The sequence below is a fragment of the Nelumbo nucifera genome, chromosome 8, assembly GCF_055504915.1.
Source record: "Nelumbo nucifera cultivar China Antique chromosome 8, China Antique-T2T, whole genome shotgun sequence".
NCBI lineage: Eukaryota > Viridiplantae > Streptophyta > Magnoliopsida > Proteales > Nelumbonaceae > Nelumbo > Nelumbo nucifera.
In genome coordinates, this window is record NC_142656.1 from 52373201 (window position 1) to 52504388 (window position 131188).

At 39.1% G+C, this 131188-nt stretch overlaps 2 protein-coding genes and 2 pseudogenes across 6 annotated transcripts; 1 reads left to right on the forward strand and 3 right to left on the reverse strand.

The window, feature by feature from the left end:
• Window positions 1–22677: 22677 nt before the first annotated feature.
• On the reverse strand, window positions 22678–31193 carry LOC104601577 (APO protein 1, chloroplastic). 3 transcript variants are annotated; one of them, XM_088893897.1, is made up of 5 exons: window positions 30735–31193; window positions 28912–28985; window positions 23783–24156; window positions 22837–23678; window positions 22678–22746 (listed from the first exon to the last, which is right to left on the reverse strand). In XM_088893897.1, exons 1-4 carry the CDS (start codon window positions 30778–30780, stop codon window positions 22838–22840), a joined length of 1335 nt encoding a protein of 444 aa, XP_088750023.1. In that variant the 5' UTR covers window positions 30781–31193; the 3' UTR covers window positions 22678–22746; window position 22837. The 3 variants fall into 3 exon arrangements, with proteins under 3 accessions (XP_088750023.1, XP_010263261.1, XP_010263260.1); XM_010264959.3 differs by having other exon boundaries at window positions 22678–23678; window positions 23783–24150; XM_010264958.3 differs by having other exon boundaries at window positions 22678–23678.
• A 21929-nt stretch (window positions 31194–53122) lies between these two features.
• LOC104601578 (receptor-like kinase TMK4) lies at window positions 53123–56481 on the reverse strand (annotated as a pseudogene). Its single transcript, XR_016079630.1, has 2 exons — window positions 54191–56481; window positions 53123–53773 (listed from the first exon to the last, which is right to left on the reverse strand). The product of XR_016079630.1 is annotated as a receptor-like kinase TMK4 (transcript).
• Window positions 56482–74176: 17695 nt separating this feature from the next.
• On the forward strand, window positions 74177–116069 carry LOC104601579 (Pseudouridine synthase family protein). 2 transcript variants are annotated; one of them, XM_010264960.3, is made up of 10 exons: window positions 74177–74436; window positions 74590–74906; window positions 75723–75794; window positions 75956–76114; window positions 89883–89930; window positions 90023–90103; window positions 112342–112458; window positions 112609–112710; window positions 112830–112988; window positions 114928–116069. In XM_010264960.3, exons 2-10 carry the CDS (start codon window positions 74592–74594, stop codon window positions 115297–115299), a joined length of 1425 nt encoding a protein of 474 aa, XP_010263262.1. In that variant the 5' UTR covers window positions 74177–74436; window positions 74590–74591; the 3' UTR covers window positions 115300–116069. The 2 variants fall into 2 exon arrangements, with proteins under 2 accessions (XP_010263262.1, XP_019054042.1); XM_019198497.2 differs by lacking the exon at window positions 74177–74436 and having other exon boundaries at window positions 74763–74901.
• On the reverse strand, window positions 97969–99741 carry LOC148790008 (THO complex subunit 5B pseudogene; annotated as a pseudogene).
• Window positions 116070–131188: the final 15119 nt, after the last annotated feature.

A 131188-nucleotide genomic window follows, 5' to 3' on the forward strand; every position in this document is an offset into this window, starting at 1 on the left:
CTCCTCCACTGTTTAAGTCTTTATTCCCCAAGAGACACGAACACATCATTAAGGTGAAGATCGGTAATGTGACGTTTCTACTTGAAACACTGCCACGTCAGTTCCACGTAAGGAGTGTAGCATTTCTATTAGAAACAATAACCAGAGAGGTTGTTAGGGAAACAATATAGGCGAAGTGAGAGTGCGAGAGTAACAATAAAAAGCATACCAGAAAATACCTGCTGCCTTCCAACCTATTTATAGGCAAAGTCCCCATGGAGTATAGCATTTATGAGGTTGTAATGTCTCCCTCGTATCCTCTAGTGTTGAGTGTACACTCCCTTAAAGGCTAGTACGATGTGGCCAAGCAATAAATGAGGTGGAACACTAGGTCGAGGTTGTAACGATTAGATGTGAGCATGGGTCGGTTCAGTTTGGTTTTATGGCAGAATCTCTATGTAGGTTCTAGGTTTATGCAACCAAAACCTACCCTGTGAAGGTCAGTTCTAGGGGTCAGTTTTAGCCTTGGTAGTTCCAAGGTCTACCCATGGAACTTATTCTTTCTTTATTCTCCCCCTTCATAAAACATGAAACATGTTCTTTAAAAATTTGATTTTCAATAAATATAATATATAGTTTGAAACTTATATTATCTTCATTGATTATATTGAATAATTTAATATCTAGAAAATCATAAAATATCAATATATGGTTCAAAACTTATCATTATGATTTAATTTTTGCAAATATTACCTTTACTTATTATATACATTCAAATATTAAAATGAAAACAAATGATCAAACCACTTAAGTAACTCAATGTTCAAGTGAGACCATGGCCTTTGTAACCATGAGTGATTGGTTCAAATCTCTACATCCTCAAAATTATTTTGGGTTCAAGAAAAGTTTAGTTCCAAGCCAGTTCCACCAAGGCCAATCAAGACAAATTCATCGGGTTGTTTTGGATAGGATAAACCCTTAGACCTTGGAATTAGCTTAGGTGGTGGGGGGATAGTTTTAAGAATTTGGAACCAGACCCGAGGAGGGGGGGGTAGTTCTAAAAATTTGAAACCAGACCCTACCCTATAATACATAGGGTAGGGCCGGTTCAAGGCCAATTTGAGGTCAGTTTCATTCGGTTCTAGGTAGAACCTACCCATTTATTCACCCCTAGTAACAACCATAAGTAAGCTAGCCATTAAGGCCTAGAAGTGAAATCCCATAGATGCCCCGAAGGCCTATAAATAGGAAAGGGTACCCCCTAAGGCCGCCACATGTCGAGGTTCTGTTGGGCTAAAAAATTTGGCCGTATCACATGCCCCCACTTTTGAGGCCAAGGTGATGTGAGACCAAGTGGTTGGGTGTCAAGTTGGCATTGGGTGAAGGAAGTTTCCAATGGTTTGAGTGTTGGCAAGATGTGACAGTTTTGGATTGTTGAAGCAACGAGCCTTAGAGGCAAAGTACCTATTTAGAAGTTGGCATGCCAAACAAGGAATTGGCGTATGGACAACACAAGAAGACAAAGCGATGTGATCACCACTGTTCATATAGTTTTGATCCTAATTGTCAAATTTCCTAATTGTCATTCTTCATCACTTTAGTAAATCCTTCCAAAGTGTTATCTAAGTTGAATTGTAAGGAGTATGAGCTGCCAGACTAGGACTCACTTGGTAGTGTCCTTTCTTTATTTGAGTTAGAGTTTGAGACTTTGACCTTGGGCTGATAATTCTTTTTGGTGGAGGTTTGGTGCATAGACCTAAGTCACCCTAAGCCAAGGTAGACAAAGTTTATAGTTCAACTCAAGTAGAGAGTGAGGTTGTTCCTATGGAAGCTGAGGTTGTCATACCTAGGGAAGTTGAAGCATCTAAATTGGAGTACATCTTTAAACCTAAGGATGTAGATAGGATTTGTCAACAATGCCATATCTCTAACAAGTATATGATTGGAGTTCCTAGGCCTGGGGAGAGGTGTTGGGCCGACCATGAGGGAGAGATATACATCTTTGAACATTAAATCCAAGTTAGGCTCAAACTCCTTTTCCATCCTTCGGTCTTCGAAGTCTTGAACCACAATGGAATCACCATTAATCAACTATCCCTAAATGCCATTAGGGTTCTGGTTGGGATCATCTCCACGACCCATCAACAAGGCATCAACCTTAATCTTAAACTCTTCAAGGTATTACTCTACCTTAGAACTCACTCAACAGATTAAAGGCAGTGGTTCTCGACGGCTCATTTTGGGAAGGTCTTAGATGGTTTCCCATCTTCTATCCATGGGCAGAGGAGATGATTCAATCTTCATTGTGTCCTACACCAAGGGCTAGCCCATTAGGATGATGTAGGAGAATTTAGACCTCACATTTGAGAAGTTGCCCTCCGATGTTACGTTTTGGTGAGAAGGGCCTCATTGGATTCAATTTGTCAAGGGTACTATCAAGCAATTTCCTAGTGAAAGAGCCTTGATGTTAACCAAATTGAGTCCAACCACATTAGGTAGATATACACCTTGGTTTCATTTTTATTTTTGATTAAGTGAACATTGTTAACATTGGCTTATCTTATGAATGTAGAGATGGATCATATAGAAAAGAAAAGACTTGTAATTGCTGTCAAGAAGAGGGTTATAGCAAAAGTCAAAGCCACAAACAAGAAGGTGGTCGAGATCGAGGCCACAAATAAGAAGGTAGCCGAGATTATGACTATTCAACAAGAGGAGAAGATTATGCTCAACAAGAGGGGCTCTAAGGAAACATTATTGTCAAGGCCATAGAAGAAACATGTTATGCGACTGAGGAGAAAAGCAGAGGCCACAATTCAAAAACCAATGTCTGTTTTGTTCCCATCCAACAACACCATCCCTCCTCCCATTTGATTTACTAATCTGAGTGGTTGATTAAGACTAGGAACACCATCAACAATGGAAAGATTTTTATGGAGATGGATTGAGGGTGTGCCCTTCATAAGGATAAGGAGTCTCTAACAATTGAGTCAAACTAGTCATTGATGATTGTGGCTTGGGAGAGAAGTATTAAGGTAAGATTGGACTCCCCTTTGGATCTCAGTTATGGAGACATAAACCGTTGAAGAGCTAAGGGTTAAAAAAGTACAACTTAAGAAAGAAAGGGACCAAGCTTGGAGGATAGTAATACCAAGTGCTAAGCAAAGGTCTCTTTCCTTCAGTAGCTATTGAAGAAGGTGCAAGAGGAGGTTTGGTATTTCATGGCCATTGTCTAGATTGCCATGGATTGCACCACCCTGGCTGAAACCAAGCTCATCAATTTTGAGGCATAGATAGAGATTATTGGAGCAAACATTTTCAAAGTCAAGGAGGAATTGGTCAAAGCCAAGGTTGTAGGAGTGGTTGAATACTAGGGGTGTCAACGGTATTCGAAAATCTGATTTCAAATTCAAGATTCAACATAATCGAATCAAAATTGGATAATTCAAATATCTAATTGGTCGAATTTGGATATTCTATTCATACCGAATAGCTAATTGGATTTGAATTCGAATATGACCTGATTCGATTCGATAAATATTTGAATTCAGATGATTATTTAATTCTTATATATAATATATAAAATTTTTAAATGTTTTATATAATTTATATATATATATAATAATTAAATTATATAAATAACTTATATAGTCAAATTCAAATTGAATCGAATATTCGAATATTTAATTGGATTCGAATTTGGAAATTGTCTTATCTAATTCAAATTCGATCCGTTGACACCCCTACCGAATACTAAGCCTTAGAGTCATACAAGCAAGACCTATTTGATTACGGTGGCAAGTTGTGTTTTAAGGAGTTCAACACTAGTCGGGATCAAGTATTGGATTTCAAGCTAACCTTTGACACAAGTAAACTCAACCTGTTTGCCAATGTTGAGGATGAGGTTGGGTGAGCAACATTGATGCTAAGGTGTTTAGTGTGGAAAGAGAGGCCAAGGGCAAGAGCACGGAAACGAACAAGATCAAGAAGAGTAAGAAAGGAGCTAGAAAACTCCAAAATTGGCATTCTCTTCTATTCTTTCATTGGGGTCTACATGCCCTTGTAATTTTCTTCATTGACTATCTTTGGGTTGAGGACCCTTTTATACTTGTGTTTTTTTTTCTTTTTTTTTTGTATCAGAGGATAAGGTGCCCCATTTTTAATGTAAGAACATTTTAAGTAATGAAAATCACCTTCAATTTTTGTTTAGTAGTCATTTTCAGCCCATTTCTTAGATAGTAGGGTGCCTAGAGTATGAGGCATTTAGACTTAAGGATTTGTAAGTGTTTTAGGCCTCAATTCACTAACATATTTTCAAAATTATCACCTTGGACCAACTATTAGTTTTGGGCATCCAGCCCAAGGCAATTAAGGGTCCTTTGGGCATACGAGCCTTTAAGTAGGAGGGAGCAATCAATGATGTGCCAATGCTCCTCGTCTAACTGAGATGGACTTATTAAGAGTGTAACTAAATGAGATTACACCTTAGGCCTCAATTGTGCCCAACCATTTCCAAGGATTTAAAGTTTGAGATCTTGATTAGAAAATTTTCTAGCAAGATCCGGTGTTAGAAAAATTTCTACACTCAACACATAATGGAAGAAAAGAGGAAGTTTTAGTATTGAGTTTCAAGTTCAAGGTATAAGCTTTTTGTTGAGAGGTTCAATTGGATAGGTCATGGGTCTTACCTTGTAGGGTACTTCCTAGTTGGGTGCAAACTTTCTTGAATTGGGCTTAGCGATGACGACTTTTCACAAGATGAGGTCATCAACCCAAAATTGTTATCCTCAAACTCAAAAGTTGTAGTACTGAGAAATCCTCTATTGATAGGTTGTAATTCTAATCTTTGCCTGTTCTTGAGCTTCTTCTAGAAGAAGCTTTGAATGTTCTTCGTTGTGATCTACATTAATGGCTAAGCCTCGACCCACTTCATGAAATAGTCAATAGCTATGATAAAAAAGTTTCTCTAACTCAATGTTGGAAGTAAGGATCGAAATATACCCATTCCCTACTAAGCAAATGGCTAGACTTCTAATGGAAGGGAAGTTGCGAGCTGATATGGCTTTCTAGCATGTTTCTAGCATTAGTCATATTTTTGAATGAGTTGAATTGCATCTTCCTTCAACATGGTTCAAAAATAGCCCTATCTCAAAAACTTATGGGCTAAGGACTTGCCCATCAAGTGGTTATATAGAGCATTCATGTATTTCCTTGAGAACATAGTCTCCCATTTTAGGTTTTAATTAACCTCAAGTAAGGAAAGGTGATGATCCCCCCTATAGCTTGTCATCAAAAAACGCATAGTAAGTAGATCTATGTGTTTTGAGCCTTAATCTTATTCTCAGGTAGGTGGTCAATGTGTTGGTAGTTTAGGATATGATCCATCTAGATTAAATCAATTTAGACTAGACTTATTGCTTAATCTAATGTTTGATAGACAGTGTTTGCCCTTAGCTCCAATTAGATTGATGTACTTATTGTCATATATTGTAAATTAATAAAGTGCAAAATTGATTCATATTATATTGGTGTGTTTCTATGTAAAACCCTTAAACTTGACACTTATGAGACTTATGTTAGTTTAGAATCTTCACAGCCGTTGGATAGATCTGGGGAGATTTATCCTGGCAAGGCTGACATTGATATGCTGCCAAGTTAGTTGGACTGGCTTGTCTCAATTGTCAATGTGAGACTTGAGGTACATGTAGTGTGAGTTTGCTTGAAACCTTGAACTAGACCAAATTCCAATATTGCCCTAGACCTTGGAGATAGATGGGCAAAACTGAAATGTTACACTTGACCCCTAGACTCGATTATGGTATTGCACTAGGTGTCGGATTGGGTTGTCTTTGATATGCCAATCAGTGAGATCCTTTACTGGGTCAAAACCTAGGTATGTTGAGATAGTCCGAGAATTCACCTGAGTGGGTGATCATAGTGACAGAATTAGCCCCTTTATCAGACAAAGTGAATGATCAGGGAATGCACTTTCTCTGATGGAAACCTAAATTTCCGACAGTGGATTTCAAATGTGTTTGAAATTTGTTATGCAAAATATATTTATATAGAGTTATACTTATATGTTATGGTTTCACAAAATGTTTGCAAAATGTTTTAATTACCGGTATCCATGTGAGTAGAGAGTACAACACTATACCTTGTAGCCGAGGGAGAGGTTTTTTTTGTCAGGTAGTGTTTGATCATTAAGGGCTGAGAGGTTAAGTGTAAGGCCATTGAGGGGAATACCTGATGGGCTAATCTTGCATCTGCACATAGTCGTTGGGTTTTCACAAGATGACTCAATGCAATGACCATTTAGTGTAAATATTGGGCCCATTAAGAGCCCATGGTGATGGACTTAGGGGTTTACTATGACCTACAGTGAATTCAGCCAGGCCTTATAACAAAGGCTGGGCTAAACCCATGTGGTTGATGTGTAGATCAATGCTAGGGTCTCACGCCATATAAAGAGAACCAAACTAGCCATTACATAATGTGTTAAGTAAGCAATATAACTTAATGGGCCTAAAGCCCATTTCAAACTAGGCTTAAATGGTTTAATTAAATTGGGCCATTATGGGTTTATAATCTGACTGAGATTAGTAATTGGATAAGATAATTCTTAGCAACTTGAGAGTCCAGATTTGAATACAAGATTTAAATTAGGAAATCTCATTCCTTATCAGATTAGGAAGTTGATCCTGAAAGGATTATAAATAGGGGGAGAATTCCACAGAAGAAACACAATTCTCTCTACAGTCTTTTTGCTCCCTTAATTCTTAGCGCCATCCCAGTTCGATCTCCACCTATTGGAGTGATCAAGAAGTGTTCTTGATATTGTTTCTTGGTGAAGAAACAATCAGAAGTCGTGTTCACACCACCCTGCTCGATTCTTAGTGAAGAATCCCAGGTTCTTGCTAAAGAACCATTCTTGCTGATCCTGTCTCAACATGCGTTGTGTCATCTTCAGTGGAAGTAGATTTGGTATCCTCTTTAGGTGTGAACACCTACGTTAGGAGTTTCTTTTAATTCCGTATCAGGTATTTCCCTCTCCCTCCTTTGATTTCAGATCTGGTACAGTTTTGTTTTAAAAACGAACCTTGAAAATGCAGTTTTCTAAATTAGGGAATATGATTCTTGGATGGGAGAGAAAAAAAAATTTAAATTTCACCCAACCTTCCTATAGGGTTTAGCCATCCATATGATGGATCTTCCATCCCTTCAATGCTATATGCTAGAATGGGCCAATTCATTTTCAAATACTAACCTACCAAGATCTAACTCTACAAATATAGCTAGCTCGGATAGGGCATTGCTCAGGCATTATCCAATCATGGAATCCGTTAGAGAGTGAAATAGTTGAAACTAGGAAGCTAATTGTTGGATCTTACTAAGGTACTTGGACATAGCTGGTTGTCAATTAGGGATCCTATCCTTATACTCAGCTTCATTGTTAGAAGCTAGGAAACCAAACTAAAGTGTTTTTTGGGATTAGAAGTATGAGGCCTACTCCAATTCCCTTCAGGTTAGAGGATCCATTTCCATGTAAGGTCCAAATAGGTCAGAGCTCTTCTAGTTGTGCTACACTATCATTGACAAAGGTACACTCAACAATGAAGTTTGCTAAGGTATGACCTTTGATGGATAGTTGGCGATCTTCTGAGCTATAGGAGTATGCACTATCATTCTCCAAGTTCAATAGCCTACTTTGTCAATTGCCCTAAGGCCTTAATCTTCTGTAGAATCTACCTCAATGGTGGATTGGTGAGGATGGCTATAGTATACAATTAGAAATAGGGTCTCAACTTCCTCGTTGATGTCACTAGCACATAAGGGTTAATTGGTAAGGATGACTATAGTAAACTAGCTTCTACCCCATACATCTTCTCGAACTAGGACCAAACTAACAATTTCACCCCTACTGATAAGTAAAGATCAATTCTTCTTTATAGCCCAAAAGAAGATTAAACATCAAACAATTTACTAAGACATGTACCTACTTAGTGCTAATATATGGCCTATGAATCTTTATACCTTCTTAACCAACCTTAGAGGTTCCATGTTGAGGATGGTTTGGATATTTTGGGGGTTTGCCTCTATGCCTTGTTATGTCACCATTAAGTCAAATAACTTACTTGAGGTCACTCTAAAGGCACAATTGGTAGGGCTTAACCTCAATGAGGTCAGCTATGTATTAGTCATTTTGCAAGCTTTTCATGACCATGTCATCCATGTACATTTTGACATTGCAACCGATCTACTCCTTAAGGACCTTATTGATGGTCTTTGATATGTAGCTCTGACATTCTTCAAGTGGAGCGACATCACCTAGTAGTAACGAAAGCCCTCTTCACAAAGAAAGTGGTCTTCTCCTAGCCATTAGGGGCATTTGGATTTGATTCTAGTTAGAGAAAACATCCATAAAGCATAAAAGCTCGTACCCTGAGGTAGCATTAATGAGGTAATCAACCTTGGACTAGGGAAATCTATCTTTATGGCAAGACTTTATTCAAATCCATGAAATCAATATAGATTCACCATATCTCATTAGTCTTCCTTACCATTATTATGTAGTTAGCCATTCGGAGTAATGTCCCTCTTAGATAAAATCTACTTTGAACTACTCATCCACTTCTTTCCCAATCACTTCCTATCACTTGGGTGCAAAGTTCCTCTTTTTCCATTGAATTGAGCTACAATGACTTAGGTCCATGCTTATCCTATGAGTAATGACTAAAGGGTTAATCTGTGGCATGTAAGTGGCACTCTAAACAAATATGTCAACATTGGTTTGGAGGAAACTTACCAAGACAAAGTATAGGTCATTTGGAAGTAGGGATCCAATTTGAACAATTCTCTTGGGCTTTGCACCATTCAAGGCCATAGCAATGAGGTTTTCTATAAACTAACTTCAGTTGGTTTTCAATTAATCACTAAGGTCAAGACCTTTGACCTATAATGCATCTCTAGCCTTTCCCTTGAAAGCTATCATATAACACTATCTAGCAATGTGCTCATCACTTTTGATTGTTCTAGTGTTGTGGTTAGTTAGTGACCTCATAATGATGTGGACTAGCCAATGATAGTGTTATAAGGAAAATTGACATTTACAACTAAGAATTCAGTCATTAGGGAGGTTTACCGAATCTCAATTCCGACTATAACTCAAAGGGTAATCTTCCCCTTCATAATGGATTCAACTTCATTATCTTAAAGGCATCATAGAAGATTGTCAATCAATATCCTCTTCACTTCATAATGTAAAACCTTCAAAAAGACCACCAAGGCATCATTATGGTGGTGATGATCCCCTGTAAGTCTTCCTTGAGGAAGGTGCTAACTCATCCGACTATTGCTTCATTTAAGACTTGTGCCTAATCTATAGTTGCTAATTGTATGCCTTCCTTGTATAGAAATTTTCTCTTATCAATGTTGAGCTGTCAAGTATTAAATTTATGACATTTACTTTGGGTCTATTTGTTGGAGGGTCAACCTATTCCGGTTCCAATCTGACTTCTTGATCTTTGTGGATAAAGTCATTTAAATAGCCATTCTAGATAATAGTCTCAATCTTGTTCTTGATCTTACATCATTCATCTATATCATAGTCAACATTGCAATGGTAATTAAGTGATTGTCTCAATTAACCTTTTTAGGTTTTATCTTTGCAAGCCATCACATGTAGTCCTACTTCCCAATTTATATCAAGATCTAGATTTAAAAGGGATTCAAAGGCGTGTATGTCCCATACGATGGTGGTGCCTTCTTTGATGCTAGAGAGGAGTCTCCAAATTTGTCATTATTTGACTACAAGCCATTGGGTCTCATGTCAGTTGTCTTTCTTTTCCTATCTCCTTTGTCCGTAGGTATTTTACTGGTTTGGGCCTCTTCTACATTATGTATTTCTCAACTTTAGATAGATGGTCGACCATTGTCCAAAGGAGCCTCTTGGCAAGAGAGAAACTGAATAGAGAGGACCTCAAGCTGTTTGTGATTGTTACTATTGCCAACTTGGTCAAAGTCCTTTACCTCTAACACCTCAGTGTTGAAATGTTGGATATAGTCTCGAAGAAGAATCTCTTTTTGCTTCTATCTGACAGACATCAACTTGCCGAGGTCTTTTACAAGTGACTATTGCTGATAAAGTACAATAGAAGAGGTCAACAAATTGCTCCCAAGAATTGACTAAGTGAGGAGTTAATTTCAAAAACTAGTGCCAAGCCACCTTCTAAGGGTGGCCTAGAAGGCTCAGCGCATGAGGGCATTGGAAAACCCATGCAACATCATTATGGCATTGAAACTTTCAACATGGTCCTCTGTAACGGTGATTCCATCAAAATTCTCCAAGTTTGGGGCTTTAAAATTCAAAGGAAGTGGATCTAAGGTGATCTCATTAGTGAAGGTCATATTAGTCAAGGTGTTATGGCTTGAAGAGGCATTCATTTTCCTCTTCTTCACTTCTTCAATTTCCACATGGATATACCTAGTTGGGTAGCCGACTCATCCAACCTCTTTTCGTGATCCCTCATTATGGTGTTCTATATCTCCCTGACCCATTGTGGTATTGGGTTATTCTAGTAGTATCTCAATACTTTAGGGTTTTTCCTATGTACTTGATGATCGTTGAAGTGGTCATAAAGATCTTTCACTTGGGCCAAAGGGACATGTCATCGAGCTATCCCATCTTGGTGATTTTTGTGTTCTTGGCTTTCGCTGTGGCTAGCCCTATGATTAGTAGTGTGGCTATTGGTAGGACATATAGTGTTGGCGTGGTGATTGTTGCTCTCTACCTTAGAGTGAATTGAAAGTCATTCCTAGTGCAACTTTTGAGGCAATGGCTCATGGATGGCCCACCGGTAAGTCATGGGAAATGGTTCACATCGATATCCACTAGTTGACGCCCATTGGTTGCCTCATGTTACGAACCTCAACAGAGAGAAGCACGACCTAATCCATGGGAAGCTAGAATTGCTCCTAGGCAACCTAATCTTGAGGAGGTGGTGGTGAGTTTTGCTTGGAAGGAGAATGGATGCTCTCCAAACTTGGAATCAGTAGCATGAGCATCACATTAATGATCCATTTTAGATATCACTTCCACTAATGAGGACAATTGTTACTACTGGATTTAGCGACAAAGATAGAATAAGAATTTAGGAGATGAGACTACTTATAGGTTCCACCTACAAGTAGAAAAGTATGCCAAAGATATCAGGGTGTGGTTCCAGGGCAATGACTCCAATGGTCAAATTAGCTAAGGTGACTGATAAAGCTAAGGTGGGTAGCAAGTGCTAGTGCGAGAGTAACAAAAAGCATAAGAAAGAATACCTCCTACCTCCCAACCTATTTATAAGTGAAGTCCCCATGGAGCGTAGCATTGATGAAGTTGTAACGTCTCTCTCATGCCGGCTAGCATTGAGTGTGCTTTCCTTAAAGGATGGTCCCACATGGTTGAGCGTTACCAAGTAACAAATGAGGGAATACTCAACTGATGTCATAACAACTAAAAGCATGCTCGCTGTTAAGTCCCAAAAGTGAAATCCCATAAATTTCCCCCAAGGCCTGTAAAATGACAAGGATACCATTAGAGGTTGCCTCGTGTCATAGTTTTATTGGGCCAAAGTATTTGGTCACATGAAACGCCTTGTTAGTAAGGATGACGATTTTGTGGAAATTTTGAATATAATGTGCCATGGGTTTGTTTGGAGTTCTTAAGTTTAGATTAACAAAGGTGAAGGTAAAAGGGGGTTCTAATGCCATTTTGTTTGTCAAATTTGGGGTTTCAAAGAGGGAAATCCTTTTATGCCAATGCTTGGTTGGTAATCTTTAGTGTTGGGATCCAAAGTGGAGTGAAGTAGAGAAGTGGGCAATGTTGATTTGGAAGTGTCAAAAGGGTCCTTCAATTAGGAATTTGGATGGAAATAAGTCGGTTTTCCTATTCTCTTTGATGGTTGTGGCAATGGGTGATCTCCACTCTAGGTTGTATGCTTTAATAGAGAATAGCAGTGTCTTAATAGATGGGAGGTGAGGGGCAGTTGGGGTAGAGATTTGGTTGGGTATGGTGGTGGGTGCAGATCTTTGGCTCCTCATTTCATCCCCGGTGTTTGGCCTAGTTTAAGGAAGTTAGAGATGCTTTGGGGGGCTTCATTAAAGCTACTCCAGATAATCTCTCTTGGGTGAGGCTTTGATGAAGATCCTAATTTGTAGCAAATTAATCAAAATATACTGAAGTTCATTGAGGTTTTGTCAGAGGGGTTAGGTTCTTGTTTCCAATGGTAGTCAAAGATGTTGAAGACTCACAAGGGAGACTAACAACGTCTAATAGTTTAGAGCTTGTGTCGATTTTTGCAACAAGGATAGGAGTAGAGGAGAAGAAACAATATTGAATATTTAGAAAAAGGCATTTCTTCTAATTGCAATATTGGAGGTGTCATGGTGGGCACCGAAGATGACCCTTGAGACAATCGAATAGTGAGGTGCAACGTAATGATGGTATTGGAGTTATTACCAATGATGTTGGTGATCCTCCTTACAATGAGGCTACTCTTGCTTTGGCATCAGTTGACGAAGAAGGAATTGGTGTGGGTTCTATGGGAATTCAAATTCCAAATGGTTTTTCAAATGTCTAGAAATCTACTATACCATTGGATGGAAGTCCCAAGATTTTCATTGAGGCTATAGTCTAATAGTGGGTCTTTTGTCAGTTTAGTGTGTGGGCCCATGCCCCCCTCCAACAAGCATCCAATTTGGATATTTTGAGACTATGAAGCCTGTTGAGCCACTAGGTAACCTAGTGGTTAGTTTAGGGCCTTAGTTCAAGGCCTGAGTTTACTATCTCTTGGCAAAATAATGTCCCTCAAAACTTAGTTTGGACTAGATTAAGGGAGGCCTTGGGTCCCACTTAAGATAAGGCACATAGAACTTTGCTTCATAATTTAAAAATTCTTAGTTGCAATGTTGATGCTTACAAAAAAGCATGCTTCAAAATTTCACGTTGGTGTTCATTAGTTAGGGACGTAGTGCTTATTTTTGAGTAGGATAGTTCCTTGGTTTCAAGTTGTTCTTCTCCTAAGCTTGCTAGTTTAAGTAAGGTGGTTGAGGCTGGGGTTGACCAGATTTCTGACTCTGCAGTGATTCTTGAGATGGATTAGTTGTGGCTTTGGGGTTGTAGTTTGAGTTGGTCTCAAGGTATTGCTAGGAGGTTCAAGGTTGCTTGAGTGCCTAGGAGGAGCTGATCTAAGAAGAAGGATTTGGTAACATTAGAGTTAAGGAAAGCTCTTGTTTAGAGCAACGAGTGAAGAGGGATCTAAGGGTTAGTAAGCAACTTGGTTTATTCTTTTTAAGAGGGGAAGAGATACTAGAAGGTTCTTTGAGCATCTTAAAAGATATCATTTATACAAAAAAAGTACTTCTAGTTTGTGGTATGAAATAGGGGTGAGCATGGGTCGGTTTAGTTCAGTTTCATGGTAGAACCCGAAATCTTCCCTAGAGTGGTCAGTTCTAGCTTTTTGGAACCGAAACCTACGCTGTGAAGGTCAATTCCAGGGGCGGTTCTAGCCTTGGTGGTTTTGGGGTCGATTCCAGGGTTTACCCGTGGAACCTGTTTTTTGTTTACTCTCTCCCTTAAAAAGAAAACATGTTCTTTAAAAACTTGATTTTTAATAAATATGATATATATAGTTTAAAACTTATATTGTCTTTATTGATTAAATTGAGTAAATTAATATGTAGACTATCATTATATGGTTCAAAAGTTATAATTTAAATTTAAATTTTGTAAATATTACCTTTACATTATTTATTATTCACATTCAAATATTAACATGAAAACAAATAATCAAATCACTTAAAGTAACTCAATGATCAAATGAGACAATAACCTTTTGTAACCATGAGTGTTTGGGTTTAAATCTTCACATCCCCAAGAGTATTCTGTGTTTTATTTCAAGGCAAGTTCAGTTCCACCAAGCCCAACCAAGGTCGGTTCATCGGGTCAGTTCGAGCAGGGGCAGTTCCGCCAAGGCCAACAAGGCCAACCAAACCCTGTAATTGGCCTACGGGGATCGGTTCCAAGAATTTGGAACCAGACCCTACCCTGTAACAGATCGTGTAGGGTCAGTTCAAGGTCGATTCCATTTGATTCCGGGTAGAACCTACCTACTTACTCACCCCTAATATGGACTGGAGAAAAAGCATGCGGAAGTTAATGAAGTTTCTTATTCTGATGAGGAGCTTGTGTTGGAAGACAATGTTGATCTATTGGAGAGCTATAATTCTAGTGGTCTCTCGAGTAGTAGGAAATTGAGAAAGTGGAGTTTTACTTTGATAAATGTGTTTTGACAAATAGAAAAGGCTTAAAAAGACAAAAAGTGTTAGGGGTCAGGATAAAGGAAGCCATGGTAAGATCTCTAAGTTGAGGGTTTACTAGTTGGTTTTGTTTTGTTTTTAAGAGGCTCCTTTGGTTAGTGAGGTTCTCTTAGTATAAGTCTAAGTTTTGGGCTAGCTAGTATCTTTGAGTCTTGATGGGTGGTTAGAGGGTTTGGTCTAATTGCGGTTGTATGTTGAGTTGGGTCTCCCTTTGTACATATTTTGGTGAATTCTAGGCCTTGTTATTTTGTTGGGCAAGTTCACTTGTGTATCTGGTTGGATCTTTCCCTTCCTTCTTTTCCTTTTACTAATTTTTTTCTCTTATACTTACAAAAAAAGTCCATTGATAACTAACTTTGAAGAGATTTTTTATGTACCTTAATATTGATCTTGAAGGGTTTTTTTATTGTATTAAATCTTTGCTATGCACATTAGATGCTAAAAAATGAGCATTTCTTTTAATGTTTTTATGTACTTCTCGACTCAAGCTATTTAAAACCACCTAATTAAATGATAATAAAGTGAGAATAGTCATGGTGGGTTTAACCTAGTTAAATGATGACGGGTAAGATGGATAACAATGGGTTTAATAGGTTTGCAAAATTAGGATCAGTAGGTTCAAGAATGGAAAGAGCAATTTTCATGAGTACCCCACCCATTGCCAACTGTACCAATCAGCATAAGTACCAACCAAATAAGTTCATTTGAAATGAAATGCCATTGCCTCTCTAAACGCTTGAGCTTAAAACAACAATCATCCCAAATATTATGCATGCAAATAGATCGGATCGGATTCAAATAAGGGTAATCCGAATCTGATTCGACATTGTTCATGGCAGATCCGATCATATTTGATAGGCAAGAATCTGAATTCGAATCCGATTGGAAAGTCGAATCTTCATATCTAATCTGATCCAATTTGTTTTCTTTAAAAATTAATAAAATTAAAATAAAAACAAAATATACCAATTTAAATAAAGAAAAACAAAAAATACAAGTATTTTTAATTATTTTCATCATATATATACATATTTTTTTATAAAAAATAAATAATATAACAAATTTACAAAAATACAATATAAATGATATATTTATAAATAAAAAAATAAAATATACATATATATAAATAAATATATAACATATATCGGATTGGATCTTCTCGAACCGGATAGGGGGGTGGTCCGAATCTGATATGATTTCTGATCGGATCCTATTATCCGATCTGATCCAAAGATCCAAATAGGGGTGATCCGACTTCTACCAAATAGGATCGGATCGGATCGTGATCTGATCCATTTGCATATGAAGTGTAAGCCTCAAGGTGTTGTGAGGCGTAAGCCTCAAAAATTAAGAAAAAAAAGTAATTAAAATTTATAAATGATAAAAATAACATGTAATATACCTAGTTGGAATGATGGAAGGTACAAATACCCATAAAATAGAATTTTGTAAGCAATAAGTTTTAACTTTTAATAATTAAATAAAATAAGAACTAACCATCTAACAATTATAAACATTTTACATTTTATGTTTCAAAATGCAATCTTACAAAATTATTCATATGAAGAATCATCTATATAAAGGGCATTATATTTATGGTCATCCAACAGTCGTGAAGAAAATAAACAATGTAGTTGATTTGATCTATGCAAAAAGAAACAATGAAAAAGATAAATAAATCTATTAGGAAAAGAAATGAGAAAAACAACAAACTTGGGATGTCAAATTAGAATATTAAGAAAAAAAATCTACTTGATTTATCGAAGAGAAACAAATAACTTGATTGGCCTTTTTTTTTTTGCATTGAACTCTCTTAGGCTAAAGTACTAAAGGAAACTAATAAAACTTGATTTGGCCAATTGGTTTTTCAGTTTTACTCTTATTATTTGACCCATAATTATTAAAGTGCTTTTTCTATATATTTTGAACTATAAAAATACATAAAAATAATTGTTTTTTGCATGAAATCACTAAATAATGTTGATATTTAAGGCTTAAGCCTCGTGTTATGCCCCACACCTTGGGGCTTGAGGCTTGCACCTCATTCTAACAAAGGCTTAAGCCTCAAACCAAAGTTGTGAGGCTTAAGCCTTGACGCAAAATTTGAGCGCCTTGCCTCAAGGTGTACACCTCACACCTCGAGGCTTAAGCCTTTTAAAACATTTCCAAATACAACCAGTTAGGATAAGTGCCACCTATGCATTTTGAGTTTAAATTAAACATCATTCTTTTTTCTTTTGTGGAGACTATTTTTTAGTTAAAATAATCATAAACATCGTATCTTAGGAACATGAACCAAGAGATATTAGCAATGCCAATACCAAATACAACACTACTCAAAACACTTCAATACTTAGCATAAGTACCAACTAAACAAGTTTTATGTCAAAATGACACTACCTCTCTAAACCTTTGAGCCTGTAAGGGTAGTGGTACCAAACACAACCTAAACAATCACATAAGATCGTTAGTCATATGTAAGTGTTTTTATTTACCTAGTATCCGTTTGATAATGGCTGAATTTGATGAACTAAATAGCCTATTATTTTTTAGTTAGACAAAAGATTTTCAAATAATATAAAATATTTAAGGGTATTACAATTAACTTAACTTCAGCTTCCACTATCAAGGTGGTGTTGGTTTGTCAATATGCTTATTGTTAAGGGAAAATTGTAGATTAGTACCCTATACTTTGGGCCTAGTCTCACATTGATCCCCCAAACTTTAAAACATGTCAATTTAGTACCTAAACTTTCAAAATGTGCCAATTTACTACCTACCATTAACCAACTATCAACTATGTATATTTACAAAATGGCAAAATTTCCCTTTATAATAATTTTGAGTATGATGTTCTCTAGGTAGTTTTCTAGTGATATTTCCTTTTCTGACATCATCTTCTGTGTATTTGAACCAGCAAAAAAATTGGTTAATAAAGATATTAGATGACACCAAAGGGCACTTGTGTCCTTTTACATGCCACTTAATGAATGGTTAATGGTAGGTATTAAATTGACATGTTTTGAAAGTTTAGGTACTGGATTGGCATGTTTTAAAGCTTGGGGACCAAAGTGAGACTAGGCTCAAAGTATAAAGTACTAATATGCAATTTTCCCTATTGTTAATTATTTATCAAAGAAAAACTTAAGTATTTAGATAGGTTGCTTATCTTTAGTTACAAGTGAGCTATTGCTACTTAGCCTAATTTATGTAACTTATCAAAGCCATTTTATTGATAGAAAACTAAACATGTTTTTTTCCTTTTTTTTTCACTTTTCTAATGGTGATGCATTGATATCAATAGAAAAGTTATCTATCTTCTTAAAATACACCAAATGCCCACTAAGATGCCTACAACCTCCTTAGAAACATGTTCACCAAAGACCAAAGTAACACATCATACAACTCAGATATTTCATCCTAAAACTTGATAGCTAGTAAAAGTACTTGAAAACTCCAATCCTGTAATGGTTCACATCCAATGGATCTGAGATACAAGGTAACAAAAATAAGTTACAACTAGAGAGATATCTAAATCTAAATAAGGTTTGAGCATACACGAGGCTTTTAGTCCTTTGACAAGTCGTGTATTCTCAATGTATTTGGCATGGCTAAGAGAAATAAAAATAGTATTTATAACTTGTTCACCTAATATTAAGTTTCCCTATTTTTTTAGGAATCAAACAACCATATAAGTATGTTGGGTGGATTGAGACAAGTGTTTCAATGACCAAGGATATCAACACTTGGTCATCTGGCCTACACCTAGCCAAATGGCATTTCCATTTATCTAATAAGGGGTAGAAATACGATCCAATGAAACTTGGTTATAGCAGATGGTCTAGGTCTTTCTTTTTTGTGAATTCGTTGATTTTAGGTTTTTCGGACACTTGATATTTATATGAGTCGGGTTTCCTTTGTATAGTTTGAGGGGTAAGGTTTCACGTCCCCCCCTCCAAGGTTTTTTTGCATATGAATAAATTTGTGGTGACCAACCCTCCACTGGGAGTAAAAAAAGAAAAGAAAAGAAACAGGATCCAATGTAATCCAATAATAACAGCTTCTCCATGCATAAAAAAAAAACAATTTCAAAGAAACAAATAACTGAATTTATTTTCTTTTCATAGAAAAATAACTAATAATAATACAAGAAAACATAGAAAAAAACTTGGTTGTGTGTGTTGCAATGGTAAAACCAAAAAATAACCAATCTTTCATCAACATGTGGCTTGTCACATAACCACTAAATATTCCAACATGTTGAGGATTAAATGAGGCCCTATGTCCATTCTTCCATCATCTTCCATTTAGCTAGATAGTTAGACTCAAGATGAATAAATGCTAGACAATCCCATTGCTTTCAATGTGTGTCACATAATTTATAACCACGATTGCTTTTGCAAATGGGTCAGCAATCAAATTTTTTTATAGGCATGTATTCAATTAGGATCTCATTCTGTTGGTAGACATTATATATAAATACTAATATTTGAGATGCATGTATGTATTTTCCTTAGAATTGATATCACCATATTTTATTGTCTTAATAGTGGTTTGATTGTCTTTATATATCTTAACTCCTATTAGTGCATTAGGAACTTTGAGTTCTTTTAAGAATCTATTAATCCAAATTGGTTGTAAGGCCACAAAGTTGTACACAATAAACTCATGTTCCATGGAAAACATGGCTATGCAGCTTTGCTTTTATTCTTGTCCATGAGACAAGAGCTCTTCCTAAGAGGAATAAGTACCTGATTGTAGATTATCTATCATCTAAGTTACTTGCAAAATTAGCATCACAGTAACCCAATAATTCCAAGTCATTTACATGGTAAGTCAATTTAAAAATGTTTTGTCAACTATGAAAATCTAAATATTTTTTTAATAGCTTTCTAATGAGTTTTACCTAGATTACTTTGATATTTACTTACACGACCTATAACATATGATATATCCAATCTTGTGCAATGCATTGCATACATTAAACTACCTACAACTTGAAAATAAGATCCATATTTCATTTTTTGCATTTCGTCATCATTAACAAAATTTATATCTTATGGTTTCTTTACAAATTGGAGTTTTAACTCCATTACAATCTCACATGTTGAATTTCCTTAAGATTTCTCTAGGTAATGTTTTTTATGAAATAGTTAAGGATTTCATTTTCATATCCCTTTCTATTTTAGTTTTAAGCATATAACAAGCATTATCTATGTCTTTTATTTCAAAGTTGGTTTTTAACCAATCTTTTGTTTTATTAATCATAGATATATCATTACTCTAGCAATAAGAATGTCATCAATGAAAGAATAATAAAACAACTCTCATTATCCAAAGAATAATCACAATGATTAAAGGGATTATGAATAAATCCAAGTTTTGACATTGCTTCATGAAATATATAGATTTACATTCTAAATGATTGTTGTAAATCATACAATGATTTCTTTTATTCATATACTTTATTTTCTTGTCCTTCTATTACATAACCTTTGGATTTAATTATGTATATTATTTCATTTAACTTTTTATTAAGGAAAGTGGTTTTACATCTAATTGAAATAATTCTAAATCTACAAAAGCAACCAAAGGCATTAAGATTCTAATAAGGGTGAACTTGACAATTGGAAAGTAATTCTCCTCATAATCAATCCCTTCTACTTGAGTGTATCTAAAGTTTAAAATTTTGCAATGTATCAACACATATCAGCCGATACATATCGTTTCGAAAAAAGGCCCAATACATGTAACGTATAGAAAATAGTCCTTACATTTCTTTTCATCTATATTGGGTCGATAAGGCCCGTATTGAACCATTTTGGGTCTGTATATGCTAATACAACCTGATACTTAAATGCATCGGTTAGTACATTACAAATTACTAATTCTTTTTCTTTTATTGCTATTCTTTCTAATTAATTGCTCCCTCTCATTAATTAATTATTCTCCCTCTCTCTCGTTAATTATTTTATTTACTCCCTATTTCATTAATGTTTCTTTTATTACCAATCATTCCAACACCTAATACACATAATTTTGGGTGTAAAAACTAAGTAAGGTATAAGAAAATTTGAACCTTAGTCACTACTTTGCAATGACCATAATTCCACCACTATGCCCAAATCTATTTTGATGTTTAAATTTTGCATTTTTTATCCTTAAATAAACTTTTTCTTTTTAGTGGAAGTTTATAGGGGTGATTATGGGTTAGGTTAGGCCTAAAGTCTTTTATATACATATATAATATTTTATATTAAATGGCATATAATATGCATACAAATCTTTTTGATAATTATATAATATATATTATAAATGTCATATTATAATACTTATATAAAATTCATATATTTGATTCTGAGTTAGGCCAAGTTGAACACAAAACCCAAGCCCAAACTTGAAATTTTTGAGTTAGGCCAGGATGATCACCCCCTAGATGTATGTCAATAAATGCTAAAGTTGATTCTTAAAATTTATATATTAACAAATATTATTAAGAGAAATTATATTGATTATTTGAAAATCAAGGTATATATGTACACATTTTAGTTTTTTTATCTTTTCTCAATAGTTATCGATTGTATCCTGATCTCTCATACTTCATATAAACCATTAAAGTAAGGTTTTTATATTTAAATAACTTATTTATAGTCATATATACCTTGTGCTTTCTGTTATTAATATAGTTGTTAGGATTTATTTGAGTTTCATAGTGTATCTATGTATATCTTGTTTTTCGTCTGTATCTATATGTATCCAAAGCACATTCTGATACATATATTTGCATTTCTGATACCTTGAACCTTGAGTGTATCCCTTTGTTACAAGTCTTGCTTTATATTTTTTCTACAAACTCATTAGCATTTAGTTTTCTCTTTAATATCCATTTACACCTTATAGGTTTCCTATTTTTAGATAAAGCAACAAATTCTTAAACCTGATTTTTATTTATTGAGTTTAACTCTTCTTTTATGGCTCCATGCTATTTTTTTTATCATGTGCTTTCATAGTATCTTCAAAATCAATTGGATCATCAAGAAATTCCTAATTCAATTAAGTATAGTCCAAATTGTATCAAACCTTAAAATTCCACAATGATCCTAGAAGCATAGTCCAAATTATATCAAACCTTAAAATGTTGCGTCCTAATATGGCTGGGCTGGAACATATTTCATCAAAATAGAGAGTTGAAGTGCTAAAATAGGGTGAATTATTCCATCGCATCTAATGTTTCATAACAATAGACATTCCTGGTAGGGTGACCATTCATAGTTTGACCCAGAGCTTAGCCCAACTTGTTCCACAAACTTAAGGTTTAGGCCTAGGTTTTGTGTTCAGGCTTGGTCCAGAATACATACATGTTTGCTATTGCCTTCATATATATGTATAAACATCTAAAGTTGCTAATAACCTCAGTGTTTAGATGGTCACTAGGCACTCTTCCAAATAGAATGTTTGAGATTAAACATGCAGAATTAGACTCTTCATGGCATCGTCTAGGGTAGGTCTGTTCATGGGCCAGGCTTCAGGCCTGACTTTAAACTATGTTGGGCTCGGGCTTCGGGCCAGGCCCATTTAAATTTTAGCAAAAGTCAAACCCAAGCCCAGCCCATAAACAAGTCTAGTCTAGGGTTGAGCAAGGATAGGCAAGTTCTACCTGAAACCGAATGGAACCGAGCTTAAGCAAGTCCTATCTAATCTATTACCTGAGTAGGTTATAGTTGTGATTTGATCATTTTTCTTCAATTTAATATTTGTGTATAATAAATAATGTAAAAGGTAATATTTACAAAATTTAAATTATAATGATAAGTTTTGAATTATATAAATCAAGTTTTTAAAGAACAAATTTCGTTAGTAGACCCTGGTACTATCAGGCTAGAACCAACCTTAAAACCAATCTTGATAGGGTAAGTTCTGCCCAAAAAACCTAGATGGTTCCAAAAACCTAGAACTAACCCCTACAAGGAAGGTTCTAGGTTTTGCCTTGCAACTGAATCCAACTGATCCATACTGATCACCCATTTTTGGAGTTAATTTATTTTTAATTATGAGGGTTGAAAATATAATTTAAACTACAACTTTTCACCTTATTTAATTCCCTCTAAGTTAAACTTGTATTAATTTGTCAAAAACAAAAAATAGGGAAGACCCCCATTCGGTCAGGTGCTGTACAGGTACAGGCATGCACAGAGCATCAAAAGTATGGCAAGAACAAAACCTATACAGAAAAGTTAACCCAATAATTGACTTTAGCGGAGATGTTCGAAAATTTCAGCTAGCTAAAAAGAGAAGATTTGTGGTTGAAGATCCTGCTATTTCTCTCAATCCAAATGCACCAAAATTGCCTGCTTTAGTTTTATTCGAAAAATTAGCTAATGAACACATTAGTCTTTCTGAATCCTGTACAGAGATAAACCTTTTATCAGCTTGGTAGATAACATACTAAAAGATTTGTAAGTTAATGTTATGTTACACATTCTCAAATATGACCTTATGCAACCAAGCGAGCTTCCTCGGTGTCTGGAATTACAATGTCGAGCCTCATCATGGGCTTGTACTTGTCTGGTATTTCTGCACCTGCATGTATGCACATTTCAACAACAGCCGGTGCCTTACCATAGAATCTTTTCAGTGCACTTCGCATAGGAGGGTCGGCTGGGTCTCGTACATGCCATACATAATTTGGTGGGACCACTTCGTCCACTGTTGCATCCTGCCATCCATGCTTCCCATCCCTCCACTGGTGCTTGAATGCCCCGCAAAGCTTTGCATTATGCCCCCATGGCCCCACATGAACCTCTGAGCAATACCCACATACCTTCACAGTGTATTTCTGCATCAATTTTCTCACACCCCATCTCACAGTCTCATAAGCTTTAAGGGTCTCTTGTGCAACCTTAGGCACATCAGCTGCTGCAGGTGGTGGGAATTTTCCAATGTGAGCTCCATATGTATCAAGCTCCATAAGTAGGGAAGATGAATCTACAGAGCGGTCCAATTTGGGCTCCTCAACAAAACCACCTCGGTCAATTACTTTCTTCCCAATCATTCGGATGGGTTTTGTCCTTCTACGAGAAGGATATTCTGGTATATCAACACCTGCTTGGATGCAAAGCTCCACTACTGCTGGAATCCTGTCATAGTCAAACCGATTTTCATGCTTAATGCGACGACCAAAGGGATCATAGAGGTGGTATGATTCGATTGGGATGAGTACATCATTGATGGAGCCCTTGACCCACGAGTGGAAGCTTCTGCGGTGCACATTGTCAGGACCATGACAGTCCTGGATCTCATGACCAGCCTGCCCCACATGAACTTCTGGGCAGTTGCTGAAAAAAAAAATAAACATAAAATTTAGGCCCAGATTACCCAAAAAAATACTTCAAAGGTGAAAAAGATTGCAATATTCTATTGAATAGAAATATTGAAGTACCTGCATCCATAGACAGGAACAACATGCAAGAGCTGTGCAAGACCTTTTATTAGAACTTTCCAAGCATCTAGTACTTCATAAGCAACAGGAATTAAATCAGGTACCAATAATCCATTCTTTGGAGGCTCAAGGGGTTTCTCAATTCCCATTTCAGCAAGTTTCTTGTCAGCCCTTCCAGCCTGCTGGATCTTTTTGAATGGGATTGGATAGGGTTTTTTCTTATTTTTTGGTTGTATGGGTGGGAGGTCCACATTTTGGGGATATATTTGTTGTTTCTTGACTGCTTGATCTTGTCTGGGCTTCCTACCATGAACACACAAAAAATTCCCTGATGTTGTAGGTCCATAAGAATGAAGTTGATGCCCCAACTGCAACTAAAATAAAACCCATGAGTGAGATTTCAAATCACCATAAAGAAGCAGTAAGGACAAGATCATCAACTGCAATAAAAGAAAAATAAATTGTCTAATGAAACCATGCTTGGCAAAACAATAGGATACTTAACAGTGTCATCGACAGGAATCAGAACCATAATCCATAATAGCAATTAGAAATTTAGTGCTAATCCCACAATATTTTCTTTTTTTTTTTTTTTGATAAGCAACATGACTTAAATTAAAAAACAGAAACCCTGTTAATAGAATAGTAGGCAAGGATATAGTACAAGGGCTTCCACAAAACAAACCCAGAACCAAACAGCAAGAATACAAGAAAAACAAAACTACAACATTATAAGATACCACCTAGTCCTGGACAGCCCCATTCCAATTGAAGTTTCTAAACACCATCCCTAGCTAGAGAATTGGCCAAAGCATTAGCACTCCTAGGTACCCAATTGATTGAGATATTCAATATGGAACCCAAGAGTTCTGCCTGTCTTACCAAAGGCCTAAACTTCCACAGGATCAAGTCCTGTTTCTTCAACCAGCAAAAAATAATCCGACAGCCACCTTCTTCCACCTCCACATTTTTTCAAGTCTTATTAGCTTCAGCAACTCCAAACCTGAAATAGAGCTTTCAACTAAGCCCGTAAGGAGTTACCATAGCCCACTGATCCAGAGAAACCGAGTAGAATGCTTCCATTACAGTCCCTGATGACACCTCCAATACCTGAACTTCCTGGGTTTCCAAGGCAACACCCATCAAAATTTAACTTAAGCTTCTCAACTTCTGGAGTACACCAACTGACCACCCTCCTAGAAGCCCTCTCCTGAAAATCAGCTACAGCTTTCCAGCCCCTTAATAGATCATTTAGGGAAACACCTTTAAATTCTTTGGTCACCAAAGCCCAATGGGCAGCTCTGACCTTTGTGAGCTCAATCAAATCCTCCACCTCTCTTGCCTTTAATTCTGGAGTTCCTTTCATTCCACATACTCCAAAGCACAGCCCCCCTAACACATTGCCACAAAAATTTTGTCTTTTTGTGTGACATCTCAATGAAGTTGTGTTAAATAACTTATATCTGTAGGAGGCACCCAGAAGCAAAGGTACAATGCAGTAAAGATGATTAGTGGATTCCCTTTCTCTCATACAGAGGATACATACATGAGGGAGAGAGACCAATTTTTCCGTTTCTTTTGAAGCCTCTCACAGGTGTTAATAATTTGAATGGCTGCTTCCCAACAAAATACTCTCACTTTAGGAGGAATAGAGCTGCCCCACATTTCTTTCACAGGTAAAGGGTTCAAAACTATAGGTAGAATCAAAGTTTAGAAAGAAAGAGGCACAAGAGAACAACCCAACAGTATTAGGTTCCCACACTCTCCCATCCACCCCTAAAGGGTTAAGGATTAATTGTTGGAGAATTTCAAGCAAAGAAGTCAACTCATCCATTTCTTGCTCTCCCACAGCTCTTCTCAAATCCAAATCCCAGACCAACCCTCCTCCATCATGTGTCATAAGGTCAGCAATGCATTTGTTTTTGAAAGAAGGTTGTAGATTCTTGGAAAGGCTTGACAAAAGCTTGAGTTTCCCCACCAGAAGTCTTCCCAAAACTTCACCTTAGTGCCAGAGATAGCACCATACGTCATATGTTGCAAGAAGGTCAGAAGTAAGGTCGTGATTGTTTTCCAAGGACTTCTTAGGGTGAAATTTCATGCAATACCTATATCCCATCCATTAAAGTGAAGTCCATGGATGCTTTTAATAACCAAATGCCACAAAGCCTTAGGTTCATTAGGGAACCTCCATAACCACTTGCCAGGAAGAGCCAAATTTTTTATTTTCACCCTCCCTAAGCCTAGGCCTCCCTCCTCCTTTAACCTACAAACCTTCTCCCAAATCAAGAGGTGGTCCCTCCTCTCACTTCCCAGGTCCCAAAGAAAATCCCTAATGATTTTTTCAATTTTCAGCACTCCTTTCAGGGAACTTTAAAACTGACAAGAAATATATAGGCATGTTAGATAAAGTTGATTTAATCAAAGAATTTATTAGATAAGGAATTTTTTTTGATAAATGGTTTATTAGAATTTATTAGATAAGGAATTTATCCACTGGATCCCCACCAGAATTTACCAAGGGCCATACCTTTGCTCATACAATATGTTAAAATGAGAATTCAGGGCCCCTTCAATTTCATCCTTATCTTGGGTTTCTACACCATTTATTACTAATTTTGCGATCATGTTTTTCTTTCTCTTCCCGTTTGCTACTGAATGGAAGAAATTGCATTTTTTTTATGAATAAAGAAATTGCTACTTCCATCCCCCTCTTTAAGCCACAGACATCTTCATTTCTGTCTTCAACTTATTTACTCTCTTCCAACCACTAGCTCTAGCTCTACTTTTAACTCCACTCTTTTTTCTCTCCTCCTCACTTAAACCCCTGCCTCCTTCCACCTCAGTCAGATCTAACATTTCAAATCTTACCAGTTGCATTTTGGGATGGAAAGATAATATCTTTCCCAGCGCTGGCAACCAGTATTTGAGGAACTAAACCCACAATATAACAACATGAGCATGGTTTCATGGAGCATATTAGGGGCTGTTGCTTGATTTAATGAGAAAATCTCACGCTGAAAAGCATGGGAACATGGAAGCAACTACTTTGACATAAAAAACAAAACAAAACAAAGTTTTGGTCCATAACCAGTCAACCTTTCCCAAGACCCCAGATAGCTGGCACAAAGCTTTGGTCCCTGCAAGCTTACCTCTGAATGGAAGGAAACTTAAAATAATTCCTAGACCTCGCATTGGCAGGAGCCTTGTTCACTAGGCTGCCCTTTTTTTACTACCAGGCTACCAGCCAATCATGTATAATCAGAATTGCTTAAAGAAACTAACATGAACATACCAAATAAAAGCATATACTTTAACTATTTTATATAACTACAAGTAAAGATAACCATTATCTATCAAAAAAACCACAAGATAAACAAAGCTAGTATACAATAGCAGTTTGGAGATAATAGAGATGTATTAAAGCAAATTAAATGGTTACAAAGGAATATTGTGATAAGCTATTTGTAGGTACCCAGGTCGGCAAATGGCTTGTCCGACAACTTTGGCCAAGCAATGGTTAAACAGGGGGCAGCGGCCGTTATGGGCTCAATTGTAATTATTCTCTTTCTTTTTTCTGGGTGAGGTAAGCTTATCTTACCTAGAAAAGTGGGTTGCTGTTTTCTTTTCTAGGCTCATTTATTTTTATTTCTTTCTTTTCTGGGTGAGATAAGCTCATCTCCCCATGGGCTAATATTTCTTTGCAATATCTCCTGTTTATACTAATAAAATATGTTACTGTTATCTATGAAAATAATAAGTTTACACAAATAGATAAGCTCAGAAGAAGCCATACAAAAAACCAAAAAGTTAAGGGGAGAGAGAGAGAGAGGAAAAAAGAAACCATCTCCCCAAGGTCACCCTCCCTAACAGAAAAGAAACTGAGTTGAGACAACCCAGAGGAGTATGGCCCTCAATTGACTTGTTGATGGCTAGTTGATGCTTTGGTAGCACCAGATAGTCACTCTAACAGAGATGGTATAAATAATAGTGTATTTTCTATCAAAAAAGAAATCTTATATATATTTAAAGGAAAGGGGAGGATCTGTCAGCCCCTTTCCTTTGTTTTCCTACTCTAAAACTAACTAAGAAGTAATAGTTACTAAAGGAAATCCTAGTTAACTTAAAACTATGAGTTTGACTTTGACAACTATAGGACAAAGACATCTCATTCTTCCCTTAGACACCATTACATTTTGGCAGACTTTTCTAGTTTTGCAACTCCTTCAGATGATGTACATATGAATCATTAGTAATAAAACCTTTCATGGGTGAAAAGTAAAATCTCGGTTAATTGGACCAGAAAACAATTAACAAAAAAACAAAACTGATTAGTTGAACTGAAGGGGAAAGAAAAGTTTTAGTCCCTAGACTAGTTACAAGACCATAAGAAATGCCCATGTAAGATTATATTCACTGTTAGTAAGATAGTAACAGAAAAATGCTAGTTGGCAAATCTGGGAGTAAGACCACTCTTATGAAGAAACATCATGTTAATCAAACTACAACCAATACATTATGCAAGTTAGTTTTCCAAAGGAAACACATTTAGGAATGAAAAGCATTATATACAACAGAGTTTCTCTGCTCTTAAGAACATGTCAGATTATTAGCTTCTGTTTCACCATAAAAACCATCTTAAGTGAGTGTTACATGAAAACACAATTATATCAGGACTGAATCCCTGACTAACATCAATGTAATAACATCATAGAAACTAATTTATTTGTCTAATCCTTAAATTAAGTCAATACTTATATAAAAAAAAAAGGTCAAGGATGACATAAGCTGCAACTTTGACAAGAAATTTCGTTGAATGGATTGCAAGTCATTTCATACCAACTGGTCTTGAAAACAAATAGCTAATACCCAAACCAAATATATCAAATATCTCCAGCTATTAAAGAAACAACTGACAAGGGAAAACTTCATTGTCCAGTTAATAATGGCTATTAGTACCAGCACTTAACTCATGAGTTTGATCAGAGCTTATCAACCAAGAGCTAACTGCTAACCATTGTCTACTTTCAAAAACAAACTTTACCACCCCCCCCCCCCAAAAAAAAAGGCAAAAATAGCACAAAACAAAAAGAAAAACCAAAGTTATAGAAGTACAGGGCAGAGGAAGCAACCTTCGATACAAGACGTTTAGACCTTAAATCAGCTATACATGGCCTCTTAAGCTCCACAAAACCAAAGCAAACACCTGAAACACAAAATTGGTATTTCAATTTTCAATCCTGATGGGCAATTTCTGACTAAAACGACGACTCAGGGTCATTGCCAAATGGGCCTCCCAAATTTGGCCAAAAAGGTCGATATAAACTAGACAGTGTTGCAATCACTGCCAAGTAGCTCACTTGGAAGCTGATATGGAGTCGCCTCTCATCAAGTGAACTGGAGGTGATGAGCCCTCCAAGTATTATATTTGAAATCTAGTTGGTTCAATAGTGACTCCATACACAAGGGAATCGGTTTAACCCGTCCATGTAAGACTTGGATGGAAGAGGGAAGGGGTTAGGCACCCCTCTCCCGTTTCCAGCAGGTGGGACCAAGAAAACATGGGGGACCCAAAGCAAATACAAGCATGAGCAAGATGATAAGAATTAACTAATGTATGCATCAAGTATATCAAATAACATACAACAAAGAAATTAACAACATAAGAGGTGAGTCGAATTAATCATTTATTTGCAATGAAGATTCCTATAAAATGAGACTTCACAACACTAAGGTTGTTTTTGGTACCATTGCTGTTTCTACCTGAAATGTTTTGGGTTGATCAATACAAATTGGTGAGAGATATGTGTTATCACATTATATTTGAGAATTACTTAAGATAAAATGGTTAGACTTCACCTCCTGGAGCAAGAAACACCAATTTCATGTTTTGAGAAACAGCCTCACACATGAATTTTTAAGGTATGCATATTTCAACCATAAGTAGCCTAAAAATAACATTTGTAGGCAAATTTATATTGATTAACCCAAAGTTTCAGGTATAAAAAGTAATTGTACCTAACACAACCTGAATAAGAACTAATCAATGATATGTGAAGATAACCACTAAAATAAAAAAAAAAAGGAAAATTATTTAATAGCTTGGAAAAGAGGAACCAATCATTAACCCTAAGATGAAAAGTTATTCAATAATGTATGAATTAACTTCTAATTCTAAAATGAGACTACCCATGAGCATTGGTGAGAATAATGAAAGGAAGGAAAACTTAATGACCTAAATGATAGTTGCTAATTCATGAAAGTGAAAATTATCAAAAAAAATGTAAGAGGGGAATTATCTAAATTAACTAAAAATGGGGATTAACTGAAATTATGGGAATTACTCAATACCATAAAAGAGAATCCAGAGATAGCAATATTTAATAAGGAAGAAAATGAAAACCGAAAATGCTAGTATTAACTACTTCCTATTAAATTTCTAGGCATTAACAAAAAAGGGGAGCCATTCAATTATCTGAAACAAGAACTAATTAATAAAATGAAAATTGTCAATCTCGTAAGATGAAGATTTTTCAACGAGATCAAAATTATTTACAACCTAAAAAAAGGAGAATTATTCTGTAACCTAAAAGGCTTACTCGAGTTAACTAAGGAAGCCAAAAACTACATAAGCTAAACTAGTCACAAGAACCGAACCTAATCAGTTTGATTGATGCCAAAGAAGAATCAAAAGCAAATGGATGAATAATTCTATCTATTCTAATGAAAATGAGAGTAAATATCAGAAGTAAACCGCACACTACCCTGCAGTGACTAATGTTTCATGCGATAGAGCTAAAATGATAAATAGGGGAAAGCTAAATTGAAAAAAAAAAAAAGGTAAAGAATGATACCTGGAAAGCTACCCGAAACGTAAAGCAGAAACGAAATGGAAATCCAGAAATGTACTCAGACAAAGACCAATCAACTGTGGAGAGTTAGTATAGGTCATTACCGGGATTAAATGGGTGGGGTACGTTCAACCCGTATGTTGCCTTCATTCAACAGTGAGCTAGAATATGATATGGGATTGCGATAGATCGGATTTTCGTCTGAGAAATGAACGTGTCTGATGGAGCTTCTACAGGTACCGGGAGTTGACTGTTGGCAGGAGACTGTAATGGAGGTGCCGGCGGTTGACTGTCCGCGGAGGATGGAGGTTCTTCAACAGGTTGGGGCTGGATAGAGCCACTTTTCTGCCGCTGAGGATGGAGCCGAATCAGCTAACGATGCAAGCAGGTGGCTGGCGTTTTGATTAGTGGATATACCAAAAGGAACCTCACGTACGGTGGTAGGCAAATAGTGCTCGAACCGGTGCTCAAACCATGGACGGAGAAGCAGTAGCTGATGACAATTGAAAGGGCCGGCTTGCAGTTGCAGAGTGAAGTAGATGACTGGTGTACCGAGACGAACCGGTGGGGAAAAAATCTTTAGATTGTGTAAATAGGTAATTTTTGGATCTTTTTCGGTATTTTAATAATTTTACAAGAAAAAGGTTATCACCGGAATCCCATTTCGGTGGCAGGGATTTCTTGGTGATTTCTAGATGATGGAGATGGGTCTGAATGTCTAGAACAGTCTAAGAATCTTGGCCAACGAGATTGTTGGAAAGAGAATCTTTTTTATATAGGGTACAGGGATGGGTTTCTCCAAACGTTTCGGATGCTTCATTTCGAAACGTTTCCGCTTCTGCTCCGTTTCATGTACAACGGTGGGAACTGAGCTTGCATTGTATCAACTATCAACTATCAACCCATTGAGTAGTATATCCGAACTCGTTTTCCTATTCTGTTATGTTGAGTATATTTAAGGTTTTGTATTTCCAAACACTCCCTAGAAAGAAAAAGTTAAGTTAGCCTTGTTCCAAATGAACCTCCATAAAGCTCCAAGTCCGGATGGTTATACAGCTTTCTTCTTCCAGTACTATTGGAATTTGGTTGGTGATGAAATCACAAGTATGATCCAAAGTTTCTTTCACTCTAAAAAACTGCTAAAACAGCTAAATCATACTAGTCTTATTTTCATATCAAAGAAGAGGGGTGCAGAGAAAGTGGAACACTTTAGGCCAATTAGCGTGAATAATGTGCTTTACAAAATCCTGGCAAAGATCCTAGCCAATAGAATAAAGCCTTTACACCCAGACCTAGTTCAGCAAAATTAGGCAGCCTTTGTCAAAGGAATGAGCATTATAGAGAATATCTTCTTAGCAAAAGAGATCATCCACAAGCTCAAAACTCAGAAAAGGAAAGGGAAGTGGGTAGCTTTGAAAATTGACAGCCAAAGCCTTTGACAGAATGGGGTTTAGATTTCTCATAGAATCTATGAAAAAAATGGGCTTTCCAATAGCTTGGTGTGAGTTAATCTGGCAATGTATTTTCACTCCATCCTTCTCAGTCAAGCTAAATGCGTCTTCTTTTGACTTGTTCACCACTAAAAGAGGCTTAAGGCAAGGAGACCCCCTCTCTCCATGCCTTTTCATTATTGGAATGCAAACCCTCTCAGCCCTCCTGTATAGAGAAGAGAGTCTCTCAAAACTCTAGGGAATAAAACTTGCAAGAAACTTAGAGCCCATCGCCCACCTCTTGTTTGTAGATGATTGTTTTTTGTTCTGCAAAACTGACCATGAGTCCTTCCACTAGATCAAAACCACTCTCAGGCTATTTGAGCAAATCTCGGGGCAGCACATAAACTTTGCAAAATTTGGAGTCATGTTCAGTAGAAATATGCATAGAACCCACCAAAAGCTGTTGAGCAGAATAATAAATTACAACACCAAATATCTTGGAACCTGGCTAGCAGAAGGAGAAAATGGACTCAGTAACACCAACAAACATCTAGCCGATTGCACCTCTCAGAAGATAGAACACTAGCAAGCAAAAACCCTCTCCCAAGCTAGCCGTACTACTCTCATCAAAGCAGTCGCCCAAAAGCATCCCTGTGTACATCATGCAAACAAACCTCCTTTTCATAGGTTTTTGTAGAAAACTGGATAGACTACAAAAAAATATTTGGTGGGCAGGAAGATCTGACATAGCTATAAATTGTAACATGAAATGGTCTACAATCTACTCTCCCAAAACCCTGGGAGGGTTGGGGATAAGGAGATTCTCTCCAATGAATAAAGATCTAATGTTGAAATCAATCTGGAGGCTCTTAAATTTCAGAGACTGCCTTTGGGCCCAGCAACTAGAAGCAAAATACATTAAAGGAAACTATTTCCTTGACTTGAAAGCAAAAGCCACAGACTCGGATTAGTGGAAATGTATCATCAAATTAAAAAATGAACAAAAAGCTCATTTTTTCTAGAAGCTTGGAGATGGAAGAACTATCTCAGCATTCTTGGACCCCTGCGTGCCCCAACTAGAGAGCATTGTCCCAGCCAAAAGAACTGAGAGCCTAGAACCTCCACACTTAAAAAGTGTGTGAGTTAATCATAGATCATCAAACCTGGAATGTTGACATCTTCAACAACTATTTTGAAGATAGAAGTGTGGAAGCAATTCTAAGCATTCCCTTAAGGACTTCGCAGCAACCTGTATAGAAAGATTCAAAGAATGGGGAATTCACTGTGAATTCAGCCTATCACTCACTTCTAGTAACCACACTACAAACTCAGTCAAGTATAGTGAGTTGGTCCAGAATCTGGAAGAATCCATGCTCCCATAGATGTCAGATCTTCAGGTGGAAGTTCATCCATAAAGTTGTTCGAACAAAAATAGAAATATGGATCTGTAGAAGAAGAGAAGACACTTAGTGTACCTTCTGTAAGGAATCTCTAGAAACCCAAGAGCACCTCTTCTTGGAATGCCCTCTCTTAAGGGCTGTTTGGATGCAATCCCAAGTTAGACTTGTGCCAGAGGCTTTTCTAAGCTTTGGACAAGAAGATCTGATCCAATGGTGGTGGCAACATATTACTCACTTGCATAACAAAGACTTAAAGTACAATTATATTGCAAAGATCTGTGCTATCTTCAGAAGTTTATGGGATGCAAGAAATGACCAAAATTTTAATAAAGTGAAACTAGACCCACTTCAAGTTCTGCGAAAGGTTGATAGTTATTGCACTTTTAAAGAAATTGAGCTTCAAATTTCAAACTCTTTATAACAACAAACAATTTGGGACTTGCATCAGGCTCTTCTCACAAACCTCCCGATCATCTTAGTGGATGGTTCATGGAGCACCTCCACGCAAACTGCATCCACTAGAAAATTTATGTTCTCTCACAAGTCTCCTCTTCTCATTGTAGAAGAACAACCATGCATGGCAAGATCACTAGTAGCAGCTGAGCTCTAGCAATAATTAGAGGCTTACGCAAGTTTTTTTTGTATGAGTGTTAAAGAAAGTTTTTTGCTATTGATTGCTAAGGAGGTTCTTGTGAAGCTAAAAGGAAATAGGAAAAACATCATGTGGGATCTGCAGGCCCTATATGAACATATATATGAATTACTCTTATTTTTTTATAATGTCAAAATTTCGTATGTAAACGGAGAGATAGTAAAACCAGCTCATGATCTGGCAAAGCGAGATAGACTCCCAAACTCTTTTGTGAATAACACTCACATCCCTGTGAACTTAGCTCAAAGTTTTTTGGAAAATTGTAGAAAGGGGACCCAAATGTTCCCGTGATATTTTTAATGGACCCGTTTTTTACTAAGAGAAAAAAGGAGATCCATTTTAGTACTCACACCATTTGCACAACCTTTTACAGTCATGCATCAGAAATATCTCATCCCAATACAAGGTTGAAAGATACTGTGCGAACGGTGTAAATACGGTCTTGTGAAGATCAACCAATTTCGTTTTGAAGAGAATGAACAAAAAAAACGGTTCTATGGGAACATCAGCCTTTCTAATCTGGATCTCCGAGCAGAAAATTACAGCAATTATGCCATATTTGGTTCAATTCTCATTCTTTCTCATTATTGTCTAAGATGAAATTCTAAAATAGATAAGAATGGGTAAAAATAGGCATAAAAATACTTTGACAAAAGTGCTTTCATAAAAGTGCTTCCATAGTAGTCTGCTAATAAACGTCTGTAGCAGCAGTTTTGTAGAAAGAGTTTTCTCAAAGAATAAAAATGAGCAAGATGGGGTACCTCAATTTTTGTGTTATGGGTTGATTTTCATTCTAAAAATAATGTGGCCCATGGCAAGAATTTTGTAACCAAACACTCCAATGTTATTTGTTTTTGCCTTGAATGAGCAAAAATTAAAAGAATGATGCTTAGAGAAATGAACCAAACATGGCCTAAGTGAAGATATTTGAATTGACCGCTAATGAGATAAGGTTTTGTCTACAGATCTCAAGTTTATGTTAAGTCCCTTTACTCGAAGTGTCCAGCTAAGAGAGATGCTTGTAGAGAGTACACAACTGAAAAGAGCATATAGAAGCAATAGAGAGACATAAGGAATCATCATATCTTTCTCTCCTTTTTGCCTATTTCTCCTCTTCTTGTTGGTGTCCATGTCCCATGGTTGTAGGGGTTTCGAGAGGTTGAGTTCAAGGTTTAAAATTTTGCAATGTATCGGCTCGTACTGGCCGATATGTATCGTATCTTTTAATATCTGGCATGGGGAACGATACTAATTGATATGTGACGTTCCTTTTCATTGTTTCAAGCCCGTATTAGGGATGTATCGTATTGGTATTGGGTAGCTTCAGCCTATTTTGTGTGTGTGTAGCAGTCGATACATGACGAATTACTATGTTGCGAAAACGAATTTAAACCTCATTCAAAAGAAGGCTTCTAAACCCACTTTAAAAGCCTTCTTTCTTCTCCAAACTCACCAAAAATGTTTTTTTTCATTCCTAGAGACTAATATCTACTAAAAATATGCCAAAAAACACCACAAATTTGTGAGATCTAACAAGTTTTTTTTTTACAATGAGTGAAAAATTGGTATATTTTGTCAATTTCTTTGTCAATATAATGCAATATTATGGTTTTTTTCTTTGAATATTTAGAAACATTTCTATGTATGTTAATCTACTTCATTTGTGTTAAAAATCCAACCTCTTTTGCTACTAGAAGTAGATCTTTATGAATTTATGAAGAAAAATACAAAAAACCAAAATTAAAAAAAAATTGTGTTTTTGTTGTGATCTATTTGTAACTAATGATTATGTTGTAGATCTATGGATGATCTACCATATCCATAGATCTACTGAATTTTTTTCTAAAATACTTTTTTTTTTTACTTCCATTATTAGTTATAATTTGGACAATATTTTTAGGATCAATTTCTTCAGCCATTGTATTCATCAATTTATAAACATATTGTACATCATGCAGCTCATGTATGCATCAATAGATTTGTGGGATACCGTTTGTCCATCATTCTAAAAATATTTTGAAATGACCTTAATTTCAATTCAGCCACTTCTTCATCTAAAAACTTTTCCATTACCTCATAAGTTATAAGCCCCTTCAAACCTCTTTTTTGCATTGTATATTTCATTTATCATAAGTTCATAATATGGAGAGATTGTTACATTTGCAGGAATATGATTGTATAATAAAAACTTTACAATTATTCCTTTGATATTATGTTCAAACCTTTTATCATAACACTCTTTAAGTTTTTTGTTCTTTTTTTGTAAATCATCCTTTTCTTTATACAAATATCCATGCATCTCTCCAATGTTAGGAGTATCACTACTTGAAAGTTTTTTTTGCAGATTTAGTTTTGCAAATACTCCTTTAATGTTTGGTGTACTAAATAAATTGTTTTTACCCATTAACATGGATACTTGTGACAAGCCACTACCCCATAATACTTTAAATTTGCTTTGAAATCACTATATTTTCTTACATTCCCATTGTGTGGCTCATAAAGCATGTCTTCTCATATTATATGATCTTTGTTTTGCATCATCGCTATCATCATCATCTATGTTAAAATGTCAAGGCATTACTTCTATGTCCATCTTCTCTTTCTCATCATCATCCCTAGGCCCCAATGTTTTATTGATATTTTTTTGTCTTTTTCTTGTTGTTTCCTCATCATTTTTTGTTCTTTGATATGTTTTTACATCGCCTTAGAAATTTCCAATAGGCACTTGGGACAATCAACAAAATTTGAATTTCCTTTTGTTAAATGATGTTTCAAAAAGGTCACACCACCACCTTTCATAATTTTCCCACAAAAATTACATTTTGTATAGAGTCGATTGCCATTAACTCTCGTACCATATTTCCAATTGATATCTTGTTCTTCTTATCTTTTTAGGTTCCATGTTAGACTTAAATAATCAAATTTTAGATTCTAAGTATCATATCATCACACAATCAAAATTCATATGTATAAAAATCAATTAGAAATTTAAAGTTGTAAAATAATATCTTATAAAAGATTCATATTTAATAAATTTTAAATCTGAAACATAATTAAATAAATTATTTAAGTTAACAAATAACAATTATCAACTATCCAATTATCCATCATGTTTATACATTTAATTAGAAATTTAAAATCATCTAATTTTAACAAATAAATTTACAAATATCCATCATGTCTATAACTTTACATTAATGAAATCAAAATTCAATTATTAAATTAATTAGCTAATTTCAAGTGGTAATGTTTTACTAAGCAAATTTTCAAGTGTTATTAGGAAATCCATTTTTTGTAATTTTTAAATATTTTTTGAATTATTATCTATTCCAAATATCAAATTAAACAAATAAAAATTATTTTAATGTATTTTGATGCTACAATTATGTTCGTATTCAAATTATAGATTATCATGTGAAATATATCAATGTCTTTCATTCTATAATTTTCTTAAACATTTTTAAGTATTACTAAAAATTCTTTTTAATTGTGTTAAATTTAAACATTTTGTCAAGTGTTATTTAATCTAAGTAAGCACTTAATAATTATTCAAATAATTATGTATCATTTTTAATATAGTCATGTAACAATTATTTAATCAAACATTTTTATATAATTTTTAAATAATTATTTATTCTTATTCAAAAAACTATTTTGTACATTTTATTCTACAATTTACTCTAAATCTGTGGGAACCGCTTCAAAAAGCCTTCCTCTAGTTTTCTACAAATTTCCTTTTGAGAACTTAGCATTCATGGCCTCCTCCAACAACGCCGGACGTGGTGCCAGCCAAAACGCTTCTAGGGAGCAACCCCAACTCCCCACTGTCTGTATCGAACAGTTCACTGTCCCCCTCTCTGTGGACGGAATCCCTAGCTTGAACGTGCCTCTCATAGTGGCACCCGTGAACGCTCCACTCCCTTCCACGATTGGAGCAACCTTTGTTGAACCTTCAGTTGTGCCCCCAGTGACCAACCAAAACCATTTGGAAGACCTAGTGCAGTGCATGCGAGCCATGCAAGCTCAAATGCAGCAGTTCCAACAGTTCCAACTCTACCAGCAACAAGTGTTGCATCAGGTCCCTTAGTACCAGTACCAGCAGCAGTTCCCTTCCTTGCCTCAGGCCCAGCATCCGCTTCCCCCTCAGCACCCGGCCACGAAGCAAACCAAGCCCTCCCGCCGGAGAGAACGACCTCGCCGGGGAGAAGCCTCTCAGGCCCAGGATCCTTCCAAGAGCCAAGCCACTTCCCATGGCAGAAAGGAGAGGCCAGCCACCCCCGCCTCGCAGCCTGTGGGCAGGTCGGGGGCCTCCCAGCCGGTCAAGCCCACATCGCCCCGGCACTCTCAATTCGAGCTTTCGCTCGCAAAAAATCCGTTTGAGCTCCTAGCCGTAGACTACAAGCAGGGCCCTTCGGTTCAAAGCTATCATCAGCAGTACAAGCCCATCGAGCTCAGTAACAATGAAGCAAGCAGCACCAACGCCGAGTTGACGAAGCAGCAGTGGAGACGCCAACAAGCCCGCCGAACTACTACTCGTGTCTTACCTGAGCTCCGAGGTAAGGAGGAGATAAGCTCATATGGAGTAAAAGCTACTCCTCTCCTTTCAGTTCCTTCCCCGCTGTCACCAGAACTTCTCGTTGTCCCCATGCCAAAGGACATCAAGCTCCCTCCCATGGATAAGAATGATGGGTCCTTTGATCCGAATGATCATGTGGACGCTTTTCAGTCCCAGATGCACCTAGCAAGAGCTAGTGAATCCTATATGTGTGTGGCTTTCTCCGCCACCTTCAAAGGGGTAGCCCGCACTTGGTACCGAAACCACGTGCCCGGATCGATAAGAAGCTGGGCGCAGTTCGTGCAAGTCTTCACCTCCCACTTTGTCACTAGCAAGAGGTGCCCAAGAACTCAAGAAAGCCTCCTCGGCATAGTTCAATAAGAAGGGGAGTCCATTCGGAGTTACATCAAGCGGTTCAATGGCGCTTGTTTACAAATACCCGATCTGGACCCCGCAGTTCATCTCACCGCAACTAAGCGAGGTGTTACCCATAAAGAATTCAAGTGGCACGTGGTTGTCAATCAGCCTAAGACCGTGACCGAGTTCCTCAACCTCATGGATCAGTTTATAGGGATGGAGGAAGATATCAACCAAAAGGGCGAGCAAGCCCTTGAGAAAAGAAAAAGGGAACCAAAGCCCCCAACTCAGGGCGACAGCAAGAAGAAGGACCAAACTCGGGGGGCAAAGCCAAATCAGCCTTTCCGAGCTCCACCAGCAGAAAGGGACTACACGCTCCTCAACGCGAAGCAGGCCAAGATCCTCATGGCGATCGAGGACGCCCCATATGTGAAGTGGCCACCTCAGATGAAGGCCAACCCTAATGTAAGGAATAAAAGTTTGTATTGTAGTTTTCATAAAGACCACGATCACAGCACCGAGAATTGTAAAAACCCTCGCGACGAGATAGAAGAACTCATCCGTCACGAATATCTAAGAAATTTTGTACAAAGTAATAATAGTAATAAAGCAGGTCGGCAGGGGGAGTAGATGAGAGATGCTCCCGAGTCTAGCAGGCAAGCAGAACAACCACAAAAGCAGACCCCCGAAGAGAGACCAGTTCGGGGAAACATCCACGTGATTGTTGGAGGTTCGGTTGTGGCAGGTTGCACCTCAGCTGCAGCTCGGGCATCAGCTCGCGAGACTGCCAAGGAGGAATAGAACCCCTCGAAGCGGCCAAGCATGGAAGACCCAATCTTCTTCACAGAAGATGATGCACGCAGAATCCACTACCCCCATGATGACACGCTCGTCATAAAGGTGAAGATCAACGACTTTGAAGTTAGGCGCGTCCTCGTCGATTCAGGCAGCTCAGCAGACATCATCTTCAAAGCAACCTTCTACCAACTTCAGCTCCAAGAGAGCGACCTGAAGCCCGTGAACACTCCCCTGGTAGGCTTCAGCGGAGAGGAATTCAGGCCCCTGGGAAGCATTACAGTACCTGTGGAAGTCGGCACATGGCCTAGCACACTGAGGCTCAACCACAATTTCTTAGTGGTCGCAACCCCCTCCCCGTATAATGCCATAATAGGTCGGCCGATCACCCATGCCTTACGAGCTGTGGTCTCCACTTACTACTTGGCCATGAAGTTCCCCACGGACTTCGGAATTGGGATAGCGCGAGGTGACCAGCTTGAGTCTCACAAATGCTACGTCGCCGCCCTCAAAGGGAAAGCCAAGGTGGCCAACGACCACAAGCTGGAGCGACCTACGGAGCAGAGCGAGGAGCGAGCTCTGCCCACAGAAGAGACCGTCTCAATCCCGACATCGATAGAGGACCCAACCCGGACACTTCAGATCGGCGCTTCCATTGAGGAGCCTCTGCGATCTAAACTGGTACGCTTCCTACTTGAAAGTTTAGATTCTTTTGCATGGTCTGTGGCAGAAATGCCCGACATAGACCCCAGCATTATAACTTATAAGCTTAGTACTGATCCTGTAGTTAGGCCTGTTAGACAGAAGAAACGCAACCTAGCCCCAGAGCAATGGAGGGCAGTCGACGAGGAGATCAGGAAGCTCCTTGCAGCTGATTTTATCAGGGAGGTCCATTACCCGAGCTGGGTGGCCAACCCCATTCTGGTAAAAAAGGCTAACAGTAAATGGCGCATGTGCGTCGACTACACCAACCTGAATCGAGCTTGCCCAAAGGACTGCTTCCCACTCTCCAGGATCGACTGTCTAGTGGACGCGACCTCGGGGCACGAGTTGCTAAGTTTCCTAGACGCCTACTCGGGCTACAACTAGATCAGGATGGACCCGGCTGATGAGGAAAAGACTACCTTTATAACCGAGTTTGGCCTGTACTGCTACAAGGTCATGCCCTTTGGGCTAAAAAATGCCAAGGCAACCTTCGAAAGACTTATAAATAAGTTACTTGAACCATTGATTGGCCGAAAAATAAAGTGTTATGTAGATGACATGGTCATCAAAACCCATTTTTCATTTGATTTAATATAAGTGTGCCTTTGACGTCACCTCGGGTAAGTTCTTGAGGTACATCGTTAACCGGCGCGGCATTGAGGCTAACCCGGACAAAGTAAAGGCCATCCTAGACATGAGACCACCCCGAAAAATGAAGGAGGTTCAGAGGCTGAATGGCCGGATAGCTGCTCTGAGCTGCTTCATGTCCAAGTCGGCAGACAGCTGCCTACCTTTCTTTAAAGCAATTAAAAGCAAAGGGTTTGAATGGACCAAAGATTGCCAGCTCACGTTCGACGAGCTCAAAAAGTACCTCGCTAGCATACCGGTCTTAACCCAGCCCGAGGAGGGCGATGTTTTAGAGTTGTACCTCTCAGCAAGTGACGAAGTGGTCAACTCGGTACTAATAAAAGAGGTAGATTGGGTCCAACGACCTATTTACTATGTTAGTAAGGTGTTGCAGGGAGCAGAGACGAGATGCCCGGAGATAGAAAAGTTAGCCTACGCACTGGTTATTGTAGCCCGAAAGCTCCATCTGTACTTCCGAGCTCATACTGTTGTCGTCCTCACCAACAAACCTCTAAGGCAATTTTTGCTCAAGCCTGAGGTCTCTGGTCGACTAACGAAGTGGGTCGTTGAGCTCAGCAAATACGACCTCCAATACAATCTGTGAACTGTTATCAAGGCCCAGGCCTTAGAAGACTTCGTCGTGGAATGCACTTTCAGCTCTGAAGTCCCCAGGCCGGTTGAGTCTGAGCACCGTGAGGTAGCAACCAGTGCGGCATCTCATCTATTTAGGCCAAGCGCAAACTGGGATGAAGAACCCTAGATCCTTCACGTAGATGGCTCCTCAAACCAGTAGGGCAGCGGAGTCAGAATCGCTCTGTACAGCCCAAGCGGCACAAAACTAGAGTACACACTACGCTTCGAGTTCGCGGCATCCAACAATGAAGCGGAGTACGAGGCATTGATAGCCGGGCTAGCTCTAGCCAAAGAAGTAAAAGCCAAGCATATCGTCATCTGTAGCGATTTCCAGCTCATGGTCAATCAAGTCACAGGTGAATACGAAGCTCGCGAACCAACTATGATTGCCTACTTAGCCAAAGTAAGAGAGACTCTTCTCAACTTCCAGTCACACTTCATCAAGCAAATCCCGAGGTCGAAGAACACTAAGGTCGACGCCCTGTCCCGGTTAGCCAGCAGCAGTGATAATACCATGAGAACCGTGTACATAGAGAACCTACCTCAACCTAGCATTCTCGGGGGGGCAGAGGAGGTTGCTCCTGTCGTTCAAGCAGAGTCGAGCTGGATTGACCCGCTTACAAGCTTCTGGCTACACGGGACCCTCCTTGTAGACCGCAATGCTGCTAGAAGGGTAGAGCGTCAGGCGGCCAAATACATCATGATAGACGAACGACTGTACCGAAAATCCTACACACTCCCCTACCTGCACTGCTTGCGACCTTCCAAAGCCGAGCTCGTGCTCCGCGACACTCATGAGGGCCTGTGCGGCGGACACTTGGGGGGCAGAGCTCTCGCCCAAAAGGCGCTACGAAAGGGGTACTACTGGCCAACAATGAAAGTAGATGCTATTGAGTTCGTTAGAAAGTGTGACAAGTGCCAAAAGCATGCCAACATCCACCATCAGCCTGCTGCCGACCTCAAGTATCTCACCAGCCCGTGGTCTTTCGCACAGTGGGGCATCAATGTACTCGGACCGTTTCTACTAGCGATAGGCCAGAGGAAATTCTTAGTAGTAGCAGTGGATTATTTCACCAAGTCAGTAGAAGCTGAACCTCTTGTGACAATCACAGCTCGAAACGTACAAAACTTCTTTTGGAAAAATATAATGTGCCACTTCGGGTTACCTCGGGTCCTGATTTCTGATAATGGAAAGCAGTTCGAAGACATTAAATTCCAGAACTGGTGCCAAGATATGGGAATCTGACAAAACTTCACTTCAGTCACACACCCTCAAGCAAACGGTTAAGCAGAAGTCACAAACAGAGATATCCTCCGTGGACTAAAGGCACGGATAGACCGAGCTAAAGGACTATGGGCAGACAAGCTACCCAGTGTTCTATGGGCTTACCGAACCACAGTGAAGACCGCCACAGGAGAGACCCCCTTCAACCTCACCTACGGCACTGAAGCTATCATGCCAACCGAGATCGAGGTTCCCTCGCTACGACTAGAAGCGTATGACGACAACGAAAATGAAGACGAGCTACGTACCAACCTCGACCTGCTTGACAAAGTAAGGGACCTCGCATATATCAGGACCGTAGCCTACCAGCAAAGAGTATCTCAGTACTATAACGCCAGGGTCAAGAAGCGGAACCTCCGCGTCGGCGACCTGGTCCTTCGTAAAGTTATAGTACCTGAGCCCGGTGTTGGCAATCTTGGGCCAAATTGGGAAGGACCCTACCGAGTAAAACGAGTGCTCGGGGAATGAACAAACGAGCTCGAAACCCTGAAAGGGAAACAAGTACCTCGGGCCAAAATGCTGGCAAGCTTGGGTCAACTTAAGGCAGTATTACCTGTAACTACTGAGTAGACCACGAGTCACTTTCAGAGCCTAAGGGCCAAAATGCTGAGCTAACGCAGATTTCGGCGCAATAAGACCCAGTCGCCTCTATGGCATGGGCGAACTATTTAGTAGACCACGAGTCACTCTCAGAGCCTAAGGGCCAAAATGCCGAGCTAACACAGACCTCGGCACAATAAGACCTAGTCGCCTCCATGGCATTAGCGAACTCAAAGAGTGGACTATAAGTCACTCCATTATCCTAAGGGCTAATGCCGAGCTAACTAAGACCTCGGCACTGTGGAAGACTTAATATGCCAATGAAACAATTAAGTACCAGAGGCGTAGGCAGCTCGGGTCTGAACCCTATGAAGCGTAACTCGTCTCGGTATACTGGTTGAACCCAACAAAGAACGACCTGTGAACATACAGTGCGGGCATACATGGTAACAAAAAACTGAAGAGCAACCACCAGCCTTAGGGATCCACCGCCTCCACATCATCATCATCCTCCAGAGAGTTAGGCTCCTCCTCCTCCGCCAGGTCTGCCGTCTCAGGATCTAGACCCTTCATTGTTATGCCATCGAGGTTGAGCCCGGAGAACTTCTTTCGAACCAGCCAGTCGTAGAGTTTAAATCTAGAGCGGTAGGAGCTCGAGCCGTTCTCCGCCTGGAGGTCATGGTATTCCTATGAGTCCTTGAAGTCCCACACAGCCTTAGCCCGCTCGGCCTCCACCACGGTGTTGAAGTTCCGAGTTTGATCCTGAAGTGTGGACTCCAAGTCTCGAACCTGCAGGTGAAAAAGCTCCTTCTCCACTGCCACCCTCGACAACTCCTCCCGGTGGCGAGTACTCTCCTCAAATAGCCGGGCGATCTGCTCCTTCTAGAGCTTCTGCACAGTTAGCCTCTGAGCACGAGCATCACCGGAGTGAATGTTGGTCTGGAGGGCCATGGCATGGATGGCGGAGTTCACCTGCCAACAAAGGACTAAGGTCAGAAAAGAGAAAATGAGAGAAAAGAAAGAGAAGGAAGAAAAAGGCCACTTACCACCATGTAGTGAGCGAAGGCTAGCTTGGCAAGTTCCTTGGGGTCCATCTCTCCCCAGCGGGCGACCTCCTCGTGGCAGACCGCCCTTCGGCTCTTTCGTGCAACCACGATGTAGTCATTAACACCCTCCTAGTTCCCGGTAGGGAACTGTGGGAAGGGGAAGGGGCGGGATGGCCCAGATGGAGGGAACAGTCCTTGCCCCGGGAGCTCACCCTCCTCAAGGCCACCTTCTGTGGCAACTCCCTCGGATGGGACCGGTGGGACATCAGGCGTGGGAGAAGCAAAGACCGAGTCAATAGACTCGAACTCAGCACCCCCAGAAGTGGAAGCTTGGTCAGGACGTGACCTCTTCGCCTTACTCTTCTGGTTGCTGGATAGAAGGCGGCATGCGTCGACACCAGACATTATGGCTGCCAAAAATCACAAGGTATTAGTCCAGTAAAAAAATAAATAAAAAATTTACTAAGCACTACGCGACCTAATAGGCAACCTACCCAGGCTCAAGCCAGCCTACGCGAGCTTGTCCTCGGTCAAGTAGTTCGACAAATGGAAGCCAACTGCTGCCTAGGACCGCAGCATTTCCTGAACTTTGGGGTCCAAGTCAACCCCCGAATCCTGGACGACGGCCCTCCAATGAGTTGGGAAGGGCCACCCTTCGGGGTTACGAACTACAAAATTGTCCCTCTTCTAGGCTGGGATCCTATTCGGCAGCTCGTATAAGAGCTTGAAGCCGCGGCGGGGAGAAAAATAGTAGGAACGCCTTTCTAGATGCGCTCTGGGAGAAGCATTCTTAATGCAAAAATGGTGGAGAGGATGTCAAGGTTAAGGGGAAGACAGTACTCATAAAATAAAGAGATAGTCCCAACCACATTTCGGATGGAGTTGGGGTGAAACTGGTCAACAGTGACGTTGAAGTGGTTCAAAACCTCCACTATTAGAGGATGCAGAGGGAGACGGAGGCCAGCGATGAGCTGCTCCTGGAAGATCACTATCTCATCAGGACCGTGCTCCCAGGGATAGTTACCGGAAGGGAGACTATAGACAAGGTCTCCGGGAAGGTTAAACTGAAAGACCAAGGCCCTAAGTCTCTCCATCGACATGGAGGAAGGACCGAAGCTATCTGGCTCCCTGCCCCGAGAGGTAGAAGCAGTTTTGCCAGAAGCCTCCCGAGCTTTCGGAGCCTACCCCCAGGCTCACCTGAGCTCGAGGGGGCATCATCTTGGTCATCACCCGAGAAAAGACGTGGTACGGATACCCAAACATACTGACAAAATGATAAGACTCACCAGGGAAGTGATGAACCGAAAAGACGGTGTGAACAGAAGAAGAGCTTAGGCAGCTAGATGAAGATGCGACCTCAGAATACGAAGGCAAGGCAAGTTATCGTAAAAGAAATGGGGCCTGGGACCCTCCTATTTATAGGCACTGTGCTCTCAAATCAACGGCTCGGATTAAGACAGATCTGACGGTTCACAGTCAAACTGACCGCACATCTTCTGAAACCAAAACATGACTGGCGGTACGTCTCCCATGATTGAGGTAATGATGGTTGCACGACTTCTAGAGTTAAGAATCACTTCAGCGCGTTTTTCGACATTTGAAAAATCAGAAATCCCCTAACTTCCGTGCGCACATTTAATGCGAGCCGTCAATCAAGTTTGAACTTCGAGTCAAATCTACCCGTCACACTTCATGAACTCCTCACGCTAAGGTAGCACCCTTAGCCCGAGGAGTGGGGGGCAATTGATGGAGGGTGATTTCACCCGACCGCTTGAGACGGTGACACGTGGACATGACTCAGCACAAGTAACAACTCAGCACAACAGCCTGACCGCGACTAAGTAATGAGCCCTTATGATAGCTTGCTACGTCATAGCTTGCCATAGGGTGAGCTCGCTATAGCGCGAGTTCGAGGACCCCCGGTGTATTGAAAGGGAATACTCCAAGATAAGTCTATCCCAACTTGTGAGCTAGGATAACCAGCTCGTTCCAACACTTAGGCAGAAAAACTGCCCTAAGGGCAACCTCAAGAGGAATCACCTCAAAGTACCCCTGGGAGCTCGCAACAGAATACCTCGCTACGGGATAGCTCGCTACAAGGCAACTCGCTACTAAGCGACACGACGTTTTCAGGAAGCTTCTATCTGACAAGACCATACCCATCAGACTGCACCACGTCTCCTGACTGACGGTATAGTCCCTACCAGCTTGACAGACTGCACCCACATCTCTTGACAGATGGTGGCGTGTCTGTCCTCCTGGGACGTATCACTCATCCGATTGGGTAGTACCCTGCAACGGTTACCTGCGCAGCCCTGGTAGATAACGGTTGCGATAGAGGTCCTGTGGCGGTTACGCCCGATTTGACAAGAATGCCCATATTTAAGAGCCCCTTGGTTAAAGGGGAAGAGGTATCTTGAATATCTTGAACATCTGGAATATATCTGAACTCTCTCTCTCTCGAGCTAATCTCGAACACGATCTAGCGTGACCTGCACTCTTAGTCTTTCTTTGCACTCTTTACTACTTTCTCCAGCGTTCTAACTTAAGCATCGGAGTATTCCCACCGGGCAAGTCCCCCGGGAATCCTTCACCGTTTTCTTCTCAAGTACCGCCCGTCGACAGCTAGGAGCTAGTCAACTGCCAGTTAGGACTGCCCGGATTGCATAGCATCAGAAGCCAAACTCCTTAATATTACAGTGAATCAAGGGGGGCCAAGAAAATACATAAGAGAAAAAGATCAAAATACATATTACATAATGCCTTAATTATTTTCTGATATAGATTATGCATACACACATAGGGCTGTCAATTGGACTGGATTTGGTCCAATCCGGTCTAGTCCATCATTGGTCCATTTACAAATGGACTAGTCCAAACCCCATACAAATCGGATCCAGTCCAATCCAATTGAAAGGCAAATGGACTGGATTAGGTCCAATCCAGTCCAAATTAAGTGTTCTCCTCAAAAAATGTTTTCACTAGAAGATGATCTGCCCATTACACAATTGTGGTCCATCAATCTCATTTGTTTGTAGGATAAAAGATAAATTTACTCTGAAACAATGAAAAATAGAGCTGCCATTGAAAACCAGCTCTGCCCTCCCAGAACAGAGCTACCCATTACAAAATACTGTAAATTTATCTTCAGTTTATCTCAAGGGATCAAATGTTTTCCCAAGCAAGAACAAAATTGCCTTCAGAGCTGCCATTGAAAAAGAAGATGACCTGCCCTCCCAGAACAAGCATGAGAAGTGAAACATCACAAAGAGTTATCCCCTTTGAGGACAAAAGGCACTACACTGAAATAGGTCCAAATGATTTCCACTAGGAGATTACTCTTGGGATACAAATCATACAACGACACAAGTATATAAACAAAGTTGGGAGAAAACATGAATATGTAAACCATTGAATTGAACGATAACATCAGGTATAATAAAGAATCACCTCAGCAAAAAACAAAGGCCACGATAACCATATGATATATGCTGTTCTAAGAGAAATTAGCAGAAAGAACTACTAATCCATGTAAACTTTTGAAATAGAAATGGTTCAATATCAAGGCCCATGACAAGATGTTAATCTGAAAATATGAAATGCTATTCACTAGTCAAAATCACCATACGGACCCAAACAAAAAGTTTAATCAAAATAAGAAAAAATTATTAAGGCTGACTTTCTTATTAGGGACCATTACTTGGCCACAAAGCTGACTTTTCTTATTAGGGACCATATCGTATTCTAAATCATAAAGAAAGTTGTACTTAAGAAATAGAATTTACCCTATCTTTACTACTAAAAAATGAAAAATAGATAATACTAGCTGATAAAAAATAGATAATACTAAAAAAAATAAATCCATAAAGTGATTTTATTCTATCCTTAATTCATCTCTACCATATATGTACTTAAAAAACTTCTAATATGACCTATTACCAACAGTAAAATGAGAAGAAGTGGGACAATCTCCATCAATCTTGATCTTTTGGATCCTGTAAGCAAACTTAACTGAGAAAATTCCATTTCTTGTCAAAAGCCCAAAGACCACCTATTAGCCTGACCTGAACTAGCTAGGGAGATATATATAATTTCTTGATTTCCGTAGAAATCATGGGGGGAGGGGGGAGGCTATTGATCAAGTCCACATTGAAAGTTGTACACTGTCCAACACACATCTCTCCCAGGTCCTTGCATTGTTGGAAAGATGATCAACTACTTAGGTCAAGTTAAAGCCCACGGGCTTTCACAAGGAAGTTAAAAAAAAAAAGGAGAAAAGAAGGGAGCCAAGGGTCTTGCCATATGTCTATACTGTCACCCCTGCCAACTTCATGAGCATCCACTAGCTAGGGGTCTTAGTGTAACACATGTAACCAGAATCCAGATTGTTTTAGACCTCATTGTTGGATTTGATCAGTCTACACTCTCTTGGCAGTCTATTTTCTTTATATTTGTTTCTGTATATGTTTGTTTAGGGTAAATTACTTATACACCCCCTAGACTATAGCATTGGTTTTATAGACAACATTTAAATGGACATGCATGGGTATTTTTATCGAAGTGCCATTAACAATAAAAGTACTAGTTTTCCCTCCAAACTATATGTTTTTAAATTGACACAAGTATACATATTTGTAAACACTAAATACAGTTTTAACATCTCAAATTTTTATTTAATTATATTCTACATTTTCCTAAATTTGTTTTCAACTTCTCATTCCTATTCTAATTCGACTATGATGTTGGAAAGAAATGATAACTAGAAAAAAAAAGCTTATGGTCAATGAACGAGTATCATAAAAGAGGGTGACCAATCAGGTGGTATTCATCAAAATTCATGAGGTGATTTGATTGGTTAAAGCTCTTCCGATACCATGCCTTGTGGTATCATAGATTTTCCCTAGTATCTGATGGAAAACCCCAAATATGATAGTCCAGATTTTAGTGTTTTACAATGAAAGTGGTAGTACAGATTGTTGGAGGCACTTTAATACCCACCGCATTTACTCGGAAAGGCCTGGCAATATAATTTGATTCCAAGCATTCTGAGTGAACAAGGAAAAGCCCCCTAGCGAATGACCCAGCCTATAAGAAATTTGAGTATCTAACCTACATGCCATGCCATGCCATACATATTCCCTCCTTTTTTTTTAGCAACCAAATCATTTAGAGTTAAAATATGAGGTGCATCCCCTATTTTCTGGACTTGAAACAGGGAATACAATACCAAGAACCAACAAGCAAATCAATGGTTATGAAGGGAAAAGATCAACCCAATTTCCCCAAAACAAATTATCCTACTTGGCCTCTTCCAAAACTACCAAGTAAAGCAATGGTTGATCTTGAGATCTCTCTGAACCATTTGTTCAAGCTATATGTTGTGATTTCGTAAAGCTAAAGTGCAGATGTTTATGTGAAGAAAAAAGCAAAGCATAGATAACAATTTTGAATCTTGGGAATGTTAGTAAGTGACAGGTTGAAGTTGCAAGAATGATTAAAGGGTTCATAGTTTAATGAGTACCTAAGGTTAAAATATAAAGATGGTGACTGTGGTGCAGATTATGAAGATACTGATGACAGTGATGAGGAAGATGGCGAGTACTACAATGATGTTGGAGAAGTAATACTTGAGAAATTTTTTGTGCAGATGTAAAAAACATGCAAACAATCCCGTACTACTGTCCTCATCTCCCATTCCTCATCAGATGGTAGATTATTATAGTCACGATTAAGTTTAATTAGTCGACAAAATACTTCCTTCAACTCTAAAGTCATGTACAACATGTCATATGTGGAGTTCCATCGTGTTGGACAATCAACGACCCCTCTCTTATATTGTACTTTTGTTTGGCTTCTTGCATTGTCAAATTTCCGCTTCTTATAGGGTGTCAACCTTACATATTTAACACTTTCTTGAATCTTTTGTAACAATGGTGATACTTCTTTCAAATCATTTTGCACAATAAGGTTTAAGATGTGAGCAGCACATCTCACATGAAATAGATCACCATGCAAAGTTGATTCCTGAGCTCCCTAACCATAACATCATTGTTAGAGGCATTGTCAATTATTATAGAACATATTTTTTTTATCAATGTTCAAAGTTAACAACCTCTCCATAATGACTTCATACAAAGTGTTTTCATCATGGGGGCACTCAACTGCCACAAATGCAATAATTTTCTTTTTCAGCTCCCACCCATCATCTATAAAGTGTGTTGTTAAACAACAATACCCCAAATTTTATTCTGAAGTCCACATATCAGTGGTTAAGCTAATCCTACAATCCAAACCATCAAAGTATTTGCACAACTTCTCATTTTTCATCCAAGTAAATCTTCATGACATCATTCTTTATTGTATTTCGAGAAACAAGCCTAAATGATGGTTGAAGATTATTCACAAATATCTGAAAAAACTCCTCTTCAACTATACTAAAAGGATGCCCATGCTTTATTATCATCTTTGCTAAGTCCATTCGACTCCTATCTTGGTCAAATTTGAAGTTTTCTACAACTTCTTGTTCACTTGTGCCCATGTGTTTTAATTTAGGACATTTTGGTACATGCCCTAAAAGGTGGCTTGCTCCTTTAGAAGTTCCACCTATATACTATTTTCCGCAATGTCTACAAATAGCTTTCTGCTCCTCAAAATTCAATTTTATTTTCTTAAAATGCTCTCATGCTTTAGACCTAACCCTCTTTCCAGTAGAGCTAGATGCCATAGATGATTCACTCGGGTTTTCAAGCACATTTGCATTTTCAGCACTTGGTTCATCCACTTAATGCATTAAGAAAAAAATAAATTAATTTTCACACTAACATGAACAACAAGAAAGTCTAATGAGATTCATATGATAACACTTATGACTTTATCACTAATAAGTAATAAATAGTAAATAAGCTCAGCTATTCCGAATGAATTTGAAAGAGATTAAATAAAACAAACAAAATAGGGAGGATGGTAAAAAATTCATGACATATGCTCTAAACCTCTTCAATACATGCAGGACCCCACAATGACAGGCTTGGTTCCATTGAATTAATCGATGAAACTAAAAAAGAATTAGATGCAAAACGATCATAATGAAATGATAGGCCTAGTTCCAAACTTCCAGCAACTGCTAACACCTTAAAATAATAAAAATAACTAGTGTCCAGATATGCAAAATGTGATAAGATCAACAAAAAAAATACTAAATACTTAAAAACACTTAATGCTTGTGTAATCAAATACGAAAAGTATGGCTCAGGAAGCTTCCATTTGCACTTGGAAATTCCATTGTGGAAAAATAACTATTTCTTATTTTATCTCAAAAAATTTGGGGGGACTCAAGTGGAGAGTTCCTGAGCCCAAAACGAAAAACAGATCAATAACTATTTCTTATATTATAGTCTTACTCTTAAAGCCAAAAACAATACAAAACCAAACTGTTTGGAATGAATGAGGAGAGAGGAAATACTTGAACGAGCAAGGAGTCTACCACTGGAGAGAGAGAGAGAGAAAGAGATGAGATAGATAACCACAGGAGAGAGACTGGGGAGTGTTGTTGGTCGTCAAATAACACTAGAACGATGGAATGATGGTCACCATCGCTATTTTCTAGAGAGAGATGAGAGAAAAGAACCGGAGAGATACCACCGTCGAAGAGAAACCACCGCTAGAAGTACTGTCGGAGTTCGAGGAATACCACCGCCGGATAGAAACCTTCTTCTTCATTCAATTTCCAAGGGGAGCTGTGGAGCCGTGAAGGCGTACTGACGTAGAGCGCTAGGTCTTCGAAGAAAATTTGGGAGAAAACTTCAAACGAACGAATAGACCATTTGATTCAATGGCTTTGTCCATATTCAGTCCGTATTATATATGGCCCACTTAAATTTGGACTGGTCCGAGTCCATACGATTATTTAGACAGTCCAGTCCATCCATAATACCTTCGGATTGGACGAGGTCCAACCTGAAATCAGTCCATTGACACCCCTATACACACACACACACTAAATATTTATTTATTTTTTTGAATTTATTTTACAAAACCTAACCCCACTTATCACCCATTATATATATATATATATACCTAAGCCCAAGCATGAAAATTTGTGGGTTGCATTGGCCAGGTTGCAAATAATCATCCTACCTGAGATTTGGGAGTCGAAAAGTTTACTATACATTTTAAAGCCTATCTTATAATTTGTGTTTTTACTAAAATACCCTATAATTTGCAATCAATTTACTTAACTAATCAACCTTCCATTACATGACAATGAAAATGACAGTTTTGACCCTAATGGTTCATTTGAATAAATTTAATTTAAAAATAAAAATAAAAATATGATTTTTTCCACTAATGACAAATAACTATAACCACTATTTGGCTCAATTTTGTTTCCTATACGAAGAAATGTTAAGGGTAATTTTGAAATAAACAATCACGGGCCCATGCCTTAACATTTTACACTCGGTTTAGGTGAACATGTTACTATATATATTTACATGGGAAAACAAATACTTCTTAATTAAGTAAATAGATTGCAAATATTGCCAATTAATGCTAAAGGTCGATTAACTATAGGAGGTTTCTAGTAATGACCCATTAGACAATTAATGCTAATCTTGTCATAGTATTTTTTATTTGTTCATAAAACAAATAATCTGATATGCTTAATTACACCCATGCTCCACCCTAAACTCAAGACTCTCCTTTGCTATTCCAATCTCTCTTGCCATTGCTACAAAGCTTGAGCTAAGACTCCTTTGTAGGTTAATTGCCAAAATTTCTTCATCTTCATGGAAAGTGGGTTCCCAGTGCTCCACAAGAGGACTCAAGGCGTTAACAAGGTGGACCATATCCGGTCTCTGAGAGGGCTCACGAGTGCAGTGATCTGCAAGTTCTGCGACCTTGCAGATGTTCCCAAGGGTCTCATCATCTGGATCAAGGGTGGGGTCAATGGCTTCTCTGATGTTGTCCTTGTTGGTCAAGAATCCACGAAACCATGTTACCAGATGAAATTCCTCCTCAGAAACAGTCGTATCTACTACTTTTCTACCCGTGATTAGCTCCATTAACACCACTCCAAATGCATAAACATCCACTTTTGTGGTCACCCTTTCAGTCGCTGCACGCAAAGGGAACAAGAAAGTCAAGAACACGCATAGAATTCTTAAGGTGTTTTGGAAAAGAAGAGGAAGAAAACAAAAAAAGAAAAATTGAAAATTATAGTCTATCCCACCTCACAAATTTTTATTTATTTTTTTGAATTTATTTTGAAAAACCCAATCCCACTTATCACCCACCTGCCCCTTGAATCTATTAGATTCTCCCACTTGTCACTGTTTGTTTGTGACAAATTTGAGAGGTGGGAGAATCAATGGAATTTTACCCTACAAACAAAAGATCGTAACAATTCCATCGAAGTTGTCTGGGAGAAGTTGCATGGTGAAGATAGTTGTGAAGCTAATTTAAGCAGAATTGTGGCCTAACCAAAAAATGAATCAGTTTTCTAATTGGATCAAGTAGGGAATTGTGGCCTAACCAGCATATTCGGGTGCAAGATATCCAAATGTTCCTGCTACACGCGTGTAAAGAGAACACTTCTCATCAGGCGTATTCTTTACCAAACCAAAATCAGCAACCTTGGCTCTCATTCCATCCCCAAGAAGAATATTTGAAGGCTTCAAATCTCTGTGGATGAAGCTTTGCTGTGCAAAAAAGATATGCAGATACTCCAACCCTCTGGCTACGTCCAATGCTATTATAACCCTCTCCTTCCATGTGAGAGGAGGATACTTGTTCTCATTCCACTTGAACAAATGCTGGCCTAGTGTCCCCTGAGACATAAACTCATAGATCAAAAACCTTTCATTGCCATTGATGCAGAAGCCCAAGACAGCCACCAAATGCCTGTGCTTAACCCTTCTAAGCATTGAAACTTCTGCATGAAACTCTCTCAGCCCCTTTGTCCCCATTGAAGCAGACTCCATCCTCTTAACGGCAATCTGTGTCCCATCATGGAGTTTTCCCTTATAAACAACTCCAAATCCTCCTCTGCCCAATATGTTTTCACCGCTGAAGTTGTCTGTAACCCGTTGAAGCACTTCTATGGGAATAACAGCGTTCTCACCTTCAAAGAGTTGGATTTCCTTCCCGTTTTCATGAACCTGCCCAAACTTCTGGTGTCGTTTCTTCGAATAACATTTGTAAGAGATTATAGACGCAATACCCAAGAAAACCACAACAGCAGTAACTGCACCAGCAATTAAACCAGGCGAGACTGAAGTCGAACCTCCAGATGAACTTGAACTTTCAGTAGGTGAAGTCCGTTTGAAGGGTTATCCGGACTTCCAGAGGTTGCAAAAACGTTTCCAAGCAAGGGATTGCCCGATGTTTTTAGATTGAGGCTTGCCGGAAAATCGGGTATTATTCCGGTAAGATTGTTGTTAGAAACATCAAGAGTCTGGAGTTGAGTCAAACCTGTCAATTCAATCGGTATTGGGCCGGTGAGATTATTGTCATTCGGGTACAGGTTCTTCAATGAAGTAAAGTTCGCAATGGCGGACGAGATCGTCCCTGATAACTGCTGCATCCCCAGGTTAATTCCAGTGACATTCGTGCCCTGGCAAGTAACAAAGCTCCAACCTTGACATGCATCATTACCGTCCCAAGCATCCGACAAGCTAATGGGATACCCAAATCCGCCAGCTAAAGAAAGCAATGCTGTTACCTGAGGATCACAAGGGCCGGGTTCTTGATTACAGAAATTATTATTCGTACCAATAGCAACATTGACACTGGATTTGAACTGCGGGTATGGACCCTGCAACTTGTTATTCTGTAATGTCACATTTTGCAAGCTGGGAAGTGACATCAATGTCTCAGGTACGATTCCGGTATACTGATTGTCTCGGAGCTGAAGATCAAAGAGAGAAGTGCTCTTGGAAAGATCTGGGATTGGACCAGAAAACTTGTTCGCGTGTAGCCAAACCTGGGAGAGCTGAGCAATTGTTCCAAGAACATCAATAGTTCCAGATAACCCATATGCCTGAGAGTTGAGCCAGAGGTTCTTGATATAAGAACCTTTGAGAGAAGGCGGCAGAATACCCGTCAAGTTACTGTAAGAAAGCCTGAGAGATTGCAGGTTTGGAAGTGAACCAAAAATGTCCGGTATTGTTCCCATTACATTGGCGTTGCTAGCGTAAAGCGTAACCAAACTAGATGATTGCGCGAGATCTAAGGGTATAGACCATGGCTCAAGGTGTGAATTCTCGCTGAGGCTGAGTGTCTGTAAGCTAATGAGCCCAGTGAGGAACGAGCCCGGAACAGAGCTGAAGTTGTTGGAATCAAGATAAACTTGTTGCAGATTTGTGAGATTGGCGAGAGAAGGTAAGGGACCGGTAATGTGGTTGTTATTTACATCAAGGATTCTGAGCTGGGTGAGTTGATTAAGATCTGAAGGAAGAGCACCTGTGAGCGACTTGGAGGCGAGACCGATGGCGGTGATTCGCTCATTGGCGTCGCAGCTAACTCCGGTCCAATTGCAAGGGTCGGTACCTGACCAATCTGATGGGGCCGGAGAAAGAGAAACGGCGAGCTTGTTCATAATGGCGGCATCATCGGCGACGACGAGAGAGAGGAGACCGTAGATAGCAAAGGAAAGAAACGAAAGAAGGAAGAAAGTCCTCCATTTTTCCATTGTCTGTATTTGTAATGGTAATCAAAATCTGCAATTCTTCCTATAAACAAGAAGTATAAACGGGTTGGGTAATCCACTCCAGACATCATTAAAATCAGCAACCAGCTGATATAGTCAATGATCTACCAAAACAAAATAATAATAATAATAATAATAATAATAATAATAATAATAATAATAATAATAATAAAACTCCCAAGATCCTTGACTTCAACGATGTTTATCATTGACTTTACTTAATTAATGGGGTATGAGTCCAACAGTGTTACAGATGATACTCCTAAAAAAAATTGCTACAAATTAGGTCGGTAGAGTTGCTGGTAAATGCCGTAAATGCCGGATTGCTGATATTTTACGTATATCATGTTTTATGTATATCTCTCGAATATTGAATTTGAACCTCTAGGATATGATCAGATTGGATTGCCTAACTCTTTGGTTCCCTTTTCTGCTAATGGGACTTCAAGATTTGTTATACTAGCTAAAAATTAGTAACGGGCAACGGGTGGGGATTACATTTCCCATCCCCGATCCCGTTGGGGATAGAATCCCCCTTCATCCCCAACCCCAACGGGAATCAATTCCTCGGCAGGAGACCCAAATCCCTAATGATTTAACCATTAAAAAAGCAAAAGTGCTGAAAACATAAAGAGAAAAGGAAATAGAAGTACAAGGATTTAGCCATTAACAAAGTAGTAAAATCATGTATAAGGAATATGGAAATAATAAGAGAAACCTAACACTTGTTTGGTGACGACGACAGAGGTTGGCGACGATAGATAAAGGTCGAAGGAAGATTGAAGAACCGAGTTTCAATTCTTTTTTCTTTGAGTATCTTTGTCCTCCGCCGAGACTCGAGTGGTAGACTAGTAGTAAGCAAAAATAGACGTCCGATGTCCGACAGGCGAGTGGTGACAACGATGGCGATTGGCGAATCAATGACAAAGACAAAGGAAGAAGAAGACTAGGGCTCTGGGTTCAGAGTTCTCTCTTCTCTGTCTACTGAAGTCTCAAAGACTCAACATTGTCGAGTGTTTTTAAGTTTTAATAAAAAATGAATAATAATATAATATATAATATAATAATATTATAATATAAACATTATGTAAAGTATTATAAATAATATATAGTATTATATATTATATTATATATATAATTATATATATTAATCGGGGTCGGGATGGGGTGGGGATTGCATTCCCCATCCCTGTCCTCGCCCCCGATTGGGGATTCAAGGATAGCCCCATTCCCGAGTCTGACCCCACCAAAGTACCCCCACGTACTCGACCCTGTCGGGTCGGGATGGGGAAAATTGCCACCCCTACTAAAAATAGTTAATGTTTCCTTATGATTGTTCATGTTTGTAGAATAGGAAAACACCATAGACATGCATAGAGACTTGACCATAGAAGTTAGATTCATTTCATGAATGAAGGAAACTTGATGTAGGGATATCTGGCTGACTGGCAGATTTTGACATGTGGCATCGATCGGATGCATCTCGGACATCCCACAAACCCTGACAGGTGGCACCGGCCAGACACATCCTGACTACCCATCACAAACTACTACCAACCGCCATGACCTGCTCCCAACTACTCGACTCAGGCAACTCTGACTATAAAAAGGGCTCCCACATTGAGGTAGACACACAAGAACTTAATCTCTAAGTCTCCTTTCTTGCTTGGTTCGACCCCTCACAGCTCTCAGCTAACTTGACCGTCAAAGTCTCCACCCCTGGGATAACTCTTGAGGCCTCTGACATCTTCTTTCTCTCAACAGGTTGGACTTGTCAGCCTTGGGCATTGAAAATTATATTATTATCCTCAGGTCCACATTTGGTAGCAACAATCGGCGTCATTTATGGGAACATCTTCAGAACTTCCCCTTAAAAAAACCTAATCCTATCCCTAACATTCAAAATTTAGTCACAATCAACCAGTTCGAGCTGGTCCTGAAGAGGTTGGACAGCTTGGCCCAGTAATTGGACAACATAGGGCATCCGGCAGGAAGCCACCCATAGCGCAGCCACCTCGAAAAAGCCATGGACAATCCAATAGGCAATTTGCCCATACCCTGCTAAGCCAACGCTTGGGGTCCCGATATGAGCCAACCCCTCAAATTCCAATAGTAGCAGCCGATAGGCTAGCAAGCCCCACTCCAAGACCCTTTAGCTCCCCATCCGAGGAGGCAACCCCATAAGATCCCATGCCAATTGCAAGAATCACGACCATCAACACCGTCGTGTTGTGACCAACCGTGATGACAATAGGGGCTTCAGCCACCACAGTCCCCCTCCGAGAGTAAGAAGCCGGCACCACGCCTCTTCCCACTAGTTTTCGACCTCCTCAATGATTGTCACACCCACAAGGCTCAGGACATGTCGGTGTCCGAGCACTCCGAGAATAGGGCCAACCCGTCCTGCATGAGAGAAAACCAAGATCATTCTGAAAAAATGATGCCCTACATCAACCAGCACTTCGGAGATATTCAAGCGCAAATTGGAGCCCTTCAAGACCAGCTTGGACATGTAAAGGAGGGCCAAGGTGACGCCCTCGCCAGTTGCCCTACCTTGTCCAACAAAATGGAGGCATTCATAAATTTCATCCTCTCTGAGTCCCGTTGAATTTCAAGGCTCTGACATTAGAGACCTACAATGGGAGTATAGACCCCGAGGACCACCTAAAAATCTTTCAGGCCCTCATGTACTGGGCCTTCCAAGCCACATTCAAGGGAGTAGTGCACCAATGGTTCTCCACACTACCCCCACACTCCATCAGCTCTTGGAAATAGTTCACAGATTGCTATGCCACTTTGTGAGCAGCCGATAATGCCAAAAAACTGTCATCCCCCTGATGTCCGTCAAGTAGAAGGGTGGGGAGAGCCTTCAGGCATATATGAAGAGGTTCAACCAGGAAGAGCTCAAGGTTAAGGATCTCGACCCCTCAGTCTCCATGCACGCAGCCATCAGTGGCCTCTAGCCTCGACCCCTCAATTGGTCAATCTCCAAGACTCTGCCTAAGAGTAAAGCCAAGTTCTTGAAAAAGGTCCAAAAGTACACCATCGCCGAAGAAGACGAAGCTAACAAATGCCTCCAATAACTGAAAGCCAAGATTAGTCGAGGGCCCAGTGATAAGAAGAGGAAAGAAAGATATGGCCGAGGTGACAGTCCCACTAGTAAAGGTAGAGAGAAGAAGTCACCGGCCCCTTCCTTCGATAAGTAAACGCCACTAAACTCCTACTGAAAGCACATCTTGATGCAAGTAAGGAAGGAGGAATTCATGAAGTGGCCAAGTTGAAGAGGAACCCAAGAAGGGGGAACCCCAAGAAGTACTACAAGTACCACAGTGGCACCAGCAATGACACTGAAGACTGCTATGAGTTCAAGAATGAGATCGAGTCCCTTATTGGCCACAGGCATTTGAAGGACTTTGTTTAAGGCGATTCCCCAGCACCGTCCTCGCAGTAGCTACATGCCAAGCCCTGTAATCATCACCCCCGGACTGGAGTCATTGAAGTTAGAGCTAGAGACTCGGCCTCAGGGGGAGCATCCGCATCATTTCGGAAGGCATACACCCAGCAGTACAATGTCTAGAGCCAAGCAACAAAGAAGTTGAGGTCAAAAGACCTCATTTCCTTCTTGGATGATGACCTATAAGGGGTGTTCGTGCCCCACGATGATGCATTGGTGGTGCCAATGACCATTGCCAACTACATGGTGAAAAGGATCCTCATAGACAATGGCTCCTTAGCCAATATCCTTTTTCTATGAGACGTTCGAGAAGATGCAATTGATACTAGATCGACTGCAGCCCATTGACATGCCACTCATTGGCCTCTCCAAGGCAGCTGCCAGACCGGGAGGAAAAATAACCCTACTGGTCAATGTAGGGTCTGAACCTTGGCACGTCACTTGGATGACTAAGTTCTTGGTCGTGAAGATAGGCTCACCTTACAATGCCATCATAGGGAGGCCAACCTTTCACGCACTCAAGGCAGTTGTCTCATCTTACCACCTCCCCACGAATTTCCCCACGGAGCATAATGTAGAGGTTAGGGGAAACCAGCAAGCTACCAGCAAGGATTAAAGTATAGATATCAAGTATCATATAGAATAACTCAAATACGGATACAGATACACTTTGAAAACGCATGGATATGGATGAAAAACATGAAAACACTTGGATAAGCTAGGAAAATGAAAATTAATTCATAAATATATTACTAACAATAGGTTTAATGTCAAAATAGCTACAAGTAATGTATAAATGCATAAGAATTATATATTTTGACGATATATATAAAGAAATATATTACAATTAATATAGAAAAATGCATAGATATCATACAATTTTATTGATATGCATCAATTAGGATTCCAAGAAACATATTACATAGACTTTTACAAATTAATACAAGCACAGAGCCATAATTATCTTATTTTATATTAAAGTCCAAAGCATAAAATATACGCAACTATTATATTTCAATTATTATATCGTTTTTTTCTATTTTACTAATAATTTTTAACATTAACAAAAATGTTAACTAAAAATTCATTCTCAAAATTTTGGCAAACAATATTTTTATTTTTGTACACAATAAATATGTTATTATAAAATGCAAATCAAAATTAATTTATAATTTATAAAAATATATAATCCTAACTTAAAATATATCAAATCTATTTAAATTTCAAAGGCATATATTATATGAAAATTTATAAATTTTAATTACAAAAATAATTATTTCATTATTAATATTTTATTTTTTAATTTTTAAAATAAAAAATATATTTTTTTTAATATAAATATAGATTAGTGGATTTGATATATTCAATTTATATTACATTTTTAAACATTTTATAAATAATGTTTTTATTTTTGTAAATAATAAATACATGGTTATTTAATGCAAATTAAAATATTAATTAATAATTTATAAAAATTTTGAGTTATATATCATGTGAAAATTAGCAAACTTTAAGTATTAAAATAGTTATTCTATTATTAATATTTTAAATTTATTTAAATTAAAATTCAACTTTTTGATATAAATGTGGATTTGATAGATTATTTATTCTATTGTTTTATAAAATATTAATTTTAAATATTATTCTTCTTAATCTATAATTGGAGTTGTTGAAGATAAGTGTATGTTGGTTGTTGGGATTTTATGTAGATATTAAGTAGTAAAAGTTAATGTATTCCATTTATTGACATGAAATAAAAGTCGGCTCGGGCACTAGGTGAGTTGCGGTCTTGGGTTCAAGTACACTAGTAGTACTTTTTATATTGAATTCACGCTTGTTGTCAAACTGAGGTTCAATACGCTTTCGTATCGATGCGTATCGAATGGTATCAGCCAATACTGCATGATACACACCAATACGATGGCGTATCAGACCGATACATACGACTGAAAGGATACACTTTCAGTCATAGCATATCTCGTGCCAATATGACCCAATACCAATACGATATGCCCCGTATCGGGCATACCATATCACTATTTTAATCCTTGGTCGCCAAACAATGCTATGTTGCAGTGCTAAAAGGCAAGAGCAAGGATGCCCTAGGCTCGACCTCAGGGACGAACCATTAGGCCAAGGCCAGCCAGCTGAGGACCTCATCTTAGTTCCCTTAAACGAAGTCGAGCCCGAGAAAACGAGATAAGTTGGGTTTTGCATCCCTTAGGACGCATTTTTCGAGCTGGTAAGCTTCCTCAAAGTCAATACCAACATGTTTGCTTGGTCTGCCGCTGATATGCCAGGAATTGACCCCTCGGTCATTACTCACAGGCTGAGCGTGGACTCAAGTTGTAGGCCAGTTTGGCAAAAGAAGAGGAAATTTGCATCGAAGAGCTGAAAAGCCATTGGAGAGGAGGTCGACAAGCTACTCGGATCCAACTTCATAAGAGAAGTACACTATCCTAAATGGTTATCTAACATGGTCATAGTTAAGAAGGTTAATGGGAAATGGCACATCTGTATTGACATTACATATCTCAACAAGGCTTGCCCCAAAGACAGATTCCTTTGCCGATGATTGATCACCTCTTCGATGCCACTACAGGGTACGAGCTACCGAGCTACATGGACACCTTTTATGGCTACAACCAGATAAAAATGCACCCGACCAATGAGGAAAAGACCTCATTCATCATCGAGCATGGCACCTACTACTACAAGGTGATGCCTTTTGGGTTGAAGAATGCCAGGGCCACTTACCAAAGGCTGGTGAACAAGATTTTCAAAGAGCAAATGGGGAGAAACGTCAAAGCCTATGTCGATAACATGGTAGTGAAAAGTCTTAGGTCTATCTAGCACACCTCGAACCTCGGTGAGACATTTGGGGTACTAAAGAAGTACAACATAAAGTTGAACCCCACCAAGTGTGCCTTTAAAGTCACCTTGGGAAAATTCTTGGGTTTTGTAATCACCCAATGAGGCATAGAGGGCAACCCTGAGAAAAAACAAGCCATACTAGACATGGAGCCCCCTCGGTCAATCAAAGAAACCCAGAAACTCACTGGCCGAGTCGCGACACTTAGCCAATTCATATCCAAATTGATTAAACGGTGCATACCCTTCTTTCAAGCCATCATGAAGTTGAAGGAATTACAATGGACAAAAGATTGCTAAAAAGCCTTTGAGGAGTTAAAGTCCTAACTTGCCTCACCACCATAGCTCACGAGGCCCCTACCAAGAGAAACTTTATTCTATACCTCTCGGTCGGGGTGAGGTTGTCAACTCGGTATTAGTTCAGGAAGACAAGGGAGTTCAGAGGCCAGTATATGTCAATAAGGTTATCCACGAGGCTAAGACCATATATCCAGAAGTAGAAAAGGTATCCTTTGAACTAGTGATCTTGACTAGGAAGTTGAGGCCTTACTTTTAAGCCCATAGCATCTTGGTGTTAATCAACCAGCCCCTCAAGTCGGTGCCCTCAAATCTTGAGACCTCGAGTCGGCTAACCAAATCGGCTATCGAGAGCTATCGAAGTTTGACTTACACTATCAGTCAAACCCACAATAAATATGCAAGCATTGGTAGACTTCTTGGTTCAATGTACTTTTAGCTACATTTGCTACCAAGCCCCCGCGCATGAAGAGTAATTGCCGACCTGGAACTTGTTCGTAGATAGATCCTCCAATGCCAAGGGAAGTGGAGCTGGCCTCATACTTTTCTCTCCGGATAATAACAAGATGGAATATGCATTGCGGTTTAGTTTCCTTGCTTCCCATAATGAATCCGAGTATGAAGCCCTACTAGCTGGCCTTTAGCTTGCAAAAGACCTTAGAGGCAAGCACATCGATGTCTTCAGCGATTCACAATTAATTGTGGACCAGGTGAATGGAGAATATGAGGCCAAAGAGCCAAATATGGCCAGATACTTGAACAAAGTCCAAGAGCTGACCGGTTACTCCCGAATTTCGCTCTTTACAAAGTCCCACGGGCCGAGAACACATGAGTTGATGCCTTGTCAAAACATGTCATCTACTTAGGGTTGGCCCTCAGCCGCATTGTGCACATCGAGAGTTGACACATCCCAGCATCGAAGAGAGGCAAGTATGCCCTGTCCAAGATGAGCCTAGCTAGATGGATCCCATTCTCGCCTACTTGCAACATGAGCAGTTGTCATCTGACAAGAATGAGGCAAGGAGAGTCCAATGGAAGTTAGCATGGTACACCATACTTGAGGGCAAGTTGTATAGAAGATCCTTCACCCTGCCCTATCTCAGATGCCTCTGTCGAGATGAGGGCGAGTATGTACTAAGAGAAATTCACGAAGGCATCTGTGACAATCATCTAGGGGTAAGGCCCTAGGATAGAAAGCACTTAAACAGGGATACTTTTGTCCGACCATCCAAAAGGTTGCTATTGAGTTGGTACAGAAGTGTGACCGATGTTAAAAAAATTCCAACATCCTCCATATGCTTGCAACAACCCTCAGCAACTCATGGCCCTTTACAAAATGGGGTATGGACTTCTTTGGACCTCTTCCCCCAACCATGGAGAACAAGAGGTACATTGTCGTGGCATTGGACTACTTCACCAAGTGGGTTGAAGCCAAGGCATTTGCAACCATTACGGCTAAGACGATTTAGAGCTTCTTCTAGAAGAATATCATCTGCTAGTTTGGCATCCCATACATGCTCATCACTGACAACAACTAATAGTTTGATGGCACCAAGTTTAGAGAATAGTGTGGAAGCCTAGGGATAAGGCAACAGTACACCTCGATCGGGTACCCTCAAACTAACGGGATAGCTAAGGTCACCAATAGGACAATCCTAGACGAACTAAAGGCAAGATTAGATAGAGCCAAAGGGCTTTGGGTAAATGAACTGTACAATATTCTCTAGGCATACTGAATGACACCTCAAACTATTATGGGTGAAACCTGCTTCAACCTAACATATGGGACAAATGTTGTCATCCCAACAGAGATCAACCTGCCGACTCTTTGAACCAAGGCCTACCAGGAAGCCGAGAACAGTGAAAAGTCAAGGAACAACCTTGACCTATTGGAAGGTGTCCGAGAACAAGTCCAAATCAGGGTTCTCGCATACCATAAAAGAGTTGCAAGATACTACAATGCCCGAGTCAGAAAGCGTCACTTCAAGGAAGGCGACCTTGTCCTCAAAAAAGTCATGGTCCCTAAACCCGGCGTCGAAAAGCTTTGCCCGAACTGGGAAGGACCCTACAGAATTAAGCAAGCAGTAGGACCCAACACCTTTCGACTGGAATACATGTGTGGAAGACTGGTGCCTCGCACCTACAACTCTAAGAATCTCTGAATGTACTATTGTAAATACCTTAGTGAAAAATTCTAAATGAAAAGTGCAAGTTCCTCTCACCTCAGATCTTTTTTTGTGTAAATGTCCGCGTCCCATCCGACTGCCAGGACCCCTCAACTGACTGACCGAAGCATATAACCTTTCTTAAGGTTATATGCCTGGACCAGATGGTGGCTCCCCTTGTCCGACCGACCACAGCATACGACCTTCCTTAATGTTATACACTCGGACCAGACGTTGGCCCCAAGGCATACAACACTTTATGAGTCATACGCCTAGCTGGCTTTTGACCTTTTGTGACTAATCAAGAGCTTTCGAGACCTCATCGATAATTGATAAGTTAATCCATGGCCCCAGCCTCGGCCTCAAAAACCCTTAAAGAAGCGAGTCTTTTGAAGGCCAAACAGTTGACGTTGGTTAATTACATAATAATAATATGACAAACGACACACCAAGTAAATGACACTTCTCCACTAAGGCAACCACTTGTGACCTTAGCCACAAAGCACCTGCACAATGATGCACTAAGCATGACATCGGCCTTCGCCGCAATCAACTTCCTTGTTTTTCACTAAGGCAAAGGGTTCCAAGACTAAGAAAAGAACAACTTGCGGTGTCGACATTAACCTAAAGGACTCTAATACAGAGCATCCTCACAAAAGACTAAGTAAAAAAATACTTTCAAGGTAAAGGCCTACTTTATTAAAGGATGACAAGTTTCATTTACTCAAGTGTCTTTACAAAAAAGGCCTCTTAAGGGGGACGTGTTGGCCCCTTACAAAAAAGAAGAAGAAAAAATATACAAAGGGCATGCAGGCTCAAATAAAAGAGAACGAGAAAATATGTTTATTGGTCCCCTCCAATTTGAGTGGTGGTTTGAGCAGTGGCGTTGGTAGCAGTGTCGATGAGTGGGCTCTTGTTCATCCCTAATATATCTACTATCTATTGAGATTTAGTGATGAACAAATCTAGTTGGTCAGCGTCGAAGCTCGGAAGGATCTTTGTCACTTGGGCCTTACAGTCGCCGAAGCCCTCCAAGTAAGCCTGAGAGGCAAAGGAGGTCAAGTCCATCTCATAGGTCCCCACTAGTAATATTTTATTCACTTATAATTTGTTTTTGGGGTAAATTTCTTAAACTACCCTTATAGTTTAGCTAATTGACTAAGTGTACCCCTACTATTTGAAAATTGACTGATGCTACCCCTACTATTTTTGACAATTGACTAGTTCTACCCTTACAGTTTGCATCCATTAATATTCCGTTAAATTTGTATATAGGTGATGTATATTATTTTTTAAAAACCCAATTTTACCCTTATCATTTTCTTCCTTTCGACAACAAATATGGGACCCAAATCTAAGGTCCTTAAGGCACGGTTCTGGCTTAGGATTGGCCAACCCTCACTGAACCCAATTTGCTTAGGATTGCTTAGACTTCATAGTAGAAGAGAATGGCTATGTGCCTCGTGCTCTGGTTCTTCTTTTCTTCATTTGCAATAGTATTATTGCTTAAAGAAGCACCAACCATAGTAACATCCTTGGGCGAAGCCTGGGTGCCATGCGAAGCTTGGTTTAAAGAATGTCATCGGCGACAAAAAGAGGGAGACAGAGAAGGAAGGATCTCTGGAACAAAACTTGCATTAAACCCTGCAACCCATGGCGTGGTGGCATTGATGGACTGCTGCTAGAGGTAAGCTGGGATTTCAAAAACTCCTCGATCTGTACTAGAGGCCAACGCAAGATTGGAGCTACAAAGATGGATTATTACCGGACGTAAAGTGGGATTTTAGGAAATGAGCGATATTCTGAGCAGTTTGTCAAGAGCTAAGTGTGGATTTGGTCGGAATTCCTATAAAGTTGAAGGCTATGGCAGAAGATTTGGTAGCATCATCCATGAAAGTTCTAACGAATGTCCCGATGACAACAACAACTGTTACTGGGTTTATCACTCGGATTCCATTACACCAAACAAAAATCCGTGTATTGTTCATCTTCTTCCTACTCTTTGCGTTGAACAATAGCAACAATTTTCTCCCCCTTCCAACCTCATCAAAGCTTACATGGGCTCATTTTACCCTCTTCTAGGAAAAGTAGTGATGCCTCTCTTAAAACTAGCGACTGTGCCCACCTTGAACATTGAGATCTTCCCCGCAGCCCTTAGTACTCTTGATTGCACACCCCTGCGAGGGTAATTCTTCTCCTCTCGTCCCCTGTGTTCCGACCAAGTGACCCCCATCTTTGAGGCCCGCCCCTATTCCGTCCTCTTCATCCTCCACCACCATCCATTGAAGCTTTCTTGCCGGTCTAGCGAATAGTGAATTTGACCCTTTTGACTTTTGCAATTAAGGCCTTGGGGATCTCGTGCGCTACCTCAAGGTCCTCCAATTTCAAGTTTTCTTCTACAACTCTGGTGAAACCCCCTACAACATTCCCTATCTCTTTGAAAGTTACAAGGCGCTAGGCATGTAGTGGGAGTCTGAACACTCTCATCTTCCACTACTGGAATCCTCTAATCTTACACACTTTCCTTAAGTTCGGAGACCATCAGAAGTCGGAACAAGGACAAGGTTCTTCCTCCAATCCAGACTGAATTTCTAGCATAATAGTGGTTGACCCCCTTGAGTCAACCTAATCTCTAACACCGATTTGCAGTTCCAAATCCGAGACTATGTAATTCGACATAGTGTCTCAGATTTGGAATGACCAAAGAAGCTGCAACAGCTAAGAGTTGCAGCAGCAATGGAATTGATGCAAAGAGGCAGAATTTGAGGATTTGGGCAGGGATTCTTGGGCACTACCCATTTGGACTTGGAATCGAGTAACAATAGTTGTGCAGACTCGAAGGAATCCAGATCTGAGATCTAAGAGATATTCAAATATGAAATCCGGTCATCATCCACTGTTCTGGCAGTTCTAGCGGTTCCGGTGGTTCCATCAATGAAAATGTTAGAGGTAGATATTCGAGTAATTTATAGTGGAAGGTAAAAAGTCTTTTTCACATCTCTATTAATGGACACTAATGACTAAGAAGGATTAGTCAATTGTCAAAAACAGTAGGGGTAGCATCAGTCAATTTTCAAACAGTAGGAATACATTTAGTCAATTAGCTAAACCATAAGGGTAGTTTAAAAAATTTACCCTTGTTTTTGTTAAATATGGATGGAATACCAAACTTTAGAATTCAAATCGTAAAAAATATTTTTGATATTCCGTCACACTTCAGCATTATCAAACGCCACCCAGAAAAGAGGAGAAAAGGTCGTGCTTAGATGTACCCAAAGTTACTACCTCCTTCCCCGGTGAGGTGAAGGTTTTTTCCTCTGCCCTGAGGGCATGAAGTTCCCTACTCTCTTTCCATAAGGACATCGTGTTTCTTCATGGTAGGTTCTTGCTGGTTTGCAAAGTGATGTCACATAAGAAGATAAACCATGGTGGTTTAAGAAGCATGCTCATGCAAGCCTGGGGTCGGAATGAAGGTTTTGAGGTCAATAACCTAGTGGGCGACCGTTTTCTGGTGTTCTTTGCAAAAGAAAAGGAATGCAAAGAATTTTTAGAAAAAGGCCCCTGCAAATTCATGAATAACTTGATCCTATGTAACCCCTATGAGCCAGGATTTGGAATCGAGGAAGTGGATCTAAACTACACTTACTTCTAGGTGCAAATCCATGGCCTCCCTTTGGACCAAATGACTGAAAATATGGCTCGTAGTTTGGAAGTAAGGCTTGTGAAGTCATCAAGATTCAAAACCTAAAGCCTGGACAACAGTGGAGTAACTTCCTTCAAGCAAGAGTCCGTCTAAACATATATCACCTAGTCAAATCCGATTACCCTCTCCTCATGAATAATAGAGAACCGCTCTAGGTGGAGTTCAGGTATGAGAGTATCAACTTTCTACTACAACTGTGGCATTTTGGGACATGAACAAAAGTTGTGCTCTGAACCAGAGAACAAGGCTCCGGAGGAGTTAGAGGAAGACAATGACAGTGAGGATGAAATAGGTAGCCAGAAGAAAAAGTTCCCCCTTGGCGCTTATGGTCCGTGGCAATGAGTTGAGTTTCACCTAAAGCTAGCCAACCGCGCCAGAATACAACATGACATGGAGGAGTGGAGATGCCGACAAAACTCAAGAACCAAGGAAAAGATCCGATTGGAGACGAATGGACTAGTCACCGGAGGAGGTATAGAAGACATGTTTCTGACTGAGACCAGTATAACCCAGACTTTGGACTACAAAGACCTAGGCCCAAGCATGTCTAGGACACGTGCCGACACTTCACTCACTACCACTGATTCTGGAAATATTTTCAAGATCGTTAGAAGTGAAGGTACCCCCTAGATAGGAACCTCGGGATTTGTAGAGAATTTTGTAAAGGACCTAGGAAACAAAGATAATTTGCCCCATTACATGACTAATAATCAGAATCAAATGCCCAGGGTGGAACTAATGGAAAATGTCAAAAACCTATCCTCAATGTTGCACTCAATCCTCGAAAGTTTTGGCGTGGCTCTGAATCAACTTGTAGTTTGCCGCCCAAACATTAATGTTTACGTGCAGACCTCTCCTAGCAAGATTTCAAAGTTACCAATTGGATCAACAGATTTACCTATAAAGGAGAGAAGAGGAGTTACTACAAAAAGACTCATGGGGAGTGAGGAAACGATACTTTGCAAGAAGGCCAGAACAGGGACTGAACTCCCTAGAATGACTGCTCCTGAGCTTTCAACCCATCAGCTGGCACCCACAAAACAAGACAAGTCTGAAAAAGACGATCTCAAAGGAAAAAAGAAGCTCATTGAGACAACTCGGCATCGGGTGAAGTCCAAGGGTAGACTCATGTTTAATGCCCAGAAATCGGTGACATCCACATCGGCGGCCCTAGAGGACAACCAAGGCTGTCGGGAGAAATGAATCTCCTGGCTTGGAATTGCTAGGGCTTGGGGCAAGACCTGGCAGTTCAAGCTTTGGGGGACCATTTAAGGACCCATTGCCCCGTTATCATTTTTATGATGGAAACAAAAGTTAATTCCTGCCAGATTAAAGCTGTCTTAGCTCGGTGGGGCTATACAAACTTCTTTGCGGTGGAGCCAATTGGTGATTCTGGAGGTCTACTAGTCACGTGGAAGCTAGAAGTTAGTCTAGAGGTTCTCTCGTCTTCTCCCATAATCATTAACACTCATGCAATATTCCCTCAGATCATAGCAACCTGGCAAATTTCTTTTGTTTATGGTGACCCAAATAGATCTTTCAAAAATGAAGTCTGGAACGATTTAAAGCAAATAGAGGCCTCTATAGACATGCCTTGTGTGGTGTTAGGAGATTTCAATGAAGTCACCCATATAAATGAGAAACAAGGGGGTAAAGTAAAGCAAGGAAATGCCTGGAGGAATTTTAAAGTGATGATTGAAGACTGCAACCTGATTGATCTAAGAAGTTATGGGAATCGGTATACTTGGTCGAACCACAGATCCGGAGCTAAGCTGATAAGGCAAAGGCTTAACAGAGTTCTAGTTAACTCAGAATGGAACGTGGTGTATACAAATGCAATAGTTTTTAATGAAGTTTCCATGGGCTCTGATCATAGTCCGATTATCCTCCAGTGTTTCCTTGGGTCGTAGAAAGGATTTCATCCATTATGCTTCAAACTAGCTTGGCTGACCCATGATGGGTGTGAAGGCATAGTGAAGCAAGTATGGAGCCAAGCTAATTCAGGGAATTTGGGAACTTTGTTGGGCATATGCTAGAGAGAATTGAGAAGATGGAATAAACAGGTATTTGGCAAAATACAAGATAAGATTTGGGATATTAAATTTCAGCTTCAAAGAGTTCAGTTTGCAATAGATAGTGACACTGCCTAAGAGAAAGAGCTTCTCCAACTCCTCAACCATGAGCTAGTGAGGGAAGAGATCCTGTGGAAACAGAAATCGTGGATCACCTAGCTGAAGGAGGGTGATAGTAATACAAGATTCAATAGTCAGCTCTCTTTCGAAGACAAAACAACAGGATCCTGTGCCTAAAAAACGATCAGCAAAATTAGGTAAGATCTAAACAAGGCATTGAACAGATCATCACAAATAAGTTTCAACAGATATTCTCCCCTAATACCTCTAGTACCATGAACGGAATGGTTGATAACATCAAGATGGTGCTCACTAATGACGACAACAACGCATTGTGTAGGCCAATCAGTCATGAAGAGGTGTTCTCAGTAGTATCCTCAATTGGCAGTATGAAGGCCCCTGGCCCTGATGGATACCCTACCGATTTCTTTTAGAGGTTTTGGTCCATAATAGGAGATAGTGTCACAAAAGCCATCCAAAAGTGGTTTGACAGTGCAGTAATTCCGGGAATGGTAAACTTCACAAGCATTGTACTCATTCCCAAGTCTAATCACCCAGAAACTATCTTACATTACAGACCAATTAGTTTAACAAATGTGGCATACTGAATCTTGGCTAAGTGCCTAGTGAACAGATTGCAATTGCTTTTACCTAAGATGGTGGACAGAGTCAAGGAGCATTCGTTAAGAATAGAATGATCTCTGACAATGTGGCCATTGCACATGAAACTTACAATTTTTTGAAGTCCAAAAGGAAAGGTAGGACATTCTACATGGCAATCAAAATTGACCTTAATAAAGCCTATGATAGGCTAGATTAGCATTTTGTAATTGAAGTTCTTAGAAAAATGGGTATGAACCAACACTGGCTAAATCTTATTTATACTTTCATGTCTTCGATAAACTTTACTTTCAATATCAATGGAGTTCAAAGAGGAAGGGTGAAGCCATATAGGGGAATTCGGCAAGGTGACCCTCTCTCGCCCTACCTTTTCATTCTGGTAGTACAAGCACTCTTAGAGGCTATCCAAAGAGTAGTATCAGAACAACATATTGAGCCACTTTGCATCAAAAGAGGTACCCCACCACTCTCTCATTTATTCTATGATGACGACTGCATTCTGTTTGCTAGAGCAGATCTTCAAAGTGCAGATATGATCCGATTGATCCTTCAATAATTTTGCAATGCTTTGAGACAACTAATAAATTACAATAAGTCAGAAATTTTCTTCAGCCGGAACACTCCAAGGAAGTTTTGCAGGATGATCTGCAAGATGCTAAGAATGAAAGAACATAATCTGAATTCCAAATGTTTGGGGCTGCCTACTCTCATTGGTCATAACAAAAAGAAAGTTTTTAGAGAGATGGATTGTAAATCTTCTCAGCGGATAAGTGGGTGGAAACAAAAGCTTCTTACCCAAGCCAGTAGGGAAATTCTTATCAAAACTATTGCCATGGCTTCGCCTTCTATTACATAAGCCACTTTAGAATACCAACGATTGTCTATGATGACATTAACTGAAAATTCTCAAGTTTCTTCAGGGGTCAAAAAACAAATGAGATTACACTGGCTAAATTGGAAGCTCTGCCTAATCAAATCTTAAGGAGGTATGGGCTTTCGAAACATAAAGCTTTTCAATTGGGCCCTCCTTAGGAAAATGGCATGGAGACTACTAAATAGTCAGGATTCCTTGTGGGGAAAACTTCTTATATCTCTGTATTCAGCTAGATCACCACTACTAACTTGAAATTGCCCACCTTGTTCCTCTTGGCTTTGGCAAAGTATCAGTTATGTATAGAACTTAAAAACGGTCTCTATTGGCGAATCGGTTCTGAGGCCAACATACTTATTTGAGAAGATCATTGGCTGCCTTCCTCTGAGGATTTTAAATTCCATTCCTCCAAACCCCAGAGATGTGAGGTCTCGAAAGTAAAGGATTTGATTTTATGCAACCCACACCGTTGGAATCAGACAATGTTGACCAGTTGTTCTCAGCATCAGAGGTTGCATGTATCTTGGCTATACCACTGAGTATGGAAGAGGAGGAAGATAAACTCATTTGGGCTTACTCAAAGGATGGTCAATACTTGATGAAATTTGGTTACCAAATTGCCTGTATGTTAAATGAAGAAACAAGAAGGGCAGCCAATAATCGTATCACAACACAAGCACCTCCATCTCTATGGAAGAAAGTTTGGAAGCTGAAAGTTCCTCCTAAAATTAAAAATTTCATTTGATGGGTATGCTAGCAAGCCATTGGTGTTGGTAAGGAGTTGAAGCAGAGGCGAATTAAAATTGATGGGATATGCCCAAGGTGTGGGCAAGAGGAGGATGTAAAACACCTCCTTATCAGTTGTTCATTTGCAAAAGCAGTCTAGTTCCAATCCCCATTAGGCTTCATTTCTAAGAGTGTGGAATCCAGGAGCATAGGTATTTGGATCATGTCTTGGTTTCAAAAGACCAACTACCTTGATGAAGGCCTAAATACTTGGCATCTCTGAAAGCGATCCTATGCTGGCAGATTTGGAAGGCTAGGAATGATCTCATGTTTTAGGGAGAAAGCTAGGACCCGCTATCAGTAGTAAGGAAGAGCACTAGTATGTGGAAGGAACTCTTACAACTTACAGAACATTTGGAACCAAAAATCAAATCAAATAATATATGGCACCCCCTCCAAACCAATGGATGAAGGTGAATTGTGATGCTAGCTTTGACGCATCCTCTGGGTGGGCAGGAATCGCCTGTGTCATAAGAAATCAGGAAGGGAAAGTCATTGGTGCTCGAGGAGATCGAGTTTGCTGCCAATCAATTGTTGATGCTGAAGGAAGAGCCATTTGGTTGGGCTGCTAGGAAGCTCTAAAAAAAGGGATAGATAGAATTCTGGTGGAATCCGATTCTTTGAAAGCTATTTTAGCTGTCAACTCTAATAAACAATTTGACTTTAACCCCTCAAAAAATGTATGGTCAGATATTTGTAATGCGTTTTATCCAATTTAAAGTCCTCCACGGTGGTAGGAAGACAAATAGGGTAGCTCACCATATAGCTCGTGCAGCCATTTCCCCCGGTTTTAATCTTTTGATAGCAAACCACTACTCTACTTGGTTTGGTCCATCTGAGTTCCTCTGTTTTGAACATGTGTACCCCCTTAATGTTATTTTAATAAAAAGTTTTTGATCTCGTGGAGAACTGGAGACCTCTCCTCTGTCCTGTCACAGAAAAATTCATTTGTTTGTTTAGAAAGCTCTGTTGTCGCACCTCACCTCAATCCTTCCCAAGTCCCAAGTTCAGAACTCATCCAAAGCGGAGTCCTTGGAGTGTCTCGTCCAGACCTACTATCAAGGCCCCTGTTCACCGTGGACCCTTTTGATATCTGATAATAACAAGGAAAGAACGAGCTCCCATCTCTGCTCTTACTTCAGCAAATCCCACAGAGAGAATTTCAACGTTGGTAAGTTCAAAGCTCTTTGCTTCTTCTGGGTTGTTTAGTTTTTTTTGGTGGCCATTGTTTTACTGGTTGTGAATTCAATTGATTCCACAAATTGCATTAATAAGAATATTTGCCCCCATTATACTCTCTCTATATGTGCGTTTACATGTGCAGATATGCGCAAGTATCATGTCTTTCGGGTTATTCTGCTTACGGTCAGACACTATTCTAGGGTATCGCCGCCCTCTCCTGCCCGTGCTACTTCAGTGATACGAGTGTCCAATAACATTGCACGTTTGGGATGCCCGAAGGAGGACCCAAAGCCCCGTCAACTCCTTTCCTTGCCTCCGTTCCCCGGTCATCCCTTGCCTGGGAAGAGCTCCGTCAGTGTTGCTGGGCAATCTGCTCATGTCACCGCCATTAGTTGGGTCAAATACTACTTTGATGATATCCCTGGCCCTGTAATACAGTCACATTTTAACAAAGGTCTGGTGAGTATTTGCATTTTTGGATGTTTTGTGTATCAAGATTTCTTCCTAACATTACTTGGATATCATTCTGGATTAAATAGGATGTATTAGATCAGCAGAAATAAAGATTAATATCTAAGTTTATATGAGAATAGAAAAGAATGGTGTAAACTCTATCTTACTTGGTTACTTGAGGCATTTTATTGTCTTTTTTTTGAGTTCATTACATATCTGGTGCTTGCTTTCTTGGTTCTTGAAGAAGTTATAATTTGGCATGCTTTTTATTTAATCATAAATATACTTCATAGATAAACGCATAACCATGCCAATACAGATAGCCATCAAGCAATAGACACATAAGAAAACATCCTAATGTGTTTGCACACAGAACAAATGTATTTTTACATTGTGGGGGAGACAGGGAATTAAATGGTAGAAGAAAGCGGGAGAGATGAAACTCTTAGCACTATGCTTTGGACTTCATTTTTTATCTGATTTATGGTGATTTTTACTGAGCCCTCTTTGAAGTGCCAAGTGTCATCATTACAAACCATTCTCCATGTTTTTAAGTTAATAACACCATTTTTATTTTGGATGCTGCTCTTTCTGAAACTCAATCATCTTTGGTCAATATTTTTTATTTGATTACTTAGTTGTTTCTTAACTCGTATTTAGTATTATCCATAAAAAATGTTTCTTATTTAATATCCTGTATATTTCCTCATGATTTACTTTTAAAAGCCTTAATTTTTAGGAGTTTTGCCTCAAGCAAAAGTGTATATCCTACTAGGGGAACATTTGAAAGATTTTTTTTTTTCAACTATGTTCATCTTTTAGGTTAAGATGGCATGCCCAAATCCAGGTGATTTATTGATGGAAGAGCAAGGCCAAATGCAATCCTTGAAAAAGGTACTCATACTTGTGTTTGGTATTTTGGAGCCTTAGTTTTAAGGCTCATTGAACAAATCAGTCAATAAATATATTTGGTTTTCCTTATTCTCTTTGTCCATTCATATTGTGTTCAATTGTACTTTGGGTGATTTGTCTACAGTATTCCAGGCTTTTTGCAGATTAGTCCTAATGAGGTCATGGAAGTTGGTTCAAGAATATATGTACCTGTTTCGGTTATTGAGACTAAAATTTCCAAGAGATTTGACACTATACCAAGTGGAACTCTTTATCCAAATGCTGATGAAATAGAGTACTTGCAAAGGCTTGTGATGTACAAGGCATGTTTTTCTTTGTATCCCCATTTTAGACCATTTTTTTATTGTCTTTGTGTTAATAAAGTTATTTGTGGGTGTGTTCTAGATGTTCGACTTGTGTTTTTTTTATTGGAAACTTAAAGAGATTTATTAGAACTTAAAAAGAGAACAGTACAACTAGAAGTTGTTAGAGATAACACCCAATACAGCAGAGAGCCCCACTACCCAACTAATATTGAGCCCAAAACAAATAATGTCTTTTTGCTCCTTGTTTAGCTAAGCCATCCACCAAACCATTAGCAAACCTCCTAACCCATCTTCACTGGATTTGCATATGTCTTGACAGCATCTTGAACCGCCTGAGATCATTTCTCAATTGCCATAATACCCATTCTCTTTCTTTCAGCCAGCCAATGACTATTTTAGAATCTCCTTCTACTATTAATCTTGTAATCCCCATTTCTTTGGCTTTTTGCACGCCAACAATAGCTGCCAAGAGCTCAGCTCTCACTAATTCCCCCTGCCCAATAGGCACCGAAAACAAACCACAAATGATCCCACTTACATCCCTAATTACTCCAATTCCGGAGGGACCTGGATTACCAAAGCTACTTCCATTGAAGTTAAGTTTCATCCAACCTTCCCTTGAGGGAGACCAAACCTCCCAGACCTTTTGATTCCTAGAGGAAGAAAAGGCAATTGACCTCCAGTTTCGGAGAAAGTCCTCTGTTGAAAAATCAGAGAATAGTTTCAAAGTCCTCACCCAATGAGCAACTCTAACAATAATAGTCTCCAAGATAACTTCCTTGTTTCTTTCTTTATCCTAAAAATTTCTGAACTTCCTTTCTTCCCACACAGTCCATACAACCACTGCTCTCGCACATTTCCACAAAATTCTGCCTCTTCTATTTGTGCATCTCAGGAAGGATGGGCTAAAGAGACTTTCCAAACTAATAGGAGGGCTCCACCTACAACCAAAGAAAGAGTAGAACCATTCCCAAATACATAAAGCAAAAGGGCAGGAAATAAAGAGATGGAAAACAATCTCACCATTCAACTTACACAAAATGCACCAATAGGGAGACAAACACCAATTTGGTCTTTTCTTTTGCAACAGATCACCTGTATTGATGCTCTTATGATAAGCTTCCCAACAAAAGGCACTAACTTTTGCAACAGATCACCCGGTTGCTGTTCACTCCACCATTCCTTCATTCTTTGTTTGAATATAGGAAGGGTTAGCTACAAGTTCTCAAACCTAAAAGGGGTAGGGCCACCGACGACTCCTTGTTGGAAGGCACAGATTGGCCAATGGTTAGAGGAAAGTCTCGGCAAAGCTCTCCCTAATAAACCACTCCAGTGCTCTTCCCAATGAACTAAAACCAAGAACCTGTCCAATTTAGAGAAGATCGGATTAGCTTGAAGGTTGGACCAAGTAAATCTAGATTGCCCCAGAGGTATGTCTCTCAAGTCATAGGAATCAATAAAAGCACTGAAATTCCTCATGCTGGTTGTTACTCTCTACCTGGTATTGCCCATTTCTTCTACAAATCTTACCATATTAAAGTCTCCGCAAATAAACCAAGGCCCTTCCCATAAACCCCTGATATCAGCCAACTCTTCCCACATTAGGTTTCTTTCTTTATATGAATTGGGACCATAAACACTTGTTAACACCCATTCAAGCCCATCATGGACATTTTTCAATTTAACCGACACAGTGAAGTTCCCTATTAGTTCTTCAGAGTACTGAACTAACTCCTTCCAAACAGTTATTATACCCCCGGAGGCACCCCAAGAAGGATGGAGACTCTAACTTAATTTTCTTTCACCCTAAAAGCTTCTAACCCAACTCCTATCCAGCTCATGAATCTTAAACTCTTGGATTAGAAGAATATTCGACTTTTCTATTCTTAGAAGTTCCTTAATTGTTCTCCTCTTTGTGGCACTCCCTAACCCCCTTACATTCCTGTGAACTAAATTCAGAGCAAGAAGAAAACAGATCTAGGGGTGTCTAGAATAGTTGACCCCCACCCCAAAGAGTCTCTTTTATATTAAAGAGATAGAAGATATGTATAGTTAAAAGAATTTCCTTATAGGGCTGAAAGATAAAAAGAACAAATAAAATAATAAGAATACAATACTGTACAAGGACTACTCTAATAGTGTACATCAAGATATATCTTCGCACTCCCCCTTAAACTGATGTGTAGACATCAGCATTAGTTTGCCCACAGGAATGAGATGTTGACTTTTAGTCATGGCCTTGTGAAGATGTCAGCAATTTGCATGTGAGAGGCTACATGAGGAAGAGATATAGAGCCTGCAACAAGGAGGTTTTTAATAAAGTGAAAATCCACCTTGATATGTTTAATCCTCTCATGAATGACTGGATTAGATCCGATCTTGATAGCGTTGGTGTTGTCGGCATACAGAGGGATAGGAGTAGGAAGAGAAATACCAAGATCCATGAAAAGTGATTTCATCCAAACAATCTTGCTACATACAGAAGACATAGCTCTATACTCAGCTTTAGTGGAAGACTTAGAGACAATTTGCTGTTTCTTGCACTTCCAGGAGATGAGAGAGTCATCCATGAAGATGCACCAACTGGTAGTGGATTGATGAGTGTCAGGGCAACCAACCCAATCAGCATCCGCATAAACCTTTAACTGTATGGATGATGAAGAAGAGAAAAACAATCCCTGAGAGGTTGTGTCTCTAACATAACGGATAATGCGTCGAACAACAATCATATGAGGTTGTCTCGGGGCAGAGACAAATTGACTGATGACCTGAACAGCATGTGAAATATCAGGCCTGGTCATAGTAAGATAGATCAAAGAGCCAACAAGCTGACGGTATAAGGTAGCATCAGGAAGGATGAGGCCTTCGGATTTATATAGCTTGACGTTCAGCTCCAGGGGGTATCAACATGTTTCTCATTAGTGATTCCAGCTAGTTTGATGAGATCAGAGGCGTATTTTTGTTGACAAATAAAATACCCTCAACTGCTACGATGAACCTCCAAACCCAAGAAGTAAGTAAGAGGACCCAGGTCCTTCATGTGAAATGAGTTATGAAGTTAGGACTTCAGCTAACAAATGCTGTCATGATCACTGAAGACTCACCCTTGGTAGATAGTGTCTGTTGCTGGTCTATCTGTTGCTGGATAGGCCCGGGGCTGAGTCTTTTTCTGAGAGCCCTTAGTTGGTCCGACTAGACAGTCTGGAATGATGTGACCATGTTGCTTGCAATAGGTACACACATTCTTCTTCTTACAATGAGATTCAACATGTCCGAAACCCTTACACTCATAGCACTGGGTTTTGGAGAAGTCGTCGGAGGTTGGCTTCTTACCCCCATGAGCAACAAAGGCTGTTTCAGCCCCAACTTCAGCCATTTTCCTATCAAACCCGGCTGTAGTGAGAAGTCTAGTCTCTTCCCTTAGAAGTTCCCTTAAAACTTAAAACAAAATCCATATCTAGAAGTGTTCCCCTACTCAGAATGTTGGACCTGATTATCTCATATTCAGGTCTAAGTCTCATCAAGAACTGAGTCACCTTTATCTTCTCAAAGTGCTTATGAAGATATTTCACACACTCCACTGGATCTAAGGGTTCAATGTGAACAATCTCATATTTAGCCCATAAATCAAGAAAACCAGAATAATACTCCTGTATCCTCCTATCTCCTTGGCTGTAAGAGAATATTTCTGATTCCATCTGATATTGTTTAGATATGTTGGACTATTGATAAACTTTTTCTAGATACATGTACATCTCATATGATGTTTTCATTCTCCTCATGGGTACAGATATATGATAATTAATAGAACTCAGAATCCAAGAAACAAGTATACCGTTATCCAACTTCCATTGTTGTAGAGCTTTGGCCTCGGTCTCAGCTGGTTTGGTGACCGTTCCATTCAGATGTCCTTCTAAACCCTTTCCCTCAACATAAAAGTTGAAGTGGAACTTCCACATCCCATAGTTCTGTCCATTCATCTTTACAGGAATGATATCACCTCTATCTGAAGCCATTACAGCAAGAAAATAGCACAAAATAGGGTTCGGATGAAGTTTAAAGAGACTAAACTGAAGTAAAACTTGACCCAAAGACGAGTAAAATAGGCTGTAATCAATCCAAGAGAGTAAAGAAAACTGAGATAGAAACCCTTACTTTCACCGGAGATTGTTCAAGATCCAAAACAAAGAAAAGCTGAACACACAGTCCAGAAAAGGAAAGTCTGGGCGCAGCAGCCAAGAAGAAGAGTCTAGATCTCTCTCAAAACTTCACGGATCTCCGTAAAAATTTCAGAATATGTTGAGAAGGGCTAGGCGACAACTCCTTTCAATTCTTGCTGCAAACGGAGGTCAAACAAGAGAGATCCAATAAAATCTCTCTCTCTAGATGTGCAGAAAACAGAAAAGGGGTTCCTGGAGAGATCAAAACAGTCCAGGACCACTTGGCAGAGATGTAGGTTCTCAATAGGTCACGAAAACAAGGTGGATCAGAGAGAAGGAAGATCAAAGAGCAACCTGCTCTGATACCATGTGAACTGAATTCAGAGCAAGAAGAAAACAGATGTAGGGGTGTCCAGAACATAGTTTTCAAGGCGCCTAGGCAAGGCTAGGCGACCACAGGGCGCCCAGGCGCCTAGGTGTTGGAATTTTAAAATGCTTGTTTTATTGACTTTTTACTTTATATATGCTTTTCAGACATGTAATTCAGCCATAAAAAAAACATTTGATTCAATTCAGCCATACAATCACTGAATCAGCCATAAAAAAATCAGTCATAAAAAATTTGAATGAGAAGAAGAATCAGCCATAAACATTTGATTCAAGTTTCAGATTCAAGACATTTAATTCAGCCATAAAAAAATCAGCCACATAATCATATATACTAATGATATCAAAAAATTTGAATGAGAAGAAGAAGAATTAAAGAAGAGATTAAAAACTGAGATGATTCAAGACTTCAAGTGTGAAACTGTGAATGACTGAAGGGAGGAGAAGAGTAGGGCGGAGCCCCTGTTTTTTTCAAAAAAAAAAAAGGGACTCATGGGGCGGACTGACGACTGAGAGTGAGAGTGACTGATTGAGAACACCACTCATGGGGTGGGTGGAAGAAGAAGAAGAAGAAGAAGAAGAAGAAGAAGAAGTGGAGAAAGGGAGGACTGAGGAGTATAGGGGCGGAGCCCCTGTTTTTTCGGAAAAAAAAAGTAAAAAATGCTGAAACTCTGAAATCTGAAGAAGAAGAAGAAGAAGAAGAAGAAGAAGAAGAGGTGACCTTCAAAAACCGCCTAGTCGCCTTGACCACTATGGTCCAAAATAGTCAACCCTCACCCCAAAGAGTCTCTTTTATATTAAAGAGATAAAAGATATGTACAGTTACAAGAATGCCCTTACAGGGCTGAAAGATAAAAAGAACAAATAAAATAATAAGAATACGATATTGTACAACAAGGACTACTCTAATAGTGTACATCAAGATATATCTTCACAATTCCAACTGATAAATTTCATTTCAGCACTTGAAAAAGATACCCTGACCTCCTTTCTTTCCATAAACCCCCTTTCCTTCTACCTCCCCTTGCACTGAATTTCTTATCCCCTTCGACATCATTAACTAACTTCTCCACTTCATTCATCTTTTTCTTTCTTTTTTCCTCTTTACCCTTCCTTATCCTTGGACAATCCTGTGTTTCCTTGGGTGGTTTGACTTCTAAGCCCATTTTAATGGCTAACACTCCCATTGGATCCTTTCCAAAGTTCTCCACATTACTTGCTTTATCCTCTCTCCCCTTCTCTAAAACCTCATTGGTTCTTTTCCTACATATATAGTCTTCTTCCCCAACTTCCTTTTCTCTAGTTTCTGCAATCTCCTCAATCTTCTCACCCTCCAACTCCTTTCTGTTTTGCTTTTCCTTCACAAAAGGTTCCTCCCTAATCCCTATTCACTTCCAACTTCTTGCTTACTTCCTTAAATCTTTCTTTTGTGGCTTCCCTTTTAGGATTACAAGATCCTTCTAATCTATCCTCCTGATTCTCTTCATTAGATCTTCGGTTTTGGTTGGGCTTAGTTAGGTCCCTGGTTGGATGCTGGACGATCTGCACAAGTTTCACACCGCAATTAGCAGCAAAAACTAAAACGATAGGAGTGACTGAGTTACCTGAAGAAGAGAAACTTTTGAGCGGGACTTGTGGAGACCCCTGGATAGGTTCCTTATCCTATTCAATCTCGTGAGTCCTTTCCCCCCATGTAGCCAGTCTGAGCATCTTGGGCAGAGCAGATATGTGCATCCGTCTGGGCCAAAATTGAGCTTGCCTCTGAGATCAATCATCTGTGCAGTTGTACTGGTTCGACTACTTATCTGACCTCCTTACCTCCTGTTTTTGCCATTGACAAGTTAAAGTTACTTCTCTTTGATTTTGGTGTAGCCCCTGTATAATTTGGTCGGTACTCTCTTTGATTTTATACTCTCTGAGTTGCACTTCAGTGTCTTTGTCTGGGGCTATGCTCTTCTTTTTCTTAGCCTCCATCTCTTTCATAGTCTGGCAAAAAGTACGAGCAACCTCTTCCTCTGAGAGACGTGTACAACTAACTCTGTCTGCGTCAAAGAGACCCAAAAGGTGGAAATCGTCTTCTAGATCCATCAGCATTTGCACTGTTCCCTCCACACTACCGATACTAGATTCATCTTCAGAACAACTGTCTTCCTCTTCGTTTTCCTCACAGTTGATCCAACCACTGTCATCGAAAACCACTTTCTGCTCATCATTAAGTCTTGAATACCTTGGATTGGGTTGGTCGGAAGGGGACTGAACCTTAACCCAATAAAGTGTACAAGAGGAATCTTTTCTGATAGCCATCGATGAAGACAATGATATACAGTTCTTATCATCCTCCATCGATTTCAAAGTACCCTGGCATGTGACTTTTAAAATGTCACCTGTGCATGGTCGAACCACAGGCTCATCCCACCAGTTCAGACCAGTTTCTCCAATTTTTAACTCTGGCTCGCCCCTTTCTTAAGCGCCTCCCTATTGGATTGAAAATTAGATTCAAATCCATTTAAAATTATCTCAGAATTAGGAAGTTGGATCGTCTCTTTCTCCTCATTTGACGATAACCCTCTCAAATTCAATGCTCTTGTTGCTTCCCGTTCATTAGAGGCCTTTTCTCTGCCATGTGGCCACCAACTTGCCATGTCATCTTCTTCTTCAATCTCTTGCTTCAATCTCCACAGAGACGCTTTGACTTCCAACATTATCCAGAGAGTACACCATTCACCATTGGTAAACAACTTCAGATTGTGTGGGATCATCTCTGGTTTTGCTCTCACAATCTTCATTCTTGCGGCTCTCAGGTCGGAGAAATTGAAATCAATTATAACACCCCCACAAACTACAGTTATTTTATCCAGAACTCGGACCTTCCACAGATTAAAGGGAAATCTGATCTGATCTCTATTTGTCTTCCATCCAACACCCTTTCGTTGCAGGCAGGAAACAACCTTTTAAGCATCACCCACCCCTCTCTGGTCGACAGCTCCATAGTTTCAATGACGGCTCCTCTGAAGTTAATTACAACTTTCTTCTCATCAAACGGCATTACCCAGGGAGAGTATTCAAAGTGGAAAATGGCTTTGAGGCCTGCCCAAAACACCATCCAAATCCTCTATTTTCTTCCTGCAGATATTGCCTTCCTTTTCTTCCAATCTTCCATTGTCATCTCCACCATGACCTTTGGTAGGGTTAAACCACCATCAAGTCTTCTTTTTTTAGTTTGCTGATAAAAAAAAGTCTTCCTTTTCCCTTCCCTCTAGAAGGCAGATGAGTTGCTTTCGATTGTTTCCAAGGTTTCAATTAACATGATGAAGGAGCCCCTTTCGTTGCGTTTCACAGTTGCAGAGTACTCCCTTCCTTACTAATCTCACTCCCCCACCTTGGTGAAGTGGAAGATAACACCGCACCATCAATGAATCCCTTGAAGCAGTCCAGGGATTCCTTAACCAACACCACCGTCACTTCTCTATTCTCTCTGATTTTCACCAAGGACCCTCTGTTCATCTCCTCAAAAAAGAAGTTTTTCTTTTCCACTGTCACTTCCTTCCTCCACTTTGCCGCCAGAGTAAAGCTCGCATCTCCCTGGTTCCAACCTTCCATCTCTCTTCTATATGGCACTACGGATGTTGGACTTGCTTGAAGCCCACATCTCAGGATATATGATTAAACTTAAAGCCTGCAGACATACATATCTTTCTACATTTGCATGAAATTTTTTAGCTTCAGTATTTTCTTTTCTTCTTTTTAAATAAATTGTTTGGATTTGTTTTCGCTAGGTTTTGTATAGTAAATCCATAGTTGCCAAGGCAACGCCTAGGCAACAAGGCGCCCTTGGAGGCTCGCCTCGCCCAATCGCGTAGCAGTTTTGTATACTGCCTTATAAAATACTTTTATGTTGTTACTTTTTTGAGATTATAATTATAAAATAGACATTATTAAACAAAAATATTCATTTTTTGTGTTTATAAACTAATTTCTTTTTATTATTTTCTTATTTGTTAGGGTTTAATCACAAACATTGCTAACTGCTGTATTGAACCTTCAAAGACTTCAGAATTTAAACCAATAAGTAAGGGAAAAACTTGAAGTTTTGTCTAATCAACACATTTCTACTTCTTCTTCTTCTTCTTCTTCTTCCACCTTTTCTTTTCTTCTTTTCCTATAACAAAAATAGGGGTTTGATCCCCATATTTTTTGAATTTTCTTTTCTTTCTTCTTTTTCTTCTCATAAATATGTTGATTTTCTACACATAAACATGAAGTTTATAATTTTCTTATGAAAATTATGGATAGTTATTAAGGAAAGATGGTTATGGAACCTAGGGAACTACCTAGGATATGTATTTTTCACTTAAATCGCCTAGGCGACTAGGCATCAAGGCACCCCCCTGTTGCCTAGCCTCACCTTGGCGCCTTGAAAACTATGAGTAAATCAGAGATTCATTGTCATCATCATCATAATCATTTAAGCCTTGTCCCAACTCCCAACTATAAGGAGTCGGTTGTATGAATCCTATTTCACCATTCTGTTCCATTTAAGTGCCATATCCATTGCTTAATTATGGTGCTTAAATCATTTCTTATTACTTCCACCCAAGTTCTTTTCAGTCTGCTTTTAGCTTTTCTAGCCCCTTCAACTTGTAACATATTGCTTTTTTTCTAACAAGTGTTGTAGATGGTCTTCTATGCACATGAATAAATTATCTCAATCTACTTTCTCTCATTTTATCACCTATTGGTGTTGGGTCCCTTCGAATGACTTCATTTCTAACCTCGTCCTTTCTAATTTTACCACGATATCTAAGCATTTGCATTTTATCTATTTTTTTGGACATGTTGTTTCTTAACTGCCCAATATTCCGTTCCATACAATATAGCTGCTCTTAGAATTTTCCTTTTAGCCAAAGTGGTATTTTCCTCTCACATAAGACTAATCCCCCCCCGCCCAATTTTGCCTAATCCAATGGGCAACATCTGCCTCAGTCTCTCTCTTGTTATGATTTTTTAAAGTAAAGGGATTATCAATGTTTTAAAAGCGCAAAAGGCACAGGGGCCAATAATTTGTGCTCGAGGCGACACCTTTTTGAAGCAAGGCCCAAAATACAAAAACAAAAGCTAAAAATAAAACGTCAAAAAATTCAAAAAAATGCAAAAAAATATTAAACATAATATTAATAAAAAGTATAAACTTCAGTTTTAAAATAAATGTTTTAGAAAACTTATTATCTAAAATTAAAATACATAAAAAAAAACAATTAAAGTGAATTCAAATGAAAATTTCGAAATAAAATCAAACATATTAAACATTTTCAAGCATGTAAAAACCACAATTTCTTTTTTTCCTCAATTGCATTACTTCAAGTAGGTAATGTGATCTAAGACATATTACATTCCTAATTCTACAAGCCGCCTTTGTGTCATGCCCCTCGAGGCAAGCTCAAACAAGTCCATGTTAGGGTCTTTAATTCTTAGTTCTCACACAAGAAATAATGATTTTATAAATTTAATTGTTGTTTAGGAAGATATTTTATTAGGATGATTGAATGAACAACATTAGCAAATAGGGGATTCTCGAAGCTTCGGTGGGCTTGCCTCAAGGGGCGTGGTATGGGGGTGGAGCCCTCAGCCCAGCTGCTAGGTTCAAAAAAAAGCAAAAAAACGTGAAATTTTCAAAAGGCGCACACCTAGGCTGAGGCACATGCCTAGGCGCACTAGCGTTCACCTTTTGAAAGGGCTGTGCCTAGGACCTATGTGAGGTGCATATCCTAAAATGCACCTCACCTGTGTGCCTAGGCACACCTTTTAAATAATTGGGGGCTATACAACTTTACATTATCAAATAAAACATCCCTATAAAAAGTCTGCTATTAATCAAACAATTAAAATTGTTATGTACTCCCAACCAAGAACACATTTTTTCCTTTGATTTTTGCAAGTACCACCTGCTCACAGAACTGATTTTCTAAAAAATTCCAGCAATCTTCTCTTCCCATACACAGTAAACACTGCAATAGGCATCAACCCCCACCACAGCCTTTCCTTTTTTGTGCAAACCTTGCATCTACCAACCAACCAAAAAACTCCATAATAGTTTGTGGGAAGCATCCAATCCATTCGAAAGTTTCCAAAACTATAGCCTAGATTTTGGATGTAAAAGTACAATTCCAAAATAAATGATTAGCAGTTTCCAAGTCACTAGGAAAAAGTACACAACCCACATTGTCCAGAATCATGCTTCTTCTACTCAATTTGTCTCTAGTCAAACACTTTTCAAGAGCTATAGTGCAAACCAAAAGCTTCACCTTGGAAGGGGCAACAAACGTCCAAATCCTACTAGCATGCTAACTTGTCTCTTGGTCTCCAATCCTAAGTGTACCCTAGTTTGGACTCCTATTATTAAATTTACATTGCATATATTTTATTTTTGTCCTACTTATTTTAGAACATCTTGCTTCTAATGCTAGTGTCCATAAACCTAATTTTGCATTTAATCCTTTGCTAGTTGTAAGTTTGGACATCATGGGAATTGCAATGGAGGCCATGTAAGCACATCACCATAGTGCATCCACATCACATTATAGACTTAAATCCACATCGTGATTCCGCCTTGCAATAACCACAAAATTGCAACAATCACTTTTGTCGTTATGATACGAAATAATGACTTGTTATCGCAACGCAAGCATAATATTCTTAACTAAAGAAATCCCACCACTACAATCTTGCCCCATGACTTGGTACAACATTGTAGTGGTCTCTTGCGCTACAATACATCCTGCCTTAACACCATATCACAACATCACGATAGCACAACTCCTCCACAACTAGGGGTGATCATCAAAAACCGGAAAACTGAAAAGTTGAATCAAACCGATGAAAACGAACAAAAAATTCTGGTTAACCGAACTGATCGGTTCAATTTCAGCTAACCAATATGAAAAGCAGTCGATTAACCAAACTATATAATATTATATATTATTTACAATATAATATATTACATATATTCCTAGTATTTATATTATATAGCTATATATTTATTTATAACATATATTGAAAATTCAAAAAAACCAAAAACCCAAAGAATTGAATCAATCAATCAGTTAACCAACTGGTTTCGGTTTTTAGTTTTCCAAAAACCAGCGGTACCAGTTCTGTTTGAAAAAAAGTCCCACTGTGAACACCCTATCCACAACCGGTCTTGCAATGTCACACCAATACTTCTGGTGTTCTCGAGAAATCTCTAAGGCATAATCAAGCTAGCTTCTAGAAGGGGGTAGTATTTGCATTGTACTCATGTATGAATCCTGAAGAGAAGGGTGGGAACACAGACCGTGGGATCTCTATGTAGACACGTGGCAACATCCCACTCAACTTGCCCGTTTTATATCTAATAGAATAACAAACTTTCCTACTTGGGATAGCTTCCCTCCTTTTACGTACCTCTTGTCTATAAATAGAGGAGGCCCGAAGCTCTCCTCACCCTAGTCTAGAGATCCCTACGTAAGCTCTGCCACATTGAAACCCTAGCCTCCCTCAAGCCTTCTACAATTCCCCATCTTCCCTCTTCCTCTCCCAGAGCCATCTACTGTCTTTTAGGTAGATCTCTCTATTGTCTTACCCTAACCTGCCTGCACTAGTAACTAGTTTAATAAATTAATACTATGTCATCAGCAAACATCAGATACCATGGGACCTCCTCTTGAATATGTTTAGTCAATTCATCTGTGACTAGTGCAAATAAATAAGGGTCAAGTGCTGAACCTTGGTGAAGAACTGAATATCCATTGTAACTGTAAAATCTAATGTCTCTCTCATAGGTGTTCTAACATTGGTTTATGCACCCCCATACATATCCTTAATTAGGTCTGCATATCTATTTGGGACTCCTTTCTTTTACGACACCCACCATATTACCTCTTTAAAGACTCTATCATATGCTTTCTCTAAATCAACAACAACCATATGAAGATCTCTCTTCTTCACATGGTCGATCTCCTTGGCATAAACCCAAATTGGTTTTCAAAAATTTTTGTTTCATGTCATAATCTTTGTTCGATTATTCTCTGCCAAAGTTTCATAGTGTTTTATGGGTTCAATTCAACGATAATTATTAGAACTTTATATATCACTCTTATTTTTAAATATAGACACCAATCACTGAGGGTATGGAATTCTTATTAAACAGTTTCCAAAGCCTAGAATCACTTTGAAGCACTGAACTTATAGAGAATTATTGGTCACATTGTAATGACACGCTTGGTATATTAAAGTAATTGAAGAACCCTATGTTTTTAAGAACTTCTCAAGCCTAAGGACTATAGTTGCTTTTGCATTTGAGTGATTCATGCAATCAATAGTTATCTATCATTCGGTGAAGCACTCAGTTGGGTGATCACATCGATGTGTATCTTTTACACACCCACATGTAAGTCTAAAGTCTCATTCAAGTGCTTGAGATTTTACCACCACATTCAATGACAACCATAGATGTGTCAACCATTTAAGTGAATCCTCCAGAATCATTCTCAGTTGGTATGTTTCAGGTCTATAAAGAACCAGGTTATTGAGTTTTCTACTTACTCATCATCTAATGCCCTACAATATTACTTGAGCACCTTCCAAAAAAATGAGTACATCCATATGATAGAATGCCTCATAAAAAAAGGTCTCATTATTGGTAATTTGCTTAAAAAAGTACAAGAGAGCATATTTAAATGAGAACATGAATGATGGAAATTAAATGTTCTAACAGAGGCAATTCAGCCATTAAATAGTTCATCCGCTACTTAATGTCTTATTCACTAAATGACAAAGCAACAAGTCCTTCAGAACTGCTAATTCAGCCATTGTCAAATGACCCCCGAGTCATCCACAAACTTTAGCAGTAATATGTAAGGACTTCCATTTGTAACTTTGAAACCATGAAACCAACCTCTCCTTTCTCTGTTTGAAGTCTTGGAAAATAGTCACATAACCTGCCCCCATTAGCTCACATGGGCTGATGGGCATGATATCTATCACACATGTCCTACACACGTGGATGGATCTATGGGTGTCCATGGTTTCCTCCATCCACTATTATAAAGTGATGCTTTAGGATTATGTTCTTTGTTGTCGTTCTTCAGTCTGATTCTACAGTTGCATTGTCAATTATAAATACAATTACACTGTTCTGAACCATGGAATTTCTGATTACTTCATGGGTTAGCAATTTTCAGGACTCTGCTATAATTGTGCTAAATAAACCCCCTAAGTTACCAGTTAAGGTAAGACTTTTATAAGCTCATACTTTTGATGTTCAATCTGACCAGCAACCTATGTGCATATCCATAACTTTGCATTTTTTTGATGTTTCTAGGGAAACCTGCCAGTTCATAATAGCATGGATGCCTTGGCAGAAGCTGCACTGTCTTATGGTTATGAGCAAGGTCCCAAATTGGTGAGCTCCTGTACCTCATCTTTTGTTTTGAGATAAGAAATGTAAATAATTCTATAAATTTTGGTGAATGCACCTGTTTTAAATGCCTTTTATTTTGGCTTTACTATTATTTAATGCGTAGGGAGGAGAAATTTATTTTGGAAGGCCTCCCCCAAAGCCATGGGGGGCTTCTCCAAGGTTCCATGTTTGAGGATGCTTTGGTGTATTTGCTTCAGTAATATTTTGTTTTAGTTCTGGCATCTTTTAGAGGTTTCATGAACTCGCATGTAGGAGAGCTGATTGTTGTATATTATCTTCTTCAACATCTTTTTGGTTTTCAATAAATTCATTTATGAAGATGTTGTGGCCAGATTCACATTCTCCTTTCTGAAAGGATGGTTGTAAAACTTTATAGCTGCTATCATCATAGTCAGAAAAACTATATATTACTGAATTGTGCCCACTTAGGAAATATAACTTGAAGAAGTATTTCTAGAACAAGAGTGTTTTAGGGGATAAGAAGCCCTACAGAACTTCATTGTTGACCAATGAATGGACTAGTTAGTTTAGTGGACTCAAAGGCTAAACTTTGAATAATTCTCTCTAGGCTACATGGACTATCCTGGGAAGGAGTTTTTAGGGATGACTAAACTGATGTTATCCTAGAATACTTTGGTCTAGTGGGTAGTGGGCACAAGTCATTCTAAGAGAACTGATATCATCTAACTTGGAAGTTTAAAGCATCACTCTCTATGGGCTATCAGATAATACTTATCAAGGAAAACTTGGTGCCATCGGCTAGGGAACGACATATATAGTGGTCCTTGGAAATTGGAATTATGCTATCAGGTTAGAGAAGCGAGATCATTGATGTCCAGAGTAAGACATTGTTCCCTGGAATCTTAGATCAGCCAATTTGATTGCTGATAGTTTGGCAAGAATCTGCATCAATTAGTTATACTCAGTTTCCCTGGGATTAGATCAGCCAGTTTGATTACTGATCATTTGACAAGAATCTATGCATCAAAGAGTTGTACTCGGTAATCTTGTTGATATAGGGGTCTTTGTAATATAAAATTGATGAAAAAGCTATTCTAAGCAAGTGGTTGTGGTGATGTCAGATAATGCCAAACTTTATGTAGGAAGCTAGTGGTGGACAAATATGGTTTGATTTGATCTATTTGCAGCCATATCAACTTATTGAACTAATATTTTGGACATTGCTCCTTGACTTCTCAACATTGTTCCATGGCATTCACCTATCACACAAGACTCCGGATGCTCCCCTCCATTTTGCCATCTTACTCTTAATTCTATGGACAACATCCTCTTCAACCTCTCCTTTGTTATGGATTATTGAACCAAAGTAAAGGAAGAGGCCACATTGAATTATCTCTTAGTCTCCAATCCTGAGTATACCCTGATTTGCATTCTATTATTATTGATAAATTTATATTGCACATATTCTATTCTAATCTTGCTTATTTTAAAATCTCTTGTTTCTAAGGCATTTGTCCATGAACCTAGTTTTGAATTAATCCTTTATTTCATCAATTAATACTATGCCATTAGCAAACTTTTTTGTTATGCCACTTATCCAAGGAATTATTTAAATTGTCCAAATCTTGCAATCTTTGGTTCATAAACCATTATTTACAGGCACATATTGACATAGAAAGTGATGTGGTCAATAAAATAACAAGATTGTGACCCCACCAGCCACCACATACATAACATGTGGTCTCCCAGTTTTCAGCCCTTGGCAATCCATTTGAGCCCCAGTATAACACTTGTCTAATATTTTATTTATTCCTTTGGAAATTGTTTCATCCTTATAATGACTAGCAAAAGGGCACATCGGGTGAAAACATTAAAGTTATCTGCTGATTTCAAGACAGAAGACTTCTTCAGATATAGGGGAGCAATTTCTAACACTGCATCTTGAAGATCTATAGCAAATGAGGTCTGGTCCCCTCCCACTGCTGGGTGGAAGAAATTAAATTTTGATAGTAGTTGTTTGGGAAATAAGGGAAAAGAATGGAAATATTTTAGCCATGTACTGAGGCCCAAGGTTCAAAATATTGATACGCCCGATGCACCGGTAGGGGCGTATCAGGCGAATTGGTACTGCTTTTTGTTGCTTTTTTTTTTTATTTTTTTTCGCAAGCAGTTCAAGGGGGCCGGTTTAGGGCTCCTCCACCCGGAATGATACGTATCGGCCGATACGTGTCAATACTTTGAACTTTGCTGAGGTCCTATTCAGCATGGTGATGTGGTTAGATCAGAACTGATGGCAGCAGTGTACGGTGTTGAAAAAGCTAAAGAAATGGGGATTAACAGGCTGGTTAAGGGGACTCAAAAATTGTTGTAAGCTGGCTGAAGAAGGGGGAAGGGGTAATATGGAAGCTAAGGAATGAGCTCAGGCACTTCAAGCAGATATCTAAAGACATGTTGGTTCAAATAAGATGGATTAGGAGATCAGCTAACAGCATGGCTGATGGTCTAGAAAAACAAGGAATTCAAAGACAATCTATGTTCTGGGCTGTTTTGTTATTAGTGGGATTTTCTTTTTGGCTTCTTTTTCTGCCCACAACTTCTTGTTGTATATGCTTTTTTAATCTAATGAATAAATTCTGTGTTTCTGATCCAAAAATAAAAAGACTAGCAAAAGGGCGCGTGCTTCGCACATGTAAGCTGACAACTAAAGAATAGGGAATATCAATATATCTGAATGGTTAAAGTTGATAGTATTGAATCATGGACATTCTTGGCAGTTTATTCTTTGCAGAGCACTTATGGTTACAAAAGTTTAGCAGATCACTGCTTCATGAAGAGATTTTGGTTATCATATGTTTTACCTAGAAAATTTTCTTTGTCCTGCAAGAGAATCTGGTCCTCGTATGTTTTACCTAGAGATTCTGGTTCTGGCCCTCATATTGTTTTACCTGAAATTTCTTATTGTGTAGATGACAGATCACCAGCATCCAATTATTAATTTGCATATGTTCTTATGAGTTATGAGGATTGATGAATATACTTGAGATAGGTAGAACTATACTTGAGGTCTTTAGCTAGTGTGACTTGATATAAGATAATAAGAGTATAATCTTTTTGGACTGAGCTTTCCAGTCTATTAGATTAGGCTTGCATGGAATCAGAAAATAATAAATATAGAACCTAAAAGATGATATCTAAGAGCTACGCTACATGGTCCTGTTCCTGTACTGGTCTGCCCAAGTTGCACCCTTGGCAGGTGAACATAAATCAATTCCATTACAACTGGTACCAGGCAAGGGCCCCTGTTACGCAGATGATATATATAATATTATCTTGATTCATTGCCTTCATTTTCTCTTCCTTCCTGGTCCAAGTGAACTCATACAACAATCACTATTACATCATTCAATAAATTGATCAAGAAAAAATATTAAAATAAAAGCAAATGAACGAGAATGAAGATCAAGAACTTTACATGCAGATTATGAGGAGATGATGGTAGTCTTTGAAAATACGGAGAACTCAAAACCGGGACAGAATATATGAAGAGAAACAAGAAGAAATATTGGACAATTCTTTTTTTTTTTTCAATCATAATTTCCATATTTTTAAGCTATCTCTAAATTTTTGGCCTCTCCATCAGCCTCTCCCAATGGTGTACCTGAACTTTGTCACGTAGAAATTTGATATATGTTTGTGAAAGTCAAAAGTACAGTTATATATTTCTCTATAAAATATAAGAAGATAACAAAAACTATTCCGTTCCCCTCATTCTTTAATTTAAATTTCTATCTGGTTATTCGAGGGTGGGTCTTGGTGCAATGGTTGGGTTGCTCCATTGCGACCTGGGTGACCAGGGTTCAAATCTTGGAAACAGCTTCTCTTTATGTGCAGGGGTAAGGTTGTGTACAAAAAATCATGAAAATGAAACAACACGATTACAATGAAAAGATAGAGAAATTTTATCAGACATGGAAAAAATCTAACAGAGCCTATGCTGTAGTTAAAAATTTCCAGATCTTTGTGGGGGCAGGATGAAGTCAAATTCTCTGTCTTAGTCCTTTTATCCATTTTTCATCCAATTGGAATTCTGAGGTTGAGTTCAAGCTAGGAGAGTCAATCCTGGAGCTGACCCTTTTCGTTTTTTCTGCCCAATCCTTACTTCATGAGTATCGGGATTTTGGAAAGAGAAGAATAGGAATATCTTCTAAGGGCAATACTGCACCCTTATCATTTCTCATCTTAAGATCAAACCAAGAGTCAATTTTAACTCTCTTGCTTATCACTTACCTTCAACAAGCTACTGCTATTATTAATGGAAGAAGCAGAGGAAGAATCACCAGTGGTGATTCCAGATTTGAGATTTCCAAGCAACCACCCCCTGATCAGAAAACCCTTTGTCCCTGAGAAACGTCTTTGCCTTCAATGATTGAATGAGTGAGAACACTTGCCTGCAAATTATTTTGGCATGTGAGCATAGATGATCCACATGTGAGTTAGAGAGACTCAAAGGAGAGAGAGGGGAAATCCTCAAAACAGTAATCATAAGTCTGGAATTCGAAAGCAGAACTAAAGAAAAGTAAAAAACAATGGTGAGAATCTAGAATAGGTATTAATGAGTTCAGAATGACTGAATGACTATTCTGGAAACCAAAGTTTGATCATCGACTGAACATGATTGTGAAATTCTCTTTTATATATAGGTTACAGGTAAGTCGTTCTATAAAAAAGATATGAATATATGATGCTTGATAGGGGTGATCATGGGCAGGGCCAGACCAGGCTTAGCACCTATGGTAAAGGCTATAGCCTGGGTCTGGGCCTGGAACATAAGCTTGAACGCAGGCTTGATTCTGCGTATATGACTTTTATGTGTATATATATATATATATTACTTTATATTATATGGCATATAACATGTGTATAAAATTTATTTCACACATTATATATGTAGGGTAAAAGACTTATGTTAAACCTCCCGTCACTTTTATCCTAAATACTGAAACATGCCCTCCTTTTTTATATTGGACTAAGAACTCCCATGTCTTGTGACGTCATAAGACAAAAGCCTCCCCTATGTTAACATTCCATCCACATCTGTTAGCATGTGACATCATGTGGGAGTTGTTTTTTCCTAAAACCCAATTCTGCCCTTTATTGCCCATTTCTCTATTCTCAGTTCACATATGCAAAAACATGATAGAGGTTTGCACCCCCCGTACCACCCAACCACTAACATCTCCGATCCACAAATGGCTGCCTCTCACCAGCAACACCACGACACTATTTATTTTGGTATTGCCACTTCGCTCATTTGGGTCGAGTTTTGGCTATTGGCTAGACATCGTTACATCTGGATTGTTGATAGAGTGGCTGCAGAACATGACTTTGGAGGTTGCTTGGACTGATTTCTTAATCGTAGTGCTTCATATTGTGGGCTATTTGGATTGTTAGAAACAGGGTGGCATTCCATGAGGGGTTCTCCTAATGCTACTCACAGAATCCAGAGGATTTATATGTTAGTGGTTGAATTATTACCCAAAATAAATGCTTTCTTGGTAAAAGTTTGTCAAAAAGCCAAAGAAAAGAAGAGATAAGAGGGGATTTGGAGTCAAAAAGTTAGGCTGACGGTGCTAGCTTTAGTCTTTATAAGGGCGATCCAAGCCAATAAAAAGTAAAGATAAAATTACAGATATGCCCTTGTGGCACTATAAGTATAGATTTATGACAGTTTTAACACTCCCCCTCAAGTTGGGACATAGATATCAATCATGCCTAACTTTTCATAAAGTCACTGTGCCACAAGTGATGTAGACCCTTTATAAAAATGTCCACAAGTTGCTACTTGGAACTAACATATGAAGTACACACATCCCAATTAACAAGTTTCTCCCTAATAAAGTGTTTGCCCACCTCAATATGTTTAGCTCTATCATGAAGAACTGGGTTGGCTGCAATATCAATGGCAGCCTTGTTATCACAATTCAAGGACATGGGACTATCAACTAGAAAACCCAGCTCACTCAATAGATTCTTTATCCACATAACCTTAGCCACTCCATGGGACATTGCTCTATACTCAACTTCTGCACTGGACCTAGCCACTACATTTGTTTCTTGCTTCTCCATGTGACTAGGTTCCCTCCCACAAAGGTACAATACCCACTTGTGGACTTTCTATCATCAATTGATCTGACCCAATTAGCATCTGTATACACCTCAACCTTCAACTACCCATGCTTCTGGAGTAGTAAATCAACTGACAGAAACTTCTTTATGTACCTGAGGATTCTCTCGGCTACTTCTAAGTGTGTGGTCTTAGGGGCATGCATGAATTGACTAAGAACACCCGCAACATAAGCAATGTCTGGCCGGGTCATGGACAAGTAGAAAAGCCTTCCCACAAATCTCTAGAATTGCTTTACATCTTTGATAGTCTCACGACAACAATCACCCAATATGATTTGGATCAATGGGAGAGTTAATTGGCTTCATCTCTAGTTTTCCTAAATCCTGTAACAGATCTAAGATGTATTTCCTTTGTGAAATGAAGATCCCTTTTTGTAAGTGGGCCACTTCAATTCCAAGGAAATATTGCAAGAGACCTAGATCCTTCACTTCAAATTGAATGGCTAAGAACTCCTTTAGCTTATGAATTTCAACTTTCCAATCACCCATGATTAGTCTAGCACTATTTGTAGCCAATCTTCTGCACAACTAGATGAAACTTGCTAAACAAAGCTCTTGGTGATTGTTTTAATCCATAGAAGGACTTCTTTAACCTACACACTTTATGTTCTTTGCCTTGAGAACAAAAGCTAGGGGTTGTACCATGTACACCTCTTCTTCAAGATTACCATTCAAGAAGGAATTTTTTATATCTAACTAGTGAAGATCCCAATCAAGATTAACAACTAGAGAGAAAAGGACTCTAATGGAATTCATCTTAGCTACTAGAGCAAATGTCTTTGCATAATCTACTCCATACATCAACATAAAACCTTTTGCCACCAACCGGGCTTTATACCTTTCCATTGTGCAATCAACCCTGTGCTTTACTGTGAAGACCCATTTACACCCTACCGGTTCCTTACCTTCAGGAAGTTCCACTAACTCCCATTTGATCTCTTCTTTCATTGCATCTGTCCATTTAGGTACTAAGAGAGCCTCTGCAACATTCTTAGGGATAGGGTCACTGTTAATGGAAGAAAGGAAAACACGAAAAATTGGTGATATGTTTTCATAGGAAACAAAATGGGAGATAGGATGCTTAGTGGTACAAGACCTAACTCCCTTCCTTTGTACAATAGGAATGTCTAGGTAATTAGCAATAGAAGAATCAATAGAGTATGGTCAGGAACATCAATGGGAATAAGAGTACCTGGATTTGCCCCTTGTGAATTTGATGATGTTGGTGGTGTTGAAGATTAATTAGTTTTATGATGTTTTTCTGAGTAGATGTTTTATGTTAGTTGTTAGATAGGAGGTGGGGACCACAGTATTTATGTGAGTCCAAATTCTATTATGTTTTTGAGTGTTATATTGTTATGGGCCCAGAAATAGGATCTCGTCACAGGTTGGTCCACGGGGAAAACCTCCTGTTTTCCCTTGTTCCTTCCTGCTCTTGATGAACCTATCTTGGTGCCCTAATGGTGATTTGTCCAAGAGATCACCAACTCTCCTTACTTTCTTGTTGACTGAATATTCGATATCTTTATTGAATAATATTAGCTCCTTAAATAGGAGATTACAAGAGGTAGAATCCTACTCTTAGGGAGACTCCTTGCTGAATAGGGAGACTTCCAACTCTATCTTGATAAGATAAGACTGATAAGATAAGATAAGTTTCTCTTAATCCTAATCTAATAAGATAAGATAATCTCTCCTAATCCTAATCTAATAAGATAAGATAATCTAATCTACTAACTTAATAAGATAAGAATAACAAGATAGTCTAATCTAATCTGCTGAATGGATAAGACTGTTGCTGCCGAATTGGATAGGATGAAAACACCGGATCATTGCTGCTGCTGCTCCCAATACACGTCCACATCATTACTCCCCTCTTGGACTACGAGCTTGAGGAGCTTGTCCTCAAGCTCGAATTCAGGATATGTGGCGTGGAACTCTACCAATGGGAGCCATGTGGCTTCGACCGATGGTAAATTACACCATTCTACCAAGACTTCAACAGCCGCACCAACAAAGAGCTTAGCCGATTGATGGGGAAGCTCAGTACCAATATCATCAGGAAACGAGTTGCATAAGATGTTGTTCTGAGGTCCTTCTTGAGAGCCATCAATTCCAACACATACAACATTCAACTTCAATAAGTATTCAAACCTCAGAGTAACCAGTTTTGTAGGCTTGGGATTTGAAACCTCATCATCATGTATATGAAGGATGATTTTAAGAGGATGAGATCGATAGATTCCTGATTGGGCAAGGTTTTCTTTTCCAGTAACCTTCTTTGGCCGCTTTCTCCTTCTTTGGCCATCCTCTTCCTCATCAGGCGCATCATCCTCCAACTTATTCATTTCTGTATTTGTAGAAACACCATTGTCCTTAATTGCTTGCTGGTGGGCAAAGGCTTGAGTATCCTTCATACTTCCTATAATTTCCAAATCAATACTCTCCCCAAATGCCTCCTTCGGAGCCAACAATTGTGAGTAAATCACATAGAGTGGAGGTGGCAGTAATTCTGCTAAATTATGCTGCTTTAATTTCTTTGTATGCAGAACCCCCAGTTGGTGTTGGACAAGCAAGGATGCTTTCTTCAGAGATTTCAGGTGTGAAGGGAGACTTGAAAGGAACTTCTTTCGGTTTGCAATGGTCTTGATCAGGCTTTTCTTGTGTTGCTCCAGTTTCTCATGAAGTTTGCAGAGTTCTTTTCGCTGGAAAAGCTCAAAATTAAGCCGCTTTAGCATCAGGTCATGTGCACTGTCTTTTGATAGTACAGATCCTTTAATATCTTGAGGGGCTGAACTGAAAAACTCTTCCTCAGGCACAAGTTCAATATCCCGATACTTTGACTTGAAATCTTTGCACACCTTTATGGCTTTCACAAAATGAATTTTCTCATACATCAATTTGTGAAGCTGCAATGTAGTGAAATCTACTGGTGCCTTAGCACGTTTTGTTTCTGCTTTAACACGATCCTCTTCTAGCAATATAGAACGATTTACCTTATCCCGGTCATCTGTCCGTTGATTCCGAAAAAACCGCTCGCAGCGATACAACCAGCCTAAGGGGTCTTCGTTGCCGTTGTATGATGGGAATTCCAGCCTGCTGTACTTGGGGATGATTGTGGCTACCGGGGCGACGACCTGTTGTTCGCCGGACGACTCCGTCAAGTCTGGTCGGCGGTTGTTTGTGGTTACAGCCTCTTCTGGATTCCTCTCCTTGTTAGAGAAATATGATTCCAGCAAGCGTCGCAGCTCCCGGACATCGTCTTTGACCTCACGAACCTCCATGCTGGTTTCCACGAGCCTATACTCCAGTTCGTGGACCCTGGATGATAGCTGCTCCAGATCTCCCATGACGGTTGGCTCTGATACCAAGTTGTTATGGGCCCGGAAATAGGATCTCGTCACGGGTCAGTCCACGGGGAAAACTTCCTGTTTTCCCTTATTCCTTCCTGCTCTTGATGAACCTATCTTGGCACCCTAATGGTGATTTGTCCAAGAGATCACCAACTCTCCTTACTCTCTTGACTGAATATTCGAAATCTTTATTGAATAATATTAGCTCCTTAAATAGGAGATTACAAGAGGTAGAATCCTACTCTTAGGGAAACTCCTTGCTGAATAGGGAGACCTCCAACTCTATCTTGATAAGATAAGACTGATAAGATAAGATAAGTCTCTCTTAATCTTAATCTAATAAGATAAGATAATCTCTCTTAATCCTAATCTAATAAGATAAGATAATCTAATCTACTAACTTAATAAGATAAGAATAACAAGATAGTCTAATCTAATCTGCTGAATGGATAAGACTGTTGCTGTCGAATTGGATAGGATGAAAACACCAGATCATTGTTGTTGCTGCTCCCAATACGCGTCCACATCATATATATGCTGTTTTATGTTTTGTCGCCCTATAAGGGCATAGTTGTCTTTGTACTATTCTATTATTTTAGTATAAATAATAAGTGAAGGGGGTAGCTAGATTATTGCTCTCTTTTCTTTTCAACTTCTCTTCTCTTCTTCTCCTTCTCTCTTCCTTCTCTCTTTAAGAAACTACTTTCTTTCACATTTTTTAATTCAGCAAATTCCTACTTGGTATCAGAGCATCGGCTAGGCTTTCTTGAAGCATTCTCATGCAACCCTAGATCAGCTGACTGCATGAAGTAGTAAAGGGCTGATCGATCTGCTATAGATTGCCCAGTTCTTGGAGTTTTTGGTGGGATCTAGACATCAGGAAGGTGATCTACTGTTCAACATCAAAATTAGGAAGAATTGGAGTACGGGGAAGAGTCCCAGAAAAATTGGACTCTTTGTTTTTGATCTGATCTTGGGCGCCTAGGTATTGTTAGTTTTCTTTTGATTTTCTGAGGAGGATGGTTTGGTTTCTGGAATTTTCTAGGCCTCCCGGAGTGATCAATTCACTTTTCTCTCTGTTGGGAGGCGTGGGGAGGAGAGAGATTTCCCTCCAGCTAGGGTTTTCTTCTTTTGGAAGGGTTGTTTTCTATGTGTGATATTAAATTATGTTTTGAAGGTCTTCAATCTATTTTCTTTTCTTACTGTTGAACTGTTTGAAGTAAAATGGAGAGTTGGAATACCGAGATAAAATCTACTGGTACTATGGGACTGGGTGTTGGAGGTAGTAGTGATATTTTTGGGCCTGGGATCATTACTACAATAAAACATGATGGTACAAATTATTTGGAGTGGGCACAATCAACTAAGATGGCTATTGGTGCCCGTGGAAAATTAGGGTATCTCACTGGGGAGGAGAAGAAACCTGATACAGACTCTTCTCGATGGGTGCAAGAGAATTACATTGTAATGTCCTGGCTGTGTAATTCTATGTTACCTCATATTGCTAATGAAAGTGTTATTGATCAAAAAAAAAAATGTTACCTCATATTGCAAAAAAATTCCTATGGGCAAATACTACTAAGGAGATTTGGGATGGAGTGACTGAAACCTACTCTCAGAAGCAAAATGCAACCAGAGCCTATCAGTTGAGAAATCAGGTGATAAGTATGAAACAAGGAGAAAAACCTCTTACTGTGTATTTCTCCATGCTGAAAACCCTATGGCAGGAAATAGATCACTTAGAAACTGTGGTATGGGAAAGTGTAAATGATGCAGCAACTTATCGCAGACTAGTAGAGAGGAATAAGGTTTTCGAGTTCTTGGCAGGGCTGAACCCTAAATTTGACATTGCTAGGCAGCATATTCTTTCTAGGAAGGGTGTGACACTCTCTCAGGCCTAAGCTTTCCTCTTCGGAGAGGAGAGTAGGATGAATGTAATGGTGAGATAGCTTGGGATTGACCAGTCGGCTATGGTTGGTACAACAAAACCTAAGCCGAATGGAGACAGGGGGAGTAGTGAGACTAGAAGCGAAGATAAGAAGGACTTGGTGTGTGTTTATTGCAAGAAGCCTAAGCATACCAGGGACACTTGTTGGAAGTTTCATCCAAATTTTATGCCTGCTCGGATAAGAAACAAGAAGCCCCTCTCTCCCAAACTGATTGGGAATCCATTGCAGTAGCAACAGTTAGAACAGAATTGGAGAGGTTTGGACAGCTTATGAGAAAGAAAGATTCACCTAGCTCTAGCCTTCCAGATGGACAACAGAATGCAGGAGCCAACTACACCACTTCCTTTGCACATACAGGTAGTTCATATGCAACTGTAAATCTTGCATCCACTTCAGGTAAGGAGGGACCTCCCTGGATTATAGACTCTGGAGCATCTGAGCATATGACAATGCCCCTACCATTTTCAGTTCCTATCAGTTGTGCTCTGGTAGAGATAGTCTCTACAGCAGATGGTTCACATATGCCCATTGCTGGGAAGGGGACAGTTAGAGTGACCAATGATACAACTCTGTCTTCTGTTTTTCATGTCCCTAGACTTCATACCAACCTACTGTCTGTTAGTTCTTTGACAAAAAATTTGAATTGTTCTGTGAACTTTCTTCCTAGTAATTGTGTTTTGCAGGATTTGGAGTCAAAGAAGATGATTGGGAGTGGTCGTGAGGTGAATGGATTCTACCTTATGGATGAGATTCCGAGATATCAGGGCCATCATGTTAGTAGAAGCAGTAGTAGTGGGTCAGAGTCAGTGAGCCAGATTATGCTTTGGCACAATCGCTTGGGACATCTTTTTTTTAGTTCTTTGGAATGTCTTTTCCCAAAGTTGTTTGAGTCTGTTCAATTATCTACTTTGGAGTGTGAGAGTTGTCAGTTAAGAAAGCATTGTAGACAGTCTTTTAAACCAAGTAATAAAAGAAGTACTGCTTTTAATATTGTTCACACTAATGTATGGGGCCATATCAAATCCCTTCTATGGGAGGATTCCGTTACTTTCTCTTGTTTGTGGATGATTATACACAAAATTCTTGGATATATTTGATAAGATCACGTGATGAGGTTCCTAACTTAGTACGACAATTCCACCAAATGGTTTTCACACAATTTAGAGTAAGAACTAAGGCTTTTAGATTAGATAATGCCAGAGAGTACTTTGAGAAGGACCTGACCACGTATCTCTTAGAACATGGTGTAGTTCATCAGAGCAGTTGTGCATATACACCGCAACATAATGGAGTTGCTGAGAGGAAAAACAGACACATTGTGGAGGTGGCAAGGAGTCTTATAGTGTGTGCTTTAGTTCCTATGCAGTTTTGGGGAGATGCAGTTCTTATAGCTGTGCATTTCATTAATTGTGTTCCTTCACAGACTTTGAGGTTTAAGGTGCCATTTAGCCTTCTTTTTCCGGATGGAGAGATATTTCATATACCTCTGAGGGTTTTTGGTTGTGTTTCTTTTGTTCACATTCGTGGCCCTCATCGCAAGAAATTGGATCCTAAGGCCAAGAAATGTGTTTTCTTGGGTATGCTCAGAACCAAAAGGGGTATTGCTGTTTTGACCCAGTGTCGATGAGCAGATTTGTCACTATGGATGTTACCTTTTTTGAATCCATATTCTTCTTCTCGAGTGGTTCTCCTCAGGGGGAGAGTTTTGGGGAGAAGAACTAACAATCTGTTCCTCTTCCTGTTTCTGTGGTGCCTCCATTAGTTTAGCCAGCACTTGCACCACCAGTTCAGCTAGCACCTACACCTCCAGTTTCATTACCTGAGCCACTACGGGCAGCCCACAACAATATCAGCACCGACAGATGATGGTTGACTCCACACATCCTCAACCCACACCACTCTCTGTCAGTCCTTCTGAAACTCTAGATTCGGCAGATACATTTCTAGGTATTCCTCTTGAGCCTGAGCCTGAGCCTGAGCCTGAGCCTGAGCCTGAGCCTATTATGTTTTTTGATGATAATGTTCATGTCCCTAACACCATTGTTGCAGCTGATCCCACTGACATTGATCTTCCCATTGCACTTCGTAAGGGGAAGAGAAAGTCTACATCCCATTGCATTTCACACCATCTTTCCTACAGTGCCTTATCTCCCCATAGACAAGGAGACAGTCGGATGTCGATGGGTATTCATAGTGAAGTATAAGGCCGATGGCAAGATAGAGAGGTACAAGGCAAGGTTGGTAGCGAAAGGGTATACTCAGACCTATGGTGTTGATTATCTAGAAACCATTGCACCAGTAGCTAAGATGAGTTTAGTTCGTATTCTTTTATCTCTAGCAGCCACCTATTCATGGCCCTTGTTCCAGCTTGATGTCAAAAATGCTTTCCTTAATGGTGACTTACAGGAGGAGGTATATATGGACATTCCAACAGGCTTTTATGAAAATGTTGGTAAAGGAACAGGTGTGCAGACTCAAAAAATCTCTATATGGACTGAAACAGTCACCTAGGGCTTGGTTTGATAGGTTTAGAGGGGCACTCATCCGTTTTGGATACACACAGACACAGTCTGATCACACCCTCTTTGTGAAGAGGAGAGATGCTGGGTGTCGATTCTAATTGTGTATGTGGATGATATAGTGGTGATAGGAAATGATTTGGAGGAGATTGATGATCTCAAAAAATCATTGTAGCAAGAATTTGAGATCAAAGATCTTGGTGATCTCAAATACTTCTTAGGGATTGAAGTTGCAAGATCCAAGCATGGGATCTTCATTTCACAGAGAAAGTATGTACTTGACCTACTGTGAGAGACTAGGAAGCTGGGGACCAAACCAGTAGACACTCATATTGATCCAAATCACAAAATTAATGGTGTGGATGGTGAATTGGTAAATGATGTAGGGAGATATCAAAGAATGGTGGGCTGACTGTTGTATTTGTGTATGACACAACCAGATATTTCTTATGCTGTTAGTGTTGTGAGTCAGTACATGCACGCACCTTGGGTTCAGTATTGGGAAGCTATTGAGAGAATACTTGCATATCTGAAAAAGCACCCTGGCGGAGGCATTCTTTTCTCAAATCATGAGAATCTGAAGCTAGAATCCTATACAGATGCAGATTGGGCAAGATGCTTAGATGATAGGAGATTTACATCAGGAGTGTGTACCTTTGTAGACGGAAACTTGATCTCCTGGAAGAGTAAGAAGCAAGCGGTTGTGGCAAGGTCAAGTGCAGAGGTTGAGTATAGATCCATGGCTCATGGTGTCTGTTGAAGATTAATTAGTTTTATGATGTTTTTCTGAGTAGATGTTTTATGTTTGTTGTTAGATAGGAGGTAGGGACCACAGTAGTTATGTGAGTCCAAATTTTATTATGTTTTTTGAGTTTATATGCTGTTTTATGTTTTGCCGCCCTATAAGGGCATAGTTGTCTTTGTACAATTCTATTATTTTAGTATAAATAATAAGTGAAGGGGGCGGCCAGATCATTGCTCTCTTTTCTTTCAACTTCTCTTCTTCTCTTCTTTTCCTTCTCTCTTCATTTCTTCTTCAAGAAACTACTTTCTTTCATATTTTTTAATTCAGCAGATTTCTACTTGGTATCAAAGCATCGGCTAGGGTTTGTTGAAGCTTTCTCATGCAGCCCTAGATCAGCCGACTGCATGAATTAGTAAAGGGCTGATCGATCTGCTATAGATTGCCCAGTTCTTTTAGTTTTTGGTGGGATCTAGACATCAGGAAGGTGATCTACTGTTCAGCATCAAAGTCAGGAAGAACTGGAGTACGGGGAAGAGTCCCAGAAAAGTTGGACTCTTTGTTTTTGATCTGATCTTGGGCACCCAGGTATTGTTAGTTTTCTTTTGATTTTCTGAAGAGGGCGGTTTGGTTTCCGAAATTTTCTAGGCCTTCCGGAGTGATCAATTCACTTTTCTCTCTGTTGGGAGGCGTGGAGAGGAGAGAGATTTCCCTCCAGCTAGGTTTTTCTTCTTCTGGAAGGGTTGGTTTCTCTGTGTGTGGTATTAAATAATTTTTTGGAGGTCTCCAATCTATATTTTCCTTACTGTTAAATTGTTTGAAGTAAAATGGAGAGTTGGAATACTGAGATGAAATCTACCGGTACTGTGGGACTGGGTGTTAGAGGTAGTAGTGATATTTTTGGGTCTGGGATCATTACTACAGTAAAACTTGATTGTACAAATTATTTGGAGTGGGCACAATCAACTAAGATGGCTATTGGTGCCTGTGGAAAATTAGGTTATCTCACTGGGGAGGAGAAGAAACCTGATGCAGACTCTTCCCGATGGGTGCAAGAGAATTACATGGTAATGTCTTGGCTATGTAATTCTATGTTATCTCATATTGCAAAAAATTTCCTATGGGCTAATACTCTTAAGGAGATTTGGGATGGAGTGACTGAAACCTACTCTCACAAGCAAAATGAAGCTAGAGCCTATTAGTTAAGAAATCAGGTGATAAGTATGAAATAGGGAGAAAAACCTCTTGTTGTGTATTTCTCCATGCTGAAAACCCTGGTAGAGGCATTCTTTTCTCAAATCATGAGAATCTGAAGTTAGAATCCTATAAAGATGCAGACTGGGCAAGATGCTTAGATGACAGGTCTACATCAGGAGTGTGTACCTTTGTAGGTGGACACTTGATCTCCTAGAAGAGTAAGAATTCAGCGGTTGTGGCAAGATCAAGTGCAGAGGTTGAGTATAGATCCATGGCTCATGGTGTCTCAGAACTTCTTTGGGTTAGATCTCTTTTGAGTGAGATTGGGGTGAAAGCAGAGGAACCTATGATGTTATACTATGACAATCAAGCTGCAATCAATATTGCCCACAATCCAATTCAGCATGATAGGACAAAACACATTGAATTTGATAGACATTTTATAAGAGAAAGGGTAACAACCGGAGAAGTTTGTTTGCCTTATTTCTCTTCAGAGTTGCAGCTTACTGATGTTTTCACTAAAGGGGTGGCAAGGAACAAACTTGAACAAGATCTACGCAAGTTGGGAATGTGTGATATTTACTCCCAACTTGAGGGGGAGTGTTGAAGATTAATTAGTTTTATGATGTTTTTCTGAGTAGATATTTTATGTTAGTTGTTAGATAGGAGGTGGGGACCAAAATAGTTATGTGAGTCCAAATTTTATTATGCTTTTTGAGTGTTATATATGTTGTTTTATGTTTTGCCCCTCTATAAGGGCATAGTTGTCTTTGTACGGCTCTATTATTTTAGTATAAATAATAAGTGAAGGGGGCGGCCAGATCATTGCTCTCTTTTCTTTCAACTTCTCTTCTTCTTTTCTTCTCCTTCTCTCTTCCTTCTCTCTTCAAGAAACTACTTTCTTTCATATTTTTTAATTCAGCAGATTTCTACTGTGTCTCAGAACTTCTTTGGGTTAGATCTCTTTTGACTGAGATTGGGGTGAAAGCAGAGGAACCTATGATGTTATACTGTGACAATCAGGCTGCAATCAATATTGCCCACAATCCAATTCAGCATGATAGGACAAAACACATTGAAGTTGATAGACATTTTATAAGAGAGGGTAACAACCAGAGAAGTTTGTTTGCCTTATGTCTCTTTAGAGTTGCAGCTAGCTGATGTTCTCACTAAAGGGTTAGCAAAGAACAAGCTTGAACATGATCTACGCAAGTTTGGAATGTGTGACATTTACTGCCAACTTGAGGGGGAATGTTGAAGATTAATTAGTTTTATGATGTTTTTCTGAGTAGATGTTTTATGTTAGTTGTTAGATAGGAAGTGGGGACCACAGTAGTTATGTGAGTCCAAATTCTATTATGTTTTTGAGTGTTATATATGCTGTTTTATGTTTTGCCGCCCTATAAGGGCATAGTTGTCTTTGTACTGTTCTATTATTTTAGTATAAATAATAAGTGAAGGAGGTGGCCAGATTATTGCTCTCTTTTTCTTTTCAACTTCTCTTCTTCTCTTCTTCTCCTCTCTTCAAGAAACTACTTTCTTTCATATTTTTTAATTCAGCAGATTCCTATTGGTAGTATAGCTTCAAGTTGCTCCACAACTCTTGAACTTGGCTGGCCCTTGCGACAGTGAAGGAACAGACATAACAGAGGAGGAAGAACCTAGACCTGTTTTTCCTCTCCCCTACTCTCCCCCTGAGGAGAAATTGGAAAAAAATGATCACTCTTAAAGAAAGACACATCCATAGAGACAATATTTTCTGAAAATGGGCTCAAAACACTTGTAACCCTTTTGAGAAGGAGGGTAGCCCAAGAATGTATATAAGGAATAATACAAGGGTCAAGCTTACCATGAGTAGGAGACAAGTCTTGAACAAAACAACGACAACCAAGTACACAAATAGGAATAGAAAATAAGGGAGCTTTGGGGAACTAGAGCTAATGAGGGACCTTGTACTCTAACAAACAAGATGGCATATGGTTGATAAGGTAGGCAGCACATAAAACAACATCCAACCAAAAACTTTTGAAGCATTCATATGTATAAGTAATCCACGAGCAACTTCAAGGAGATGGCAGCTTTTCATTTTTGCAACACCATTATGTTGGGGTGTTTTGGCATTGTCAAATTGGTAATTTTGTCTAAAATTGAGTGAATATCATGCATTGGAAATCTTTTACAATTGTTGGCACTTCATCTCTGGATCGCATTGATACACCCATGTATATATGGAGTAGTTATTAATAAGTGTAATAAAGTATTTATAGTCAGTCTTAGAGGGTAAAGTAAAATGGCCCCAAACATAATAATAAACAATATGGAAAGGAAAGTTATATTTATTATTTCTTGAAGCAAAATGATTTCTACAATGTTTAAATATAAAAAAAAAAGATTTCTATAATGTTTGCTCAAGTGACAAATTTGACATGTGAATTCAGATACTAACACCGACTTGAACAATTTTGGGAACAAAAATTTAATGACTCAAAAGATAAGGGACCAAAATGACCATGCCATAACTAAACTTTTCTCTTACTAGACTGACTCTTAGACTTGGTAACTGCAAGACTAGCTTTAGTCTCCAGCATGTAGAGACCATCCTCCATACGACCTCTAACAATCCTCCTCCCTAAGGCCAAATCTTGTATCATACAAGAAGGAAAGAAAAGTTACTGAGCAGTTTAATGAGTTTGTAATTCTACTAATAGAGAACAAGTTTATAGGCAATTTTGGAACATGTAACACATTAGAAAGGGTAAGTCCAAAGGGAAGGGAGATGGTTCCTTGACCAGCTATGGTGGAAAAGAAGCCATCATCTAGTCTCAGCTTGTCCCTTCCAGACAAGAGATGACAGGATTGGAAACAATTTGACTTACCAGTCATGTGGTTCGAGGCTTCAAAATCTATTATTCGAGGGGAGTCTGAGGGATGAGAGGTCACATGGAAAGCTATGGCAGAATTACCATTACTTGATGTAGATGCAAAGGAAGTCAAGGGAGGAGGAGCAAAATCCATCTGACGGATTGCCCTACCGTACAACTCCAAATGGTCATTGAAGGAATTAATGATATCTTCCTTGGGATTAGTCATAAAAGAGCATTCTTGGCTCAAGGTAGTGTGATAGAGGGTTGAGACTCCTAAGAAGCCATATTTGTTACATGATACTTCATTAGACTTTGTGGTCCTGGTTTCTTATTCTGATTTGACTTCTTACTCAACTCTTGAGCCCACTTTGGCTTCAAATGAATATCCCAATATGTATCACGAGTATGTCTAGACTTCTGACAATGAGTACACCATAGCTTATCCTTGTCATCAACTTTCTTCCGGAAGTCACCCTTCTTGAAAGAATTCCCACCCCTTGCAACTACATTTCCCTTAGATACCAAGCCAATTTGATCCCCCTCAGAATTATTCATTGCATTCCGTTTGCTCTCTTTTGACTGTACTAGGGCATGCACTTCTTGCATTGATGGGAGATCTTTACTTCCAAATATCTGAACCCCAATAGACTCATATATAGGGTTTAACCCCAAGAGAAAGGCAAAAACCCGTTGTTGAGGAACCAAGGACTTCTAAACCTTATCATCTACATCACATTTCCCGTCCATGTTCTGATAGTGGTTCAACTCTTTCCAAATTGAGGTTAAATCTAAATAGTATACAGAGAGACTTTTCTCCCCCTGCTTACAATTTGAGGATGCAGCTTGCAAATGATAGATTTTTGCATAATGTTGTTGTTCTGAATAGGTGGATTAGCCTACTCCCAAATCTCATAAGCTGTTTCTCCCCACATGAAGGTCGTCCTCACTTGTAGCAGCATAGACAGTAACAGCCATGACATCACCATGTTGTTTTCCTAGTCCCACTTATCATGTTCTACACCCTAGACCTCAGTTCTTTGATTTTTCCATTAATATAACCTACTTTTCCCCTTGCAGTTTTGTAAAGTTTAATTCCCCTTGACCATTCTAGGTAATTGAGTCCATCAAAAGGAATCACAGCCATAGGAAAATTCATTTTAGATCCTCCACTCACTCCTCCTTTACTAGAGGACACACCAGACATACTAGAATCCTCAGAAGACATGATAGGGTTTCACAGTTCAGTCAATTCAGTCACAAGGATACTTGTTCTCACACAAACAGCACTTTGCAACCATTTCCTTCCATCCACACATACGGAACACACAGTACAACACTACTGAACCAATTCCAGAAGCAAAAATGGTCAATATCAGATCTGAACAGCCCTTACGAATAACACTTCATCATATTTTAGGCCACTCAATTACTGTAATCTTCAAAACGAAGTTAGAAAACTGCGGATGCAGCAGTCACAGATCATTCAGACCTACACAACCCACTTACTTGGGCACAAAGGGATCACATGATCCACAAAAAACATAGAGAAAATTACAGATATGCCCCTGCAGCACTAAAGTACAAATTTATGACAGTTTTAACAATTAAATAATGAAAGAAATAAGTTTGTTGTTGAATCATGAATAGGTTGAGCGTACCAGGATTGAGAATTTGAATGATTCTAACAGAAGGTTAAGAGATGAGTTTGTACATCATACTGATATAGTGATATAACAGTTTACTATGATGGTTCAGTGAAGGGGGAAGTAGCTACAACTGCATGGGCGATCATCAGATTGTTATCAGGTTCATACAGAACAAGCTGGAATATTCATATTTGTGTTCGTGTGTTCGTCGAATTGTGCTTTTTTGTGAATTTTATATCTATTATTTATTACTCAGTTCTTTAGCATGCCATCATATTAGTCGTGATACAAATAAACTGGCTTATATGTTTTTTTTTTGGTAAAAAACTGGGTCATATGTTGGTGTCTTAGTTAGAGAGTCAAGCTTTTGTCTTGAATAGGTTTTAGTCCCTCTTGATGTAATTTCCTTTGTGTGTTATGTATATTTTTATCCTTCACAGAAAAAAAAACAGTGGTAATCCTTTATTTCCCAGTTTGGGTGGTTTTCTTAAATTTAAAGAATAATGCAAAAGAGTCTTTTTATTGTATCTACCAAATTTAATGGGGAGGTTTAAGTCCTATTAGAAATTAGAAGGGAGGTATTAGTATCTATCTTAAACTTTAGGGAAGACTGTACATCTGTCCCTCCTCAGACCCCGTCTTGGCAGGAGAGTCGTGCACTGGACTGCCATATGTTTTATGGGTGTCATATTCTAATACTTATATATAAATCATAAAATATGACATATATATATAATTAACCTAGGCCGAAGCCTGGAATTTCTGGGCGAGGCTGAAAATGATTTTTTTTAAGATAAAATAAAGGAAAAAAATTTATTGCTAAAAGGAAAACAGTACAAATATAACTAGGTGACAAGATGTCACAACCACCAAATACAAATGGCACATTACAACATTTCAAAACAAAACAACAGTCATCAGCAATCCTTTTATGAATTCAGAGGATCCCAGAAATCAGCACAAAAATCTTCCTTCCTCAGCCCTTGAAACTCTGGAAGCAGCAGCAGCCAACCAATAACTGTCAAACTGATAACGGCTACCATCTCTTCCATACTTTTCTTTTTCTCCTCGGAGAGTCTTCTGTTTCTTTCCTTCCAGATCTTTCAGCACACAGCAAAGGGAATACAGGTCCATAAAATCTTAGATTTAACACCACCATGGATCCTTTCAGCAACTAAAAATTTCAGCTGGATCTGCCATAGAGCTCTTGTCCAGCTTGAACAAATTGAAGAAATAGGACCAAACTGATATGTGAATTTGCAGTGAAGTAAATGTGAGAAACATCTTCCTCTTCAGCAAAACACAGCAGACACCTACTTGGAAACTGAAGACCTCTAAGTGTTAGGTTATCCTGGGTTAGAATGCAACCTCTCACAACCAACCAAGCAAAAACTTTCAGCCCTTGGTGGCACTGGTTTCCCCCAAACACCCCTAACTGGATCAGCCTCCACCTGATTTCTGATCAAAGGCTGAAAATGATCACCCCTAATAATTGGCACTTACAATGGAGTGTGTTTCCTGTGTTCAATGACACAAGTAATATACATACATGCCTTCTATGTAATGGCTACACCTAGGAGATATACTAGGTTAAGTTTGTCTCAATTGAATTCTTAACCATAATTTTCATTTAGGTAGGGCTGGTAGAATGGTGGAACAGGATTCCTGTAGCTGGCCCCGTATAGTTGGGGCAAGGCTTAGTTGAGTTTTTAGTTACATTGTATAGGTCTGCTACCATATTGCCTGTGTTACAGTTATTTCATTTAAAATTTTTGGTTTTCTGTTTTTCTCATGCGTCATCAGGTGCATCGCCTGGATAGAGAGAGCAGTGGCCTTCTTTTAATGGGAAGGACAAAGGAAAGCATTGCTCGGCTTCACTGGTTATTCAGTGATGTAAATAAAGCAAAATCTCCACTAAAGGTACTTGTTTGCAGCATTGCGTTGTGCTTTAATTTTAATGGATGAACATTTTTTGCATAGTAAAAGACTTGAAAATTTAATGGTAGGTATGGATTACAATAATGCTTTTAGTAATATTTTTAACAGTATGTGTACTAATGGATCATATAGACTTGGAATGATGCTTGTGAAACAACAACACAGAGGTACTGGGCACTGGTTATAGGTTCTCCCAGAGAAAAACAAGGTCGTATTTGTGCACCTCTTTCAAAGGTTTGCTTCCATTACCTTGTTGAATGGAGATTTTGGAATTTAGTGATTTCTGTTGAACTCATATTTGTATATTTTGGTTTTAATTTTCCAAATACCAACTATCATTTTCCTTCATTTAGGTTCTTTTGAATGATGGAAAGACAGAAAGAGTCATTTTGGCTAACCCTTCGGGTGTAGAAGCTTCTCAGGAGGCTATAACTGATTTTCGGGTGCTGGGTCCTATGATAAATGGATGCACATGGATTGAGCTGTGCCCACTCACTGGAAGGAAGCATCAGGTATGTCGTTGTCATCATCATCATCCAAGCCTTATCCCAACTATATGGGGTCGGCTACATGAGTTCTGTTTTTCCATTCCGCTGTGTTCAATGAATCAGGTAACTATGGAAGGAAGTATTAGGTATGTAGAAGCTGATTATTGGTTCTTCTGAATTACTTTGTGACAAAAACACTAGTTGTGACTCGTGTTCCAGAGGTAATTTAATGCTGAGTTACTTGGTCCAGTTGGGTATGGAATTTCATTAAGAGCTGAAGTGGTGGCCTTAATTCAAAGACTAAAAATTGACCTTGCAACAGGTCTTCATGCCTGTAGATGTAGAGGGGGACTGTCAGACAATCATTTAGTGGATGAATTCTCAAGATTTGATCCCATAGCCAGTTCAGATATTTGGTGAGATTAGCTCACTCTTTAGGTGTCTCTTTGAATGCCTCATTCAACTGGGTCCCAATGAGTGCTAGTTCGTTAGCTGATTTGTTTCCAAGAAGTGGGGTAGGTAGAGATAGTTTGGACTAGGGATTCCCAGGCCGACTTATAATTTGTAAGCTTTTTTCTAGCTGTTGTTTTTTGGGTTTGTTGGTGTTTTTGGCTTATGGGACAAAGCAATTTGTATTGTGCTCATTGCTTTTAGCCTTATTTTGCACCTCATGTTTGTCATTGCTTATCAATTGAAAGAACACTAGTTGTAGCTCTCTTATAGTGCACTTGAATGGATGGAAGAGGGCCTTTTTCTTCGGAAGCCTTGAAAGGAAATTATGACTATAAAGGAAGCCTCTGGCAATGAGATTTGACCCACCTGCTCTCTAAAAGTTTACACACTGGCCATAAACAATGTTGTAGCGAATTCAATCAGCTTTATGGGATCCCTTGACAGCTCAAGCACATTGGTGTTTTATATCTGTCCATCATTATATTGTTTTATTTTTATTCATATCTGAGAGAGAGTATTCCTTTAAGGTATTTTAGGGATTTGGATTATTTTATAAACAGGGGTACTTATGTAAAATCTCTCAGAATTAGATGTTGAATATAAATATAGGGATGGCCGGGAGAGGTAGAGGGTAGACTAATGTCTTTAATTGAAAAGACTTTACCTATTCTCTTTTCCTTGTATTTTTTTTCCATTTCTCCCCTTTGAAACCAGACTTGTTTACATGGTATCAGAGCATGGATTGTAGTAACCCAGTCCTCCATTCATTCTTTTCTCTCTTTTCCCATTGATTTTTTCTTTTTATTTACTGTGATCTATATTGCTTGCTACAGATATTTGAGAATTCAGTCTGATCAGGTGTTTTGAGTCATCCCAATACGTATGGTGATCATCTGGTAATGTGATACCCTCTATGTGGAAAATAGACCAAGAGGGTTTATTGTGCGGTTCTGTTTGTGATGTGAGAAGTATGGAAATCCTTTTGCAGGCTGATTGACTCTGAGAAGTGACTGTTACAAGTTGAAGGGTCTAGAAGAACTAGAGGCAGACCAAAATGAACATGGGTTGTAATGAATAGAAATGATTGAGAGCTCACAAGTTTACAATGAATATGGAACTGAACGGAATGGTGGAACAGGATTCATGTAGCTGACCTATATAACTGGGACAAGGCTTAGTTGAGTTGAGTTAGTGCCCATGTCAGATTAGGGCAAATCTTCTGTGACCAAATATCAAATGCATTGAGTGTTGGCCAAGTTACCCTTGTCAGCATGGAGGACTACTCCTAATTAGTGCCCATGTCAAATTAGGGCAAATCTTCAGTGACCAAATATCAAATGCCTTGAGTGTTGGCCAAGTTACCCTTGTCAGCATGGATGACTACTGATTAGGATCGCATTGGCTGACACAAGACCGTAGTGGATCCCTGCTCAAACATTTTTTATCTTATAAAGCACTGAAACCGTCTAGATTCGGCCATGTCTAATACCAACTTTATTCTTTTTTGCAGCTCAGGGTCCATTGTGCAGAAGCTCTAGGCACACCAATTGTAGGGGATTACAAGTATGGTTGGTATGTGCACAAAAAGTGGAAGCAGATGCCCCGGGTTGACATTGAGCCAACAACAGGGAAGCCATACAAATTGCGGAGGCCAGAAGGTTTGGACGTTCAGAAGGGAAGTGTCTTATCTAAGGTCCCTTTGCTACATCTCCATTGTAGAGAACTTATTCTTCCAAACATTGCGAAGTTCCTTGACATTTTGGACAGGAAATCTCAGAATTTGCCAAAATTTAGTTCTAGACCAGATGTGCTTCGGTTTGTTGCACCAATGCCTTCACACATGAAGATTAGTTGGAACCTTATGTCCTCCTACTTGGTATAACGGTTTTTTTTTTTTCAATTCAGAATAAATTGAGGTTACCAAAAGAAAGGTGTTTCTGACCACGGAGATGTCCCCAATGCACAGCTGCAAGTGTTGTGAGGAGGAAATCTGGATAGGGATAAGGTTGGCTCAGGCATTATAAATGATTGTCAGTTAGCTGAAGTGGTTCTGAATGCTGGACCAGCCAGAAATTTGAGAAGCTACTGTCAATCTCTTCCTTTACTATCCAGAAGCCCTAGGTCATCCAAGACTAGATGCTGGTCCAGGTTCCTTACACAAGCTGGCTCGAAGACTCAGGGCCTAGTTAGCACTGCCTTTAGAGTTTACTGCAGCCTACTTCCAGCCAAATGTAGGATGGGGCAGATACAGTATTCAGATAATTCTCTGTAACATTGAGTAGTGTATTCAGTCTACGCCTCCCAAGACCCCAAGCCATCTGGGACCAACCAACATTGAGTAATGGCCTTCTTTTTGGTGCCCGTTTGGGAGGGTTTTCATGCAGCGGCTTCTGGGTTTGTAAGGTAAGCCTCACATCACACGGGAAGCTTAGAAGATACATTTGATGAAAAACCCAAAAATCCCGAACACACTTGAATTCAGCTGATAAATCAACTTTTCAGTGAAGTTATTAATAGCTTCTTCAACATTTTATTTCTTTAGTTTTCTCTGTATCATTTTATTTATTTTTTATTTTTCCTTTGAGGAACTTCTCTGTAACGTTTCATGCATCAATGATCAACATGATTAAGCGATACAATCCAAATTATTCATCAGATAGACTATGGACCTTATATGTTGACATTTTTATGTAATGCTAGCTGATGAAGTTTTGAAAGTTTGAAGATTATGATGTATTGAATATTCCCCTACCACTAATTTGATTGGGTGAACGCAGATACATCAGTGTCTGTATGTTGTTGGATTGTAGTTGCTTTGAACCCGGCAAAAGCAAAACCTGAACCCGGCCCATAAACATGTCTAATTGGATTGTAGTTGCTTTGAAGGTTTTATGTTGTTTTCTCCACTTGAATGAGAATGTGGGTTCAAGTCCAAGAGAGGCCACAGGCAACTTTACTCAAAATACAAATGAAAAAATGCTGAAGGACAGGCTGATATCTAATCCACCTATCCCAGATAACTGACCAACATTTGTTTATAACCTTTTTAGAACAATTATCTGCGAATTTTGGTCTATCTAACAATTTAGTCTCCTCACTAAAATTAACCCGGACTTCCTCGAATCTATTCATTGAATTTCTACCCAAAAAAATATAGTTTCTTGTATTGTTGCTAAACAGCCATGCTTGGAAACCAATATGGTGAAGCCTTGGCCATGCTTTTTTTTATTGGTTCGAATCCTTTGTCATGCATTAATTCTAGGAGAGGTTTGTTCTAACATAGTGGAGCAAATGATCAAGAGTGGATAGAGTTAAGAACTGTCCAAGATATTCAAAGATGGCAATCGCGTAGAGAATATTATGGAAAAGGTGCTAATAAGGATGGAATATCAAGTTTGGGTTGGGTTAACTAGGATTGTATTCCTTAGTTTTCGTTCTTTTGTCTTTGGATTTTGTTTTATCTTATACTTTCTAAATTAATATTAAATAATGTTCTTGTTTGAGTAGAGAGCAATCAAGAAACTTTTACTCTTCATCTCTCTCTCATGTCCAATCAAATTAAGTGATTTTTTCACGGAAAAATACACTGCACCACACTACAGAATTTTGAATTCCACTGTAATTTTACATAATTCAAAATGACAAATGCCCCTATCCAAAACACTAATACCCGCTCGTGTATTGTCATTAATTCCAAACTGGCACCTACCCCAACTGTATTGTGGGGCTAAGAATTCTTAGGATGTGCTGAATAGCCATTCTCCCATTTCTTCATCATAATCTTCTTTGTAATTCTAAAACAGAGTCATGCTCCATTCTCCACATCTTTTTGCCAACATCAAATGGTCTAGAGCAAATCCCTATTGATCTACATTAGAGTTTACATATGATAATCATACCTTAAAACCATTTTCCTGGGTACAATTGCCACCATTACAACCAGTTCTTCTATATGAAAACAGATTTATAGAGTTTCTTCATTAGAAAATCCATTAGCATAAGTTAGCGACACTTTAAGAAATCCTAGAACGAGGCATGGTGATGTTTCTATATTGCACTTCTGAACATTTGGGGCATTCAATATTCATATAAAGGCATGGTGATGTTTCTATATTGCACTTTTGAACATTTGGGGCATTCACTCGTATAAAAAATTACTTGCCTGTTTTTACTGTTCTTAGAAGAAAGAAAAAATTACAAAGACCTAGGCTATACCTGACCCATACATCACAAGGACACAAAAGCCCAGTTTGACCAAAATTGGCTTATCTAAGAACATGCATGTAAGTAATAGTGAAAGAAGAACCAAGGCAGACTTCGTAGTAAACTTAATAAAAATCTTATTATTTCACTTTTCTCTAAATATACCACATAAACATGGTGGTATTCTTTAAATCATCTATAATATATATATATATATATATATATATATTGGTTTTTTTCATTTCTTCAAACTGAAACCAAACTGGTACCATCAGTTAACCGGTCCGTTGGTTTTAGTTTTTTACCAGTTCGGTTTTTTGGTTTTTTATATTTATAATATATATTATATAAATATATGTATAATATTATAATATAAATAATAAATGATATATAATATACTATAAATATTTTAAATATATATAATATATAATATATAATATATTTATAAATATAATATAAGTATATATTTATATATAATATATAAAAAATATGTGACATATATTAAATATATATATAATATACATATAAATATATATATACCGGTCGATTCGGTTAACCATTGGTTTTTTTCTAGGTTAACCGAAACCAAATCGATCGGTTTGGTTAACCGCATTTTGCGGTTCAGTTTTCTCAATTCGGTTCAATTTTCCAGTTTTTCATGGACACCCCTAATGCCACATCATGGCTTGTGCTTTCTCCATTACCCCAATGGAGAACTCTCGGTCCTTCTCATTTTAGCCTTGATCCTTCATGAAGCCACCTCATCACTCACTTCTCCCTCTTTCATAAGGGTCCGGATGTAGTAGGCATGTTAGGTAAGCACAATGAGTGAGCACGTAATAGCTGTGTGACACATGTTCTAGCTAATGCGCTTTTCATCCAATCGTTTTTACTCTGTTAGACAGAAATTATCAATTATTTTATTATTTTTGTTAGAATAATTAAAAATAAAAAACAATAAAAAAGGAAAATGTAAATGAGTTCCAACTCCCAACACGTTTAGGTTTTCCGTTTTCATTGTTTTTATTTTTAATTATTTTGACAAAGATAATAAAATAATGGATAATTTCTATCCAACTCAACAAAAATGTTTGGATAAAAGGTGCATTAGCTAGGACATATGTCACACAGATATTACGTGCTCATTCATTGTGCTTACCTGACGTGCCTGCTACATCTGGGCCCCTCTCATAATGACGCATCATCATGCTTGGCCCATGCCTCTTTCCTCTATATTTATCCCTTTGGTTATCCTTCCTCAAGCTATTCCTAAAATCTCTTTCTCTCTCTCTCTCTCTCTCTCTCTCTCTCTCTCTCTCTCTCTCTCTCTCTCTATATATATATATATATATATATATATACCAAAATATAATCTAATCTAGCCAAGTGGCACCACTATCCCCACTTCCCCCTAAATTATCTATAATTCCTATTTATCTCCTAAATTATACATAATTCTTAAATATCTTTGATTTATTAGAGAGTTTCTCTCCTAAATTATCTCTAATTCCAATTTATCCTATCCCCCACTTTTCATCTATATCTATCAGAAGAAAGTTTGAATTACACTTTTATGAAATTCATAATGAAATTATGTACTAACAATATAAATTATAATTTATGAATTATTAAATTTAAATATTATTCAAATAATAAAAATTAAAAATTAAAAAAGTATACATTATTTAAAAATTTCAATAACTAATTATTATAAATAAAAATATTAAAAATAGCTAAATATTATATAACAAAATATTTAAAACTATGTAATAAATTTAAAATAAATAAAATTTAAAGAATGAAAATTTTAAATATTTAACATTTTATTTAAATAACTGAATATTTGAAATAACAAAACATTTAACATAACTAAATTTTAAATAGTTAAAATAAAATAATTCTGTAATAAACTTAAAAAAATTATTAAAAGTAGAAAATCATTAAAATAGATTTCATAATATTTGAATTAATAATAGTTTTACATTTTAAAAAATTATTAACGAAATTATGTAATAATAGTATAACATGTAATTTTATGGATTATGATATTCAATAAATAAGTAATATTGAAAAAACTAAATAATGATATTATTTAGATAGATAAATAATATTGTAAATAACTAATTTTAAATATTTTAAATATTAAAAAATTAATAACTAAATCAAATTTTAATTATTATATAAAAATAAAATAGATTAAATAAATAAATTATGTAATAAACTTAAAAATTTTATCAAAAAAATAATTGAAATAGATTTAACAATATTTGAGAATAAGAATATGAAATATAAATAATTTAAAATTTTTAAATATTATTGAAATAATAAAGAATATATTAAATAATTCAGAGGTATTAAAGCTTTCAAATAAAAAGAATAGGTATTAACTTTCAGAAAATTGTTTTTAATAGGTATTAAAATATAAAAAATATAACAATAATTGCAATTATTAATGTACTTATAATAAAAACATTATTTCACTTATATCAATTAATAATTATTGAAAACAACTTTCAGAAAATTGATATTTATTAATAATAATTTTAAAATCTTAATTTATATTTATTATATATTTATAAATACTAAAATTTATATTTATTATATTTTTGTGATAAATATATTTTCAATAATTATGTATAAATCTATTTTTGTTTTGTTATTTAATAGAAAGTTTTCAATAATTATTGGTGATTAAGCTATTTATTAGATATTAAAGTATTAGTTTAGCTAATATTAGGAGTGTCCACGAGTTGGTTAGATTCAGTTATAGGTTGTTTGGCCAACCAAATTGACCTAACCAGGTTGGGGAGTTGGTCACTCGAAACCAACCAACCATTAGTGAAAACTAGCTAACTTGGGTTGTATTGTTTTGGGTTAAATTTTGGTTTGGTTGGTTGGTTCAAAAGATTTAAACTTAAAAAATTAAATTTAAAATTTTCAGTGGTATTATTAAAAAATAAATTAAAAGGTTTTAATTTACAATATAAAATATTTGAGAATAAGGAATATGGGAATTTTCCCACTTATGTGCTTTTATTGTTTAGCTTTCGCTTAACAAAGCTCGTGCATCACACAAGTCCTTACTAGGTGCAACTTGAGTGGGTTGGGTCGAGTTGAGGGTTAGTCCAATCCTAAGTCTCAAACCTCAAACTTAAGCTTGCTTCAATTCAAGGTTAAGCCTGAGTTTACCAACCAAGGCTCAATTCAACCTTAACTAAACATCTTGGGCTTACAGATGGCAATTTATACCCAACCCGATGGGGCAAGTTTTTTTGTTTGAAGGATGGGTTCTAGGGCAAGTCGGGTTTTGAGATTCTACAACACGTATGTTACAGGTAGGGTATGGTATTAAGCTAAACTTGACCCATCAACCTGCATATTGTTGGAAAGAATATAAACTTTTATGTACTAGGTGTTGAATTTAATAATATTTTGAATTAGATGTAAAGGATAATTGGTAGTTTATGTGTTCTTTTACATCTTAATCAAATAATTGGAAATTTTGTTGTTTATTAATTTATATTATTTTATTTATTTATTACTTTTATATAACAAGAACTAATAGGAAATTAGATGTGGGTTTTAAACCCAACCCACCACTACCCTTTAATAACATATAGTATATAATATATTAATAAAGTAAATAATTGCTTTCAATTTTATTATACTATTTTATTTAACTATTGTATATATAAACAATTGTATACATCGAAATTCATATAAAATAAAAATTTTAAGATTCTTTTTTCAAATTTTTAAATAAATAGCTTTGGCCTTGTCCATGGCCCGGCCTGGCCTAAGGCTCGGCCCATGGACTAGCCCACCCCATGGCATGGCACGAGATGGGCTTGAGCCATGGGCCATGTTGGGCCAACCCCCCAAAATATCCCAGGGGAGGGAGGCACGGCCTCAGACAGCCCGTAGGCCAGCACGACACAGCTTGCATGCGGGTCATGCTGTGCTAGCCCAACACGACCCATTTTACAGCTCTATCTATACCTGAGGCCCCAACCTAAGCCTAATCTAAGTTTAATTTAGGCTCAAGTTTTTCTTTTTTTGGCTTAAGCCCATTTTAAAGTTCAAAAACTCAAACCCAACCTATGCAAAAGCTTTGATTGAATTGGATCGGGCTTGAATTGGATGCACCCAACTTTCACCCCTAACTCTATTGCCTGAAATTGTTTTAACAAAGCTCGTGCACTATAAGGGGCCCTGCTAGTTTTCTTTTTATTTGTTTGGATTTCCTTCTCAAGTCTCTTCCATAAATCCACAACCAACTCATTTCCTTGAGGCTTTAGGATGATGGGGTCAAGAATTCTCCAAACTTGAGATGCGGTTTGGCATTTAATGAACATATGATTTGTATTTGCATCCTCACCACAAAGGGGCATCCCACATCGAGACCCATTCTCATCCTTTTTAACCTGATTTTGCATAGCAACTTGTCTTTTATCAAGAGAAAAAACGAAATACTTGATTTTTTCCCATCATTTGAGATTCCAAACTTTTGGAAATAAAGATAGTTCAATTCGAATCAAACTTTTGGGCAAAGGAATTAAACTCTCCTTTTGAACTAACTCTCCAAATAATCTTTCTCTTCTTGTCAGAAGATGGAATAAAAATGGCTCTAATCTTGTTCCGAACCTCAATTAGAACCCTATTGTTAATTTCTTGCTCCTTCTAGTTATTTGAACAAAAATCTCCGAACATTTTGCTTGCTTCATCCTCAAGCATTTCACCAAGCTCACAAAGAGATGTGTTACCAATCCACACATCTTTCCAGAATTTAATATTTTTTCCATCACCCATTTTTCAACCTATTCCCTTCTTAATTAAATCTCATTGTTGGAATATCCCACTCTAAGCCCACACTCCACTCTTAATGGTCACATCCTAGAAATCATTTGTTTTGATGTATTTATGCTTCACTAATTGAACCCATAGGTTGTTTGGTTGGGTTAGGATTTTCCTCCCAAGTTTAACTAAGTATGTTGCATGCATCCATTATAACCTTTTGAGACTCCATCCACCCTTTTTTTTTTATAGTTGCATACCAAATCCCATTTTAAGGGTTAGGTCAACTTCTTATCTTTTTTATCCCATAGAAATTTTTTCTGCTTCCTATCAAGAAAATTCAGACTTTAGGATCTAAATAGCATATTAGGTATTGTGTAGTCATCAAACTAACCATGGAATTTAGGAAAGTAACTTTTCTAGAGAGAGAGAGAGAGTGAGAGGGAGAGAGAGAGTGAGAGAGCATTCTTTTTCGTCCCACCAACTTTTTGTCCATTTTCTCTATGTTCTTCATAAGGTGTTCTTGCCACTTGCCAACCTGATCAATAATGATAAGTGCTCTCACTTGTGAGATAACTCTCCATTTTTTTAATATGGGGAATTCTTAGAATTTTAGAAAAAAAAAATCTTACTTTATCTTCTATATATGTTCTTATAATGTATATTAATCAAGGGGAATTCTTAGAATTCTATAAATGATTTTACTTTGTCTTCTATATATGTTATTAACATCAACGTTGTTAGTCTAGATTAGACATAAACTGGATATCTATAAACCATTCAGACTTGAAAAATCATCAATATAGTCGGACTTGGACTTTACTTAGGTTTGACCATTCGGTCTGATCTGAATTTGACAGTAATTTATACTACTTATAAAAGTGTGAATGGGGTGGTCTTACCTTCTAGAATTTTCATTAGACAGTTTCTACCCTCATATCTCAATATATCTTCGGGGCATACATATAATTGTAATTTGATAAAATAATTCCACAATAATTGACACAGTTGAAGAATGATTAATGAATATAGATGGCTTAGCTTTTGATTTGGACGACAACTTTTCGGTTTTGGCTGAGAAACAAATGCTTCCATAATAATTGATGCGGTTGAAGAATATATGATTAATGAATATAGATAGCTTTTGGTCTGGATGATGACTTTTTGGTTTTGGTTGAGAAACAACTAAGGAAAATGGAGAGGGTAAAGGTGTAATTGCTTGGTGGCATTACATTTTGTCTTTCACTTTGATAATTCAAAGATTTATAGTTAAAACAATATACATGAATTTTCAAATTCTTATTTGTCATCATCTTTTTCCATCTACAAGAAGAAAAGACGAATTCATTTTCATTATTTCTCACATAGTTGGGTGTATGCAAGAAGAATAAATAACACTATGTTCAAATTAATCCAGGTAAAAAATGATATTTCATTAATTTAATGCTGCAATAACTTGGTGATCCCATGATTAATTTCTCATCCCCTTGAGAGTTTCTTTATAAACATAACGATTCAACCTAAGGACAGATTTTGCCACAATCAATGAAAGTGATCCATTCAAGTGGGCAGAGTTTATTGGGTTTGTTGAACACCATATGAAATTTGTGTTGAATGTCTAAGCTAAGAATAAATTATCAGGTATGATTGTTTCCTGCCAATTTGATGCTTATGCCTGCATGATTCTTTTAGAACCTTTCACCTGAACCCCAATTCTAACTATGCCCTATTCAAAGCTCTTTGGCATGGTCTCATTCCTTCAAAAGTAAAAAAAAAAAAAAAAAAAAATTATATTGGGGGGTTGCTAACCAAGTAATCAACTCTTGTGAGAATCCTTAAAAGAAGCCGGCGGATTGGTGCCTCTCCCTTCATGTGTGTGTTTTGTGCTTGAAAAATGGGGAAGACACTAACCATCTTTTCTTACACTGTAAATATTTCAGTATTCAACCAAGATTTGGAACCACTCTAGCTCATTGGTAGGCAGTGGTTGCATGGCGCCTTGAGAGGTTATGGGTTTGTTCATCTCAAATTTTTGGCCTTATTGTACAAAAAGGAAGAATACTCATTGGTAGTGTACTAGTGTACTAAGGTTGGAGGCAGAGTTTCTGATACAGTTAATTATGGTGAGAATATAGTTCATTGGACTCTGGTGTTAATTTTGTAGGGTGTTTGCTCAAGTGCTCTCTTGGGAGGTTGGAACATTATTTTGGGTTTTGAAATAACAAGTACCAAAGGTTGGTTGAGTGGGTAGCTCCAAAGATAGATAATCTTTAATGGTTGTAGTTTGGGTAATTTGGGCCTATATCTAGTGTGGGAGGTGTTGTTAAGGAACATAATGGTATTGTTTTGCTCAATTCTTCAGGTCTAATGGGCCAAGGCAACTTAGTAAGAGAACTCTCTAATCTAAGGCCTTCAACTCTTGAAGAAGAACGATTGGAAGAATGCGGAGGTTAATGGGGACTGCCAAAATATCATTCTTTGGATGAAAAAACAAGGATAGATCATGTGGACCTTTAGAGTTTGGTGAGAAAGGTGTTGTTTCTTCCGAACCTATGCACTATTAATTCCAAGCTAAACTATAAAAAGGGCATGCTTAACAAGGAATCGTACAGTCATAACAATTTAAACCTTATTGACATGGAGCCAACTTCAAAGTTGTTTTGCATGCTTAGCAATGCAAGGTAAATGCTCTTATCACCAATAGTGGAATAACATGTCATATCCATAACTTAAACAGATTGTTGGATGAAGTGTTGCAGATTGCAAGGTAAACATGTTTTCATCATGGACTACAACTTTATATTTTCTGAAAATGAGGATTAATTATATATAATTCTATAATGGTACATTACCTTGGTCACCAGGATAGCATCTTCTATAAAGATCCTTTATATTCTTCCAATTGCATCTAACACCAGGGGATCATCTTCTATCAAATTTCATATATGCTCTCGAGAATGCCAAGATGTAGGAGCAAAAACAGTCTAATGAAAATGTATCTTTTTTCCTTAAACATTGTGGAAATAGGAATGCCAAATGGAACGATCCTTGAAACTGTCAAACTTGCTCTTTATGTGGTTAGAAGAAATTCCATGTAAATCTTCTTGGAGAGCAGAGGCTTCCCAGAACCCCCCAAAGAGCCAAGCCTCCTCCCACTACAGGAAGGAAAGACCAGCCACTCCAGTCTCGCCGTGGGCAATCAAGTCAGGAGGATCCCAACTTCCCAGGCCTACGTCACCCCAGCAATCAAAGTTTGAAGCCCCACTTCTAGAGAACTGGATCAAGATCCTGGCTGCAGACTCTAAGTAGGACCCTTCCGTCCGCAGCATCACCAACAACCCGAGTCACTTCCTGCGAAAACTATCCCTAACAGTACGGAGGCGAGCAGCACCACCACTGAACTGCCACCTACAACCTGCCCGAGCTTAGAGGCATAGAAGAGGTAAGCTCGGGTGAAGTAAAAGCTCATCTCCTTTCTGTTCCATCCCCCCTGTCTCCCCAGCTCCTAGCCGTTCCAATGCCCAAGGACTTCAAGCTCCCCCCTCTCAATAAGTATGACGGGTCGTTCGACCCGAATGATCATGTAGACGCTTTCTTGTCACAAATGCACCTGGCAAGGGCCAGCGAGTCTTGCATGTGCGTGGCCTTCTCCACCACTTTCTGAGAAGTGGCCCGTACGTGGTATCAGAACCTTGCACCCGGATCGATAAGAAGCTGGGCACAGTTCGCGCAAGCCTTCACGTCCCACTTCTTTACCAGCAAGCGGTGTCCGCGAACTGAGGAAAGCCTTCTCAGTATAGTTCAGAGAGAGGGAGAGTCCATCCGAGGCTACATCAAGCGATTCAACGATGCATGCATGCAGATACCATGCATAGACCCCGCAGTGCGCCTTGCAGCAGCCAAGAAGGGCGTGACGCACAAGGAATTCAAGTGGCACATGGTTGTCAACCAGCCGACGACCATAACTAAATTCCTCAAGCTCGTAGACAGGTTCATAACCATGGAAGAGGAGATCAACCAGAAGGGAGAAAGCACACCCAAAAAGAGAAAGAGAGAAGGGGAACTTTCCAGCCAAGGAGACAGCCGAAAGAAGAAGGACTTAGCTCGGGGGGCAAAGCCGAGTTAGCCATTCCGAGCCCCTGTAGCGGACCGAACTGACTACACCCGACTGAATGCTAAGCGGGCCGAAATCCTGATGGCAATCAAGGATGCCCCGTACGTGAAGTGGCCACCCCGCCTGAGGGGGAATCCTAATGAAAGGAATAAAAATTTATATTGCAGCTTTCACAGAGACCACGGTCATAGTACCGAGAACTATAAGAATCTCCGCGACAAGATAAAGGAACTCATTCATCGTGGATATCTAAGGAATTTTGTACTGAGTAATAATAATAATAATAAAGCAGGTCGGCAAGGGGAGCACGGTAAGGATGCTCCCGAGTTCAGCAGTAGGCCGGCAGAGCAGCCACCGAGGCAGCCTCTGGAAGAGAGGCTAGTTCGAGGCACCATCCATGTGATAGTTGGAGGCTCGATCGTAGCGGGATATACCTCGGCGGCAGCTCGGGCATCAGTTCGCGCAGCTGCCAGAGAAGAAAAGAATCCTCCGAAGCGGCCGAAGATAGAGGAACCGATCTTCTTCACGGAGGACGACGCGCACGGGGTCCACTACCCCCACGATGATGCACACGTCATAAAAGTAAGGATCAATGATTTCGAGGTCAGGCGCATCCTCGTTGACTCAGGTAGCTCGACGGATATCCTCTTCAAAGCCACGTTCGACCAGCTTCAGCTGCAGGGAATTGACTTGAGACTCGCGAATACTCCCTTGGTAGGCTTTCAGCGAAGAAGAAGTCAGGCCCCTGGGGAAAATAACAGTACCTGTGGAAGTCGGCGCATGGCCCAGCGTAGTAAGGCTCAACCATGACTTCTTAGAGGTCGCGACCCTCTCCCCGTACAATGCCATCATAGGCCGGCCGATCACCCATGCCCTACGGGCGGTGGTCTCCACTTATTATCTGGCGATGAAGTTCCCTACAAATTTCGGAGTGGGGGTAGCGCGGGGCGACCAGCCTGAGTCTTGCAAGTGCTATGTCGCCGCCCTCAAGGGAAAGACCAAGGTGGCCGAAAATCTCGAACTAGAGCAACCTATGGAGCAAGGCGAAAACGAGTTGCACCCATGGAAGAAACAATTGCTATTCCAGCTTCAGTGGAAGACCCAGCTCGGACACTTCAGATCAGAGTTTCAGTCTAGGAGCCCCTGCGATCCGAACTAGTAAGTTTCCTACTTCAAAGTTAAGATGTTTTTGCATGGTCCATGGCAGAGATGCCTGGCATAGACCCTAATCTCATAACTCATAAACTCAATATTGATCCTATAGTTAGGCCCATTAGACAAAAGAAACGCAACTTAGCCCCAGAGCGATGGAAAGCAGTCGACGAGGAGGTCGGAAAGCTCCTCGCAACCGACTTCATAAGAGAAGTCCATTACCCGAGCTGGGTAGCCAACCCCGTTCTGGTAAAGAAGGTTAACGGCAAGTGGCGCATGTGTGTCGACTACACCGACCTGAACAGAGCCTGCCCAAAGGACTGCTTCCCCCTCCCCAGAATTGACCGCCTAGTGGACGCGACCTCGGGGCACGAGTTGCTGAGTTTCTTAGACGCCTATTCGGGCTATAACCAGATCATGATGGACCCGGCGGACGAAGAAAAAATTGCCTTCATAATAGAGTTTGGTTAGTATTGTTACAAGGTTATGCCCTTCGGATTGAAAAATGTTGGGGCAACCTTTCAAAGGCTTGTAAATAAACTATTTGAGCCATTAATTGGTAGAAAAATAGAGTGTTATGTAGACGACATGGTCGTCAAAACCCAATTCTCACATGAATTAATACAAGACTTACATTCTGTCTTTCAAATTCAGCGACAATTTAACATGAAGTTAAATCCAAACAAGTGTGTCTTCGGTGTTACCTCGGGTAAATTCCTAGGGTACATCGTCAACCAGTGCGGCATTGAGGCTAACCCGGATAAAATTAAGAACATCTTAGATATGAGACCACCCCGGAAATTGAAGGATGTTCAAACGTTGAATGGCTGCATAGCCGCCCTGAGCCGCTTCATGTCCAAGTTGGCAGACCGCTGTCTGCCTTTCTTTAAGGCAATTAAAAGCAAAGGGTTTGAGTGGACCCAAGACTGCCAATTCGCATTTGATGAGCTCAAGAAATACCTCGCTAGTGTACCAATCTTAACCCGGCCCGAAGAGGGCGATGTTTTAGAGTTGTACCTCTCAGTAAGTGACGAAATGGTCAGCTCGGTACTGATAAAGGAGGTACATCGGGTCCAACGACCCATCCACTATGTTAGTAAAGTATTGCAGGGAGTAGAGACGAGATACCCAAAGATAGAGAAGCTAGCCTACGCACTAGTAATCATAGCTCGAAAGCTCCGCCCGTACTTCCAAGCTTATACTGTTATCGTCATCACCAACAAACCTCTGAGGCAAGTCTTACTTAAGCCCAAGGCCTCTGGTCGACTGACGAAGTGGGTCGTGGAGCTCAGCGAGTACGACCTCCAATACAAGCCGCGAACTGCTATTAAGGCCCAAACCTTAGCAGATTTCATTGCGGAGTGCATTTTCAGCTCCGAAGTCCCCAGGCTGGTTGAGCCCAAGGCCCCCAGTTCGGGTAAGCCCGGAGCTCCCAGGCCAGTTGAGTCCGAGCCCCATGATGTAGAAGCCAGTGTGGCATCTCTCCGAGTTAGGCCAAGCGCGAATTGGGATGAGGAGCCCTGAATCCTTCACGTGGATGGCTCCTCGAACCAGTAGGCCAATGGAGCCAGAATAGTTCTGTACGGCCCAAGCGGCACAAAACTGGAGTACGCACTACGCTTGGAGTTCGCAACATCCAACAATGAAGTGGAGTACGAAGCGTTGATAGCCGGGCTAGCTTCAGCCAGAGAAGTAAGAGCCAAGCATATCGTCATCTGCAGCGATTCCCAACTCGTAGTCAACCAAGTCAGAGGAGATTACGAAGCTCGCGAACCAACCATGATTGCCTACTAAGCCAAAGTAAGAGAGGCTCTGCTCAACTTCCAATCACACTTCATCAGGCAAATCCCGAGGTCGGAGAACGTTGAGGCCGACGCTCTATCCCGGTTAGCCAGCACTAGCGATATCATCATAAGAACCGTGTTTATAGAGGACTTGCCTCGGCCTAGCATTCTCGGGGGAGCAGAGGAGGTCGCTCCCGTCGTTCAAGCAGAGTCGAGCTGGATTGACCCGCTTGCGAGCTTCTTACTACACGGGACCCTCCCTACAGATCGCAATGCGGCCAGAAGGGTAGAGCGTCAGGCGGCCAGAAGGGTACATCGAGAGGAAGTACCATGTACTGCAAGAGATTGTTGGTAGAGGGGACGTCCTGATTTAGAAGGTAGCGTCAGCGGAAAATGTAGCAGACCCATTGACAAAGCCACTATCACAGAAAGTGTTTGAGAAACACGTGGAAAGTATGGGACTCCGGCTAGTACCTGATTGGACCTAAGTGCAAGTGAGAGCTGTTAGACAGTTTTATATGCCCTTAGTTTCAATCAGAATGATGTACTTTATGAGTTTATTGTAAATGAATAAAAATGCATATTTGATTCATGTTCCCTTGGTATGTTTCTGTGTATTACCCATAAACTGGACACTTAATGAGACTCGTGTTAGTTTAGAATGTTCACAGCCAGTGGGTCGGTCTGGGGAGACCTATCCTGACAAGGCTGACACTATGGTACCACCAAGTCGGTTGGGGTGGCCTGTCTCAGCTACCAGGGTGAGACCCTAAGCACATACAGTGTAGGATTAGTTGAATCTTTGAACTGGACCAGATTTTCAGTATTGCCCTGGACCTTGGAGATTGATGGGCAAAACTGGAAAGTTACACCCGACCCCTAAACTCAATTATGATACTGCACTAGGTGTCAGATTGGGTTGTCTTTGATGTACCAATCAGTGAGATCCTTAGCGGGGGTCAAAACCTTGGTATGTTGGGACTGTCCGAGAATTCATCTGAGTGGGTGATCATAGTGACAAGATCAGCCCCTTTGTCGGACAAAGGTAATGATCGGGGATGCACTCTCACTGATGAAAACCAAGATTGCCGGCAGCCGATTTCAACCGTTGAGATTTGTTTTGCAAAGTATATTTTATATGAGATATAAAAGTATATATATTATGGTTTCTAAAATGTTTGCAAGAAGGTTTTAATTCCCGGGATCCATATAAGTAGAGAGTGCAACACTTTTCCTTGCAGCCGAGGGAGAGGTCATCTCTTGTCGGGCAGTGTATGATCATTATGGGCTGAGAGGTTAAGTGTAAGACCATTGAGGATAATACCTGATGGGCTAATCTTGCATCTGCCCACAATCACTGGGTGTTACAAGGTGGCTTGGCCCAAGGATCACTTAGTGTAAGTGTTGGGCCCATAGAGCCCATTCGATGGGTTTCAGGGGGTGCACTGTCTTTAATAGTATATTCGGCCAAGCCTTGTAACAAAGGCTGGGCCGAACCCATGTGGCTGATGTGTAGATCAATGCTTGGGTCCCACGCCATACAAGGAAGCCCAACTGGGCAGTAGTTAGGAAGGTTAAGTGAGCACATAAGCTTAATGGGCCTAAAGCCCATTTCGAACTGGGCTATTCAGTTAGTTAATTAAATGGGCGAATTCTGAGATGGATTAGCAGATAGGATAGGGTCTTGACCCTATCCACTCAGAGAGTCCAGATCTAAATATGAT

Coding starts and splice junctions, on each gene's coding strand:
- LOC104601579 (XM_010264960.3), top strand. CDS start 74,592: ATGCGCAAGTATCATGTCTTTCGGGTTATTCTGCTTACGGTCAGACAC. Junction 75,795..75,955: donor AAATGCAATCCTTGAAAAAG/GTACTCATACTT, acceptor GGCTTTTTGCAG/ATTAGTCCTAATGAGGTCAT. Junction 112,459..112,608: donor AAGCAAAATCTCCACTAAAG/GTACTTGTTTGC, acceptor TGGATCATATAG/ACTTGGAATGATGCTTGTGA.
- LOC104601577 (XM_088893897.1), bottom strand. CDS start 30,780: ATGAAGGCAACATACGGGTTGAACGTACCCCACCCATTTAATCCCG. Junction 28,986..30,734: donor ACCCCACCCATTTAATCCCG/GTAATGACCTAT, acceptor TTTGTGTTTCAG/GTGTTTGCTTTGGTTTTGTG. Junction 23,679..23,782: donor GTTCCTGTCTATGGATGCAG/GTACTTCAATAT, acceptor TTTTTTTTTCAG/CAACTGCCCAGAAGTTCATG.